A 144179-nucleotide genomic window follows, 5' to 3' on the forward strand; every position below is an offset into this window, starting at 1 on the left:
ATTGTTTACCAAGTTACACAAGCAGGAATTTTGACAAAAGATCAAAGCAGAACAATGAGGCACACCAATACAACTTGTAGAAAAAATGCGTAATAGGAAAATGAAGAGTAAATATGATTTACCTTGCAGATGTGTAATTGTTGGGTGCCCAGAAGGGTCCTCCCAGGGGGGGGGTGCCTTGGGCTAGAGTTGTGGGACACTCAATAGTCTATCACAGAAAGCTCTGTGGTGGCAGGGAGCGAGTCTCAGTGCAGTGCAGTTGTTTTTTTACAGTATATGCTTTTCACTTGTTCCTGTCTGCTGTGTTGGATAATAGGGGGCGCCCCTGGGGTCTAATGTGTGGCTACTGGTATGTAGAGATCCTCTGGGTTCCTCTCTCACTGACCGGATCCCTGGTGTTTGGACGGCACCACTTTTTGCCACTTCTCTAAGTGTGCTGGACTTCCGGACGGGTATTAAGCGGCTCCTGCACAGTGGTAGGCCGCAATCAGATCTTTGCTAGGGATGTACGATGTACGGGACGAACGGCGGAAAAAATGTTCGCGAACATATTCGCGAACTTGCGTCCAAAAATGCGAACAGTTCGCGAACACGGAATTCGCGAACACGGAATTATTATTGTTATTTAGACAGAATGTGAAAAAGCTCACACAGCTAGGTGGCACTTGCATACCTCCCAACTGTCCCTCTTTTGACCACTCAACCCCCTGTCCCTCTTTTGTACTGGAAAGTCCCTCTTTTCTCTGCACTGAACAGCCAGAAAAAAAACAGTTTCTAACTTAATTGGCTTTTGGCAGAGAGCTCAGAACAGCTAACAGGTTCAAATAAGATACTTTGTAACAATTTTGACTCTGGTTGGTACTGGTAGTGGTGAACGACTAGGAGGAGCAGCACACCAGTCCCTCTTTTCTCTGAACTGAACAGCCAGAAAAAAAAACAGTTTCTAACTTAATTAGCTTTTGTCAGAGAGCTCAGAACAGCTAACAGGTGCAAATAAGATACTTTGTAACAATTTTGACTCTGGTTGGTGCTGGTAGTGGTGAACTACTAGGAGGAGCAGCACACTAGGGATGTCGCGGACTGTTCGCCCGCGAACTAATTCGCGAGAACATCGGCTGTTCGCGTCCGCCGAATGTTCGCGAACGTCGCGCGACGTTCGCCTTAGCTGGCGCTTATTTTTGACCTCTCACCCCAGACCAGCAGATACATGGCAGCCAATCAGGAAGCTCTCCCTCCTGGACCACCCCCACACCCCCTGGACCACTCCCCTTCCATATATAAACTGAAGCCCTGCAGCGTTTTTTCATTCTGCCTGTGTGTGCTTGGAAGAGCTAGTGTAGGGAGAGAGCTGTTTAGTGATTTGAGGGACAGTTGATAGTAACTTTGCTGGCTAGTAATCTACTTGATACTGCTCTGTATTGTAGGGACAGAACTCTGCAGGGATTTGAGGGACAGTGAGTTTAGGTTAGTTAGCTTTGCTGACTAGTAATCTACCTTCTACTGCAGTGCTCTGTATGTAGCTGCTGTGGGCACTGCTTCTGATCTCATCTGCTGACTGCTGTAATAACCCAATAGTCCTTGTAAGGACTGCTTTTATTTTATTTTTTGTTTTTTTACTTTGCTACTATAAGAGCCCAGTGCTATTAGTCTAGCTGTGTTGGGGAGTGGGACTGGTGTGCTGCTCCTAGTAGTTCAGCACCAACCAGAGTAATTTTTTTTTTTTTTAATATATATATATATTTTTTTATTTTACTTATCTTACTGTTCTTTAACGTGTCCAGTGCTGTTTGCTGTTCTTCATAGTAGTGCACCAATAGTAGTGCACTTGCAGGCATTGTTTGCCCAGTGTGTTCTTCAAACAACTGCCACCTATCTGTGTGAGCTTTTTCACATCCTGTCTAAATATCAATAATAATACCGTCTCCAGAAACACCACCTGAGTGACGTTTTCCAAGCAGCAATAATATATTCCGTATCCACTGCTGTAGTGTATACGTTGACCTTGCAGGCATTGTTTGCCCAGTGTGTTCTTCAAACAACTGCCACCTAGCTGTGTGAGCTTTTTCACATTCTGTCTAAATATCAATAATAATACCATCTCCAGAAACATCACCTGAGTTGTTGTTGTTGTTTTAAAAAAAATGCCAGGCAAAGGCAGGCCGCCACGCAGAGGCACTAGGGGCCGTGCTGCTATGCTATCCTGTGGCCCTAGGAAATTGCCCAGTTTTACAAAGGCAATTACCCTGAACTCCCAAAATGCTGAAGAGGTAGTTGACTGGCTTACACAGCACACCCCATCCTCTACCGTTTCTAACTTTGCCACAACATCCTCGTCCTCCTCTGCTATGGGCACCCCAAGTAACACTTCCTCCACCACCGGCGCCCCTTCTTCACTGGAGTCAGAGGAGTTATTTACACATGAGTTTCTTGAACTGAGTGATGCGCAACCATTATTGGCAGAAGAAGATGAAGGAGATGAGGACGTTACACCAGATATAATTCTGGCAGACAACACAACAGAGATGGACATAATGAGTGATGAGGAGGTCCCCGCTGCTGCTTCCTTCTGTGAGCTGTTAGAAGAAATTGATGCATCTGAGGAGAATGATGATGAGGAGATTGATGTTTTGTGGGTGCCCAGTAGAAGAGAGCAAGAGGAGGATAGTTCAGATGGAGAGACGGAGAGTCAGAGAGGCAGGAGGAGAATAAGACTTAGAAGAAGCAGGGAGGACAGCTCGCAGGGAACAGTAGGGCAACAACATGTATCGGCACCTGTGGTCAGCCGGCCAACGCACCCGCCATTGCCGCCAACTTCTACTGTTACCGCCAGATTGCCAGCTTCAAAAAGGTCAGCAGTGTGGGATTTTTTTAATGTGTGTGTCTCTGACAAAAGCGTTGTAATTTGCAATGAGTGCAGTCAGAAACTGAGTCTTGGGAAGCCCAACACCCACATAGTACAACTTCTATGCGAAGGCACATGAACGGCAAGCACAAAGCACTATGGGAGCAACACCTCAAAGGCAGCAGACAAACTAAAAGCCACCCTCCTTCTGGTCCAGCATCTTACTGCTCTACCTCTGCTGTCCTTGACCCGTCTGAACCACCCTCCACTCCGCCTTCCACCTTGACCACCAGTTCCCAGTCATCTGCCCCCAGCCAAGTTTCTGTGAGGGCCATATTTGAGCGTAAGAAGCTAATGTCTGCGAGTCACCCCCTTGCCCGGCGTCTGACAGCTGGCTTGTCTGCGCTCTTAGCCGGCCAGCTTTTACCATACCAGCTGGTGGACTCTGAGGCCTTCCGCAAATTTGTAGCAATTGGGACACCGCAGTGGAAGGTACCCAGCCGCAATTTTTTTTCCAAGAAGGGAATACCACACCTGTACCACCATGTGCAGAGCCAAGTCACCGCATCTCTGTCACTTAGTGTTGGGGCAAAGGTCCATATGACTACTGACGCATGGTCCTCCAAGCATGGTCAGGGCAGGTATGTCACCTACACTGCCCACTGGGTGAACTTGGTTATGGCTAGGAAGCAGGGAATGCGTGGCTCAACAACAACAGTGGAGTTGGTGTCACCGCCACGGATTGCACGCGGTTCTGCCACCACCTCTACTCCTCCTTCGCTCTCTACTTCGTCTTCTTCCTCTGCTTCCTCCTCCTCTGCTGCTGGGTCCTCCTCCTCCACACCTGTGCACCCCCAGCTCCCCCTAGGCTATTCGACGTGCCAGGTACGCCGTTGTCATGCTGTCTTGGGGATGACGTGCCTGGAAAGCAGAAACCATACCGGATCTGTACTCCTGTCATCTCTGCAGTCACAGGCCGATCGGTGGCTGACCCCACACCAACTGAAGATCGGAAAAGTGGTGTGTGACAACGGAAGCAATCTGTTGGCAGCACTGAGACTGGGCAATTTAACACATGTGCCCTGCATGGCACATGTTCTGAATTTAATAGTCCAACGTTTTGTCTCGAAGTACCCAGGATTCCAGGACATTCTCAGGCAGTCCAGGAAGGTGTCGGCCCATTTCAGACATTCCTACACAGCCATGGCACGCCTTGCTGACATTCAGCAGCGGTACAACATGCCAGTCAGGCGTTTAATTTGCGACAGCCAGACTCGCTGGAATTCAACGCTCCTCATGTTTGAACGTCTGCTGCAACAACAAAGAGCCGTCAATGAATACCTGTTTGAACTGGGTGGTAGGACTGGATCTGCAGAGCTGGGGATTTTTTTCCCCCGTTACTGGGTGCTTATGCGCGATGCCTGCAGGCTCATGCGCCCTTTTGAAGAGGTTACAAACATGGTCAGTCGCACCGAAGGCACCATCAGCGACCTAATACCCTTTGCTTTCTTCCTGGAGCGTGCCGTGCGACGAGTGACAGATGAGGCTGTAGACCAGCGTGACGAGGAGCAGGAAGCGCACGATTTCTGGTCGGAATCACCAGAACGAGCCCAGGCACCTGCTGCAACGCAGGGAGAGGTGTCAGAAGTGGAGTCAGAGGAGGAAGGTGGCTTTGTGGAGGAGGAGGACCAACAGGAGCAGGCTTCCCAGGGGGCTTGTGGTTACCTTTTGGGGACCCCTGGTCTTGTACGTGGCTGGGGGGAGGAGACCGTGGATGATGTAGTCCTTGATAACGAGGAAGCGGAGATGGATACCTCTGCATCCAACCTTGTGAGAATGGGGTCTTTCATGCTGTCATGCCTGTTGAAGGACCCCCGTATCAAGAGGCTTAAGGAGAAGGACCTGTACTGGGTCGCAACGCTACTAGACCCTCGGTACAAGCATAAAGTGGCAGAAATGTTACCAACGTACTACAAGTCCGAAAGGATGCTGCATTTACAAACCAGCCTGCAAAACATGTTGTACAATGCTTTTAAGGGTGATGTCACTTCAGGAACTCATCAACATTCCAGGGGCAGAGGTGCCAGTAATCCTGCCACGAGCGCACCTGCAAGGACAATGCACTTTGGCCACTCTGTAACGTCAGACATGCAAAGGTTTTTCAGTCCAAGGCAGCGCCAGAACCCTTCTGGATCCCCCCTCAGAGAACGCCTCGACCGGCAGGTAGCGGACTACCTGGCATTAACTGCAGATATCGACACTCTGAGGAGCGATGAACCCCTGGACTACTGGGTGCGCAGGCTTGATCTGTGGCCAGAGCTGTCACAATTTGCCATGAACCTCTTGTCTTGCCCCGCCTCAAGTGTCCTCTCAGAAAGGACCTTCAGTGCAGCAGGAGGGATTGTAACTGAGAAGAGAACTCGCCTAAATCACAAAAGTGTGGATTACCTGACCTTTATTAAAATGAATGAGGCATGGATCTCGGAGGGTTACTGCACGCCGGAAGACTTGTTCTGACTCCCCATGCAGCTGTCCTTCTCTGCACGCCGCATGACTCCACACACAGCTGTCCTTTAGCGTCCTCCTCCCTCCGCCACCGTTACAAACTAGGGTGCAAACCCTACTGGTTTCATTTTAAGCAAAACTTTTTGGACAGGTAAATCCTGAGTTTTTCTGGCCTCTGTGCTTCAGTGGCTGCAACCAAAAAAATATATATTTTCAGCATTTATATGGCATATTTTTTCTGGCCTCTGTGCTTCAGTGGCTGCGACAAAATTTTTTTATATTTTTAGCATTTATATGGCATATTTTTTGTGGCCTCTGTGCTTCAGTGGCTGTGACAAAAAAAAATAATATTTTCAGCATTTATATGGCATATTTTTTCTGGCCTCTGTGCTTCAGTGGCTGCGACAAAAAAAACATAATTTTTCAGGAAAGTACACATGCCTAATTTTTCAGGGTTCTGCAACAGTGGCAAAATCGCATCTTTTATGGTCACCGCAGGTGATCAATAAAGTAGACCAAAACTGGGCCCACACTGCAGAATCAGTGTTTTTTGGTTCACTTCATTGTACATTGAATTACCTCTGCCTGACCGTACACGTGCGCACAAGCACGGTGACTGCTAAACACACCACTACAGAAATATTGCCACCAACAGGACGAACATCCTGGAGGTGACAAGCAACTAGTAATTAAAAACTATTATTTGCTCACTTGACGGTATCATTCATTAAAGCTCTTTGCGTTTTTTTGCGTTGCAGTAAGCGCCGCGTTTTGTCTTTGCGTGTGAACAGGCTGTAACCTTTACACGACTTGATTGGCATGTAGACGCCGGACGTTTTAAAGCAGTTTATTACACAAGTTTAGAAATGTAGTGTGATTTCTGCCCTTTACAGAACTCTGCAAGGATTTGATGGACATTTTAGGTTAGGTAGCTTTGCTGGCTAGTAATCTACCTTCTACTGCAGTGCTCTGTATGTAGCTGCTGTGGGCAGCTGTCCTGCTGCTGATATCTCATCTGCTGACTGCTGCCTGTAACCCAATAGTCCTTGTAAGGACTGCTTTTATTTTCTTTTTTGTTTTTTTTACTTTGCTACTGTAAGAGCCCAGTGCTATTAGTCTAGCTGTGTTGGGGAGTGGGACTGGTGTGCTGCTCCTCCTAGTAGTTCACCACTACCAGCACCAACCAGAGTCAAAATTGTTACAAAGTATCTTATTTGCACCTGTTAGCTGTTCTGAGCTCTCTGCCAAAAGCTAATTAAGTTAGAAACTGTTTTTTTTCTGGCTGTTCAGTGCAGAGAAAAGAGGGACTGGTGTGCTGCTCCTCCTAGTAGTTCACCACCACCAGCACCAACCAGAGTCAGAATTGTTACAAAGTATCTTATTTGCACCTGTTAGCTATTCTGAGCTCTCTGCCAAAAGCTAATTAAGTTAGAAACTGTTTTTTTTTCTGGCTGTTCAGTGCAGAGAAAAGAGGGACTGGTGTGCTGCTCCTCCTAGTAGTTCACCACTACCAGCACCAACCAGAGTCAAAATTGTTACAAAGTATCTTATTTGCACCTGTTAGCTGTTCTAATATATTATTATCTTATATTAGCTTATATTAGCTTATATTAGCTTATATTAGCTTATTATTAGCTTATATATTAGCTTATATATTATATTAGCTGTTCGGAATATATTATTGCTGCTTGAAAAACGTCACTCAGGTGGTGTTTCTGGAGACGGTATTATTATTGATATTTAGACAGAATGTGAAAAAGCTCACACAGCTAGGTGGCAGTTGTTTGAAGAACACACTGGGCAAACAATGCCTGCAAGGTCAACGTATACACTACAGCAGTGGATACGGAATATATTATTGCTGCTTGAAAAACGTCACTCAGGTGGTGTTTCTGGAGACGGTATTATTATTGATATTTAGTCAGAATGTGAAAAAGCTCACACAGCTAGGTGGCAGTTGTTTGAAGAACACACTGGGCAAACAATGCCTGCAAGTGCACTACTATTGGTGCACTACTATGAAGAACAGCAAACAGCACTGGACACGTTAAAGAACAGTAAGATAAGTAAAATAAAAAAATATATATATATATATTAAAAAAAAAAATTACTCTGGTTGGTGCTGAACTACTAGGAGCAGCACACCAGCCCCACTCCCCAACACAGCTAGACTAATAGCACTGGGCTCTTATAGTAGCAAAGTAAAAAAACAAAAAAGAAAATAAAAGCAGTCCTTACAAGGACTATTATTAATATGGGTTATTACAGCAGTCAGCAGATGAGATCAGAAGCAGTGCCCACAGCAGCTACATACAGAGCACTGCAGTAGAAGGTAGATTACTAGTCAGCAAAGCTAACTAACCTAAACTCACTGTCCCTCAAATCCCTGCAGAGTTCTGTCCCTACAATACAGAGCAGTATCAAGTAGATTACTAGCCAGCAAAGTTACTATCAACTGTCCCTCAAATCACTAAACAGCTCTCTCCCTACACTAGCTCTTCAAAGCACACACAGGCAGAATGAAAAAACGCTGCAGGGCTTCAGTTTATATATGGAAGGGGAGTGGTCCAGGGGGTGTGGGGGTGGTCCAGGAGGGAGAGCTTCCTGATTGGCTGCCATGTATCTGCTGGTCTGGGGTGAGAGGTCAAAAATAAGCGCCAGCTAAGGCGAACCCAAATTGGCAAACGTCGCGCGACGTTCGCGAACATTCGGCAGACGCGAACAGCCGATGTTCGCGCGAATTAGTTCGCGGGCGAACAGTCCGCGACATCCCTAATCTTTGCCATGCCTGCCTATTCCGGTGGAATCATGCACCAGATTGTCCACAGAGGCTCTCTAGGTAAGTTATTATCCCCGAGTTCTCCACATTTACTCTTAAAGTGATTCTATCATGATTTTAATGGTATTTTTAATTCTAAATGACACTGTTTACTCTACCATATAAAAATGTATTTTTAAGCTTTATTATTGTTGTCATTGTGCCTGATCCTGTGCTTTCAGCAAGAGCCATCATTTCACAATGGAATTGCTTTCAGACAGGCTATTGTTTCTACTACTAAGTGTAACTGGCAGTGAGGCTTGGAATATTACTATTGAGTGCTATTCTCATATCTACTAGTGAAATTTCAAACAACATTTCAATTGTTCTGTGTATAAGCTGCTGCGGGAGAACGGGAGGGGGTGATATCACACCAACTTGCAGCGTAGCACTTGGTGCATATTCGGTGCTGCATAGCAGTAAAGAGTGACTGAAGTCTATCAGAGCACAAATCACATGGCTGAGGGCACCTGGGAAACTAAAAACATGTCTAGTCCCATTTCAGATTTCAAAATTAAATATAAAAAAAAATGTTTGCTCTATTTAAAACTGATTTCAGTGCAGAATACTGCTGATTAGCACTATTGACTGATATGTTGGGAAAAAAAAAACATGTTTTCCCATGACAGTGTGAAGACTCACCCTGATGGTCTAGCGGCCCAGGTTTCTGACACGTCACGAGCATCATGACATCATCGGTTTGGCACGAATTTTGAATATTTAAAGGGGCTTTCTGCTCAAACTCATTGCCTGTTGTAGGTTCTACTTGTAGTTTCCTGGGTGTGATTTCTCCAGTTTGATTCCTGGTTTTTGATCCCTGCCTGTCTGATTACTCTGAACAATTTTGACCCTTGCCTGCCTGACTATCCTGAAATCTGATTATCCTGTCCCTTGCCTGCCTTACTATTCTTATTCTTCAGATTTTGACCCTTGCCTGCCTGACTATACTTGAACGCTGCCTGTACTGACCCCGGCCCGTTTGACGTTGCTTGAACTCCGCCTGAACCGACCCCTGCCTGTCTGACTACACTTTCTCTATTCCTAGAACTATGCCTTCCATCCAAAGACTTTATAATGACCATTCCACTTTGCTCGTCCAGAACTCTTGCTTGGCTCCTCTCTTTTTAAGACCTGGCGGCATCCAATTAGCAGAGGGCTCCTCCCGAAGTGAAAGGCGGCTGCTACAGGCAGAAGCAGAGCCAAGACCAGGGAGCCTACCACTTGTTCTGGATTTAGGGTGCCGGTCATGCCTTGTACGCATTGGAACATTGTGTGGGCATTTAGGAGAAGTGACACATCTCTGACACTCCAGAGCATATGACCGCCTTGATGTCCCCAAGTAAGATCCTTGCTGTCACTGGTTTCACACACTTTGTTGCTTTAATCCTTTCCCTGCCAGCCGTTTTGTCCTAGATGCGAACATCTACTGCCAAGCAGTTTTTAGATATTTTAATCTAAATAAGTGTCTAATAAAATGAAAAAAATCATGTTTCACAAAGAACAATCACATATATCAGAAAGATCATTTATTTTATGTACGAGAACACAGCCGATTCGGAAAGGTCTATGTCTCCTGAACGCGGCAATACCAAATATATAGAGTTTTATCGAGTTTTCTCACTTGTATAGCTCAAAACCTACAAGCAGTACACTACCAAATTTCCAAAGCACCGCTCCCCAAACGGCATACTTCTGATTTCAAGGCCAAACATTCCACTAACAGTAGGTTAACCCTAGAAAACTACCCATTATTAGAAAGAACAGATTCTGGTGAATCAAAAATGGGTAAACATATCGTTGTACTCCAAACTACCAAGTTGCAATTGTCTCCTAAAGTTATAATGTTTTATAGAAATTGGTGAATTTTTTTAAAAATGACCTCAAAGCTTCCACTCTACAGCATCATATCTCCCACAAATCATTAGGTATCAATGTAAAACACTCCAAATATAAAAGCCTGGGATCCATTGAACAGTTTGATGCCCAATCTGTATAGGTGTACCCAAGCATGTGGTGTATAGGGGACCTAAAATGTAGACACCTCATTTGAGCTATCAGTTCTGTAATTCCAGATACTGCAAAATCAACACATTTACATAGTTTGGGGGGGGGGGCAAAGTTAGAAAAAAGTACGTTCACCCCAGAAAACTATATATTTTCGGAAAGTACACATTCCCCCAAATCCAAATTGGGTATGCATGTTTTTCTACTCCAAAGCACCAAGCCGCAAACCCTTCCTACATTTGGCAATTTTGGTGCCATTTTCTAAAATCACCTCAAAACATCCAACCTGCAACATTGTATTTCCAACATACTATTATGTATCAATATAAATAACCCCAAATATGAAAGCCTGGAGTCCCCTGAACAGTTTGATGGCCAGTATGTATAGGTGGACCTAAGCATGTGGCATATAGGGGCCCAAAAATGAAGACACCCCATATGGTCTGTCATTTCAGGTACTGCAAAAGCAACACATTTACATAGTTTTGGGGGGGGGGGCAAAAGTAGAAAAAGGTAAGTTCACCCCAGAAAACCATATATTTTTGGAAAGTACATATTCCCACAAATCTAAATTGGGTATGCATGTCTTTGTACTACAAAGTACCAAGCCGCAGATCATTCCTAAATTTGGAGATTTTGGTGACATTTCCAAAAATCACCCCGAAATTTCTACCCTGCAGCATCGTATTACCCACATACTTTTAGGTATCAAGAGAAATCACCCCAAATATGAAAGCCTAGGGTCCTCTGAACAGTTTGATGCCCAATATGTATAGGTGTACCCAAGCACGTGTCATATAGAAGCCCCAAAAGGAAGACCCCCCATATGGTCTGTCATTTCAGGTACTGCAAAATCAATACATTGACATAGTTTTGGGGGGGGCAAAAGTAGAAAAAGGTAAGTTCACCCCAGAAAACCATATATTTTTGGTAAGTACACATTCCCACGAATCCAAATTGGGTATGCATGTCTTTGTACTACAAAGTACCAAGCCGCAAACCATTCCTAAATTTGGTGATTTGGGCGACATTTCCAAAAATCACCTCAAAATTTCTACCCTGCAGCATTGTATTACCCACATACTTTTAGGTATCAAGAGAAATCACCCCAAATATGAAAGCCTATGGTCCTCTGAACAGTTTGATGCTCAATATGTATAGGTGTACCCAAGCACGTGGCATATAGGGGCCCCAAAATGAAGACCCCCATATGGTCTGTCATTTCAGGTACTGCAAAATCAACACATTTACATAGTTTTGGGGGGGGGGCAAAGATATAAAAAAGTAAGTTCACCCCAGAAAACCATATATTTTTGGAAAGTACACATTCCCATGAATCTAAATTTGGTATGCATGTCTTTGTACTACAAAGTACCAAGCCGCAAACCATTCCTAAATTTGGTGATTTTGGTGACATTTCCAAAAATCACCTCAAAATTTCTACCCTGCAGCATTGTATTACCCACATATTTTTAGGTATCAAGAGAAATCACCCCAAATATGAAAGCCTATGGTCCTCTGAACAGTTTGATGCCCAATATGTATAGGTGTACCCAAGCACGTGGCATATAGGGGCCCCAAAAGGAAGACCCCCATATGGTCTGTCATTTCAGGTACTGCAAAATCAACACATTTACATCGTTTTGGGGGGGGCAAAGATAGAAAAAAGTAAGTTCACCCCAGAAAACCAAATATTTTTGGAAAGTACACATTCCCACGAATCTAAATTTGGTATGCATGTCTTTGTACTACAAAGTACCAAGCCGCAAACCATTCCTAAATTTGGTGATTTTGGTGACATCTCCAAAAGTCGTCTCAAAATTTCTACCCTGCAGCATCATATTACCCACATACTTTTAGGTATCAAGAGAAATCACCCCAAATATGAAAGCCTAGGGTCCTCTGAACTGTTTGATGCCCAATATGTATAGGTGAACCCAAGCACGTAGCATATAGGGGCCCCAAAAGGAAGACCCCCATATGGTCTGCCATTTCAGTTACTGCAAAATCAACACATTTACATCGTTTTGGGGGGGGGGGGCAAAGATAGAAAAAAGTAAGTTCACCCCAGAAAACCATATATTTTTGGAAAGTACACATTCCCACAAATCTAAATTGGGTATGCATGTCTTTGTACTACAAAGTACCAAGCCTCAAACCATTCCTAAATTTGGTGATTTTGGTGACATTTCCAAAAATCACCTCAAAATTTCTACCCTGCAGCATCATATTACCCACATAATTTTAGGTATCAAGAGAAATCACCCCAAATATGAAAGCCTAGGGTCCTCTGAACAGTTTGATGCCCAATATGTATAGGTGTATCCAAGCACGTGGCATATAGGGGCCCCAAAAGGAAGACCCCCATATGGTCTGTCATTTCAGGTACTGCAAAATCAACACATTTACATCGTTTTGGGGGGGGGGTAAAGATATAAAAAAGTAAGTTCACCCCAGAAAACCAAATATTTTTGGAAAGTACACATTCCCACGAATCTAAATTTGGTATGCATGTCTTTGTACTACAAAGTACCAAGCCGCAAACCATTCCTAAATTTGGTGATTTTGGTGACATCTCCAAAAGTCGTCTCAAAATTTCTACCCTGCAGCATCATATTACCCACATAATTTTAGGTATCAAGAGAAATCACCCCAAATATGAAAGCCTAGGGTCCTCTGAACAGTTTGATGCCCAATATGTATAGGTGAACCCAAGCACGTAGCATATAGGGGCCCCAAAAGGAAGACCCCCATATGGTCTGCCATTTCAGGTACTGCAAAAGCAACACATTTACATAGTTTTGGGGGGGGGCAAAGATATAAAAAAGTAAGTTCACCCCAGAAAACCATATATTTTTGGAAAGTACACATTCCCACAAATCCAAATTGGGTATGCATGTCTTTGTACTCCAAAGTACCAAGTCGCAAGTCTTTCCTAAATTTAGCGATAAAAGCAACGGTTTTTACATTTCTGAAAATCACCTAAAAATGTTGCAGTTTGCCGCATTTATCGCACACAATGTTTTACGTACAAAGAAAAATCACCCTAAATATGGAAGTCAGAGGACTACTGAATAGTTTGATGCCCAATATGCATAGAATTACCAAAGTATATGGAATGTACGGACCCCAAATGAAAAACGTGCATATGAATTTTTACTCTGGCCAACTCAGCTATTGAAAACAGAGCCCCAACTGTGCGTTATGTGCCGTAAGACCACCAAACTGTAAAATAAAAACAGAAAACCATATATTTTTGGAAAGTACATATTCTCATGAATCGAACAAAGTAAAATACATCATTCTGTATCAAAGCTATACCAAAGCTAAACTAAATATACATAAGCAAAACAGAATATTCAATAAAAAAATCACAGAAAATGCAACAATGATAAAATGTAGCAAATAAATATGATTATACAGGTATATACACTTGCAAATGTGTGTGTATGTGTGTATATGTGTGGGTATATGGGTGTACAACAGTAAGTGGGAGAAAAAGGGAAAAGGTGAAAAAAGCAAAAAAAAAAACAAGTGTAATAATGTATAAAAAGTGCAATAAAATAAATTTTATACCTGGGGACAGGCAAAGTCTCTCTCAAGCACCACTGGAGGACCGCAGCAGGAAGGCTCCCAGGAAGATCAGCGTCAGCATAATAGAAGGGGGCAGGATTATATACCCCAGAAGCTGCCACGTGTCAGCTGACCCCGGCGCTGCTTGGGGTCGCGTGGGAGGTGATCGATGAAGGACCGACGCTCGTTGCCTAGGGGGTGGCGTTTCCCCCCCATCGCAAGCCGCAGATCACCGAAGAAATCCAAATTTGGCTGACAACGTACAAGGTACGTGTCAGCCGATGTCGGCCATCTTGGGGTCGGGTGTGGGGGGTGATCGGCGGGGTCGGAATACCATTGAGGACCCGGTGCTCGTTGCCTAGGGAGTTGCCGAGTGATCTGCGGCTTTTTCCTGCGCTCCCCAGCCGCAGATCAAAGAAGAAACCCGGAAGTGCCAAACAACGTACTAGGTACGTGTTTGGCAGTCTGAGCCCTTGCCTGCCAGAACGTACGGCGTACGTGCTTGGCAGGCAAAGGGTTAAGGTACTAGTGGGCCTAGGACAAAGCTCATTGCTGTGTGCCCACAACTGCCTCAATAAATCTGTAATAGGGGTACCCTTTAAGGGATTCTGTCATGATTTATGGTTTAATTTTTATTTGTAAATTACACTGTTAACATTACACAATATAATCTACCATTTCAAGGGATACTGTCATGGGGAAAAAAAATTTCAAAATGAATCAGTTAATAGTGCTGCTCCAGCAGACTTCTGCACTGGAATCCATTTCTCAAAAGAGCAAACAGATTTTTTTTATATTCAATTTTGAAATCTGACACGGGGCTAGACATATTGTCAATTTCCCAGCTGCCCCAAGTCATGTGACTTGTGATCTGATAAACTTCAATCACTCTTTACTGCTGTACTGCAAGTTGGAGTGATATCACCCCCCTCCCTTCCCCCCCAGCAGACAAACAAAAGAACAATAGGAAGGTAACCAGATAGCAGCTCCTTAACACAAGATAACAGCTGCCTGGTAGATCTAACAACAACACTCAATAGTAAAAACCCATGTCTCACTGTCTCACTGAAACACATTCAGTTACATTGAGAAGGAAAAACAGCAGCCTGCTAGAAAGCATTTCTCTCCTAAAGTGCAGGCACAAGTCACATGATCCGGGGGCAGCTGGGAAATTGACAAAATGTCTAGCCCCATGACAGATTTGAAAATTGAATATAAAAAAATCTGTTTGCTCTTTTGAGAAATGAATTTCAGTGCAGATTTCTGCTGGAGCAGCACTATTAACTGATTCATTTTGAAAAAAATTTTTTTCCCATGACAGTATCCCTTTAAACTTTTATTCTTTATTCTTTTATTCTTTTTTTTGCTGTAACATTGGTGTGGAGTCTGAGTCATCTCAGTGCATTGTGTTGATTCTGAGCTCTGAGCAGGAGCCGGCACTTCAGGATGGAACTATTTTGAGACAGCTACTGTTTCTCCCCTTTTTATTGTACTTCAATATGAGTGAAGGAAATTTATCGGAGCACAACACACATGGTTTTGGGCACCTAGGAAATGGACATCATGCCTAGTCCCATGCCAAATTTCAAAATTAAATATAAAAAATATGTATTTTTTTTTTATTTCCAAGATATTCATTCCAAGATACCAGACTGACCAAAAAGTCACGGAAGTTGTCAGGAGAAAGAAAGAGGCTGCTCTGATGTTCTGGTTAGGAAAGAAATTAGAAAGATTTCTCAAAGCTTTCCTAATCAGAGCAGCCTTTCACGCAGCAGTATCCCATTATCAAATAGTCTTTAGGAACATATATTCTAATTGAAAACTATAGTAAATCTAAAAATGCAATTTTTATAATGGGCTCTTCTAGCAGATTAAAGTAAAGAGACTGTCATTACAGGGGGTTCCCTTATTTAAAATTTATAGCAGATTACAGGGCTCACAGTTCTCCCAAGGCCGGCGTCCTCCGTCGCCCCCTCCCTCTCTAAAGATATTGCGCATGCACATCCTGTTAGCTTGGTTTCGGAGCACTAGCCATTCGGCGCTAGTGCTCCGGCAAGAAAACTGCTTGTGTGGCTGGGCCGCATGCTGGCCCTTAATTGATGCTGCCCTAGGCCCGGGCCTATGCGGCCTTGCCGCAAATCCGGGCCTGAGTTCTCCCCAGTCCCGGTGGGCCTATTTATTAAAATGCCCCTACTTCAACACTTCAGAAAGAAAAAGAAGGCTGGTCAGCTGTATTGAGATTGGCTCTTATTCAGTCTGTAGAGTGATTAAACTGACACACACAAGTAAAACAAACATAAGAAAACACATTGATACTTAGCTGAGGGACCACTCGATAAAATGGCTCAGCAGCAATTCCAACATAACCAGGCACTCTGAAGTCCAGGCAGAAGTCAAAGAGCCTCCCCCCAAATGAAGCTTTATATATGTTTCCCCCACACAGGATATAAGAAGATTTATACATTTTAGCAGCTAGCATACTATATATGGTAAAAACTACACTTAGCATACTATATATGGTGAAAATCAAGCATTAAACAGTGTCACTTTCCTTGAATTGCCAAAAGCTCTAAGCGCCATCATTAAGGTGTTGCTCTATTCTCTCTATCTACTACTACTCTGGGAATCACTCATTTTCCTTACATTCCACCCCTTGATTTACAGAGAAGTATGATAGGAAATCAATTCAAAAGCATTGACACGTATGGGCAATACCTGACGCTTGTCAGATATGGTACTAGCCTTGATAGATTAAATCAGTTTCAGAATAATAGAAAAAGCTAAACATAAGCATAAAATAAATAATTGACCATACTTAGCAATAGCTCTAGCTTTTTCCTACAACAGTTTAACCTACTCAATGCGGCTTAGAATGACATCCGCATTATCAGGGATGAAGGTACATGCACCCACTTGTTCAGAATTTCATGCCCCACCCAGTCCAAGATGCAAACTAAGTCCATATCATATCATCAGTTGTAAATAATTTGTGTCTTATTCTATGGAAAACTTTGTTTATACACCAAATTTGTTTCTTTCATAGTCCAATAAGCAAGTCCTTTCATATGATTTTCCTTCCAATAATCCATCCATGAAGCATTAACCACTGAAGAGAAATTAAGAACAGTCCCTTAGTTCAGTCCATGTTAATGATGCTCCCCAACAATTAGATTCATTTTGCTGCTTTGCAGTCTGTATATGCATATGTAGAATCGAGTTGCCATAAACTAAAAGTTATATCACAGCAGACCACACAAATCATCAGAAAAGGTATAACCATGTTGCCAGCCATGTTTTTAGGATATTGACCCTCTCTATGTTAGGACTGCCAGGAGTACCCGACGATGCTGTTTACATTCTCGGCGGTCAGTGAAGATCCAAGATGGCGGCGCCCATGCTGAACACATGGCTGCAGCGTCATCACTGGTGCCGGGATCTTGTCATAAAAGGGTGTCCAAAACACTGTGATGGCGCCCAAGAATAGGATTCAAACCAATATTGATCCTGGGTTCCTGTCCTGCTTGCTCCCAGCCTTGATTCCTGCTCCCTGTCTGTGATTCTTGCTACCTGCCTGTGTTATTGAACTTTGTCTGGACTTTGGACTTTTGCATCTGATCTGCCTGCCCTCGTTAACTCCTGCCTGTGACCACTACTACTGATTCTGCTTAACCCTTCGGATACCGCGACCTTGCTCCCACTAGAGGGCTTCCTCCTTGATCCTGACTACCTCCCTGGAGGGAGCTCCCTGACATTATTCTTGGGCCATGGATCCCACTGAGGAAGCTCAGCCAGATTTCGGCAGGGCCTTTCGAGGTCTGCGATACTCGCATGGAGGCATATGAAGCTCGGCAAAATTTTGACGGACACACGCTGGAGGCGATTTTGGAAAAGTTATCCAAGCTGACGCCGACTATTCCAACGCCGACAACGCCCACGCCAGTTGCTGCCGACATGGCTACACAGTCCTCCGCTTCTGGTCCATGTATTCCTGCACCACCTCTCTACAGTGGCGACCCTCAAGCCTGTTGTGGTTTTGTGAATCAGTGCCAGATCCGGTTCGCCCTGCAACCTGCAGAATTTGTCTCTGAGTGAGCTAAGGTTGGTCTCGTCTGGCAGGGAAAGTGCTTGCATGGGCATCTCCGCATTGGGAGAAAGAATCTCCTTTATTAGATGATTCCAAAGCCTTCCTTCAAGAATTCCGGACGGTGTTCGATGCTCCTGGTCGGGTGGCGACCGCTCCTTCTCGTCTGCTCCAGATCCGCCAATGGAATCGCAGTGTAGCGGAATATGCCATTGATTTCCGTACTCTCGCTGCAGAGACTTGTTGGAACAATGATGCCTATCATGCTGCCTTCTACAATGGACTCTCTATCTGCCTCAAAGATGACCTGGTCTCCCGTGAATTACCCACGCAGGTTGAAGACCTCATTGCCTTGTCTGTCAAGGTGGACACCTGTCAGAGAGAACATCAGGCTGATAGGGATAGAAATTTCAACCCATTTTGGCTCCTCGCTTCCAAAGACCGCTGTTACCTTCTACCCCTCAGCAGCCTTCTGTTATTCCTCCAGAGGAACCTATGCAAGTTGGAATAGTTTGTCTCTCTGAACAGGAGAAACTCGGGTGACGTACGGCTGGACTTTGTCTCTATTGTGGTGGTCAATCCCACTTTGCCAACTCTTGTCCTGTGAAGCCTCCGAGTTCCCCTCTTCAAGGTAACCCTGCAAAGACTCGTGTGAGGGGTGTTATTCCTGTAAAGCCTCAGAGTTCCCCTCTTCAAGGTGACCCAGGAAAGTCTCATGTGAGGGATGTTGTTCCCAAATGTCAAGAGAACTCTCACAGGTTTCTTCTGACTTTACAGATCCGTCTGGCCACTAAGACCATTGTTGGCTCAGCATTCATTGACTCTGGTGCTGCCGGAAATTTCATGGACGCTCTCTTTGCTAAGTATATGAATGTTCCACTGTTTCCATTGACTCCTCCTCTTCGAGTAACCGCCATTGATGACAGACCCCTTGAATCTGAGTTTATTTCCATGACGACTGGGGAATTGCCTGTGCAGGTTGGGACTTTACACAAAGAAAAGTTAACATTCCTGATTATTTCCTGTTCTTCTGTTCCTGTCATCTTGGGGCTTCCCTGGTTACGCCTGCATAACCCTATCATTGGTCCTCGGGGCAGGTTTCCCGTTGGAGTCCATACTGCCAACAGCACTGCCTTCTTGCTGAACCCATCCAGAGGGTGAATATTTCAACGTCAGATTTGAAGACGCTTCCCTCCTTTTACAAGGAATTCTCTGATGTCTTCTGTAAAAAGTCTGCAGAATTTCTCCCTCCTCATCGTCACTACGATTGTCCAGTTGATCTCCTGCCTGGAACCATGCCTCCTAGAGGTCGCACTTATCCTCTCTCCCCAGCAGAGACTGCTGCCATGAAGGAATATATCCAAAAAAATCTCCAGCGGGGGTTTATTCATCCTTCTACTTCCCCTGCAGGGACTGGATTCTTCTTCGTGGAGAAGAAGGATGGAGGCCTACGTCCTTGTATTGACTACCGGGGTCTTAATAAAATCACCGTTAAGAACCGGTATCCTTTGCCTCTGATTGTTGATCAACTGAAGGGGGATAAAATCTTCACTAAGTTGGATCTCCGTGGGGCGTATAACCTCATCCGCATCCGTGAAGGTGATGAATGGAAGACAGCATTCAACACTCGTGATGGGCACTACGAATACCTCGTGATGCCCTTTGGTCTCTGCAAAGCCTCTGCTTTCTTCCAAGAATTTGTGAACGACATTTTCCGGGATCTCTTGGGAAAGTTTGTGGTCGTGTACCATGATGACATCCTGATTTTCTCCAAGGACCTAGCAAGCCATCGCTCCCAGGTGAAGGAAGTAGTATCTCGTTTGAGGAAGAACTCCCTCTTTTCCAAGCTGGAGAAATGCGTGTTTGAAGTATCCAAGATTCAGTTTCTGGGCTATATCATCTCCCCAGAGGGTTTCAAAATGGATCCTTTGAAAGTGTCTGCAATCCAAGAGTGGCCCCTACCGCTGAGCACCAAGGCAATCCAGAGATTCATTGGTTTTGACAATTACTACCTACAATTCATTAAGGGGTTCTCTTCTCGTATTGCTCCTATCCTGGCCCTCATCCAAAAAGGGGGTAAACCCAGCTCATGGCCCCCGCCTGCTATTGAAGCTTTTTAATCCTTGAACTATGCCTTCACTTCTACTTCGGTTCTCTGCCATCCTGATCCGGAGTTACCTTTCTTCATCGAGGTGGATGCTTCTGAAGTTGGAGCTGGAGCTATCGTGTCCCAAAGACATCCCTCTGATGGAAAGTTGCACCCATGTGCGTATTTCTCTAAGAAGTTCTCTCCTGCCGAACAAAATTATGATGTAGGAAATCGCGAACTCCTGGCTGTCAAACTTGCCTTAGAAGAGTGGCGTCACCTCCTTGAAGGTTTCTCAATCCCAGTCACGATCTACACAGATCATAAGAATCTTGAACTCATCTCATTCAATCTCTCAAGAGGCTGAATCCCAGACAAGCAAGGTGGGCTCTCTTCTTCTCTTGATTTAACTTTCACTCCGGTGGATCGTACTCCTGAAAGACAAGAGTCAATTATTCCTCCTGTCAAGATCATTGCTTCTTTGTACCCTCAATTTGCTGATCAAATTCTGGCTGGTCAATCTTCTGCCCCTACTGATACTCCCATTGGAATGGCATTCGTACCTCCTGAACTTTGTCTGCCTATCCTGCAACAGACTCATAGTTCCAAGCAAGCGGGACATCCTGGTCCTGCTAAGACTCTAGAACTTTTACAGCCTCTAGTCTGGTGGCCGACTATTCATAAAGATGTCAAAGACTTTGTTGCTGCTTGTACTGTTTGTGCCACTTCCAAGCCTAGCCATTCTCGCCCTAGCGGGTTACTACAGCCATTGCCTGTCCCCTCTCGTCCTTGGACGCATTTGGCAATGGACTTCATAGTCGAACTTCCTCCCTCCAGTGGGAACACCGCGATCTGGGTCGTCATAGATCGTTTTAGCAAGATGGCCCACTTCATCCCTTTACGGAAGCTTCCATCTGCAGTGGAGTTGTCGCAGTTGTTTATTCAATTCATTTTCCGCCTGCATGGCTTCTCAGTGGAGATTGTCTCTGACAGATGTTCCCAGTTCACGGCGAAGTTTTGGCGTTCCTTATGCAAGGTCTTGGGTATTGCTCTCCAGTTCTCCTCTGCCTATCATCCCCAAACGAATGGGGCAGCGGAGCAAGTGAATCAAGCCTTAGAACAATTTCTGAGAAATCATGTCTCCCTCTGCCAAGATCATTGGTCTAACCTTCTGCCATGGGTGGAATTTGCCCATAACAACGCCTGTCATTCATCCACTGGAAGATCTCCATTCATGTGTTGTATGACCAACATCCCCAAGCCTTCCCGCAAGACTTTGTTTTGTCTGATGTCCCAGCCGCTGATGACCATGCGGACCATGTGTCCGCTATTTGGGCTGCAACCAAGTCTAATTTGGAGAAGAGTGCTCTTGTGCACAAGACCTTCGCTGATCGGAGACGTAGGTCCTCTCCTCTCTTCAAGGTTTGTGATAAAGTTTGGCTTTCTTCCCGAAACATTCGTCTGAAGGTGCCATCTCCCAAGTTGGGTCCGAAGTTTGTGGGTCCATTTTCCATCTTGGAGATTATCAATCCTGTGGCTGTCAGACTTCAGCTTCCCCCTGAGATGCGAATCCCCAACGTTTTTCATGTCTCCTTGGTGAAACTCGCTACCTCCAACCGCTTTTCTGTTGACCAGTCTCCCCCTCCTACTATCTCTGTGGATGGTCAACAAGAATATGAGGTGGAAAAGATCCTTGACTCCAGAATCTCCAGGGGTTCTCTTCAGTACCTAATCAAGTGGAAGGGCTTTGGCACTGAACAATGCTCATGGGAAGGACACTCTGATGTTCATGCTTCTCGTCTTGTGAGGGATTTCCACACTAAGTTTCCCCAAAAGCCTTGTCCTGGTGGTCCAGTGGCCCCCCCGTGGGGGAGGGGGTACTGTCAGGACTGCCAGAAGTACCTGACGGCGCTGTTTACATTCTCGGCGGTCAGTGAAGATCCAAGATGGCAGCGCCCATGCTGAACACATGGCTGCAGCGTTGCTGCATGATGATGTCATCACTGGTGCCGGGATCTCGTCATAAAAGGGCGCCCAAAACACTGTGACGGCCAGTACAGTGGTTAATGGTATTCCTTTATGCTTTGCATAGTCCATAGCGCCTTGAACCACTCAATGTCCAGAGTGCTCATGTGTCCATTGGCCTAAAATATGTATCTAAGTCTCTTCCTCTTTATGAATTAGTATTTTTGCTAATCCATCTATAAGTTTATCTTGTTGATGTCCAGTACATTTTCTATTGACAATCCACACAGTCAAAGCTCTGAGCACTGTTCATTCATCTGTATATATAATCAACAAACCTTGTGTTTCCTTCAGTACAGAAACTACTGCCATTAATTCAGCATATTGGCTAGATCCACCCACTCCAGTTGGATGGGCTGTAGGTTGGGAAGCAGCTGTAGTCCAGACGTGTCGTTGTCTGGCAGCAATAATAGTGGCAGATCTATCTGTAAACAATAAAATGAAGTCCTCCCATATCACTGCTTCCTTTACGGTAGATCAAAGCTATCACATCCAAACTTTACTAATCCAGACAAATGCTGTGACACTTGAGATGATTCACTTGACACTCCCCCCTTACTTGTACATACAATTTCCACTTCTGGAAAGTGAGTTTCTGTCTAAAAGCTGCACACAAGTTAATTTAATTACCATTTACCCATCCAGATATTGCTAAATCAGTCCCGACTGTGACAGGTACATCCATAATAGTTCCTTCATCAGGTTGCAAGGCAGTGTACAGTAAAAGGAATTGTTTTTCTTCCATAGCAGTTTGCAGGGCACTTGTGTCCTTTTCCCTCAACTGATAAACAGTCTTTTTCCTTGTAACAAAGTAAATTGAACAAACAGTCAGTAGCACATAACATATCCAGTAACAAAACAGTCCAGTGATGTGCTGTGCCTCGATTATACAGTCCAAAACCAGTTGTGGAATACCTTTGATTGGGCCAGTCCATATACTTTGAACCAGTCCTTGATTTGTAACCATGGTAAATGCATGTCACTTGTTCCATGACTGTTACCATTTCTTGTACTGATATGGCCAAAGGTGACTCTACTTTATCCACTTCTCTTTTATCAATGGTTAAAAGACAAGAGCTATCTGTCTCTTTTACTGACCACATTGGTGCACTGAATAGACTGACTACCAGTCTGAAAACACCCACCTCCACCATCATCTCAGTTGCCATTATTATCTCCTTTTGACCACCTGGAAGGTGGCATTGTTTCAGGTTCACATGGTTTAGTGGAGGTGATATGTGAAATGGAGTCCATTCAATGTTGTCATACACAATGGGCATTAGAGCATTTATAGTGAAACTCTTGACTCCAACAATAAATGTTCCCAACCATAGAACCACATATTGAACTTTAAAAATATCCATTTCCACAATATTATCTGGCACTAAAAAAATGAAGATTTGTGCTTCAAAGATAAGACTTTTACCTAATTGCATTCCAACAGGTACAGCAACAGCAGCTTTGCCTCCCAACCATTCAGTCATTGCAACTGCTTTTTGTTGGCCTGCCAATATAAAGTGACTGGTATGTACGGGCATGGATCCCCAGGTTTCATAGCATTGATTTTTGTTATGGCAGGCCCTTGGAATCTGCCACCCCTTCAGCCTATTGGCTGCGGCAACTGCCACCCCTTCCCTTCTGTGTGTTTCATGTCATCTAACAGATTCTTACACTCTGCATATGGCGATGTGGAGGGAAGAGTTAATGGGATTGGGCTCAACTCCTCATCTAAATCAATTATAGGAGGAGCTGACAGAGTTAATTCCTCAACATCACTGAGGGTAACCTTTTTAGGTTTGGCTGGCCTCAACTTCCCCTTTGCTGTTAGTTCCCTCCACATAGCGAGCACAAATTTAGTCTCATTTCCATCAATAGTTTCTATTGGAACACCACTGTTTAGCAAATCTAGAAACATTTGTCTGCGAGTAATTTTAACACGTGTATGCCCCTCCTGGCCCCCCTTAGCTAAACTCCGTTGCTGTTTCCTTTCACTTCTGACAACATTCATTTCTCCCATTGCTCTCAGTCTCTGCATCCCCTCTGTTGTAACTTTCCAGGGGGTCTGGTCTATTAATTCATAGGGACTGTCTATAGTCTGTGCAATAGAATCCCTAATTAAATGCAATAAGGAAAACGTCCCAGTTGTGTTACGCCCACGTTTCATGTATAAACGCACATGGGGATCCTTGGCTACACTTCCTAAACCCACTGCTTCTCTGTCCATCAGCATAATACCATCAACTCCTAAATTCCAGACACGTAAAACCCATTCCAGTAATCCCTCTTCAACCTTTTGTGTAAACTTTTGCCCAATTTCAGTTAATTCACTAGCTGACCATGACCGAGTTTCCTCCGTTAACTGTTGCTCAGCTGACACATCACCTCCAGATGTGGTATATATGTGTTCTGCCTGCTGTCCACTTTTCTCCCTCACCTCTCTCTTTTGTCCATGAGTGAAAATGGGTCTGACCTCACAAATGTCATCATCCATCCCCTCTTGAGACCCTGACCATTCATTCACCCCCTCCCAATCCTGAGAGGTTATCAAAGCCTGCACTTCTACGTGATTTCGAACGAGCTTCTGCTTCTTTCTCCTTATTTTCCTATTAACAGTCTTTATAATATACTGTTCAAACTGTGCAGCTAATTGTTCCTTTTCTTTCTTTGCATTCTGACTGCATAACCTTAACATTTGCAACTGGTCTTTGACAGTTTGAAGTTGTAACTCTAAATCCTATATCTGCTTAGTCTGTTGCTCTAACACTTGAAAACACAACCAATCCACCTCTGCAGCAGCTGTACTTTTCCTCTTATCATACTTTGAGAAGTCAAGATTCGCTACTACATACTTTGGGTTAGCCACCTCAATGGCGGGGGAGTACTTAGCACATTCCCGGGTAACTGATATCCACTGTCCTGTGACAGTTATAGGGAAGAGCTTTTGATATGAAACATAACAAAAGTGGTGTAAAGGTGATACCTTTATTGGCTAACCAAGATGATAATCACAGCAAGCTTTTAGAACATTGCAGTTCCTTCTTCAAAGCTGATTACAATGAAGCTTTGTTGGCACTGACATATATACAGCATTTTGTTTACAAAGAAGACTGTGAGGGACAAAAGGAGAAACAACACATAAGCATAATTTGTATTACAAGCAGGGACAGATTTACAGAGAGGTGGGTTATGAAGTCCAAATGATGAGGATGTCATCATGTCCTGTGACAGACACCCAACTGGGCAATACCCCCGTTTTCTCACTAGTACTTTTCCCCACCCCTTTCAGCCTTTTTATCCACGACATTTTTTAGAATGTCTCTTATTCAAATACACAAACAGTACCTACTATCCCCAGACCTAATACAAAAAATACAATTTGTAGATAGACAAGGAAAAGAGGTAGAGTAGACATACAGACACCGTCAGTAATCAAATTACAGACACCGCTTCTGGCACCAAATGTATTGAGATTGGCTCTTGTTCAGTCTGTACAGTGATTAAACTGACACACACAATTAAAACAAACAAGAGATTTATTGATACTTAGATGAGGGACCTCTCCATAAAATGGCTCAGCAGCAATTCCAACATAACCAGGCACTCTGAAGTCCAGGCAGAAGTCAAAGAGCCTCCCCCCAAATGAAGCTTTATATATATATATATATATATATATATATATATATATATATATATATATATATATATATATATATATATATATATATATATATATATATATGTTACCCCCACACAGGATATAAGAAGATTTATACATTTTAGCAGCTAGCATACTGTATATGGTAAAAACTACACTTAGCATACTATATATGGTGAAAAGCATTAAACAGTGTCACATTCCTTGAATTGCCAAAAGCTCTAAGCGCCATCTTTAAGGTGTTGCTCTATTCTCTCTATCTACTACTACTCTGTGAATCACTCATTTTCCTTACATCAGCTGAGAATGACAGCAAGGGAATTTTGGTTTTGGTCTTTAAAGAAGAAAAAAAAACTGAGGATGATATAGTTCAATGCCCATGTGAATAATCTGTGCACATAGCAAATATTCAGGTTATGTGATAGTTTCACATAATCACAAATTATCAAAATTTTGGATTGTTAGCACATAGCTAAAGCTTATGTCACATGGTGCATTTTTAAATCTCTAGCGCAGGTGACAAAATATCCAGAGTTATATTTTCTTTTCCAATTATGTTTATTGGCATTTTTAAGTAGACAGTATGATTAGAATTGACAAAACAATAACTTGATATAAGATAAGATATGTCAGCTTACATAGTAAAAGAAAAGAATTACATTCCAGTCCAATAAAAATAGAACATGTTGCTGCCCTAACTGAAAATACACGTGAAATTTATATTTTTTATTGGTGCCAATTGCAACTGCTGCCTGCAAAATATTATTTTTGCATACATGTAGGAAATTGCATTGACACAGGTATCAATTACAATTGCTTACTTACAAAAATTGGGCAATGGTAAATAAATCCCCAATCAATTACAATTGCTTATGTACCTGGGTACCGAGGAAATCATGGATTCTCCACACCAGGGCCGGACTGGGAGTAAAAAGCAGCCCGGGCAAAATAATCAAAGCAGCCCACATGTAAAGACACTATGTTTTGCACTCATCCACACATACAGTATATTGGGGTAAAACTGCAAAAATGGTTATAGGTGATGTGCATAAAGGGCTGCCTTTTTTCACTTAACTGTAATTAATGTAAAATATTATGGTTATTCATTAATTATTATTATTATTACATTGTAGTACAGTAAAATATTATGTAATGACACCACATAAATCTAGTGTGTCTATATTAACCACTTTTTTGATTTGCCATTTATTTATAAGCCTTGAACATTTTATTTAAAAATTACAAGGATTCAATAGTTCACCATTATAGTATGGGGTATATTACTTCTTATAATATGCAAGTGATACAATCTGGACTGTTGGGGGGGGTTGGGGAGTTCTAGTTCAACAAGTGCTTTGTTTTTCAGGTTAACTGTTTATTGCTAAGAATGTTTTGTGCTGCGCAGGTACCAGCCTCAATCTGGGGGGGGGGGACTTGGTGAGTTCTAGTTCAACGAATGCTTTGTTTTTTGGTTTAATGACTATTAAACCAAAAAAGAAAGCACTCGCTGAACTAGAACTCACCAAGTCCCCCCCCCCAACAGTCTAGATTGTGGCTGGTACCTGCACAGCACGAAACACTCTTAGTAATAAACAGTTAAACTAAAAAACAAAGCACTTGTTGAACTAGAACTCCCCAACCCCCCCCTCAACAGTCCAGATTGTATCAGATTGTGGCTAGTACCCGCGCAGCACAAAATATTTTTAGCAATAAACAGTCAGCGATCCCTCTCCCAGGCTCCCTTCCCGTGTCTATAGCTTTAACCTCCCCTACTGAGCAGTACCTCTTACTAGGAGCTGACATGCCGACGGATCACAATGCAGAGAGGCAGGTCTAGACGAGACGAGTCACATGACGAGCTGTGACGTCTCCTATTCAACCACACAGTCCAGCCAGGCCAGCGAAGCTGCGAGGGGGGAGGAGGCGTGCTGTCACAGAGCACAGCAGCAGAGTCTCTCTCTCCCTCCCGATTATACCGGCAACCGAGTGCTTCAAGCTGGGCCACATTGAACTCCATCCCTTGCCTTCATTCAAGGCGACGGAGGGGGAAACACACTGGTTTCTCTGTTCAGGAGCGGCCCACTTGAACAGGAAATAGAGCGGCCCCACGGGCAATTGCCCGAGTTCACAGATTGCCAGTCCGGGCCTGCTCCACACATATTACATGCATGCCAAATAGAAAATGTACCATATGCCTAATAAATATTAGCTAATATGGGAACAAACTATTGGTTAGACTCAGGATGATCTCAACTGGAATCAGAGGTTATTTAAGAAAAAACTTGAACGTCTAAAACTCGAACGAATATTACCGACCCGAAAACTTAAATCAGAGAAAAAACTTGAATGTGAGGAAGGCTATTAACATCTTCAAATGGGTCACTGGACCTCTGCCATTGATTTCTACACAAACTCGGCAGATTTTAGGTGGCTTATAGTGCAATTTGAGGTCAAGGGTCAAGGTATGATAAATCTGGATTATTCCCAACTCAAATTTGTGAGTTTTGACCAAAAATCCAACTCGAAAATTTGAATTTACAATTCGAACTTTAAATGAATCTACCCCTTAATATCAAGGAACTGTAATATTGAGATACAGGTATGGGACCTGGGGTTTTCCATAATTTAGAACTTTATACCTTAAATCTTCTAAAAATCATTTAAACATTAAATAAAGTAGGATTGTTTCCCAACAATAAGGATTAATTGTATTTCAGTTGGGATCAACTAGAAGGTACTGTTTAGTTATTACAGAGAAAAGGGAAATATGTTTTAGAATTTTGACTTATTTAATTAAAATAGAGTCTATGGGAGACAACCTTCCCATAATTTGGAGCTTTCTGGACAACGGGTTTCTGGACACTAATGTACAAAATAAATCAAGCAAATAAAATTGCGGGTACTAACCAGGGCACATACACCCGACTTACTAGATGCTTTCAAAGTAAAACTCCCAAACTTGGTTTGGTTGACTATAGCTGGTTATCCCACTGGTGTCTAATACAAGGGTTACCAAGTTTGGGAGTTTTACTTTGAAAGCAGCTAGTAAGTTGCAGCTAGTAAGTTGCAGGTAAAACTTAGTGCCTTTGTAAAATGTATAATGAAGCAATATAATGCTTAATGAATCAGATGAAAATTGAGCATAGGACTGGCCAGATATGGGATGACTTTGACGTAGTTGGCCAGCTTAAATATATTGCAATATATGGACAAACAATCCCTGTTTTGTTTAAAGGGTAAGGCATTTTTCAGTAGCAGTATGCACAAAATGTGCAGAGGACTTTTGTATTTGTCTAATTGATCCTCAGCATTCAGCTCAGATTCAAAAGAAACAGATATGACCCATGAGGCCCCCCCTCAAGTCTCTGTTTGGTTACTGCCTGGTAACCAGTCAGTGTAAACCAAAAGAACTGAAAAGCAGAAAGTAGTGTTCTGGCTATTATATTAGACATCCAGTCACTCCAGTCTTTATACATTACATTTTCACCTAATTAACTATATTAGAAACATTTTTTATTTTGCACAGCCTATCTTATTTGCCCAGTTTTTATTTTTACACTGAACAATCCCTTTAAATATTATCTATAGGTACATAAGAGATCATATCATTTGATATCATTTCATATATAAGAATTATGCTGCTATATTGTTGAACACGAAATAAACATTAAAACTTTCTTCTGCGCTAACCAGAATACACAATTAAAACCATGATTCAAATACTCAAAATTGCCGTCAAATGGTATTTGTTTGCAGTGGCTTAGCACATTAAAACGTTCTGTCATTCACATGAATCTGCATTTTCTTTCAGTGGATTATATTACAAACTGGAGTATCTAGTTAAAAACAGCAAGATCTGCAGATAATACAAGAAATCTTCAAAGGAACCTCTTGTATAAATGTAGATTCGGTCCAGGAAATAGCTTATTGAGACCTCTGCCTTTGGTTCTCTTTAGCCAGTGCAATATGTGTCAACATTTGAGTCAATATTTCAGGGTGTTTTTGGGGCTATTGATTGAGAAGTGCTTCATCAATCATCTTTTTTTCAAGAAGATGTGCCTTTAGGGCCTTGTAGATGTTCAACTGTTGTTCAGGATGAAGCACTAGAAGCTGCTGCAGAACTTTGCTTGGATTGGGACCCCTATTAGTAAAAAAAAGATTAGTATACTTGAATAAGGCAGATACAGAATGCAAGAACTTGAACAATAGATTAACATGGTTATCACTGAAGTAGAAAATATTACAAATCTATTCAAACACTTGTGTTTATGCCCCTTAACATCAGTGCAAAATATATCCATAGCCAAGCTTCCTTTAAAAGCGGGGTTGCTAGCTGGACCCAAAACGATTTACTGCGTCAGGGAGAGCAGTTCACAATTTCACAACTCTTATTGTAAAAAAAAAAAAAAATCCTTTCTGCAAATGTACTCCAATTACAGGGCCTTGAAAACATCCTGTATTGTTATTTTTTGTCACTACATCCTTCTGTTGGAAGTGGGTAATTTGCTCGCCTGCTGCCTTCCATGGATGCGGTAGCCATTTCTCAGGCTCCCTCTCTGGTGTCGAACCATGAGTCCCAGTTACCCGTGGTCACCAAGGTAGGCGCAGAAAGTACCATAGAAATAAATATAAAGTCGAGCAATCTAGTTCTTGGTGTTGAGCAACCATAATAAAGTATCTAAACTTCAGGAATGCAAATTTTAAATTCATTACTTAATAGAGATGTCGCGAACTGTTCGTCGGCGAACTTGTTCGCGCGAACATCGAGTGTTCGCGCTCGCCGGAAGTTCGCGAACGTCGCGCGACGTTCGACATTTTGGGTTCGCCATTGTTGGCGCTTTTTTTTGCCCTCTCACCCCAGACCAGCAGGTACATGGCAGCCAATCAGGAAGCTCTCCCCTGGACCACTCCCCTTCCCTATAAAAACCGAAGCCCTGCAGCGTTTTTTCACTCTGCCTGTGTGTGCTGAAGAGATAGTGTAGGGAGAGAGCTGCTGCCTGTTAGTGATTTCAGGGACAGTTGAAAGTTTGCTGGCTAGTAATCGTTTTGATACTGCTCTGTTATTGGAGGGACAGAAGTCTGCAGGGGTTTGAGGGACATTTAAGCTTAGGTAGCTTTGCTGGCTAGTAATCTACCTTCTACTGCAGTGCTCTGTATGTAGCTGCAGTGGGCAGCTGTCCTGCTTCTGATCTCATCTGCTGACTGCTGCAATAACAGTAGTCCTTGTAAGGACTGCTTTTATTTATTTTTTTGTTTTACTACTACTACTACTACTACTATAAGAGCCCAGTGCTATTAGTCTAGCAGTGTTGGGGAGTGGGACTGGTGTGCTAATCTGCTGCTCCTAGTAGTTCAGCAGCACCAACTTTAATTTTTTTTTTTAATATTCATTTTTTTTTATTTTACTTTTTTTTATTTACTACCGCTGTAGTAGTGTATAAATTGACCTTTTAGGCATTATTTGCCCTGTAGGCATTATTTGCACACTGTTTTCTTCAACCCGCCATCTAGCTGTGTGACCTTGTTCACATTCTGTCTAAATATCCATAATATTACCGTCTCCAGAAAAAACACCGGAGTGACTTTTTTCAAGCAGCCATAATATATTTTACGTAATCCGTATCCACCGCTGTAGTAGTGTATACGTTGACCTTGTAGGCATTATTTGCACAGTGTTTTCTTCAACCCGCCATCTAGCTGTGTGAGCTTGTTCACATTTTGTCTAAATATTGATAATATTATCGTCTCTAGAAAAACCACTTGAGTTACTTTTTTTCAAGCAGCATTCATATATTTTACGTAATCCGTATCCACCGCTGTAGTAGTGTATACGTTGACCTTGTAGGCATTATTTGCACACTGTTTTCTTCAACCCGCCATCTAGCTGTGTGACCTTGTTCACATTCTGTCTAAATATCCATAATATTACCGTCTCCAGAAAAAACACCGGAGTGACTTTTTTCAAGCAGCCATAATATATTTTACGTAATCCGTATCCACCGCTGTAGTAGTGTATACGTTGACCTTGTAGGCATTATTTGCACACTGTTTTCTTCAACCCGCCATCTAGCTGTGTGACCTTGTTCACATTCTGTCTAAATATCCATAATATTACCGTCTCCAGAAAAAACACCGGAGTGACTTTTTTCAAGCAGCCATAATATATTTTACGTAATCCGTATCCACCGCTGTAGTAGTGTATACGTTGACCTTGTAGGCATTATTTGCACACTGTTTTCTTCAACCCGCCATCTAGCTGTGTGACCTTGTTCACATTCTGTCTAAATATCCATAATATTACCGTCTCCAGAAAAAACACCGGAGTGACTTTTTTCAAGCAGCCATAATATATTTTACGTAATCCGTATCCACCGCTGTAGTAGTGTATACGTTGACCTTGTAGGCATTATTTGCACACTGTTTTCTTCAACCCGCCATCTAGCTGTGTGAGCTTGTTCACATTTTGTCTAAATATTGATAATATTATCGTCTCTAGAAAAACCACTTGAGTTACTTTTTTTCAAGCAGCATTCATATATTTTACGTAATCCGTATCCACCGCTGTAGTAGTGTATACGTTGACCTTGTAGGCATTATTTGCACACTGTTTTCTTCAACCCGCCATCTAGCTGTGTGACCTTGTTCACATTCTGTCTAAATATCCATAATATTACCGTCTCCAGAAAAAACACCGGAGTGACTTTTTTCAAGCAGCCATAATATATTTTACGTAATCCGTATCCACCGCTGTAGTAGTGTATACGTTGACCTTGTAGGCATTATTTGCACACTGTTTTCTTCAACCCGCCATCTAGCTGTGTGACCTTGTTCACATTCTGTCTAAATATCCATAATATTACCGTCTCCAGAAAAAACACCGGAGTGACTTTTTTCAAGTAGCCATAATATATTTTACGTAATCCGTATCCACCGCTGTAGTAGTGTATACGTTGACCTTGTAGGCATTATTTGAACACTGTTTTCTTCAACCTGCCATCTAGCTGTGTGACCTTGTTCACATTCTGTCTAAATATCCATAATATTACCGTCTCCAGAAAAAACACCGGAGTGACTTTTTTCAAGCAGCCATAATATATTTTATGTAATCCGTATCCACCGCTGTAGTAGTGTATACGTTGACCTTGTAGGCATTATTTGCACACTGTTTTCTTCAACCCGCCATCTAGCTGTGTGACCTTGTTCACATTCTGTCTAAATATCCATAATATTACCGTCTCCAGAAAAAACACCGGAGTGACTTTTTTCAAGCAGCATTCATATATTTTACGTAATCCGTATCCACCGCTGTAGTAGTGTATACGTTGACCTTGTAGGCATTATTTGCACAGTGTTTTCTTCAACCCGCCATCTAGCTGTGTGAGCTTGTTCACATTTTGTCTAAATATTGATAATATTATCGTCTCTAGAAAAACCACTTGAGTTACTTTTTTTCAAGCAGCATTCATATATTTTACGTAATCCGTATCCACCGCTGTAGTAGTGTATACGTTGACCTTGTAGGCATTATTTGCACACTGTTTTCTTCAACCCGCCATCTAGCTGTGTGAGCTTGTTCACATTTTGTCTAAATATTGATAATATTATCGTCTCTAGAAAAACCACTTGAGTTACTTTTTTTCAAGCAGCATTCATATATTTTACGTAATCCGTATCCACCGCTGTAGTAGTGTATACGTTGACCTTGTAGGCATTATTTGCACACTGTTTTCTTCAACCCGCCATCTAGCTGTGTGTATTATCGTTTCCAGAAAAACCAGCTGAGTTTTTGTTGTTGTTGTTGTTTTTTTAAAAATAATGCTAGGCAAAGGCAGGCCGCCACGCAGAGGCCGTGCTAGGGGCCGTGCTGCTATGCAATCCTGTGGCCCTAGCAAATTGCCCAGTTTTAAAAAGCCAATGACCCTGAACTCCCAAAATGCTGAAGAGGTAGTTGACTGGCTTACACAGCACACCCCATCCTCTACCGTTTCTAACTTTACCACAACATCCTCCTCATCCTCCACTGCTATGGCCACCCCACGTAACACTTCCTCCACCACCGGTGCCCCTTCTTCACTGGGGTCAGAGGAGTTATTTTCCCATGAGTTTCTTGAACTGAGTAATGCGCAACCATTATTGCCAGAAGAAGATGAAGGAGATGAGGACCTTACACCAGATTTAATTCTGGCAGAGAACACGATAGAGATGGACATAATGAGTGATGAGGAGGAGGTCCCCGCTGCTGCTTCCTTCTGTGATGTGTCAGAAGAAATTGATGCATCTGAGGAGAATGATGATGAGGAGATTGATGTTTTGTGGGTGCCTAGTAGAAGAGAGCAAGAGGAGGGTAGTTCAGATGGAGAGACGGAGAGTCAGAGAGGCAGTAGGAGAATAAGACTTAGAAGAAGCAGGGAGGACAGCCCGCAGGGATCAGTAGGGCAACAACATGTATCGGCACCTGTGTTCAGCCGGCCAACGCACCCGCCATTGCCGCCAATGCCGCCAACTTCTACTGTTACCGCCAGATCGCACACTTCCAAAAAGTCAGCAGTGTGGGATTTTTTTAATGTGTGTGCCTCTGACAAAAGCATTGTAATTTGCAATGAGTGCAGTCAGAAACTGAGCCTTGGTAAGCCCAACAGCCACATAGGTACAACTTCTATGCGAAGGCACATGAGCGGCAAGCACAAAGCACTTTGGGAGCAACACCTCAAAGGCAACAGGCAAACTAAAAGCCACACTCCTTCTGGTCCAGCATCTTACTGCTCTACCTCTGCTCTCCTTGACCCGTCTGAACCACCCTCCACTCCGCCTTCCACCTTGACCACCTGTTCCCATTCCCAGTCATCTGCCACCAGCCAAGTTTCTGTGAAGGCCATGTTTGAGCGTAAGAAGCCAATGTCTGACTGTCACCCCCTTGCCCGGCGTCTGACAGCTGGCTTGTCTGCACTCTTAGCCCGCCAGCTTTTACCATACCAGCTGGTGGACTCTGAGGCCTTCCGCAAATTTGTAGCAATTGGGACACCGCAGTGGAAGGTACCCAGCCGCAATTTTTTTCTAAAAAGGGAATACCACACCTGTACCAACATGTGCAGAGCCAAGTTACCGCATCTCTGTCACTTAGTGTTGGGCCAAAGGTCCATATGACTACTGACGCATGGTCCTCCAAGCATGGTCAGGGCAGGTATGTCACCTACACTGCCCACTGGGTGAACTTGGTAATGGCTGGGAAGCAGGGAATGGGTAGCTCAACAACAACAGTGGAGTTGGTGTCACCGCCACGGATTGCACGCGGTTCTGCCACCACCTCTACTCCTCCATCGCTCTCTACCTCGTCTTCTTCTTCTTCTTACTCTGCTGCTGGGTCCTCCTTCTCCTCCTCCACACCTGTGCACCCCCAGCTCCCCCTAGGCTATTCGACGTGCCAGGTACGCCGTTGTCACGCTGTCTTGGGGATGACGTGCCTGGAAAGCAAAAACCATACCGGATCTGTACTCCTGTCATCTCTGCAGTCACAGGCCGATCGGTGGCTGACCCCACACCAACTGCAGATCGGAAAAGTGGTGTGTGACAATGGAAGCAATCTGTTGGCAGCGTTGAGACTAGGCAATTTAACACATGTGCCCTGCATGGCACATGTGTTAAATTTAATAGTCCAACGTTTTGTCTCCAAGTACCCAGGATTCCAGGACGTTCTCACCCAGTCCAGAAAGGTGTCGGCCCATTTCAGACGTTCCTACACAGCCATGGCACGCCTTGCTGACATTCAGCAGCGCTACAACATGCCAGTCAGGCGTTTGATTTCTGACAGCCAGACTCGCTGGAATTCAACGCTCCTTATGTTGGAACGTCTGCTGCAACAACAAAGGGCCGTCAACGAGTACCTTTTTGAACTGGGTGGTAGGACTGGATCTGCACAGCTGGGGATTTTTTTCCCCCGTTACTGGGTGCTTATGCGCGATGCCTGCAGGCTCATGCGACCTTTTGAAGAGGTGACAAATATGGTCAGTCGCACCGAAGGCACCATCAGCGACCTAATACCCTTCGCTTTCTTCCTGGAGCGTGCCGTGCGACGAGTGACAGATGAGGCTGTAGACCAGCGTGACGAGGAGCTGGAAGCGCACGATTTCTGGTCGGAATCACCAGAACGAACCCAGGCACCTGCTGCAACGCAGGGAGAGGTGCCAGAAGTGGAGTCAGAGGAGGAAGGTGGCTTTGTGGAGGAGGAGGAGGAGGACCAACAGGAGCAGGCTTCCCAGGGGGCTAGTGGTGACCTTTTGGGGACCCCTGGTCTTGTACGTGGCTGGGGGGAGGAGACCGTGGATGATGCAGTCCTTGATAATGAGGAAGCGGAGATGGATAGCTCTGCATCCAACCTTGTGAGAATGGGGTCTTTCATGCTGTCATGCCTGTTGAAGGACCCCCGTATCAAGAGGCTTAAGGAGAAGGACCTGTACTGGGTCGCAACGCTACTAGACCCTCGGTACAAGCATAAAGTGTCAGAAATGTTACCAACATACCACAAGTCCGAAAAGATGCGGCATTTACAAACCAGCCTGCAAAACATGTTGTACAATGCTTTTAAGGGTGATGTCACTTCAGGAACTCATCAACATTCCAGGGGCAGAGGTGCCAGTAATCCTGCCACGAGCACACCTGCAAGGACAAAGCCCTTTGGCCAGTCTGTAACGTCAGACATGCAAATGTTTTTCTGTCCAAGGCAGCGCCACAACCCTTCTGGATCCACCCTCAAAGAACGCCTCGACCGGCAGGTAGCGGACTACCTGGCATTAACTGCAGATATCGACACTCTGAGGAGCGATGAACCCCTGGACTACTGGGTGCGCAGGCTTGATCTGTGGCCAGAGCTGTCACAATTTGCCATGAACCTCTTGTCTTGCCCAGCCTCAAGTGTGCTCTCAGAAAGGACCTTCAGTGCAGCAGGAGGGATTGTAACTGAGAAGAGAACTCGCCTAGGTCACAAAAGTGTCGATTACCTGACCTTTATTAAAATGAATGAGGGGTGGATCTCGGAGGGTTACTGCACGCCGGAAGACTTGTTCTGACTTCTATGCAGCTGTCCTTCTCTTCAAGCCTCATGACTCCACACACAGCTGTCCTTTAGCGTCCTCCTCCTCCCTCCGCCACCGTTACAAACTAGGGTGCAAACCCTACTGGTTTAATTTTTTCTGGCCTCTGTGCTTCAGTGGCTGCAACCAAAAAAACTGGGCAAACAATGTCTACAAGGTCAACGTATGGCAAAAAATGACTATTTTCAGCATTTATATGGCATATTTTTTCTGGCAACTGTGCTTCAGTGGCTGCGTCCAAAAAAATGCATATTTTCTGCATTTATATGGCATAATTTTTCTGGCCTCTGTGCTTCAGTGGCTGCAACCAAAAAAATGCATATTTTCAGCATTTATATGGCATAATTTTTCTGGCAACTGTGCTTCAGTGGCTGCGACCAAAAAAATGCATATTTTCAGCATTTATATGGCATAATTTTTCTGGCCTCTGTGCTTCAGTGGCTGCAACCAAAAAAAATTTATATTTTCAGCATTTATATGGCATAATTTTTCTGGCAACTGTGCTTCAGTGGCTGCGACCAAAAAAATGCATATTTTCTGCATTTATATGGCATAATTTTTCTGGTCTCTGTGCTTCAGTGGCTGCAACCAAAAAAATTTATATTTTCAGCATTTATATGGCATAATTTTTCTGGCCTCTGTGCTTCAGTGGCTGCAACCAAAAAAATGCATATTTTCAGCATTTATATGGCATAATTTTTCTGGCAACTGTGCTTCAGTGGCTGCGACCAAAAAATGACTATTTTCAGCATTTATATGGCATATTTTTTCTGGCCTCTGTGCTTCAGTGGCTGCGGCCAAAAAAACTGGGCAAACAATGCCTACAAGGTCAACGACGTTGACCTTGTAGGCATTGTTTGCCCAGTTTTTTTGGCCGCAGCCACTGAAGCACAGAGGCCAGAAAAAATATGCCATATAAATGCTGAAAATAGTCATTTTTTGCCATACGTTGACTCAACGTATATGGCAAAAAATTACTATTTTCAGCATTTATATGGCATATTTTTTCTGGCAACTGTGCTTCAGTGGCTGCGACCAAAAAAAACTGGGCAAACAATGCCTACAAGGTCAACGTATGGCAAAAAATTACTATTTTCAGCATTTATATGGCATATTTTTTCTGGCAACTGTGCTTCAGTGGCTGCAACCAAAAAAACTGGGCAAACAATGTCTACAAGGTCAACGTATGGCGAAAAATTACTATTTTCAGCATTTATATGGCATATTTTTTATGGCAACTGTGCTTCAGTGGCTGCGTCCAAAAAAACTGGGCAAACAATGCCTACAAGGTCAACGTATGGCAGTTGTTTAAAGAGAACAGTAGATTACTAGCCAGCAAAGCTACCTAAGCTAAAATGTCCCTCAAATCCCTGCAGACTTCTGTCCCTCCAATACAGAGCAGTATCAAGCAGATTACTAGCCAGCAAACTTACTATCATCTGTCCCTGAAATCACTAACAGCTCTCCCCCTACACTATCTCTTCCAAGCACACACAGGCAGATTTTTCAGATACATTTTTGCCCTTGATCCCCCTCTGGCATGCCACTGTCCAGGTCGTTGCACCCTTTAAACAACTTTAAAATCATTTTTCTGGCCAGAAATGTCTTTTCTAGATGTTAAAGTTCGCCTTCCCATTGAAGTCTATGGGGTTCGCGAACCGTTCGCGAACCGCTCGCATTTTTGCGCAAGTTCGCGAATATGTTCGCGAACTTTTTTTCCGACGTTCGCTACATCCCTGTTACTTAAACATGTAAATTGGGGCTTTAAGTTTTAGCTGAAAACAGAACAGAAATGTTTGTAATTAAAAATTATAATAAAGCTCTACTTCTGTATTAGATAATATATTCCCTTAGGAAAAAAACTTAAAAGCATTAAGCACAACCCTATATAACTTAATTCACACATACAGAAATTAATAGAGATTAAGAGCAAATCTGATCCCAGATTTTTTAAATATATTAACTGTAAAAAAGATGCTGATTTGAGTGTGGCTTCATAAAGGGTTGAATATACTTTGGTTACAAAGTTATTTGTAATCGATTCTCATTGTATATTATAGAGGAGTCCGAGTTACAGGAGCCACCTTGTTAACAGAAACATGGCTTAGCTTGGACAAGTTATTAGTATCTGACACAGGATATGGTACTTAAATGTTTAAGCACAATTAGGGTGAACAAGGGGCTACAGCTTGATGATATACATCCTCATATACTTAAGAGAGCTTAGTTCTGTTTAGCCAGCTCCCTATTATGCAGTTTTCCTCAGATCTTTCATCTGGTATTTATGCATTGGAGAGTAGCTGATATAGTTACATAGTTAAATTGGGTTGAAAAAAGACAAAGTCCATCAAGTTCAACCCCTCCAAATGAAAACCCAGCATCCATACACACACCCCTCCCTACTTTTACATAAATTCTATATATCAATAGCTATACTAACTATAGAGCTTAGTATCACAATAGCCTTTGATATTATGTGTGTCCCAAAAATCATCCAAGGCATTAACTGAATCAGCCATCACAACATCACCCGGCAGTGCATTCCACAACCTCACTGTCCTGATTGTGAAGAACACCCTACATTGCTTCAAATGAAAGTTCTTTTCTTCTAGTCTAAAGGGGTGGCCTCTGGTATGGTAATCCACTTTATGGGTAAAAAGATCCCCTGCTATTTGTCTATAATGTCCTCTAATGTACTTGTAAAGTGCAATCATGTCCCCTCGCAAGCGTCTTTTTTCCCAGAGAAAACAACCCCAACCATGACAGTCTAACCTCATAATTTAAGTCTTCCATCCTCTAACCATTAATAAACAAGTTGAAAAGCAAGGGACCTAGTACAGAGCCCTGCGGTACTCCACTAACAACACTGGTCCAATTAGAAAATGTTCCATTTACCACCACTCTTTGTAGTCTATCTTTTAGCTAGTTCTCTATCCAGGTACAAATACTATGTTCCAGGCCAACATTCCTTAATTTAACCAGTAACCTTTTGTGTGGCACTGTATCAAATGCTTTAGCAAAGTCTAAGTAAATCACATCCACTGCCATCCCAGAATCGAGGTCTCATAAAAAGAAATTAAGTTAATCTGGCAAGATCACCCATAAAACCATGCTGGAACAAACTCATAGTATTATGATTTGCTATGAAGTCCAGTATGTTATCCTTTATTAACCCTTCAAAAAAGCTTTCCTACCACTGACGTCAGACTAACTGGCCTATAGTTTTGAGGCTGAGAACTGGATCCTTTTTTGAATAGAGACACCGCATTAGCAATTTGCCAGTCTTTCGGCACTATGCCAGATCTCAATGAATCCTGAAAAATTAAGTAAAGAGGTTTGGCAATCACAGAGTTAAGCTCGCTAAGTACCCTGGGATGAATACCATCTGGCCCCGGACCTTTGTTAATCTTAACATGTTCTAGTCTCTTTTGAATTTCCTCATGTGTGAACCATGCATCATTAGTTGTATTACTAGATTTGGGACTATTAAGAAGGAAACCTTCACTTACTGGTTCCTCATTTATGTAGACAGATGAATAATATGAGTTCAGAATCTGCGCTTTTATTTTGTTTTCATCAACCAGCTGACCCCCCTGATGTAATACTAATATTTAAAATTGGATTATGTTTTCAGCCTGGCAATGTAATGTAAATCTGTAAATTTTATGTGTGGTGGGCAAGTTATTTGAAAGTTTGTTAAAGGGAAGCTAAAGTCTAAAATAGAACAATGCTAGAAATACTGTATTTTGTATACTAAACATAAACATGAACTTACTGCACCAGAAGCCTAATTAAACAAATGATTTATGCTTTAAAAAGTTGGCCACAGAGGGTCAACATCTTGTTACTTTGTTAAACATCTTTGCAAAACCAAGACCATGCAAATGCTCAGTGTGGTCAGGGCTGCAACTTATGGATCATCATAAATTATAAAAACAGCACAAGTGAAATAATATCTGCCATAGAAGCAGATACAGCAAGACTGATCAATAATTAGAATATGCAGAATGCACTGGTTCTGTGTTGTCATGTAATCTAATGTGGAATTTATAGTTTTTGAATTGTTTAATACAAACTTTCTCCAACTCTCCAGAACCAGTGGCTGCAGCAAATAGAATACCAGCTTATCTATTTAAATCTGGCACCATTATCTTTGTCCCTGTAGCTGGAAAAATTAAAGGACAAGGAAAGTCTAAAATAGAAAAAGGCTAGAAATGCTGTATTTTGTATACTAAACATAAGCATGAACTTACTGCACCACAAAGCCTAATCAAACAAATGATTTATGCTTTCAAAGTTGGCCACAGGGGGCTGTTATCTTGTAACTTTGTTAAACATATTTCCTGAACCTGACCCTGCACATGCTCAGTGTGGTCTGGGCTGCTTAGGGATCGTCATAAACAAAGCTGCTTGAATTCTGCATGGCTGGTAAGTAAGGTGGGGGCTCCCCCTGCTGTTCATAAGTATGATTGTTTCCCTGCTCAGCAGTTAGGGACCATCTGGCAATTCCTATCCACAGCAGTAAATGAAGGGAGAATTTCACTGCATACAGTCAGGTTTCTTATAAAAACGGTAGACATTTTGTAATTAAAATATATTGGAGATAGGTTTCTTTTTCATTAAAGAAAGTAAAAATGGGATTATTTTTTTTGCCTTTCCTTGTCCTTTAAACAGGATGTAAAGGCAAAAATAAAATACCACTTTTACTTTATTAACTGAAAAATAAACCTATCACCAATATACTTCAATTAAAAAAAATATGTACAGTTTTTATAAGAAACCTGACAGTATGCAGTGAAATTCCTCCTTCATTTACTTGCTCTGACAGCTGCAGTAATGAATCTCTACATGGTCACCGGCTGTTCTACTGGGAAACAAACAAAGCTGCTTGAGTTCTGGGAAGTCGTCCCCCCTGCCATTTGAATGTATGATTGTTTTCCTGTAGAGCAGTTAGTGACCATCTGAAGTTTCCTATCCTCAGCAGTCGGAGCAAGTACATGAAGGGAGAATCTCACAGCATACAGTCAGATTTCTAATAAAAAGTAGACTTTTTTTAATAAAAAGTATATTGGAGATAGGTTTCTTTTTCATTAAAGAAAGTACAAATGGGATTTTATTTTTTTGTCTTTACATCCCCTTTAATGGATCATATTCAAGTTTATGTGATGGATAATGGCATTAGTACTAAGTAGTAGAAGTAGTAACATTTGTTTGACATGCTCTGTACCTCATGGCTTTATGAGGTACTGATCTTATCAAATAAATGTACTTGCTTTTTATGAAGTTTGAAAAAATGCATAAATGTTAGCCTTGTAAATGAAGATCTATGGGTAATGATGTTTGTGCTATTTGTATTGGGCCTACTTTTATTCAATATGTGAAAGGCAATGTAAGCAAAGTATCATAGCAGGTGAGGACATCCATCATGTTCAGCCTTTTTGCCTCTCCAGTTTGCCTTAAAGGGCAATCAGACCAATCCCTGGATGACCTTTGTTAACAACTGCCTCAAAGTAAGAATTCGACAACCTCACGCCTCTCCCTGTAAAAAGCCCCTTTCACATCTTAGGATATAAACTCTATTCTTCTTATCTAAATAAATACATGTATCTGCTGAAAAAAAATCTACTGTTGAATAAAATAAGAGTTTCTTCTATGGTCCCCATAGTTCCCCTTCCACCTACCATCTCTTATCCAGAGTAAATAATTCCAGCTAGACTCTGGGGTGGAAGTGGATGTTGTACTTTGCTAAAGTATTTGACACAGTTGTGGATAACAAGCAGTGTAACTCTAGGCTGTGTCATTCAGGGGCTAGAGCAAATGAAGGACTGTCTTGCATAAAAAAGGGTATTAACTCAAGGGATAAAGATATAATTTTGCCTATTTGTAGGTCCCTGGTAAGGCCTTACCTTGAGTATGCAGTGCAGTTTTGGGCTTCACTTCTTTAGGAGGATATTGAGCTGGAGAGAACGCAGAGACGTGCAACTGGTAAATAGGATGGAAGATTTAAACTATTGGGGTTGATTGGGATTGGGAATGTTTTCTCTGGAGAAAGGGTGCTTGCAAGGAAACATGATTACTTCTTACTAGAACATTAGACAGTGGCGTAACTACCGGAGGAACAGGGGGTGCGATTGGGCCAGGGCCCTGCACCCCTCAGGGCCCCCGGCAGCTCGTGCGCCACTGACTCTGGCGATAGAAAATGGCGTATGAAGGGGCCAGGCCATAGAGGACATTACAGACACATAGCGGAGGCTATTTTTTCCCCCATAGAAAAGAACAAGCCATGGGCCACCCTTTTAGAATTGAGAAACTGAACTTTGATTTGAAGCAGTGTTGCAGGTTCTTCATGGCAAAGACAATGTTGAGGAATGCCCTGTAGGGGTGATGTTGTGATGGCAGATTCTATTAATGCATAGAACAAACATAATACCCAAAGCTATTGTGATCTTAACGGGGTTATTCACCTTCCAAACACTTTTTGCAGTTCAGTTGTTTTCAGATTGATCCCCAGAAATAAAGACTTTTTTACCAATTGCTTTCCATTATTTATTTTTTACTATTTTCCCAAAATGTAAGTTTAAAGTTGAATGTTCCTGTCTCTGGTCAGTCTGGCAGCTCAGTAATTCAGGTGCAAACACTAAACAATTTTGCAACATTTAGTTTATACATTTCTCAGCATCATCCCTGAGTGTTAGCAACTATTGCAGTAGTGCCCATACTTTACTAATGCGAGGTCTACTTCTAGTGATGTTGTCCCAGTAGGATCTACATCCATAAAACTAGTGTTAGTATTCTGTTCCATGGAAAATATTATTTAAATATTGATTGATAAAGAAATGTATATTGCTATGTTTAACAAACAACTATTTCTTGTGTAACCTTAACATAATACATATCTGAATAAAAAGCTTGAAACAGGAGGGTGATTTAAATAAGCGGTTTGTTGACAGTGTCTTGAGATTTACTGATCACCAGCTAAAGGTCTACCTTTTGGGCACCCCTGAACTATTGTATCAATTCTAACAGCTGCCTGTAATGAAACTCAAGAGATTCTGCTCAGCAGGGACAAAGATAAGAAATGTATCAACTAAATGTATCAATTTAGAACAGTTTACAGGGCCTCTCCTCATGTGAATCTGTATCCCTTTTAATTAGTGATAATAGTTTTTATTAATTTCATTAATTTTTATGAGACACAGGGGCTCATTTATAAACAGTGGGCAAATTTGCACCTGGGCAGTAACCCATAGCAACCAGTGATTAGCTTTTTTCAGCCAGCTGCAGGTTGAGCACTGAAAGCAATCATCTGATTGGTTGCCATGGGTTACTGCCCAGGAGCAAATTTGCCCACTGTTTATAAATGAGCCCCACTGTCTCAAAATTTGGCCCCTGGCAAAATCACATCCACTGTCTGCTCCTACTTAATTCATAAAAAGCAATTCAATTTGTTCAATATGATCTGTCCTTCATAAGGCCATGCTGATTACTACTTATAATACCATTCCAGAATATAGCAGCATGTGTACTAAAGTGTGAAATGTCAGATTTGACAAACATTTACCAAAACTGAAACCTTGCAGCTGAAGCAGAATTTCAGAATATATATATATATATATATATATATATATATATATATATATATATATATATATATATATATATATATATATATATATATAAACACAAAATAGGTCACACCTTCAAAAAAGCAGAAAACCAGGTGCTGCTGCCCTGTCAATTATTCAGATACACATTGAAAATTAGCAGCGCACAATGGAATTTTTTTAAAGGATTAATTTTTTAATCAAATATCAAAATGTATCGACCTTTCGGTCCGAGTCTTGGACCGTTCTCAAGATACAACACATAGTTAAGAACAAGATTTTATACTCTCCCCTATCACAAAACAGAAAGTGAAATCACCAACACACATCCCCCATAGGCACCTGTAGGGTTAAAGGCTGTTACAATACAAAATGCTATTCATCCCTAATTAACTTGCAACAAAGTTGCACATTTATGTCGAGAATTGTCAATGTTATAAAAACTTAGTTACACATTGTTATCAATTAATGTCTAAGGAAATAGCTCCAAATAAGGTATTGTATAACAGTCTTAATATCCTATAAAAAACAAAACAAACCTAAACAAATAAAAAAAAAAAAAAATGCAGAGACTGGCATAAGCATCTTCAAAGTTAACATCATCTTTGATTAAGAAAGCAAGTTAGAGACAACTGTTCATTGAGACCATTAGGGGCCATTGTATTAAGTTTTTTTATCCAAAAGCATTCTCTCTGGAGAAGCATTTTTGTTCTGTCACCCCCTCTCCGAGGAGGTGGTATATGGTCTATAGCAATGTACTTGAATGTGGGTAAGTGATGTCCCTTATCTAGAAAATGTTTGGCTACTGGTTTCGTTGTATGGTTGTCCCTGAATGCTGTACTAATAGCCGAGCGATGGGCATCCATCCAGAGCCGCAGAGTAAGGTCTGTCTTCCCCACATATGAAAGACCACATGGGTGATTAAATAAATAACATAAGTGGTGGTACATGTAATATGGGAACTGATGGCAAATCGTCTCCCAGTGTGAGGATGTGTAAAATTCTTACCAGGGTTTATGTATCGGCATGATGTACAAGTGGGACATCTAAAAACATCCCATCTTTCGGTTGGCCAACCAACCTGTCTGAACACGTTGATAATTCCGAATAGGATTTGTCTTCTTTAGGAGGTTATGCAAAATAACACCTCTCTTGTAGGCCATCATAGGAGGACTATTTAACACAGTTTTTAATCCATTATCAGCCTGTTAAATATTCAAATTTTTATACATCACTTTTTTAATCTGTCCGGAGACCCCGGAATATTGGGAAGAAAAAACTAGCCGGTTAAGGGATCGATCACTCTTTTCTCTATCCATTACCCTCATTTTCGCCTTATAGAGGGCTTGTTTAAGCAACCTCCTTGGATAGCCCCTGACACGAAATCTATGTTCCATCTCCTTAAGCTGTATGGCTCAAGTGTCCTCAGAAGAATTGTTCCGTAGAACCCTGCAAAATTGAGAAATTGGAAGAGAAATTTTCATATTTTCTGGGTGCTGGCTATTAAACTGTAACAAAGTATTACGGTCTGTGTTTTTTCTATACAAGGAATAGTCTAATCTATTGCCTTTACGACTAATTTCAACATGCTATCAGTGCTGGTGACAGCCGTAAATTTCACAGGATCCCTTAGATCATTTAACTGGGTAACCATGGACATGAAGGATACTTCACTGCCCCTCCACACTATCAGTATATAGTCTATATAGCGCCTAAAAAATAAAAGATTTTTACCAAATATCGGCATGATGTTATTTTGCTCAAAATGATGCATAAATAGATTGGCATATGCAGGTGCCATGGCCGCTCCCATTGCCGTGCCTAACACCTGCACATGGTAGTCATATTCAAATCTAAAATAATTCATAGTAAGACACATATATAAGAGATGTATGACACATTTGATATTGGGGCCAGAGTAAAGATCATATTGTATAATAGATCGACGAACGGATTCAACCCCCAAATCATGTGGAATGCACGTATATAAATTAACCACAGCCCTGTGTAAAGCCTATTCTTAAAAAGGCCACGCTTGACCCAGCCTGTCTATCAAATTACCGTCCTGTCTCCCTTCTACCACTTGCCTCTTATCTCTTAGAGCGTATTGTGTTCTCCCGTATTACTAACTTTCTACACACCCATGATCTGTTGGACCCTCTGCAATCTGGTTTCTGGTCTGGTCACTCTACTTAGACTGCTTTGTGTAGAGTTACAAATGATCTTCAGGTTGCCAAAGCCAAAGGTCACTACTCCATCCTTCTCCTCCTTGACCTATCATCTGCATTTGATACAGTTGATCACTCCCTCCTGATGCAGATTCTCTATTCGCTTGGCATCCGTAACCAGATCTTGGCTCTCTTATTACCTCTCTAACCGATCATTCACTGTCTCCTATGATAACAAAACCTCATCTCCAGTTCCACTTAATGTGGGGGTGCCACAAGGCTCCATACTTGGTCCGCTGTTGTTCTCCCCGTACACTCTGTCTTTGGGAGATCTCATCCATTCATTTGGCTTTAATTATCATCTGTATGCTGATGATACCCAAATATATTTATCCACCCCTTCATTAACAGCTGAAACAGAGGCTCAGATCTCAAATTGGATAAACCAGGGCCACCTCAAACTCAACCTAACAAAAACTGAACTTATCATCTTTCCACCTAAGCCTGGTCCTACTCCCCTATTTACTATCTCTATTGATGGCATGCTCATTAATCCTGTCAACTCAGCACGCTGTCTGGGGGTAATCTTTGACTCCTCTCTCTTCTTCTCTGATCATATTAACACCACTGTCAAAACCTGTCACTTCCTTTCACCTGATACATCCAAGATGCTCATGCATGCTCTCATCCTATCCAGACTAGGTTACTGTAACCTTCTACTAACTGGCCTACCTAACTCCCATCTCTCCCCTCTACAGTCTGTATTAAACACTGCTGCAAGAATTATTCTCCTCTCATCCAAAAGGGTACAGGCCCCTCCGCTGCTGAAGTCCTTATCATGGCTTCCTATAAAACAAAGAATAACTTATAAACTCCTCCTCGTAACCTTCAAAGCCCTTCATTCCTCTGCACCTAACTACATCTCATCTCTTGTCTCTCTATATGTTCCTGCCCAAAACCTCCGCTCCTCTCAGAGCAACCGCTTGGTTGTACCCCCCACTACTACTGCTGTTTCCCGTATCAAACCCTTCTCTCTTGCGACTCCTTATATTTGGAATGCCATTCCTGAATCTCTCAGGAGAGAATCCTCCCTCAAAGTTTTTAAAACAAAACTCAAAGACTACCTCTGGGAGCACCTGGATAACACCTGAACTGGCACTTATAGAACAGTGTAACAAACTGAAACCCACAGCACTTTAATACCCCTCTGAATTGTGTCTGTATGTTACCCTCCCTTTTAGACTGTAAGCCCTACGGGGTAGGGTCCTCTAGCCTTTTGTTTCCTTAACACTGAGCACTTAATCTGTATTGTAATTATATTTTATATTTATGTGAATTGTATTTCTACTAATGCACTTATTGTTACTTTTTATTCCAATGACCGCTTGTTTGTTACTACTAATTTATTGTTTTGCTGTACAGTGCTTTGCCCTCAAGGAGCGCTTTACAAATAAAAATATACATACATACATACATACATACATACTAGCTAGTGTAATTGTCTCATCTGAATTAAACCTAAAGTCATTAATTAAACTGAGTAAGTGTGGAGTATCTCTCAGGTAAGTTGGTGTAGCTTGAACAATTGGTTGCAGTACAGAATCAATAAATAAACCAATCGGATGGAGAAAACTATCCCTGCTGGAAACTATGGGATGTCCAGGTGGTGCAGATGGATTTTTGTGCACCTTCGGCAAAGCATATAAAACCGGGCACTTCGGAAAATCAATGGTTAAAAAAGATCTTAACTCATCAGATATATATCCATTTTCAAATGATAATTTAATGAAATCATCCACCTGTTACTCAGTTTAATTAATGACTTTAGGGTTAATTCAGATGAGACAATTACACTAGCCAGTATAGATGGCTAATTTATATACGTGCATTCCACATGATTTGGGGGTTGAATCTGTTCGTCGATCTTTTATACAATATGATCTTTACTCTGGCCCCAATATCGAATGTGTCATACATCTCTTCTATATGTGTCTTACTATGCATTATTTTAGTTCTGAATATGACTACTATGTGCAGGTGTCAGGCACGGCGATGGGAGCGGCCATGGCACCTGCATATGCCAATCTATTTATGCATCAGTTTGAGCAAAATAACATCATGCCGATATTTGGTAAAAATCTTTTATTCTTTAGACGCTATATAGACGATATACTGCTAGTGTGGAGGGGCAGTAAAGTATCCTTCATATATCCATGGTTGCCCAGTTAAATGATCTAAGGGGTCCTGTGAAATTTACGGCTGTCACCAGCACTGATAGAATACAATGTTTGGATGTTGAAATTAGTCGTAAAGGCAATAGATTCAACAATTCCTTGTATAGAAAAACCACAGACCATAATACTTTGTTACAGTTTAATAGCCAGCACCAGAAAATTTCTCTTCCAATTTCTCAATTTTGTCAGGGGCTATCCAAGGAGGTTGCTTAAACAAGCCCTCTATAAGGCAAAAAGGAGGGTAATGGATAGAGAAAAGAGTGATCGACCCCTTAACCGGCTAGTTTTTTCTTCCCAATATTCCAGGGTCTCCGGACAGATTAAAAAAGTGATGTATAAAAATTGGAATATTTTATAGGCTGATAATGGATTAAAAATGGTGTTAAATAGTCCTCCTATGATGGCCTACAAGAGAGGTGTTAGTTTGCATAACTTCCTAGTGAAGACAGATCCTATTCGGAATTATCAACGTGTTCAGACAGGTTGGTTGGCCAACCGAAAGATGGGATGTTTTTCATGTCCCACTTGTACATCAGGCCGATACATGAACCCTGGTCAGAGTTTTACACATCCTCACACTGGGAGACGATTTTCCATCAGATCCCACATTACATGTACCACCACTTATGTTATTTATTTAATCACCTGCCCATGCGGTCTTTCATATGTCGGGAAGACAGACCTGGATGCACATTGCTCAGCTATTAGTAAAGCATTCAGGGACAACCATACAACGAAACCAGTAGCCAAACATTTTCTAGATAAGGGACATCACTTACCCACATTCAAGTACATTGCTATAGACCATATACCACCTCCTCGGAGAGGGGGTGACAGATCCATAATGGTCTTAATGAACAGACATCAGCTTTTCTCCAGCCTATTGGTGCCATACCAGATGGAAGGAAGTTTGAGAATATAAAAAATCACCAGGCTAAAATTAAACTAAGCTCTTGAAAGTACTTGAGGATGTATACCATTAGGACTGGGCCTGTTTTTGACATTCATTTTGCGTAAATATTACTTAAACAAGTACCATATTCTAACAATTTGTTTTGGCCGAGCTAAATGTACCTTTACAGAGGTGGTCCTGTAATGGAGTGCTCTGCTGTTTATACTGAGGACAAAACACATTTGCTTTTTCAGTCCCTTGTAACCGAAAAAGGTCCACCATAGGGCCTCGAACGGAGTAAGGTTCCAGTACAGGAGAAGTAAGCGCAGGGTTAAATTTGCAATAGTCACTCTAGGAATGAATGGGAGGATTTGTGTAGCTAGTAGAGCAGTCAGAGGCTCCAACAAGGAGGCTAATAAGGGTTAGTACCCTACGGTGTTAGTGATGCTAGTATAGGGAATCAAGCGGTTAGGCTCAGGAATAGATTGATTGTTGTGCCCCTGGAAGTTACTGGGAGTTGATGCCAATCTGACCAGGTGTCAGGTATTCCAACAGAGAAAACTGTGATTTTAGGGTACCCCATTTACCTGTTAAATACTTGTTTGGGATTCATCATTGTTTGTAAAGTTCTTATTGTAGTACTTATAGGTCCTAAAAAAGTGTCTGTCTCACTCATAGGGTGGTTCTTAACATAACACATTTCTTTCTTATTAAGATAATACACTGCAAATAATGATGTAATATCAATTTAAATAAACCAATACAGGATTGGGTTTTCCTACAAACATAAAGAAGATAATATTATGGTCACTATTGCCTAGGTGTTCTACTTTTACATTTGTAATGTGTTATGCTATAATGGCTCTAGTGATCTCTAGCAATGCATATTTTCTATAATTGTGTCCTCGGCAATCTGTGGTCATGCAGCACATTTATAAACTATTTCCATTAAATGTGCTGCCAGTATTATAATATATAATTCATAAGACCTAACCCAACCTTGCAGCTTTTTCTATTTACAACACAAGCTACATTTTTTCCCTTGTTTTATTGCACTGCATTTTTTGTCATTCTGCACACATTTTGGCCACATTTCAGTTTAATAAAAATCAATGCAGCATTTTAATCCAGCTTTATTTTTAGCATCAAAATCACAATGCCACTTCTGGACGAAAAAACACCAAAAGAAATGGATTGCATGAGCAAAAAATTAACAAAAATACAAGTATAACCTGCATCTTATAATTAATGTTAATTATACAGCTTTGTAAATAAACACAACCTCAAGGTATTTTACCTTATAAAACTGGCAATGTACACATGTACAAAGGTAGCCATTAAATACTGGCAGTCAGAACGATCCATGATCCCACCATGTCCTGGAATTGTGTCAGCAAAATCCTTAAACAAATAGAAACACTTGGTTCAATTCTGTCATATATTACGGTTTTGAGTAAAATCACAGGCTAATGCTGTTATGAATAATTGTCACGGTGTTGAATATAAAACTTTGCATCCACTCTGGCAAAACATACTACACATTTTTCTTACTACTTTTGTGTGGAAATGGCATAACTTAGCAGAGTCAATAATGGCATTACCATTCAATTCACTGGACACAAGGCAGTTCCATGTGAAAACATCCAGCAGGAGAATCTTGTAATTACTGGCAGGGTCAGACTAGTGTTAATGCCAGGGTTTCCTTGCATCCATGTATTAAACTGCATGTATCCATAAATGTAGAAAAACACAAATTTATTGCCAGCTCTTGGGTCTAATCCACGCTATGACATTGATCAGCTGCTAGAAACAATATAAAGCCACAGTTTGTATACAAAAAGGAGAAACATCGCCAGTGCATGATTTGCCTTTAAAAATGATTTTTACAAAAAATTAGGTGTTAGTACCACACTTTGGCCAAAATATTTAATATTTTAATTATTTTTACCGGCTACTACATACCTTAATTTTAAAGGCTCTCTTGAAACCGCTAGCAAAAAAGCCACCAAATGGCCCAATTAAAGATGCAAAGGTAGACAAAGCAATGCTGTGAATTTGGAATGGGTACATGCTAACCGTTCCCTAAAAAGAAAAAAAAGAAAAAGGTTTGTTAGCACTCACATGGCCTCCAATTTTACCATTATCTAACACAAATTTCGAATCTAAGGGGACTAGCAAAGATAGATTATAAAACAACTAAACATAATGATAGCAAAACAGAGAATTATCCCCATCAATGCATAGACATACTACACATATTCACTTATTCATCTCAAGACGAACAACCAGATCCCACTCATTCTTGGACATAAATCGAACCTATTTATGGAGTATACTAGAAATACTTAACACACAATGCAATAACAGAAAATGAGCAATGTATTTGTATTTTCTATTTCTTCCTAGAGCCTTATCACTGTAATGAAGAATGCTTACCCTTCCCAACAGTGGCTGCAGGTAGGCAGGGACACTATAATAATGAAGTCTGAAAATCTCTGAAGGTTTGCATTTTGTGGAGAAGCTATTAGTTTCACTGCTGTATTCCACAGGACAAACAAAGTACTGAAACTGTGCGAAGATATAGGCAAACTGAAAAGTATAAAAATTGGATTTATTTTTTGGATATTACATGTTTATGGTGACAACACAGAGGGAAGTCTGGCAGGTTAATTAGCTAACATAGTAACATTTACATAGTAACAGTGTAAGTTAGGTTGAAAAAAAGACACATCCAACAAGTTCAACCTTTAAACTTTTTTAACCTGCCTAACTGCCAGTTGATCCAGAGGAAGGCAAAAAAAACATCTGAAGCCTCTCCAATTTGCCTCAGAAGGGGAAAAATTCCTTCCTGGCTCCAAAATGGCTGACTAGTTCCTGGATCAACTTGTACTTATTCCCTCACTTGCTAAAAATCCATCAAACCCCTTCTTAAAGCTATCTAATGTATCAGCCAGTACAACTGATTCAGGGAGAGAATTCCACATCTTCACAGCTCTCATTGTAAAAACCCCTTCAGAATATTTAGGAGGAACCTCTTCTTCAATGGAATGGATGACCTTGTGGTAAATAAAGCATTAGAGAGATTATTATATGATCCCCTTGTATATTTATACATAGTTATCATATCACCCCTTAAAAGCCTCTTGCGTGAACATCCCCAATTTGGCCAGTCTTTCTTCATAGCTAAGATTTTCCATACCTTTTACCAGCTTGGTGCAGTGAGAACAACCTGTCACTGAATGTGGATAAAACGAAAGAGATGATCGTCAACTTCAGGAGAACTCTCCCTGTTCACACACCACTCAACATCAACGGCTCCAAAGTAGAGACAGTAAAGAACACCAAATTCATGGGAGTTCACATCTCTGATGACCTCACCTGGACCACCAACACTGCCTCCATTACCAAAAAGGCTCAGCAGCATCTTCACTTCCTAAGACGACTGAAATGGGCCAGCCTTCTGCCTCCCACCCTCACAGTGTTCTACAGGGGCACAATAGAGAGCGTCCTGACTAGCTGCATCTCCATCTGGTACAGTAGTGCCAGCTCTGCAGACCGGAAAAGTCTAGAGCGGACTGTCAGAGCAGCTGGCAACATCATTGGAGTGGCTCTTCCATCACTGCAGGACATCTTCCACAAGCGCTGTGTAAGAAAGGCCTCCTGCATTGCACTGGACTCCACACATCCCTCACATGGACTGTTTATGCTGCTCCCATCCTGCAGACGCTTTCGCAGTATTAAAGCCCGAACAACCAGGCGGCGTGAAAGCTTTTTTCCACAAGTGATCAGACTCCTCAACTCACTGCCTGCCCTCCCACTACATTCCAGACACACCTGAACTGTGAACTTAACTTTGTGAACCGTTAATTTATTTGCACAATTCTAAAGGTTTACAATGTATATATCCAATTTCTGCCAATATATTGCACATTTCATGTTTACATATTTATTGTGTATTTTTAAGTGCCTTTTTGTGATATGTACTAGCTGGAGCCATGTCGTCTCGTCTCACTGTATATTTGTATACTGCTGAGATGACAATAAAGTTTACTTTGACTTGACTTTTTAGTTGCCCTTCTCTGTACCCTCTCTAATACAATAATGTCCTGTTCAAGTGATGGAGACCAAAACTGTGCGGCATATTCTAGATGGGGCCTTACCAGTGCTCTATAAAGTGGAAGAATGTGGGCAGTGGGGATAATTGACAAATATTTAACAGTAATAATTTATGGGATGTTTTGTCGCCAATGAGAAATCAACTCTCTTTCTGTAATTTGGATCTTCATACCTTAAAGAGATAATGTCATGGGAAAAAAATGTTTTTCAAAATGTATCGGTTAATATTGCTGCTCCAGCAGAATTCTGCACTGAAATCCATTTCTCAAAAGAGCAAACAGATTTTTTTATATTTATATATATCAGTCACTCTTTACTGCAAGTTGGAGGGATATCACCCCCCCCAGCAGCCTAACAAAAGAACAATGGGAAGGTAACTAGATAGCAGCTCCCTAACACAAGATAACAGCTGCCTGGTAGATCTATGAAGAACACTCCATAGTAAAATCCAGGTCCCACTTCGACATGTTCAGTAACATTGAGTAGGAGAAACAACAGCCTGCCATAAAGCAGTTCCATCCTAAGGTGCTGGTTCTTTCTGAAAGCACATGACCAGTCAAAATTACCGAACATGGCTGCCTATACACCAATATTACAACTAAAAAAAATACACTTGCTGGTTCAGGAATGACATTTTATATTGTAGACTGAATTATTTGTAGTGTAAACAGTGTAATTTATAAATAAAAATAACATCATTAATTAATTTAATAATTTAAACAGTAATAAAAGCAAATAGCATTGTTTTGCGTTCTTCTCGAATCGTGAAGAAACCTAAAACTCGATTTTTGATAAATCAGCCCCTTAATGGGAAGAACATAAGTCAACGTAGGGACCCTGAGGGTTAATTCCCCTCCGGTCGGAGCCTCATGGTGCAGAAACCCTGTTTGTGACTAACTACAGGGTTTCCTAAGGGGCAGAGCCCTTGTGTTGGTGCAGCATGGCTGATCCCAAAAGGTGTCGCTGCTGCACCCTATAAAAGGAGATTTGCAATGTGCTCACAGCCATTACTGCTGGAGGATTTCTGCTGATTGTACTTCACTAAAGTGATTTCAGCTGCCACTATGTAGAGGCAGGAGGCCTCTGAGGCTGGGGTAGGCGACCCCATGCCTGAGAGCTCAATCGGGAGGGTCTGAAGCTCCGGATTTTCCAACCTGAATGTGGAAATGCTTGCGCTATATACAGTGCTGGGAGCTACAGTTCAGCTACGGATTCAGCAACAGTGTGCTCCCACTATAGACAGTGCTGGGAGCTATGTCTGGAGGATCAAGCAAGCTGCATGTGCTTCATGAAATGGATTTATCGCTGTGGATGCTCTGGATGAGCCTACCCATCTGTGTGAATCCCCAGGGTAAAGTGTGCCCAGGGGAGGGTACAAAAAGAGAGGATCCAGGATGGTTTCCGTTTGTGACAGGCTGTTTGTAGATACGTGTCACGAGGGAGCCAGTACCTAACCAGAGGGTAGGGTATTTTGGGCAGGTAGTGCTACCTGGGACATTGATACTCTTTTGGGGAAAAGGGACCGAGACTCTCTGATTCTGCCAAAGGGAGTAATGCGGGACTTTGCCTGGCATGGAGGGCCAGGAAATGGACTGCCACAGGTTCCCAGGGGAGTGGGTCATATTTGTATGATGTAAATCCCGTTTTTACTTACCCTTTAATTTACACTTTCTATATATAAAGTTGTTGTTTTTCTATAAAAGCAAAATGTGTGTTGAATGTTATTCCTAATGGGCCACGTGAATTAAGAAACACCCTATGGCCATTGGCTTGATTTTAAAATTCTTAGACACTTAGGGGCACATTTACTTAGCTCCAGTGAAGGAATAGAAGAAAAAATACTTCGAATTTCGAATGATTTTTTTTGGCTACTTCGACCATCGAATTGGCTACTTCGACCTTCGACTACGACTTCGAATCGAACGTTTCAAACTAAAAATCGTTTGACTATTCGACCATTCGATACTACTGTCTCTTTAAAAAAAAAAAACTTCGACCAAGTACTTCGCCACCTAAAAGCTACCGAACATCAATGTTAGCCTATGGGGAAGCTCTCCATAGGCTTCCTAACAATTTTCTGATCGAAGGAAAATCGTTCGATAGATGGATTAAAATCCTTCGAATCGTTCGATTCGAAGGATTTAATCGTTGGATCGAACGATTTTTCTTTCGATCGTAGGAAATGCGGTAAATCCTTCGGCTTCGATACTTCGACCCTAAGTAAATGTGCCCCTTAAAGTAAATTTAAAAGTGAACTACCTTTAAGTATGATATACAATTATTTTACAGTTTTTGAATCTCTGGGCTCGTATCATACTAAAATTAATGTAGAGGTGATCTGACAACATAGCTCATAGTACTAATTGTTCTAGGGACTGGTCTGGTCCATTTTGGAGTCAGGAAGGAATTTTTTACCCACTCTGAGGCAAATTGGAGAGGCTTCAAATGGGTTTTTTTTTTTCTTCCTCTGGATCAACTAGCAGTTAGGCAGGTTAAAATAGGGTTAAAAGGTTGAACTTGATGGATGTTTGTGCTTATAACATAGTAAGTTAGTTTGAAAAAAAACAAAGAAAAAAACACTAACTTACTAAAAATCCAAATATCACTGTCATGAAGAATCCACCAATGAAACCTTCCCAGGTCTTTTTGGGTGACAGCTGCTTAAAGAATAATTAAAGTTACAAAACAAAATACAGTGATCCAGAATAAGAAATGTACTATAACCTAAACTTTGTTCCAATAGCAAGAATTATCACAATTAAAGTTAACTCTCATTTGAATTCCTAGTAACTTGCAATTTTTCATCTTAAGAAATTGCTATTATGTGAATAACCAAAAGTTTATGTTAAGCTGTTCAAACAGTACATGAAATAAAGGCTAACTGAGGGTTTTTAGGGCATTTTGTCCATATGTATTATGGTTACTAATAAAACACAGTGAGATCTATAAGCCATTGTCCAATAACTGCTAAACAAATAATATGTGCCTATATAAACAGCCTTCATACTCTATATATATGTTTTTTAACATTTCTGGTTTCAGATCCCATTTGTCAGCTAAAATTTGTTGATGGTCCTTAGTTCCAAAATCACAGGTATTTAAATCGTTTGCCATGAAAGTTGTCAAGCTATAGTTTAAGAAAAAGACGCATTCACCCAAATCCCGTATGCTTATCATTGTAAACCCATTTAAAACTTCCTGCTGTCTTTAAAATGTTCTAGTCCCAGAAACAGCAGTAATTGAAACACCTGGAATATTTTTTTGTGCTCTGATTGTATTGAGAACATGGAACAAATCTCATTTGCAGGCAAGCCTGGCGATTTAAGAAATACTGCAATATTGGAACTATAAATTAACTAGAAACATTTTCACTGATGAATATTAACTTTAATTAATGGAGTTAATCACCTTAATTAATGGAGTTCTGCCAAAGAAGAACCCAAAGAGATAAGCCATAATATCATTACAAATGACAATGGAGATCGGAACTATAAACCTAGAAGGAAATGAAAATAAGATCAAAATATCAATAATATCAAGGAACTGAACTGTAATGCATTTAATGGTTTTCTGTCATGGAAAAATATATATATTTTTTTTACAAATCAGTTAATAGTTAATCCTCAACAGGGCCTTGTTGAACCGTTTGAGACTTCGATTTGGTTTGGTTTTGGTCTTGGTTGCAGAGAGGGGTGCTTTGCTCATTTGGTAATGTATATCTTTTTCATCTTTTGTGTGTAATAAAACCTTTGCTTATACGTAGCTACTGTGTTTTGATTATTTGTAAAAACAGGGCTAGACATGATGTTAATCTCCCAGGCATCCTCAGTCATGTGATAAACTTTTTATTGATACACTGCAAGTTGGAGTGATATCACCTCCCTACCTCCTCCCTCCACCCAGCAGCATATCAATAGAACAGTGGAAAGGCAACTAAACTTCCTGACACCTGCATTGCTAAAGATGTCCCGTGCCCCACCTAGTGGTAGATATGAGAAGAACTTTCAGTAGTAAAAATCCAAGTCCTGCTAACCTAGTCACAACTTCCTCAGTAAAGCTGGCCACAGACGCAAAGATCCAATCGTACAAATCAACGTACGATCGAACTTCCCCATCTCCCTACCTGCCACTAACCATTCGGATCTAATAAAGTACAAAAGAACAGATCAGCCAATGTTCTGCCCCTGACTGCAATCGTATGAAAGTTTTGTCCGACCAAAGCTAGTTACAGTCTCCCTCTGAAAATCATACGATCGGCAATACATGCAGAGATATTACCCGCAGCCGACAGAAATCTTATAACCTGTCAGATCAACCAAACGTCCGATCTCCGCCGGACGAAAAATGTCGGGACTCTCCACACACGGCCCGAAAATCATACGAATCCTTGATTCGTACAATCAGATCTTTGCGTCTGTGGCCAGCTTTACATTGAGTAGGAGAAAATGACCAGGCACAATGATCTGAGATGGCTGCCTACACAACAATATTACTAACTAAAACTATCTATTACTAAATAAAAATATGTTTATCGGTTCAGGAATAAAATTGTGAATGGTAAATTACTTGCAAAGTACAAGGCAAAATACAGTAATAAAAACTATACCATATAAATCATGACAGAATCTTTTTAAAGGAATTGTTCAGTGTAAAAATAAAATCTGGGTAAATAGATAGTCTCTGCAAAATAAAACATGTTTCTAATATAGTTAGGGAAAAATGTAATGTGTAAAGGCTGGCGTGAACGGGTCTCATAACATATAACGTAAAAGCCAGAACACTACTTCCTGCTTTGCAGCTCTCTTGGTTTCCATGGATAGGTTACTAGGAAGTAACCAATCAGTGACTTGAGGAGGGGCCACATGGGTTATAACTGTTTGCTTTTGAATCTGAGCTGCATGCTGAGGATCAATTGCAAACTCACTGAACAGTTATGTCCCATGTGGCCCCCCTTCAAGTCGCTGACTAAGTCAGAGTTAGAGAGCTGAAAAGCAAGAAGTAGTGTTATGTTCTGTTATGTTAGACATTTTTTTGCACAGCCTATTTACGCAGTTTTCATTTTTACACTGAACTGTTCCTTTAACATTAAACTTGGTGAAGAAATGGATGTGTACATGAGAACGAAATTTGTGTTACCTGCCCTTTCCTTTGATGTCAGTAGAAATCTCCTGTCCTATAACACATGATTTGTGCTATAACCAGAACATGCAGAAAAAGGTAATATAATGAAATTATATGATTAATATGTTATAGACCTGGAGATTCCCAATAACACAAATGCAAAGGTATTTTCAGGAGATTTCTCTGGTAACACAAATTTCCCACTGGCAGCACCTTCCGTGTCGTAACCCTTAATTGGTGCATCACGAAACCAGCAAGTTGACAGTATTCCTTTAATTATCACCATACTGGTCCTTTAGCACGTCTGTTGTAACACAAATTTATTGTTGGCTGCTAGCCTATCATATACAAAATTTAGCCTCTGTAGCCCATTTTTAATTTCTAGACATTGTCCTTGAGGTTTCATTTGCTTCTATAAAAAGTTCTGCTGATTAAGGTTTGAGATTGAATATTTTTGGATTTTTAGCAGCTTGGAGGTATAATAAATCTCAAAAATGTGAGGTTTTTTTCCCTTGAAAATTTTGAGTTTTCCACTTTAAAAACTCTACCAGATAAATGTTAGGTTAAATAAATGGGTCCCTAAGTGTAGCTTGTAAAAGGCATCACATTTAATATTTCAACAGAACAGACTAACCTTTTTTATGTTTTGACATTTAAATTAATGACATTCTAGGGAAAAAAAAATCAGAGAATGAGCTTTACAGTACAATTTATATTCATCCTTACCAAATCATCCCTTCAAAAAGGTTCTGGATGACTAGATGAGACTGAGTAACAGTGATCAGCAAAGTGACATGAGTCCATCCAAACTGTTAATTGGCAACAACAGAAGAATCAGAGTAATTCACAAAAGAGCATGTGCAGCCCCCATTTATCACCCCAAACACAAAAAAGACTCCCCTCCCAAAGTAACAAAATTTGAGAAAATGTAATGTAATACACACCATGTAAAACTGCAGACGGTAGTGTTTCTTTACTAAACTAAGAACAAATATGCAGAAACCTGTAAAAGAAAAAAAAACACAAGCAAACACCACATGCTATGTTTCACTGGAAAAAGATTTTATAAATATCAATGACTCAATTACAAGATATACTGTTTTACTAAACCAAGCAGTATATTTAGCTTCTTTCATCTTTTTTGTACTTACATTTCTCTACAGCACTTCGATCTGAGGCTCCTTGGTAAATCCAGTAAATGTGGGTACGTACAATTAATTAAACTTACTGTCTGGTCTCTTACTAAATTAGAGTAAAATAATTCTATTTATTGCAGGGGTTTACTCTAGGTACTTCTATTTTCCAAAACATACAGTTAAGTTAACTGACTTCTGATAATGTATGCATGTGTCTTTTATATGAATATGAAAGGAAAATTAAATTGAAAGGACTTTAACCTACAATTGCTTCTATGGCATCATATGGACTTCAAGGAAATGTTTAATAGGGGACTTTAATTCAGTCCTAGACCCCATTGGAAAATGATTCATCACCTCCACACCATTTCATAGCAAATTTTTGCTATGGGTGGATGCTATGGATGGAAAACTCCTGAGATAAAACATGTTATCATACTTCTTGGCAACTGTCACAAAAGCGACTCACTCAACCACACTTAACTCTTGGGTTTGGCTACAAGGGGTTACAATCAGTCTCTCAATCACCTTACACACAGGTTAGACTAACATCAGACACCCCAAAAACACACCAACACCCACAAAGTTCATTCGCTGCCACCATCTATCATTAACAGGCGATAGAAACCTAATGTGACTATTCCCCTGCCCTCTATAACAGGTAATAACTCACACTACACAATACATCAAACACTCTCTCCTATGGTAGTTACTCAGGGTAAGATCCTACAAGTCTAACAAGCACTCCAGCAGCCAAAAGGTTAATCTACATTCAAACACACTTTCCTGCTAGCCGTACTAGTTATCCAACATACAAATAGGCAACTTTCCCTTTCCACACATACGAAGAGTTCATACACGTAGGCACAAGCATTCATATGGGCAATGAGTTCGTTTAGAGCACAAGGACTAACGTATTAAATGATATTTAATATTTAAAAGAAACAGTGCATATGAATATATATAAAAATAGTATTACAAAGATGACACACAGTTGCAAATACAGTAAATAAAATAAAAGGGATTAAAAACACAAAGAAAACCCTTACTTTACCAAGTTTTGAAGTTGTCAGTGTATTTCCTCTGAGGCACGAGTTGGAAGCTGGACATACAATCCACTGAATAAATGGAGCCTCCTTGTATGACAATGTGATATTGGGAATGTCACCTTTTTATTTCCTGCTGGGACACTCCCCTCATTACCTTATGCATGAGGTAGGAGTGCCCAGGAACATGTCATTTACGACCCCCTGTAGGGGGTTTGCTACTCTCAGGCAATATTCCCCAATATCCCTTAATGAAATATGGGTACTTGCCAGTACCCAATACTATAATAAAAACATGGGCAGGCTGTGATCCATATGTGGGCAAGAAGAACAATACCAAACACTAATAGGTTCCCACTTTCCAGTACCCCAGGAACCAGCCCTCCTAACAGGTGGGTATAGGCTAGCCCTGTTTGGTATTGTTAGGAAGCATGTGACCTCCTCATAACCAATATGTAAGTTATGAGGTTGTGAATCCTATGACACAGGAGATATGGATACTTTCCTATAATCCATAATTTTCTACTAGCTATCCCCCCCTGCTGCTCTAGGTCCACAGCTCTGTTCTTTGATCTGCCGATCAAAGAACAGACTGGCCCAGCTTCCTTGCCCAAATGGTGTGGCTCCAGACCGTCTCAGATGACAGATATGGATGTCACCTTTCCACAGCCCCCTGGTGAGATATAAAATTAAGGGTCTCTGTGTGAGCCTGAGACTGAGTAATTAAAGTATTAACTTTTAAAAGGCCAGTGCAAGGTGGCCCTGGCATGACACCTCCCCCCTCAGGAATGGGTACAGAGGATGGCCTATCGGCCTTCCCCTGTGCCCACTAGCTCAGCACAGTCTCCCTGTCTGGAAAGACCATCTGCATTCCCATGCTCACTGCCCTTTTTGTGCTGTATAGTGAAGTCATATTGCTGAAGGATTAAACTCCATCTGAGGAGTTTCCCATTATCCCCAGCTACTTTGTTTAACCAGCTTAGTGGATTGTGGTCTGTGATAACCGTGAAATTGCGCCCATAGAGATAGGGTTGTAATTTCTGCAAGGCCCAAACTACAGCTAAACATTCCTTCTCTACAGTGGCATAGGCCACTTCCCTGGGTAACAGTTTCCTGCTCAGGTATATAACAGGATGTTCTTCCCCTTTACTGTTAACCTGGCTTAGGACAGCTCCCAGGCCATAGTTAGAAGCATCAGTCTGTACCACAAATCTGCGGGTAAAGTCAGGAGCTTGTAGAACAGGGGCACTGGCCAGGCTAGTCTTTAGGGTCTTAAAAGCCTGGTCACAATCGGCTGTCCATTCCACTAGACGGGGTAGCTTCTTTTTGGTCAGGTCCGTTAGGGGTTTGGCCAAGGCGCTGTAATTTGGGACAAATTTCCTATAGTACCCCGCAGTGCCCAGAAAGGACATTACTTGCTTCTTTGTCTTAGGGGTGGGCCAATTTGTAATTGCCTCTACTTTCCCCGGCTCAGGACGAAGTGTACCGCTCCCCACTCTGTGTCCCAAGTACTGCACTTCAGTCATCCCTATTTGGCATTTCTCAGGCTTAATAGTTAAGCCTGCCCCCTGGATCCTGTCTAGCACTTGGGACAGGTGAGCCAGATGCTCCTCCCAAGAGTTGCTAAAGATGGCGATATCATCTAGGTATGCCACCGCAAAGCCTTCTAGTCCACCCAGTAGTTGATTTACCAATCTTTGAAACGTGGCGGGGGCGTTTTTCATGCCAAAGGGCATTGTTTGGAACTCATACAACCCAAAAGGTGTTATAAATGCTGACCTTTCCTGTGCCTCTGGAGACATTGGGATTTGCCAGTATCCCCTACTTAAGTCCATTATTGTAATGTACTGGGCGCCAGCCAACTGATCCAACAATTCATCTATCCTGGGCATAGGATACGCGTCAAAGGTGGTGACTAAATTTAGTTTCCTGTAGTCCACACAAAACCTAGTAGTACCATCCTTCTTTGGAACTAGAACTACAGGGGAAGCCCATGGGCTGTGGGATGGCACAATTACACCAAGCCCTATCATTTCCTCTATTTCCCGCTGCAGGTTCTCCTTTACTTCCAGGGATACCCGGTAGGCCATCTGCCTGATAGGGCGATTATCCCCGGTGTCTACATGGTGTATGGCTAGTGAGGTTCTGCCAGGTTTTCCGGAGAACGTACTAACATAAGAGTTAAGTAACCCCATCACCTGAGTTCTTTGGTTAACGGTGAGCATGCTGCTGACCTGTGACCCTCCTATGCCCTCTGTTCCCTGGGCCATCGCAACTAAATCTAGTAAAGGATCAGAACCTGATTCCTCAGCCATACCACAAACTGGCATTACAGAGACCTCCCGCTCATAATGGGCCTTGATCATGTTTACATGATAGACCTTTTTTCTTTTCCCATCTTCATCTAGGGCAATTACGTAATTCACATCATTAGCCCGTTCCAGAATAGTGTATGGGCCTTCCCAGGCAGCCTGTAGCTTATTCTGACGCATTGGCACCAGGACCCACACCTTCTGTCCTGCTTCATAAACCCTTTCTCTGGCATGGCGATCATACCATTGTTTCTGTAGGCCTGTGCCTGGGTTACATTGTTATGTGCCAATCCCGTCAATGCCTCCATCTTTTCCCGGAATCTTATTACATATTCAACTACTGACACCTCAGGAGTATCTAGCTTGCCTTCCCATGCCTCCCTTACCAGATCTAAGGGGCCACGTACCCTCCGCCCATATAACAGTTCAAATGGGGAAAAGCCAGTGGATGCCTGTGGTACCTCTCTGTAGGCAAATAGGAGGTGTGGGAGATAACGCTCCCAGTCCTTCCCTTGGGATTCTACAAAGGTCTTTAGCATATGTTTTAGGGTGCCATTAAAACGTTCACACAGGCCGTTAGTCTGGGGGTGGTATGGGCTGGCAATTAGGTGGTTCACCTGTATTTTCTTACACAGGCACTGCATCAGGTTAGACATGAATTGAGTCCCCTGATCAGTGAGCATTTCTTTGGGAAACCCCACTCTTGAAAATATGCTTAAGAGGGCATCAGCAACCTTGTCTGCCCGGATGGAGGATAGGGCTACTGCTTCTGGGTACCGGGTAGCATAGTCTACCACAGTGAGAATAAACCGTTTCCCTGAACTGCTGGGTATAGCTAAGGGCCCTATGAGGTCCACAGCTACCCTTTGGAAGGGTTCATCAATAACTGGTAACGGAACTAATGGGGCCCTTCCCATATCTCCATTTTTCCCCACTCGCTGACAAGTGTGGCACGAACGACAGTAATTGGCAATGTCTGTACCCATGTTAGGCCAATAGAAATTATGTACTAAACGGGCCTTGGTTTTCTGTACCCCTAAATGCCCAGCTAGGGGGATTTCATGAGCTATTCTTAGAAGCTGTTCCCTAAATTGCAAAGGCACCACTAGTTGCCTGTCACTTACCCACTTCTCTGGTGTAGTTGTAGGCATGGATTCCCTGTACAACCTATTTTCATGCCAGTATATTCTTTCTTTATCAGTCTCAGCAGGGGGTTGGGCTGCAAGGCCTCTCATCTTTTCGAGGCTGGCATCGGTCAGGAGGGCTGCCTCAAATTCCCGACCGCTTGCCTCAAACCTGGGATCTGGTGTGAGTGTGAGCAGGGCCCCAGAAGCTGGAACCCCCCTGTCCTCTGGGTCAGGACACAGCAACGCTACAGGCAGGGGACTTCCTTCAGAGGGGCCCTCCTCCCCACTCAGTGACAGACCCTCCAGCCCTGTACCCCCAGTCTGATACTGGCTTGCCCTTACAGACTGCTGCCGGGTTACTGCTGCAACACAGGGGAGGTTCCCCCCTCCCACATCACAGTGGCTTGCTACTGGGAATCCCCCTACACTCCCTGTGAAATTGTTCTCCCCCCGAGATAGAGATGGGACATACACTTCCCCTCCCCCCTGGTCTATGCATGGGGATTCAGCTGGCTCTAATACAGAATTGCATGCAACCACATCCTGATTTCCCTCCCAGCCCCCATCACAATCAACATCAATTATCAGATACCTGTAGATGAGCAGGATTCACGTAGGGCTCTGCTGGCTCCAGAGGGTCCCCTGCGGGCACATACTGTGACACCAACCTGCCCAAGTCAGTACCCAGTAACACATTAGTAGGGATGGTATCCGACACCCCTACCTCCCGCAACCCCCTCCCTGCTCCCCAATCCAGGTAAACCCGTGCCATGGGCACTGCAGGATGGACTCCCCCAAATCCTGTGACAGCCATGGTCTTCCCGGGAATAATATCCTCACAGTTTACTAGCTCTGGGCGCACTAAAGTCACCTCTGCTCCTGTGTCTCTGAGTCCCACAGTTACCTGAGTGCCCACGGTAACCGGCTGCAGATTGTCCTTGTGGCTCCCCTCTGTCCCAGCAACAAACAAAACAGAAGGAGATGGGCCAGGGGGTTTTCCAGGTGGTGTAGGTTTCCTTTTGTCAGGGCAGACATGACTAAGGTGGCCCACCTTATTACATATAAAACAGCGGCGTGCATCCACCTGTCCCGGCCTTACCCCTGGGCTACTTGCAGGAGCAGCTGCAGATCCCCCCGGTTTGTAAGAAGGGAAGGAGGGGCTTCCTCCTGGCTTTCCTCCTTTCCAGCTATGGGACCCTGGGTTTGGAATAGGCTTCCTGGATACTGGCATCCGGTTTGCAGTATATGCATCTGCAATTTGTGCTGCCTGATCAGCAGTTTTGGGCTCACGGTCAAGGACAAACTGCTGGACTTCCACTGGACAGATACACAGGAACTGGTCCAGTATCATCAGGTCCTCCAATTCTGTAAATGTTGAGACACTGCGACCCTGCACCCACTGATGGAAGGTGATTCTCAGCCTCCCAACCACATCAGTGTAGCTGTCGTGCGCCCCACGCTGTAGACTCCTGAATTTCTTGCGGTGTACCTCTGGGGTGAGGTTAAAGTGCCTAATGAAAGCTTTTTTTTATTTCATCATAGTCCCCATCATATTCTAGTGGAAGGTCCGCAAAAACTTCCAGAGCTTTGCCCTTAAGCCCTGGGGTCAGGAAACTTGCCCACTGCTCACGGGGTAAATGAAATTGCCTGCAGGTTTTTTCAAACCCCCTCAGAAAAGTGTCCAGATCCCCATCCTTCTCCATCACGGGAAAATTCTCCAGACGGGGTTTGAAGACATTGGCCTCCCGGGAGTCACTGCTGTGAGGTGGGGCAGTACCTTTTTGGAGCCGTGCCATCTCCAGCTGGAATTGTCGTTCTGCTTGGCGCTCAGCTGCCTCCCTCTCTGCTGCTGCTGCTGCTGCTGCTGCTTCCCTCTCGGCTTGGCGCTCAGCTGCCTCCCTCTCTGCTGAGGCCTGGCGTTCTGCTGCTGCAGCCTCGGCCTGCTGGTATTGCAGTATAAGTTGTAGCCGTAAGTTAGGGTCCGATGAGCCCAGCTGCTGCAAAACCAGTTGCAGAGAAGATCCTGTACCACTCTGCGAACTGTTGCTGCCACTCTCATCAGAGTGGTACTGGCCAATAGCAATGTCCATGGTTTGGCCCACCTGCCCAGTGCTGGACTCTTGGTCACTTTCAACCAGGGATGCAATAAGCCATTCCTTGGTCTGATTTGCTACTGCAATCCCTCTCTCCTCACAGAGTCTGGACAGCTGTTCCTTGCTCTGCCTCTTGTAGGATGCCATCTCAGAGGACAATTGCCAAATAAAAGATAGGAAGAAAAAAGAAGGGAAGGGCACTACTGTTTGCAAGTATGTCTTTTCTAGACTATGCACTGCGTTTGTCCTTGAAGACTGTATATTCCTCGCAAGGATGTACAGTCCTTTAGTGCAAGGGTTAAACACTTAATCCAAGCACTAATGCTCTAATAAAAAATTAAATTATGCCACCGCTGCCAACCAATTGTCCACAAAAGCGACTCACTCAACCACACTTAACTCTTGGGTTTGGCTACAAGGGGTTACAATCAGTCTCTCAATCACCTTACACACAGGTTAGACTAACATCAGACACCCCAAAAACACACCAACACCCACAAAGTTCATTCGCTGCCACCATCTATCATTAACAGGCGATAGAAACCTAATGTGACTATTCCCCTGCCCTCTATAACAGGTAATAACTCACACTACACAATACATCAAACACTCTCTCCTATGGTAGTTACTCAGGGTAAGATCCTACAAGTCTAACAAGCACTCCAGCAGCCAAAAGGTTAATCTACATTCAAACACACTTTCCTGCTAGCCGTACTAGTTATCCAACATACAAATAGGCAACTTTCCCTTTCCACACATACGAAGAGTTCATACACGTAGGCACAAGCATTCATATGGGCAATGAGTTCGTTTAGAGCACAAGGACTAACGTATTAAATGATATTTAATATTTAAAAGAAACAGTGCATATGAATATATATAAAAATAATATTACAAAGATGACACACAGTTGCAAATACAGTAAATAAAATAAAAGGGATTAAAAACACAAAGAAACCCTTACTTTACCAAGTTTTGAAGTTGTCAGTGTATTTCCTCTGAGGCACGAGTTGGAAGCTGGACATACAATCCACTGAATAAATGGAGCCTCCTTGTATGACAATGTGATATTGGGAATGTCACCTTTTTATTTCCTGCTGGGACACTCCCCTCATTACCTTATGCATGAGGTAGGAGTGCCCAGGAACATGTCATTTACGACCCCCTGTAGGGGGTTTGCTACTCTCAGGCAATATTCCCCAATATCCCTTAATGAAATATGGGTACTTGCCAGTACCCAATACTATAATAAAAACATGGGCAGGCTGTGATCCATATGTGGGCAAGAAGAACAATACCAAACACTAATAGGTTCCCACTTTCCAGTACCCCAGGAACCAGCCCTCCTAACAGGTGGGTATAGGCTAGCCCTGTTTGGTATTGTTAGGAAGCATGTGACCTCCTCATAACCAATATGTAAGTTATGAGGTTGTGAATCCTATGACACAGGAGATATGGATACTTTCCTATAATCCATAATTTTCTACTAGCTATCCCCCCCTGCTGCTCTAGGTCCACAGCTCTGTTCTTTGATCTGCCGATCAAAGAACAGACTGGCCCAGCTTCCTTGCCCAAATGGTGTGGCTCCAGACCGTCTCAGATGACAGATATGGATGTCACCTTTCCACAGCCCCCTGGTGAGATATAAAATTAAGGGTCTCTGTGTGAGCCTGAGACTGAGTAATTAAAGTATTAACTTTTAAAAGGCCAGTGCAAGGTGGCCCTGGCATGACAGCAACCCACAATACTCTAACACGCATTGACCTTTAGCCACCAAAGACCTACTGGGTAATATGCTGCACCAGAGTACCTGCAAAGAGAACAATGTTGGATCACAGCCCCTAATTCTCCCCACAAGGGATTGTAAACAGACTAACCCCCTTCTCCAGTGATGTAGTTTCTGAAGGCAACTCAAAAGCCCTAAGAGAGTACTTGGATCTGAATACTGATACAGCAACCCCCCCCATCCTACCATCCTGTGGCAGACATGCAAAATCACCATACAGGGTTTCCTGGTCAATGAGATTACAGGGGTGAGATGCAGCATCACAGAGACTATGTAACAGGCCCAACTAGGATTGCCACCTGGCCGGTATTTTACCGGCCTGGCCGGTAAAAATTATGGTTGATCCTAATGTTATTAATAGGGAAAAAAGATAAATATATAGGTAGGCCAGTATTTTTTTCCAAAAAAGGTGGCAACCCTAGGCCCAACAAAACCTGGCCCAGGTTGAACTAGCATATAAAGCAAACACTACCCTGTATTAAGTCTGACCCAAGTAGCAGCTTGAACCACACTACTTTGAAAAACAAAACACACCATTGATAGAGCAGAAAAAAATGTACACATCGCAGATGAACTCCACAGTAATGAACACAAATGAGGTACCGTAGTAACTTCCACCTCCCCTAATTTGCAAATGCATTCTCTTACTTACCCACTTTTATCAGCCTTAGACTCTGTGAACTGGAGGAACATATATCTTTGTATGCAGATGATGTACTGCTATACATAGGTGATACAAATAAATTAGGAACCTGCACAGTCTCTTACTTATGTAAGATACTGTGCAGGTTCCTAATTTATATGTAACACGTGGCAGTGGACCCATGTACAGTTCTTGCTGCTAAAATAGCATATACCCCAAAACTAACTAATTGTTTCTATACTTAGGTAATCCAGTCAGTTTTGTCACTTTTGAATGGTTTTGGCAGATACTCTGAGCTCACAATCAATTAGGGAAAAATGTAACATACTACCTATAGACTAAGAAATCTCACACAGCCAATTGCCCCCAGCTACATTGACAGGGGCCAACTCACATTCCTTGGCATTGTGATTTCCAAGCCAGATACTCTCAAACGTTAAACCACCTAGTCAATAACCTTAATAGCTGTACAAATGTTTTTGACAGGACAAAAAACTTGCTCAAAATGTTTTTTACTGCAAAAATTTGTATACATTTTATAAAACACACTGATCATGATCCCCAAATCAACATTCAAATCCTCCTTTAATTGGCCAAGGAAGGCCCCCAATTTGCCTGGAAGGAGGCCTAGGGTATCCACTTCTATATTTGAACTATCTAGCTAGTCAACTCTACTATATAGAGTTTTTAGTTGTTAATTTGCTTTAAAAAATTAGGAAACACTTATTTACAAAGGGGGGGGGGCCCTAAGCCTCCATCACATTGCTTGCTATATAGATTTGATTTGGATACTCTGGGATACTTGTTAACTCTTAGAAATTTAAATATCTCTTTCTGTAGATCTGTTAGTGCCTTGGAAGGTATATAAATAGGAAGAGTTTGAAAGCAATACAGCAGTTTTGGTAGCCAGGACATTTTCACTAAAAAGAATGAAGTAGAATACTTGGACAAGGAGTCAAGACATTTCTTTAATTTTTTTTAATCAGAAAAGGATAGTTAGCTGCAATGAGTTTACTATAAGATGGAGCTATGTGAACCCCAAGAAATCTCAATGTTTGAGTTCTCGATGACATGTCAAAGTTAATTTAAATTAGTTTCATGGTTGTTGTTGTTGGGATCCCTACTCCCATAATTATTTTTTTAGGTTGACAGTGAGGCCTAAAGAGAAAGCAAATTTAGAAAAAGTTGAATTGGAAAACTACTTAAAGGACCACTGAGTGTTCGTTGAAGTCAGCAGCATATAGGCTTATTTTGTATGCTCTCTCTGCTTTTTGGTAGCCTGTATTTTTTAAATCTGATTTTAGGGCTTAAAGGAGAAGGAAAGGTTAAAACTAAGTAAGCCTTATCAGAAAGGTCCATCTAAATATACCAGTAAACCCCCAAAGTAGTGCTGCTTTGAGTCCCCTGTCAAAAGAAACACTGCATTTCTTTCCATCTATTGTGTACACATTGGCTTCTGTATCAGACTTCCTGCCTTCAGTTTAAACCTCATTGTCCTGGGCAAGAGCATGCTCAGTTTGCTCCTCTCCCCCCCTCCCTCCCTCCTCTGCTGTAATCTGAGCCCAGAGCAGGGAGAGACTCAGGCAGGAAGTGATGTCACACCATGTTAATACTGCAGCTCCTATCCTAAACAAACAGAGAGTTTCTAGAGCTTTTTACTCAGGTTTGGTAAAACATTCTACAGAATAAATATAGCATTCAAGCTTGCACTATTGCAGCTAATCTATTGGCAATAAAATGCCTAAGTAGCTTTTTATGGTATGGCTATTGAGCTACAAGCTCAATAGCCATACAAAAAGAACAATGGAGACAAGAGGCATCCCAGCATGGTTTCATTAATTATAGTAAAGTTTTCGGACACCTGGCCTCTGAACTCGACTAGCATCCCAGGAGATGTATATAGATTGCTTTAATAAATAATTCAAAACCAAACTTCCTAAAAACATTTTCTCAGTTTATTAAAACATTCAAGATTTTCAGCCACATTGAAATGTAAAGGAACAATGCATTTCCCACTGACATGCACCTTCCCCCCCCCCCCCCCGTGAAACAGGAATAAGCTAGCAACTTGCCCCTAAGCAACATGCCAAAAGCAAATACATAGTAAATGCATATGACAAATGCTGATTTTATTACTATTTAGCACAGTTTTCCTATTCAGATCCTGCAACATTTAATGGGCAGCAGGGAAATCAATCTTGAACTTATCCTCCCTCACTGGATTCTGCCTCTCCTGGGTGGCAGAGGACCACTGAGATTCATGAACCAAGACGAATTCCAGCAGACAAGACTTTGTATGTTTTTGTATGTGTCTGCATGTTTAATAGTGGGCTCTTCAGTTCTACATAAAACAGTCAGCCTCCGAGACAGAAAAAAATAGAAACCTATGGCACACTCAAAATTGTTTATTGATACAAACCTCTTACTAAATTGAAAAAGTCATACCAAAATTTTCTAACTTCTAATTTATTTCTGCCATGTTGGAACTATAAGATGATTCCTGATCCAGCAAACAAAGTGCAAAGTAATGTCAGTGGTACCAAAACACCACCTTTCATAATTTCCACAATATCAGAAGCAGCTGAGAAGAGGCAGAAATCAGAAGACTTTTTTCTTACTGAAAAAAGTTCAAGTCTTTGGCAGTATAAATGTTGCATTAGTCTGAATAAATATGAGTCAAATGAGCAAACGGGTAAACATAAATGATGTGCCTCTTTCAGTCTTAAAACTGTGTAGGATGTCCACTAATATATACTGATTGTTTTCTACACTGAATGCATTTTGATAAAAGTCCTATTTATTGGGTTTAAATAGAGGTTACTTAACAGATAAAGGCCCATGTGGCATACTTACCTATGAGATAAAATGCAAAAGAAATAAAGCGATGGTATCGAATAAGAAACTGTAGTATTTCTTCCCTTTGTACAGAGGTGGCAAAGTAATCTGCCAGTGTTTCACCATAGAAAAAATAATTAACGCACAACAGGAAATACCTAAAACGAAAAAGGAAACTATGATGGTAGGTCCTCATGCATGGCATGATTAGTGGATTTGTGATGCCCTACCCAATTAAGTGTTACAGACATATTAAAACATGACATGTTTGTCCTGTGACTGAATATCTCTTTCCCACTACAGTTGCAGATCCTTTATAAGAGCTGCTTTCTTTTTCAAAACATCCCTGTATTACTGAATATTTCTATATTCATTATGGTTCCCAAACTGTTAATTTGGGTTGAAAAAAAAGACAAAAGTCCATCAAGTTCAACCACTTCAAACAAACCCCACATACCTATATATTGTAGACCTATCTATACACTCACATATAGAAACTATATATACCACTACCTATACTAAACTATAAAAGTCTGTAGATCACAATAGTCTTGGATATTATGTTTTTTTTTAAAAAAAATCATCCAAGCCACTCTAAGGGTAAGGGCACACAGGCAGATTTGGGGAGATTAGTCACCCTGGCGACAAATCTCTTTTTCGGGCAACAATCTCCCCAAATTGCCTCCCCTGCCTTCCGCCGGCTATAATGAAAAATCCCCAGCAGGATGGCACATTACCGGCGATTCGCTTTCCGAAGCCACCAGAACTTTGGGTGACTTCGGAAAACTAAGTGTATTCCGCTGGTGATTTTTCATTATAGTCTGCGGGAAGGCAGTTTGGGGAGATTGTCGCCCTGAAGAAGAGGCAATTTGTCGATGGGGCGACTAATCTCCCCAAATCTGCCCGTGTGCCCTTACCCTTTAAGCTCTGATCAACTTCTGTCATGCTTTACTGCTGCAAGTTGTAGTGATACCACCCTCCACTTCCCCCAGCAGCCTATCAACAGAACAATATGAAGGTAACAAGATAATAGCTCTTGGACACCTGCATTGCTGAAAAGGCCCATTGTAAAGTTCCATTGTGCTGGTTCTTTCTGAAAGCACTCCATCAGGCACAGTGGCATGAAATGGCTGCTACACAACAATATTACAACTTCTTGGTTCAAGATATTTTTTTTTAAATGGTAGACAAAGAATTTGTAATGTAAACAGTGTAATTTAAAAATAAATGTAAAAAAATCATGGCAGAATGCCTTTAAAGACATTAATAGAATCTACCATCACAATATCATTGCCCTTTCCATGAAGAACGATCTTCGCCATTTCAAATCAAAGCTCAGTTACCCAAGTCTGAAAGGATGGCCACTATCCTCCACTATCTTTACCTTTATAGTACTTGTAAAGAGTAATCCTCTCAAGTACCTCTTCTTCAGAGAGAACAACCCCAGCCTTGACAGTTTCTTCATAGTGTAATGTTTCCATTCCTTTTACCAATCTAGTTGAACATCTCTGCAACCTCTCCAGTTCATTAATATACTCCTTAAACTGGAGTCCAAAACTACATTGAATATTCCAGGTAAGGCATTACCAGGGATATATAAAGAGAAAAAAATATTTTTTCATCTCTCCAGTTAATGCCCTTTTTATGCAAGACAATACTTTATTTGCTTTAGGAACCACTGAGGAGTGACACTGTCTAGTGTCAGACAGCAGGTTATCCATAATACCCAAATCCTTCCCAAATAAGGATGCCTCCAACATTCTACCAAAGTGCATGGCCTTGCACTTAACATTGAACCACATTTGCCAGTTTTGCAGCCCAGTTCTCAAATGTAGTCAAGGTTACTCCTGCTAGGGAAAATCCAAGCAGAGAATAAGCATCACAGTCTGAAGGCTGGTTATAATATGATTTTTTTTTGCTTTTTGGATGCTAGGAAGGGGGCAATGAATATCAGTGCATTTCAATTATAGTTTATGTACACATTAGTTTGAGTGGTCCCAAAAACTTTTTAGAGTGTTTGTTTATTAGTTATTCTGCATACTATGTGGTTGCAGAACCCTCACATTCATTCAATTAATGGTGGTCTTCTGCCTGTAAAAATGGCTGTTGGTCTCAGAGATATCTCCTATTAAATGCTACAGCAGGGGAGGATCATTCTTAAAGCTTTGGTCAGCTGAAATGTTTCCCCAAAACAAATCCACTAATCAGAGAGGTAGAAAGTTAGGCCAACCATATGTGGTTCACATTAATGTGGCATGGTGGTTTAGCAACTATATGTTCATAAACTTGTAATCCCTGCTTTGTAAAATCTGTGCACTTGGAAGTAATTAATAATTAGACACTGGACCACAAAGACAAGCTTAACAGCTACAGTGCCTTGCAAAAGTATTCACCCCCCCCTTGGCATTTTTCATGTGTTCTTGAATCACAACCTGTAATTAAAATGGATTGTTTGAGAGCCTGCAACATTTCATTTACAGAACATGCCTACAACTATTGTGAAGCAAACAGCAAATAGGACAAAATAACAGAAATCTTCAGCGTGCATAACTGTTCACCTGTACTGTACTTTGCAGAGCCCCCTTTTGCTGCAATTACAGCTACAAGTCGCTTTGGATAAATCTCTATGAGCTTGCCACTGGGATTTTTGCCCATTCCTCAAGGCAAAACTGCTCCAGCTCCTTCATGTTGGATGGTTTTCGCTTGTGAACAGCAATCTTCGAGTCTGACCACAGATTCTCAATTGGATTGAGGTCTGGACTTTGACTAGTTTGACTGTTCACTATTCCATAAAGCCCATCTGTATGGAGTGTATGGCTTATTGTGGTCCTATGGACAGATACTCCAGTCTCTGCTGTGGAACGCTGCAAGTCCTTCAGGGTAACCTTTGGTCTCTGTGCTGCCTCTCTGATTAATGCCCTCCTTGCCGGTCTGTGAGTTTTGGTGGGTGGCCCTCTTTTGGCAGGTTTGTTGTGGTACCATGTCAAAATTTTATTTAATTCTCATATATATATATATATATATATATATATATATATATATATATATATATATATATATATATATATATATATATATATATATATATATATATATATATATATATATATATATATATATATATATGCTTTCTGAGAATCGCCCGTTAGAAATGGAGCAACCAACCCTGCCCACTGGGTCTTAGACCACGCCTCTCGTTCTGCTGTGCGCTCAAATGTATTCAGAAATGCTTCCACATCATCATGTGGGGTCATCTTTTGGAGAAAATGGCTTGCTTTAACCAACCCACTGTTAGCAGTGGCAATGCCAGATTGTTCCTGGCGCAAGTTCAGCTGCTGCAGAACCTCTGCAAGGGTTTCTCTATCTTTCCTGGCAGCTTCAGCTTGCATTTGCCTGTCTCTCTCTGCTGCCTCAGCCAGGGCTGTTACCTGAGCACTCAACAGACGTACAATTTCCTGCTGCGCCTCCTGCTGGGCAGCCTGCTGTGCAGCCAGCGCCTCCTGCTGGGCAGACTGCTGTGCATTAGTCTCTCGCTGAAGTACATTTGCTTCTTGCTGGGCTGCACTAAGTTGAGCCAAGCGTAACACGAGATCTTCCATCGTTTTTCCAAACCGCAGACGTGAAGCAACGCAATCAAACTTGCCAAGTGAATTGCGCCTGGCAGGGAAAAAACAATTGCCCGCATCCTCCACCAATTGTGACTGGTTACACACTCTTGCAGGGGTCAGTCGTGCAGAAATAGGAGTGCAGACAAGTTTGTGTCATAAAGCTGTTCAGCCGCTCAGGCTTTATTTGTAAGTTGCTCAAAATAACAAACAAAACTAAAATAAATCATAGCCGTCTGGCTCCTGCCTACCTCACTCAGTGGCCCTTTCTATACTAGCAACACAAATATAATGATCACAGTCACTGGCAAAAACAGAGCAACTTACAGTTTCATGGTTTTCAGGGAATTTGCAAATCACTCACAGAGCTCCTTTCCTTCCAGCTTTCAGGCAGCCTGCATATAGGAAGAGAGCTCTGTGTCAGGCCCACTGACCTAAATACTCCATCCGGGTGTGATCAGCACACAGACAGGTAAAACCCCAAACATTCCTGGAGTCTTTTAACACATGAAGTGCCGGAATCCTGGTGCAATGTATACACCATCCAGCACTTTCTCTGCTAAACATTGTGACACCCTGTCATATACCTCCCCCCTCTGTTCGACCCCGTGGGTTCGGACACTTTTCATAAACATACAATAAGTCCGGGATAGAGCATCCGCATTAGCCTGCAGCTTTCCTGCTCTGTGCTCCACTGAGAAGTTATAGTCCTGTAGAGACAGGAACCAGCGAGTCACTCTCGCATTCTGACCTTTTGCTTGTGCCATCCAGGTAAGGGGGGAGTGATCAGTCACCAAAAGAAACCGACGGCCAAGTAAATAGTACCGTAGAGCTTCTAAGGCCCACTTGATGGCCAGACACTCGCGCTCCACAATACTATAGTTTCTCTCAGCTGGGGTTAACTTTCTACTCAAATATACCACCGGATGCTCCTCTCCATGCACCACCTGTGACAACACAGCCCCTAGGCCCACATTGGAAGCATCCATTTGTACTAGAAACTTTTTTTTGAAATCAGGAGCAATCAAAACCGGCCCACTGCACAACACTTCCTTGAGTTTACAGAATGCAACCTCAGCATCTTCGTTCCAAGTAACTCCCCCCGAGCTTTTGCCTTTGATTAGGTCTGTAAGTGGGGCAGCTATGGTGGCAAAATCTGGGACAAATCTCTGGTAATACCCTACCATGCCCAGAAACGTCCTGACCTGTTTTTTTGTGCAAGGTTGAGGCCATTCCTTGATTGCTTGTAGCTTTTTTTTCTGGGGTTTGATAAGGCCTTTTCCAATAATGTACCCTAGGTATCGTGCTTCTTTGAGGCCCAGGGCACATTTCTTTGGATTGGCAGTCAGACCAGCCTGCCGAATGGAGTTTATCACAGCTTGAACTTTGGGAAGATGACTTTCCCAGTCCGAGCTGAATATCACGACATCGTCAAGATACGCCGATGCAAAGTGCTGGTGTGGCCTGAGGATCTCATCCATCAGCCTCTGGAAGGTGGCTGGGGCCCCATGAAGTCCAAATGGCATTCGCACATATTGGAATAAACCCTGTGGGGTAGCAAATGCTGTCTTCTCTCTAGTGGCTAGAGTAATTGGAATCTGCCAGTACCCTCTGGTTAGATCTAGGGTGGTAATGTACCTCGCTGGCCCTTATCTTTCTATTAGCTCATCCACCCGTGGCATAGGATAAGCGTCAAATTTTGAGATCTCGTTTAATTTACGAAAATCATTGCAAAACCGCAATGATCCATCAGGTTTTGGTATCAACACAATAGGGCTACTCCACTCACTATGTGACGGTTCAATAACCCCAAGTTCCAACATTCTCTGAATTTCACCTGCTACTGCCTGTCTACGGGCTTCAGGAATGCGATACGGTTTCAAGCGAACCCGTGCTTGCGGATCTGTAACGATATGATGCTCAATGACATGAGTGCAACCTGGCACCTCTGAAAACACGTCAGCATTTCTAAGGAGGAATTCTTTTACTTCTTGGACTTGTGGCCTTGACAAAGCCACTGAGACCTTCACCTCAGGAACTCCCCCCTGGAGTGAAGGACTGAGACGCTCAGCTGCCATTGAGACTAAAAGGTTCCTTCCAAGCCTTGATTAAATTGACATGATAGATCTGCATTTTTTTTCGTTTGTCGGGTTGGTGTACTTTATAATTCACATCCCCTACTTTTTCCATAATTTCGTAGGGAGAATTTACTTTCTGCTGTGGGAATCAGAACCAGGACCCGATCACCTGGCTGAAAAACCCTGAGTCTGGCTCCCCGATTATATATGCGACTCTGTGCTTCTTGAGCCTGCCGCATATGTTCCTGAACAATGGGCATGACTGCTGTGATGCGGTCCTGCATCTGTAGAACATGTTCTAAAACTGAGCGGTGAGGAGAAGGCTCCTCTTCCCATGACTCTTTCGCAACATCTAGAAGTCCCCAGGGGTGTCGCCCATACAAAAGCTCAAACGGGGAAAACCCAGTAGATGACTGAGGTACCTCACGAATTGCAAACATCAAGTAAGGAAGTAGGCAATCCCAGTCTCTCCCGTCTGCCTCAACCACACTTTTTAACATTCTTTTGAGAGTCTTATTGAATCGCTCTACCAAGCCATCAGTTTGAGGGTGGTAGACTGATGTCCTTAACTGTTTTATACCCAGTAATTTACACAAATCTTTCATTACCCTAGACATAAAGGGCGTTCCCTGATCTGTCAGGACCTCTTTAGGAATGCCTGTTCTAGCAAACATTTAAAACAGTTCCCGGGCAATTGTTTTAGCTGATGTGTTCCGCAAGGGAACCGCCTCAGGATATCTTGTGGCATAGTCTAAAACCACCAGAATGTATTGATGTCCCTTTGCAGACTTCACCAGGGGCCCCACCAGATCCATCGCAATCCGGTGAAAAGGTACCTCAATGATGGGTAGTGGTACCAAGGGGCCTCGGTAATGAGGAGCAGGGGACGTCAACTGACATTCTGGGCAAGACTCACAATAACGTTTGATTTCTGCAAACACCCCAGGCCAAAAAATCTTTGGAGAACTCGTTGCTGAGTCTTCTCAGCTGCCAAGTGTCCTCCCATAGGGTTTTTATGAGCCAGGTCAAGTACAACCTTTCTGTGTGACCTAGGAACAACCAGTTGTTCCACCACTTCACCCCTTATATCATCAACACGATAAAGGAGATTGTGGTTGACAACAAAGTGAGGATACACATTCTCCAAACCTGTACTTTGAGCCACTCCATTAATCATAGCAACATTTTCCCAAGCATGAGTTAACGTTGGATCCCTTAATTGGGATGTGCCAAAGTTATCCTGAGAACAGTCTAGTTCTGGCATGGGTGACTCTTCCCCAGACTCCTGGGGCCCTTCAGTGTCCCCAAGTAACACAGAGAGAGGGAACTGGTCAGGCTCAACTGGGGCCAGTCTTACAGCTGAAACTTCAGAACTTGAGTCCCCAATTTCTGGCAAACCAACCGGACATTCAGCTTCCAAAGTTAAGGAAGTCGGAGGTGGGAACTCGACCTTCCAGAGATCCCAAAACAAGGGAAAGTCACGTCCTAGTATAAGACTATGCATCAACGATTTGGATACTCCAACCTCATGGAATGTCACACCAAATTGGGTTTCAATTGGGACCACAGCGGTACAGTAACTCTTTGCGTCGCCATGTATGCACAAAACACCAATGCACCGTTTTTCCATCTGGTCCGGTGTTACCAGATCTGAATGTACAAGCGTGACCAGGCTCCCAGAATCCAGTAAGGCCTGGACACTCCTTCCACCAACTTTGACCAGCGCCATGTGAGCCACAGCAGATGTCAGACATGCTGGGTGGGCAAAGAAGGATAAGCGCTGTGCTGCTTCACACTCCATAGGTTCTGTGACTATAGGACACTTGGCAGCTACATGCCCCCAGGTTTGACACCGCCAGCATTGGATATTGGAGCCTGGTATAGTATCTTTCAAAGACCTGGCATCCATATTGGTCTTCACCCACGGTTTAGAACCACCAGGAGGACTTGAAGCTGATGTGCCTCTTCCTGGCCCTGCTGGCAGACGCCGCTTTGTAGGTAAGTTCTCTGGAGGTGACACACCTGCCAAAAACCCTTCTGCGGCGAGTTAGCGTTCCACCATCTCGACCAACTCATCTGCGGACTTTGGATCAGCATGACTAACCCACTTTCTTAATTCATGCGGCAGAGCTGTCAAGAACCGATCCATTGTGACTCTTTCTACAATCTGGGGTGCAGTGAGTGTCTCAGGTTGTAACCATTTCCGCACGAGATAAATCAGATCATGCATCTGTGACCTGGGAGACTTATTGGGCCGGTAATTCCAACGGTGCACTCGTTGGGCTCGCACAGCTGGAGTGACACCCAAACGGCGGAGAATTTCTAACTTCAATTTCTCATAGTCCTGAGCATCCTCAGTGGACAAATCAAAATATGCTTTCTGAGAATCGCCCGTTAGAAATGGAGCAACCAACCCTGCCCACTGGGTCTTAGACCACGCCTCTCGTTCTGCTGTGCGCTCAAATGTATTCAGAAATGCTTCCACATCATCATGTGGGGTCATCTTTTGGAGAAAATGGCTTGCTTTAACCAACCCACTGTTAGCAGTGGCAATGCCAGATTGTTCCTGGCGCAAGTTCAGCTGCTGCAGAACCTCTGCAAGGGTTTCTCTATCTTTCCTGGCAGCTTCAGCTTGCATTTGCCTGTCTCTCTCTGCTGCCTCAGCCAGGGCTGTTACCTGAGCACTCAACAGACGTACAATTTCCTGCTGCGCCTCCTGCTGGGCAGCCTGCTGTGCAGCCAGCACCTCCTGCTGGGCAGACTGCTGTGCATTAGTCTCTCGCTGAAGTACATTTGCTTCTTGCTGGGCTGCACTAAGTTGAGCCAAGCGTAACACGAGATCTTCCATCGTTTTTCCAAACCGCAGACGTGAAGCAACGCAATCAAACTTGCTAAGTGAATTGCGCCTGGCAGGGAAAAAACAATTGCCCGCATCCTCCACCAATTGTGACTGGTTACACACTCTTGCAGGGGTCAGTCGTGCAGAAATAGGAGTGCAGACAAGTTTGTGTCATAAAGCTGTTCAGCCGCTCAGGCTTTATTTGTAAGTTGCTCAAAATAACAAACAAAACGAAAATAAATCATAGCCGTCTGGCTCCTGCCTACCTCACTCAGTGGCCCTTTCTATACTAGCAACACAAATATAATGATCACAGTCACTGGCAAAAACAGAGCAACTTACAGTTTCATGGTTTTCAGGGAATTTGCAAATCACTCACAGAGCTCCTTTCCTTCCAGCTTTCAGGCAGCCTGCATATAGGAAGAGAGCTCTGTGTCAGGCCCACTGACCTAAATACTCCATCCGGGTGTGATCAGCACACAGACAGGTAAAACCCCAAACATTCCTGGAGTCTTTTAACACATGAAGTGCCGGAATCCTGGTGCAATGTATACACCATCCAGCACTTTCTCTGCTAAACATTGTGACACCCTGTCATATACCTCCCCCCTCTGTTCGACCCCGTGGGTTCGGACACTTTTCATAAACATACAATAAGTCCGGGATAGAGCATCCGCATTAGCCTGCAGCTTTCCTGCTCTGTGCTCCACTGAGAAGTTATAGTCCTGTAGAGACAGGAACCAGCGAGTCACTCTCGCATTCTGACCTTTTGCTTGTGCCATCCAGGTAAGGGGGGAGTGATCAGTCACCAAAAGAAACCGACGGCCAAGTAAATAGTACCGTAGAGCTTCTAAGGCCCACTTGATGGCCAGACACTCGCGCTCCACAATACTATAGTTTCTCTCAGCTGGGGTTAACTTTCTACTCAAATATACCACCGGATGCTCCTCTCCATGCACCACCTGTGACAACACAGCCCCTAGGCCCACATTGGAAGCATCCATTTGTACTAGAAACTTTTTTTTGAAATCAGGAGCAATCAAAACCGGCCCACTGCACAACACTTCCTTGAGTTTACAGAATGCAACCTCAGCATCTTCGTTCCAAGTAACTCCCCCCCGAGCTTTTGCCTTTGATTAGGTCTGTAAGTGGGGCAGCTATGGTGGCAAAATCTGGGACAAATCTCTGGTAATACCCTACCATGCCCAGAAACGTCCTGACCTGTTTTTTTGTGCAAGGTTGAGGCCATTCCTTGATTGCTTGTAGCTTTTTTTTCTGGGGTTTGATAAGGCCTTTTCCAATAATGTACCCTAGGTATCGTGCTTCTTTGAGGCCCAGGGCACATTTCTTTGGATTGGCAGTCAGACCAGCCTGCCGAATGGAGTTTATCACAGCTTGAACTTTGGGAAGATGACTTTCCCAGTCCGAGCTGAATATCACGACATCGTCAAGATACGCCGATGCAAAGTGCTGGTGTGGCCTGAGGATCTCATCCATCAGCCTCTGGAAGGTGGCTGGGGCCCCATGAAGCCCAAATGGCATTCGCACATATTGGAATAAACCCTGTGGGGTAGCAAATGCTGTCTTCTCTCTAGTGGCTAGAGTAATTGGAATCTGCCAGTACCCTCTGGTTAGATCTAGGGTGGTAATGTACCTCGCTGGCCCTTATCTTTCTATTAGCTCATCCACCCGTGGCATAGGATAAGCGTCAAATTTTGAGATCTCGTTTAATTTACGAAAATCATTGCAAAACCGCAATGATCCATCAGGTTTTGGTATCAACACAATAGGGCTACTCCACTCACTATGTGACGGTTCAATAACCCCAAGTTCCAACATTCTCTGAATTTCACCTGCTACTGCCTGTCTACGGGCTTCAGGAATGCGATACGGTTTCAAGCGAACCCGTGCTTGCGGATCTGTAACGATATGATGCTCAATGACATGAGTGCAACCTGGCACCTCTGAAAACACGTCAGCATTTCTAAGGAGGAATTCTTTTACTTCTTGGACTTGTGGCCTTGACAAAGCCACTGAGACCTTCACCTCAGGAACTCCCCCCTGGAGTGAAGGACTGAGACGCTCAGCTGCCATTGAGACTAAAAGGTTCCTTCCAAGCCTTGATTAAATTGACATGATAGATCTGCATTTTTTTTCGTTTGTCGGGTTGGTGTACTTTATAATTCACATCCCCTACTTTTTCCATAATTTCGTAGGGAGAATTTACTTTCTGCTGTGGGAATCAGAACCAGGACCCGATCACCTGGCTGAAAAACCCTGAGTCTGGCTCCCCGATTATATATGCGACTCTGTGCTTCTTGAGCCTGCCGCATATGTTCCTGAACAATGGGCATGACTGCTGTGATGCGGTCCTGCATCTGTAGAACATGTTCTAAAACTGAGCGGTGAGGAGAAGGCTCCTCTTCCCATGACTCTTTCGCAACATCTAGAAGTCCCCAGGGGTGTCGCCCATACAAAAGCTCAAACGGGGAAAACCCAGTAGATGACTGAGGTACCTCACGAATTGCAAACATCAAGTAAGGAAGTAGGCAATCCCAGTCTCTCCCGTCTGCCTCAACCACACTTTTTAACATTCTTTTGAGAGTCTTATTGAATCGCTCTACCAAGCCATCAGTTTGAGGGTGGTAGACTGATGTCCTTAACTGTTTTATACCCAGTAATTTACACAAATCTTTCATTACCCTAGACATAAAGGGCGTTCCCTGATCTGTCAGGACCTCTTTAGGAATGCCTGTTCTAGCAAACATTTAAAACAGTTCCCGGGCAATTGTTTTAGCTGATGTGTTCCGCAAGGGAACCGCCTCAGGATATCTTGTGGCATAGTCTAAAACCACCAGAATGTATTGATGTCCCTTTGCAGACTTCACCAGGGGCCCCACCAGATCCATCGCAATCCGGTGAAAAGGTACCTCAATGATGGGTAGTGGTACCAAGGGGCCTCGGTAATGAGGAGCAGGGGACGTCAACTGACATTCTGGGCAAGACTCACAATAACGTTTGATTTCTGCAAACACCCCAGGCCAAAAAATCTTTGGAGAACTCGTTGCTGAGTCTTCTCAGCTGCCAAGTGTCCTCCCATAGGGTTTTTATGAGCCAGGTCAAGTACAACCTTTCTGTGTGACCTAGGAACAACCAGTTGTTCCACCACTTCACCCCTTATATCATCAACACGATAAAGGAGATTGTGGTTGACAACAAAGTGAGGATACACATTCTCCAAACCTGTACTTTGAGCCACTCCATTAATCATAGCAACATTTTCCCAAGCATGAGTTAACGTTGGATCCCTTAATTGGGATGTGCCAAAGTTATCCTGAGAACAGTCTAGTTCTGGCATGGGTGACTCTTCCCCAGAGATCCCAAAACAAGGGAAAGTCACGTCCTAGTATAAGACTATGCATCAACGATTTGGATACTCCAACCTCATGGAATGTCACACCAAATTGGGTTTCAATTGGGACCACAGCGGTACAGTAACTCTTTGCGTCGCCATGTATGCACAAAACACCAATGCACCGTTTTTCCATCTGGTCCGGTGTTACCAGATCTGAATGTACAAGCGTGACCAGGCTCCCAGAATCCAGTAAGGCCTGGACACTCCTTCCACCAACTTTGACCAGCGCCATGTGAGCCACAGCAGATGTCAGACATGCTGGGTGGGCAAAGAAGGATAAGCGCTGTGCTGCTTCACACTCCATAGGTTCTGTGACTATAGGACACTTGGCAGCTACATGCCCCCAGGTTTGACACCGCCAGCATTGGATATTGGAGCCTGGTATAGTATCTTTCAAAGACCTGGCATCCATATTGGTCTTCACCCACGGTTTAGAACCACCAGGAGGACTTGAAGCTGATGTGCCTCTTCCTGGCCCTGCTGGCAGACGCCGCTTTGTAGGTAAGTTCTCTGGAGGTGACACACCTGCCAAAAACCCTTCTGCGGCGAGTTAGCGTTCCACCATCTCGACCAACTCATCTGCGGACTTTGGATCAGCATGACTAACCCACTTTCTTAATTCATGCGGCAGAGCTGTCAAGAACCGATCCATTGTGACTCTTTCTACAATCTGGGGTGCAGTGAGTGTCTCAGGTTGTAACCATTTCCGCACGAGATAAATCAGATCATGCATCTGTGACCTGGGAGACTTATTGGGCCGGTAATTCCAACGGTGCACTCGTTGGGCTCGCACAGCTGGAGTGACACCCAAACGGCGGAGAATTTCTAACTTCAATTTCTCATAGTCCTGAGCATCCTCAGTGGACAAATCAAAATATGCTTTCTGAGAATCGCCCGTTAGAAATGGAGCAACCAACCCTGCCCACTGGGTCTTAGACCACGCCTCTCGTTCTGCTGTGCGCTCAAATGTATTCAGAAATGCTTCCACATCATCATGTGGGGTCATCTTTTGGAGAAAATGGCTTGCTTTAACCAACCCACTGTTAGCAGTGGCAATGCCAGATTGTTCCTGGCGCAAGTTCAGCTGCTGCAGAACCTCTGCAAGGGTTTCTCTATCTTTCCTGGCAGCTTCAGCTTGCATTTGATGGTCTCTCTCTGCTGCCTCAGCCAGGGCTGTTACCTGAGCACTCAACAGACGTACAATTTCCTGCTGCGCCTCCTGCTGGGCAGCCTGCTGTGCAGCCAGCACCTCCTGCTGGGCAGACTGCTGTGCATTAGTCTCTCGCTGAAGTACATTTGCTTCTTGCTGGGCTGCACTAAGTTGAGCCAAGCGTAACACGAGATCTTCCATCGTTTTTCCAAACCGCAGACGTGAAGCAACGCAATCAAACTTGCTAAGTGAATTGCGCCTGGCAGGGAAAAAACAATTGCCCGCATCCTCCACCAATTGTGACTGGTTACACACTCTTGCAGGGGTCAGTCGTGCAGAAATAGGAGTGCAGACAAGTTTGTGTCATAAAGCTGTTCAGCCGCTCAGGCTTTATTTGTAAGTTGCTCAAAATAACAAACAAAACGAAAATAAATCATAGCCGTCTGGCTCCTGCCTACCTCACTCAGTGGCCCTTTCTATACTAGCAACACAAATATAATGATCACAGTCACTGGCAAAAACAGAGCAACTTACAGTTTCATGGTTTTCAGGGAATTTGCAAATCACTCACAGAGCTCCTTTCCTTCCAGCTTTCAGGCAGCCTGCATATAGGAAGAGAGCTCTGTGTCAGGCCCACTGACCTAAATACTCCATCCGGGTGTGATCAGCACACAGACAGGTAAAACCCCAAACATTCCTGGAGTCTTTTAACACATGAAGTGCCGGAATCCTGGTGCAATGTATACACCATCCAGCACTTTCTCTGCTAAACATTGTGACACCCTGTCACAATATATATATATATATATATATATATATATATATATATATATATATATATATATATATATATAATTTTTTTTTTTTTTTTCTCATTTCACTTCACCAACTTAGACTTTTTGTGCAGATCCATCACATAAAATAAGATTGAGAAACATTTAAATTACAGGTTGGAATGTAAAAAAATAGGTAAAAATTCAAAGGGGGTGAATAATTTTGCTAGGCACTGTATTTCTAAAATCACGGATATAGAGCATCATGTAAAGGCTAAAGTGTGTACAACATGGCTTTGAACATTTTGCATCAAATGATTTTTAAAAATTTTTGTTTTTCAATGTATCAGTTTCTGCAGTATCTTGTATTCTCCATAAATCTTGTTCTTACATAACTCACGGGCAGTTCTTGCCACTACTATTGATTCCACCCAACTAAAAAACCTAAACTAAGCAGGGGCTTGTCTTTTCCAGCTATTTGGTTATCATGAATTACTGCATCTGAAACAAACTTTGCATTTGTTATTTGCATAGTGCCCTGTGTGGTAACTGCTAATTTATGAATTATAAATGGACATGTTTCATATTGACTATAATTATGTATTTTTTAATTTATTACTTTGGCAATATTACATGCATTAGTTACAGAGCCATTTAAAGGGGTCGTTCACCTTAAAATTCACTTTTAGCATGATAGAGTAATATTCTGAAACAATTTGCCTTATCTTTATATTTTTTATGTTTGTGAATTATTTACCTTCTTTAACACTCCACTTTGGAATTTCAGCACCTATCTGGTTGTTAGGGTCTAAATTAACCTAGCAACCAGTGGTTAATACACCGAACACAATGGAGTGAACCGCTTTCTTTGTGCGTGTGAGCATGCACAGTAGAGTGAAAAGCCACACATACCAAAAAGCTGGCTTTTTTACAACTAGGCTTGCATTGGCTCAGGCTCCGTGGTGATGAAGAATCCCAGGTAATAACTCTGTATTCTTAAGTACTTACCAGCTGAGTGTTCTAAACCATGGTAACTCAAAGGAGCGATAAACTCTGTGCCCAATAGAAATTATTTCTTGGAAACACTTCACTTGTATTGCAGAAACCTGTATGGAAGAAAGAGCATAAGCTGTTTGATTTATTTAAAAGCTGTGATATTTAGTCACATTGTTGTTTTAAAGTTTCTAAAATGAACAGGGTTACTTAAAAATGGTGTTTGTTTACAAAAAATTATGGTGTGCCATGCAAACCATAATATGATGTCTAAAGACATTTTTGATTGCCAGTCTGACAAATTACAGTGGCAAAAGCTATATAAAACTGACAATGCTAAGCAAAAAGGGTTTCATAAGATAAAAAAAAAAAAAGACTACAAAAAGAATGACTAAGCACCCTAAGAAAAATAGGGTGTACAAAAGGCATCATTCAAAATGCAAAATGTTACTGGGTTCATAAAAAGTAATTGTATGGACTTCGTAAGTCATCCATAAACCGGAAGCACGACTAATTAAACCATGTATTGAAGTTTGCTTTTCTTTCAGCAAACGAAAAAGCAAGGCCAGCTTCCACTCAACGTTTATTTGAATGCGTATGCACAGTGTCAGACTGGAGGTTTGGGCCCCCCAGGGCTGCCACCTTAAGGGCCCACCACACTCACCCCCTTTGCAAACCCCCCCCATGCTCCATTGCCTACAACCTCTCTTCTCTTGGGCCCCCTGCAGATTTTAGCCAGTGGGGGGATGGCACAGTGCCAGTTTCATGTATAATACCCCCAGTATCCATAGCAGGATGGCACAGTGGCAATTACATGTATGTATGTATGTATGTATGTATGTATATATATATATATAGACAAATACAAGATTCCTCTGCACTCAACCCATTATCAATATATTTAAGACAGAGACATTTTGTGCATACTGCTACTGAAAAATGCCTTACCCTTTAAACAAAACAGGGATTGTTTGTCCATATATTGCAATATATTTAAGCTGGCGAACTACGTCAAAGTCATCCCATATCTGGCCAGTCCTATGCTCAATTTTCATCTGATTCATTAAGAATTCTATGGTTTAATTATACATTTTATAAAAGGGACAAATACGTTTTACCTGCAACTTACTAGCTGCTTTCAAAGTAAAACTCCCAAACTTGGCTGCCCTTTTATTAGACACCAGTGGGATGCCCTGACTATAGCTGGGAAGGGTGGGAGCTACAACATGGAGCTGGTCCCTGCTCCTGTATAACTATAACAAACAAGGCAAAGTAGTGCTCACCACTAATTTTTAAAACCATTAGGCGGGGGTGCAATGAGGCTGTGACCACAAAATACATATAGACAAATACAAGAGGTCCTCTGCACTCAACCCATTATCAATATATTTAAGACAGAGGTAAGGATCTTTTATGCACCCAATTGGACAGGGCACTGCAGCACACAATCTGAATTGCTGTCTACCAAATAACTAACAGAGAAATCAGACATTTCATCGATCTTCACTACCACCTATTCGGCTGTATCTCATCAACTAGTAGTCCGCATTAATAAACATTGGCCTATGCTTCATGGTATACATTAGCTCCTGCCTCTGCAGTCTTTACTATGTGGGTAAGACCAAAATCACTTTAAAGCAAAGGTTTGCCCATCAGTTAGGCCCTCAAAGAAGGTAAAGCTTTACAACCAGTGGCCAAACATTGGTAGGACATTCACTTCCTACTTTCAGATGTATGGTTATAGACTTCCAGCCCCCTTGAGTGGGGGGTAACTCAGACGTGAATCAAGATTGAATTTCAGATTGGACATTGTGGCCCCCCGGGTTCTCAACGAGACACTACCATTGGGTTACTTTATTTGATTTATGCTCTCTGTGTCCCCTTTTAACTCTGGATTGCATTCCCTGGGGATGCCTGGACTACTATTTTTTATACAATAACTATTTCTGCTACAATTAACTACTTTTTTAATAACAATTTTTTTGTTATTTGTTTCTTTTTGCTTTTGTCTTGTAGTTGTTGCTAAATTTCTGATACTGAGCTTAACCTATAACAGACTTTGCTTACAATACCGCCCGACTTCACTCCTAGGGGCAGATTTACTAAAGCGTAAAGTGACCAATGATGGTGACGATTCAACAGCATTACCACTTTCAGGGACTAAAGGGCGCAGGCGTCATTCGCTAGTGAAGAAGATAAGACACTAGTGGTGATTTGCACTCTAACGCCAGATGACTTTTTCGGTAAACTCCGCAAACTCACTAAAATGCGGATTTTACTGAAAGTTACCTTTTTTCACCAGACTTGCCTTCGCCTGCTCAGACCAGGCGAAGTGCAATGGAGTGCATAGAACTTCCTCAATCTTCAGTTACTTACATCATATATTTTGAGTGTAAAAACGCCTAAGTCCAAAAAACGCTGGCGTCTTTTCCTTTGTTCAGGGTGATAGGCTGCAAAAGTGTTTACATTTTTTTTTGTGTAACCAGTTTCCCCCATACATTTTATAACATATGGGAACAATATTTTACACTGGGCTTTTGTGTAGGGCATCATAACAACTCAATTGACTATTCAAGAGTCAAGTCAAGAGTGAGTTTATTGTCATTTCATCCATATACGTTTGCACAATATACAGTGAAACTAAACAATGTTCCGCTAGGACCATGGTGCTACACACAACATAGATGAACCGGACAACAGACAAAAAGTGCAAGTGCAAAAATATGCAACTCCTGCAAGACAGGACAGCATAGTGCAGGGACAGGACAAGACAGTGCACACTCAACAGTTGTAATATGTTAAGTAGATAATGCTAAACGTCAGACAGGATGGGTGTATCATTGTGATATGATAGTAGTAAGAACATGATAAAGAACATGATAAAGTGCAGATGTGCTCATAGAGAACAATTGTATCCAATGGCTATGTATTTATACAATGTGGTACAGTGGCTGTGTAACGTTGCGGTATATAGTAAAGTCAGATTGAGTGTGTGTGTGAGAGAGATCTGCCCAGTCCCTGAGTATTCAGGAGCCTTATGGCTTGGGGGAAGAAACTGTTACACAGTCTGGTAGTGAGGGCCCTAATGCTTCGGTACCTTTTTCCAGATGGCAGGAGTGTGAACAGTGAGTGGTGTTTTGGATCAGCTACAATGCTGTGGCATGTGTAGTTATCAGTGTAAATATAATGTATTAGATGCCACATCTAAGGTCCATTCAACTTTAAATTTACCACCGTATCCAAATTTCCTGCCGTAAGCCTGAGCACAAGACCCCTAACAAAGTTGCACTAGGCAGAATTGAATGCTATCGCTTCTTCACTTTGATTTGCTCGCATTGCCAAAGTAACGATAGCAAATATTCGCCAGCATCCGTTGGCCAGAACGAAACTTTGCATTTTAGTAAATTATCATTGTCCCAGCGAATTTTTAGGTTGATCGTTTTCTCATGTAAAGCCAAGGCACCCGAGGTCCGTGCAAACTGAGCTATAGGTTGACAACGATCTGTCTGTCCATGCAGTGGACCACAGAAACCAACAGCACCCCGCACCCAGCCGCACTAACTGGGATGATGATACCAAAAAAACACTAAAAGTGGTTGCTATGGAAGAAGCGGGCTAAGCTTAAGGACTGATCGTGTGTCCCACAAGTCTCTGAGATTCCACCCCACCACTGCAGGACAGAGGACAGGTTTGATAGCCTGCATTTTGGATTCCGATTGTAACATAAGCCAATACCTGAGGTTTATGGGGTTTTCCTTACAATAAAAGGCTCCTAGATGATAGCGGTATTCGTTTTATCTTTCTTAGTACACTCTTTCTTTCCCTTCCTGCTTCTACATTCTACATTGCTAATTTAAGGGCCAGATTTATCAAGGGTCAAAGTGAAAATTCGAAGTAAAAAAAAATTAGAATTTCAAGCTATTTTTGTGTACTTAGACTATTCGAATATAGAAATTTGATATATTCATGAACTGTCTCTTTAAAACTTCGACTTCGACCTCCTAGAAACTATTTGGAGTCATTTGGTGGACTTTGAAAAGTTTTTTGGGGCAAATACTTTGATTCTAATTCAATCACATGTGCTAAAACTTCGATTCAAATGATTCTAATACAGCTTATTCACCCGAAGTCAAAAGACTTTTTAACAAATTTCGATTTGTCTTTTTTTATTTGAAATTATGGGAGTTCAAAAAAACTCCCATTACTTCGAAATTCCACCCTTGATAAATCTGCCCCTAAGTGGGACATATGGGGTGTTTTGTTGCCCACACAGAATTGGAATCATGAGTGAGCATCCAGATGACCAGAAATGCACTGCTGCCTGTGAACTTGTCTTATCACTTAAAACTGTAGCAATGATATCGCAAAAAGACAAAGAGAAAAAGTAGGCAAAGACAAAGTAGCAGCCAAAAGTAAACAAGAAAAAGTACAAACATAAAAGAACCCTTACAGGTCTCCAAACTTACCAAAAGTATCAGCATCACTGGCCCCATATAGATAAGAAAAAAAAACAATGAAATCATTGTTAAGCTAAAGATACCACGAATCCACCAGTTTTTCCACCTGCAAGATTAATTGCACATGAATATTCATTATGATGGTACTTTTATACTAATGTAATCAGTTAATACCTTACTACATAACAACTTCCTGCATTATGTAGAAGAGTTTGCTAGTTCACTGGCAACCAATTGTTTTTATTAGGAAGTGTGTAGAACATAGAAGCAATTATTGTCCATAACTGATAATGTCTGCTACTGGATGATAATAGAAAAAAGCTGTGAACTCAGGTACATTCATTTTATATACTATGTGTGACTGATGTATAAAAGACAAGAAGTGAGTTATGCTGACTGTACCTAGAATATTCTATAATGCCAACAATTTAGCAATGGTAAGAGCATAAAAGAGTTTGTCATCATTGACACACAAAAAAGAGTTTTGACCATACTTTTTATTATTGCCATTGTTACCTGGAGGACAAGCCAGATAGCACTGGCTTAAGGACTTCTGGAGTGCTGTCAGAAGAGGGTGGAACATCACGAATGTCCGAATCAATGTCATCGTCCACATATTTGTCTTCTCTGGTGGTTTCCTGAGGAAGAACAAAATAGCAATAAACAGTCAAACACAGACAGAGAGAGTGCCTTTACGAAGGATGGTGATATATTGGTTATGGGGCACTAAGAAATGGCAAATACGCTTTTCAGGAAATTAGAGTTGTTTGACAAATAATCAGCAACTGACACAGGACAATTTTTTAAACAAAGTACTCAAAGGTGTAGTCCTTCAAGCTCCATGCCCTTGTACGCATTAATTTAAATAACTTAGTCTAATTTTTGCCAGGCCATTTTATCTAATTTTATTAGACTCCCTTTCATTGTGTAATGATACAAATACTTTGGATGAAAGCATGTGTATTGTCATTATTTAAAACTAGGAAAGCAACCTGACAAATAAAGGCTTTTAATAATAAATTTGAATAAAGGTCACAACTCGCTCTTACATAGTAGGAGGGAGTTCTCCAGCAAAGAATGCAACCTGATCGGTACTTTGTAAAGTTGGTAGAACTTTGCCAGCTAGCACCATGTGCCTGTTGAGTGGAAGAACATCTGGTCCCTTAAGACTTTCCTAACTGCAAAGAATTTATTACCAGTGAGATTTTATTATTTAAAGTCATGAATGAATTTCTCTTATTCTTAGAATTACCATTCCATTTCTCAATCCAGACCATTACTTCCATTGGAGAGTCAAAAAATGTGTTAACCATGCTGAAACAAATCTTCTTGGTACTGGGACAGAGACTGATATGAATGATATATAATCTCTGTAAAGTGCTGCAGAATAAGTCAGTGCTATATAAATAAAGGATGGTAATTATCTTATATGATTTTTTGCCTACAAATTACATACCTCCCAACATTTTGGACATAGAAAGAGGGACAAAACTATTTGGCAAGCAGAGCATGGTGAACATGTTGACCACACTCATATTTGTGGCCACATCCCTAATTATCATGTTCATTTTACACAATTTGGCAAGTTATGAATGTTTGAACACAATTCTGTCGTTTTTATGTGTTATTACAGTTTTGCTAATGAAAGTGAATTGTGAGCTGCAAGTCATAGTTTCTCCAAGAGACCTGCCTATCTTAAATTGTTACATTTGTTTCTTTGCTTATCTTAAATTGTTACAAAAGCATCTAAGTGCATCTGCCACTATTCTGGGCTCTCTGCCAAAAAGCAATTACGTTTTAGAAACATTGTATCTTTTTTTGGCTGTTCAGTGCAGGAGATCAAAGAGAAAGTATGGACATTTCAGTAACAATCCTGAACTGTGAGTTGAACTTATCAAAATCGGAACTGTCCCTTGAAAAATTGGACAGTTGGGAGGTATAAAATTAGGCATTTCTTCCTGTACTGCATGTATGGATCTCATCAGATGCCAAATATCATTCTAAAATAGTTTTATTCGACATGGTCTTCTGTCTGTAAAATGCGTTCCTTAGATCATCCTTATCAGGGCTCCATCAGTTCATGAAATGGGTACATATGTGGGTAAATATTGACCCCTCAGCCTATGCTGAAGTGCAGGTCCTGCTAGTTTGGGTGATCTTTAATAAAAAATATTCTAGGGTTGCTGCCAAGAACGTTGGCTGAACAGTTTACAGACTAGAATTACTATTGAATTCATATATCAAATATTTTAATGATTAAAGGGTGACACTAATTTATGCAGTATTGTATAGAGATATTCAGACTTAAATATATTGATAATGTGTTGATTGCAGAGGACCTCTTGTATTTATCTATATATTCAGACACAGAACCCTGCTCTGTATGTCTTACAAAATTGGCACAGACCTAAAGGAATTTCCACTCCTTTGTTTACCCAGGGTAAAAGTCATATGCAAACATAATTTCTTTATTTTGAACAGGTCAGTGTAAAATACATCTTAAGAGTACTTGCTGGACTAGTGACATTTATACTTCGTATAATCAATACCCACCCACTGGGTACCCAATAACTGACTTCTGAAGCATTGTTTCAGCAGTCAGAACTATAGAATAGAAAGGGATAAACTAAAACTGCTTTCAGTTGCAATTACTTTTACATTTCCTTTTCCTTAATAGTAACATACATGCATAGTAACTAAGGAATTGTTCAAGAGATATTGATTTTGTGAAAAAGTGTGATCTGCTTTAGAAAGCAGAGAGAAGTTTATGCGGACAGTTGGGCAAAAAAAGGCCTGATTTACATTCTTTTAAAAGTAAATCTTTAAGTAAAGAATAGTGTCAAAAAATGTGTGCTACATCATTTCACTTATTGTGGGCACTATTAATATATTCACGGTCACTTTTATTTTAGTAGTCACTCCTATAAATCCAATTGAAGGGTGTGCATCTAGCCCTTTTGTTTTACAAATATACTACACTATATACAGTACTTTAGATTGTGCGCTTCCTTGTAATTATACTACAACTATAGTAACACATGAAAAAGCTAGACATCTTAAGAGTACTTATTGGACTACTCAGATATATATTTTGTCTGTATTAATCAATACCCACCCCTGTATTCCGTAATCTCAGGGCTTCTTATTAAGTAAAGCACCACAGTGCAATTCAACTTTCAAATGCACATTAAACATTTTCAGTGGTTTTAAATGGATTTATTAATATAATTTCCTTTTATTAAATTTTTATTATCTGTATTCTATGTATTATCTGAAACCAGCCAATCAACAGACCTTGAGGATAACCCGACTCCTAAACAATGTAGTAGAAGTCAAACCATAGAATGGAAAGGGATAAACAAGATATTGCTTTGAGTTGCAATTACATTTACATTTCCTTTTCTTTTATATCTTGATTTCCATAAAGTCCAACCTTTTGCCCAAATGAAACCTGTCTTACTGGTAGTTAATCTAGAGGAAGGGAAAATCCCATCCCATTCCGTTAGACATCATGAAGTTGGGAAGGTATTCCCCTCCCACCCCCCTCTGAGGCAATCATACCAGTCATTCTATAACATAGTAAGTTAGGTTGAAAAAAAGACACAGGTCTGTCAAGTTCAACCTTTGAAGTCTATATAAAACCTACCTAACTGCTGGTTGATCCAGACTAAGGCAAAACCACCTTGCATTAAGTACGTGTCTAATCTAGATAATATAATAGTATTAATGGCTCGCATAGCCTTGTCTCCTAAATACATAACTCTAACTCCGATGATACCATAGTGATCAGATTGGTTACTTTACTACCCTTAAGGGCTTAAATGCAAGGGAAATTCCTACAGCTTTACAGCTGAGCTGAAGAAGCTGCTTGGATGATTGGTGAAACATTTTCAAGAAAACTCCAGTCTATATAGTCCAGTTTATATGACTAAATTCTACTAGATACAGTGTTACTAAAGCCAACAGACCTCAAGGCTGGTAGAAGCAGGTCATAGCACTACCCTGCAATAACTGCAAAGTAAAGTGAAGACTATGATACTCTAAGTGACTAAGCTTTAAAGACATTATAGCCTGAGGCAATATAGCAGGTAGAAACACACAGGGATATAACTGTAAGGAATCAGACTCCACTACTGCTGGTGGCTCAGGAGGGCACTGACTGATACGACGAAGCAAGAGACACCATATTATTCCATCATCTGAAGTCTAAACCTATCTGGATGCAAGAACAACACATCCTGTATCCTGAATATCCAATAACCATAAAATTGGACAAAAAATAGACGAAACAGACCCCCCAAAAAAATCAAATGATAATTAGAACTATGCATCCATAGTGCCCAAAAAAGCAAAGGCCATCTCTAATGTCTAATAGATGCTCTGCTGATTGAAGTACTCCTGAAAACTGTGAAATTGAGAAACAGACATTGATACAAAAACGAAATATTACAATACTAGGCACACAAATAACCTTATTTAGGGCAATCCTTAAAAACTCCCAGATTGATCTGATGTCTGTGTGGACACTGTCTCTATAAGGCATCATACCATATGAATGTTCTCAGTATGACTAAAACAGAGAAGTGTGTAAAACATTGTATGATAGCATTTAACGTATTATTAGTATGCACCAATACATAAACCTGCATAGAAAGCCAACCCCTCTGGCTTGTAGGAGGCACCAAGAACCCACAAACTAAGGGCACAAATACATATTATGTCAGCCAAGAATGGACAGAGCTGCACCATTCTTTCTGTCACAGTTTGAACTTGTAACACTGTCAAGTGATCAGTGAGAGAGCACACAAAACACCACAATATGGTGCCTAAAGAAAACATGAGCAAGATCGTCATGCCAATTTGGTAAGGTTCTTTGATAGAAGACTTACACATGTTACATGTTAATATTGGTTAAGCATTCATTATGAAGGTAGACTTCCTTAGGATAATCATACCTTATATATTCTTCAGATGACTGTAGACCATCTTAACTAACCACATTAGAGCAACAAATGAAAGTCTCCTTTCAAATCCATATACAGGGAGTGAAGCCATGGTGCTAGCATGTGCTAAAAAGTACGCTCAATATATCATAGCAGATTATTATAGATGCCTCTATCAGGGCCACAAGATATTGCTTTCTGGCAGAGTACACTGCTCAACCCCAGAGCATCAGCTATGGATACTGAAATATACTGCACCATTGCTTGGCCATCCATTCATGCAAACAGTTTATTGCAAACACAAGGCCAAAAAGACTGATGTATATAATATACCTGCAGGTTTTTGCTAACCAAGCAATCCTTATAACAGACAGGCTTTAGAAACTTCTGTTGTGTGTATCAAAGACAATGAGTTTGAGCCTTGATGAAACTTACCTACCATAGGGAGAAACATTGCCATGTGAAATACACAGGGGTTGATCACCTTTAAATAAACTTTAAAGGAGAAGGAAACCCCGTAGAAACCCCCCCCAACCCACATAGACCCCCTCCCACCAGGCCAACTGCCCCCTCCCCCCGTGGAAATTTCCCTATACTTTATACTTACCCCTCGTCCCAGATTCTGTCAGTGGACTTCAAGGCATCCATCTTCCAGGTCCTTGGTAAGCTGACTGGGAGATCAGCAATCTCCAGAGCATGCGAATACTGGCAAATTGCTCCAACTGCGCATGCGCCGACATACAGTTCTCCCAGTCGGCTTACAGAGGACCCAGAAGATGGATGCCAGAATCTGCGACGAGAGGTAAGTATATAAAGTATGGGGCATTCCCGGGGGGGGGGAGGATCTAGGTGGGGTGCGGGGTACAGGATTTTTTTCTACAGGGTTTCCTTCTCCTTTAAACATGATCTAGAGTGTGATATTCTGAGACAATTTACAATTGGTTTTTATGCTTTGCGGTTTTTTGAGTTATTTAGCTTTTTATTCAGCAGCTCTTCGGTTTGCAATTTTTGCAGTCTAGATGCTTAGGTCCAAATTACCCTAGCAATCAAATTGATTTGAGTAAGAAACTGGAACATACCTGTAAATATAAGAGCACCTGAATAGAAAGAGGAGTAATAAAAAGTAGCTTTACAGAGCATTTCTGATTTTAGATGGAGTTATTGACCCCGCATTTGAAAGCTGGAAAGAAGAATACAAATAAAAAACTACAAGGAATAAAAAAAAAAAGACTAATTGAAAAGTTGCTTAAATGCAACCATTCTATAATGTACTAACTGTTAACCTAGAGGTGAACCGCCCCTTTAATTGAACAAGCAATACCTTATAACAGGAGCATTGCATTTGTGTAATAACACATTTAGATGTAGGTGTATAAGGCCGAACTCCAGAAGAAATGCAGACGATGAGTCGGAGGTGCCAAATATATTGCGAGTTTCAGGAACATCGCACCTACAAACTACATGTATCCGACATGACTGTCTGATGTGAACACCGCATGATGTGTCTTCATCCATACAGGTGGTGGATACCATATGTGTTCGGTTTTAAAGGGGTGAGGTGGCAACCCTAAGTTCGGGCCTTAGACACAGATACAACCAAGTCACAAATCACAGCACATGTAATACACAGTTTAGAGGAGCTGCTGCTTAAAATGATACTTACACTAAAAAATTTATTTTCAAAATATTAATCAACATCCAAAGTTACCTATAGGTCATGCTGATCGTTTTTTGCTGATAGTTCGGCTTTTGTAAGTAATTGTCACTTGAAGTTCCTAAACCTGACTCTTCTCAACCAGTCAGTTAGAGTTTATAATGCTAACGAACTCGAGCTGCACAAATATGGCCGCCCCTCACGGAGGAACAGGGTAGTAAGAAAGGTAATGTAAAAGCATCAGGTGAATACTTTTATGGCAAAATTATAAATAGCATTCAAAGACAATGTTATGCTAGATAATAAAAAAGGTTATTTTCTGATGACAGTATCTCTTTAAGCAAGCATCTATCATAGCCTAGCAGCCACCCAGCCCAATGACCTACATTCATTAGGGCTACTGGTTTCTGGTGAGCAAATTCCAGAGACCGTCAAACTGCAAAACAGAATAGGAACCTACTTACCCATATCCATTAGGGCTACTAATCTCAGGTGAGCAATTAGCCAAAACTCAGCACACTGCAGGTCAGCAAAGGATCACATTGCATTCCAGCCCAGTTTATATACTGTATATCAATTAAGGCTACTGGTTTCACATGAGCAAATCGCCAGAACTCTGCAAACTGCAGGTCAGCATAGGAACACATTGCCTGCAGGCCCAAAAACCTATTTCCATTAGGGCTACTGGTTTCAGGTGAGCAAATAGCTGGTTCAGCACACTGCATAACATAAAATGAACACATACCTTATCTGTTGCTCATTACACCAGACTGTAATCAGGCCCCTGGAAAAGCCACCATATAGCAGGACACCAGGTTCATATCCCAAACAAGACAGGCCTCACAAGCTTGCCAAGTACAGCAGCATTTACCTGAGGTTCCTGAAACAGCAATGTGGGCTGCTGAGCTAGAGTGGATGGGACACTTCCATTTCCTATTGCTGGGAGTTGCACAGCCACGAATCACCTGATTATATCCAGCTGGTATACCCTGTACAGGCAGGTAACCAAAAGCAACTACAGAGGTTACATTGAGGCAAATTGGATAATTGGTGTTAGTGCCTCCTGCAAGGGCCAAAGTCTGCAGCCATTTCTAGCTGAAATGATATACTCTGTAAAAGGAGATATAGGGTCCACATACAGTACTGTCCCAGGACACCTTTTGGGCAGGTCAGGAGGGCACAGAGATGGGGAGAACAAACACTTGTCACAAATGCTCTGACAGCAATACATGACAGAGGCAAGGTCAGTACCTGTGTCAGCCCTTACCAGCTAACCAACAGCCCCCCCTTTAATAAAATACAACACATGCTATTTTGGATGAAAAGGCCGCAGTGTATTATAACAAGTAGCATTTTAGTGCAAAACACACTAGGACAAATGATAACATATCATTAACATAGCATAAGATAACAATAGTATTTGTATAACAAACAATTAAACTAAATACCTACGTACTGTAGTAAAACTTTATAACTGCACAACGCAACAGCGCTGCCATAGTAGCCTGTAACCCACCTGCTACTCAACCAAATGCTATTCCTGTGGTGTTTTGTTACCCCTGAGGTGACAGGCCTTCCAGCAACTCCCGTGCTCACACACCTATTGGTTCCTGGACTCCATGATCCCGCCGTTACATATCAAATATCTATTTTTGCTGCTACAAATTGGAGAGGGGGCGGCAACCTTAGTCCCCCCCCCCCTCTTTTATCCTGCCCTACGTCACTTTGCCTGCTCCTTCAGCTGCCCAATCCCCTACAAACAACTAGGAGGGGCTTCTGCACCTCCGGCTCAGTCAAGCCCCTGCTTCCCTAGGCTGTGCCCTGTGTCATTGGGTTACTGGAAGTCAATTAAAACAAAGGCATACATGGGATACCAAACAGTGCACACCAGGGCCCTGACTGATCCAGGTGCTAAAACACGGAACACTCCAAGCTATGAGGTAATGTGCTAGGGAACAAAAAGGTCCAGTGAACCAACAAACCCTGTCCCTAGGACACCTTATGGGCTGGCCTTATGCTTCCCAAGGTTAAAAAGAAAATTTTGTTTCCTATGGGAGTAAAAGCAGAAGGTATGAAAGGATACATGTAGGTGGGTGTGGTTGTTCTTTTAAAGATTTGAGCAGGGTCCTTCTGATGAGTAGGGGGGAGGGACTACCCTGGTTAGTACTGACATGGAAACCATATTACATTCAGCTCAATTGCAAGAAAATGGCTTCTACTGCAATTTCGCCACAAATAAAACCTCCCCTTGACTAACATTTAGATGACCGCCTATAAAGCAATCCAAATTTTTGTTAAGGGGATTTACCAAGGGTGACAAATCTACTGTTCTGCCATCACCCTTAGGCTAAACATTTACGTGATGTTTTGTGTCCTGTGCCAGCTTAGGCAACAAACAAAAATAAAATGTTAATTACACTTTACTCGATATGCAATTTTGCCCCATGTTTTACTTCAGCAAAGAGGCATTTTTCAAACATTTTGTCTCTTGCCCTGGAGCAGTTTAGCAAAGGGTGCTAACTCTAAGGGACTGTAGGTTTGTGTGTCTGGTGGAGAAGAGTGCTATGTAAAGCAGTGGAAGATTTTGTTGATATTAACATAAGGTCAACTTATAACAGATGGACTCCTGTCACTAGGAAGGTACTGACTAGGAATGTACTTGATCAGGCCTTTGCTTTAAAAAGCACATCTTCTGTCAAAGTTGTGCAGTGCAAAAAGGCACAGACTTTATTATAGCAGCTTTCACATGTATGGCAAGGCACAAACTTGAGCACTGGAAGCCTGACATTTCAACATAACAGTTACACAAAAAAGCACTTCTTACTTGAGTTCTCTCTTTTTTTCTCTCTATCCCAAAGCCTCCAGTGTTACAGTCATGTGTAAATGCACAGCAAAGTGCTATTAGCTGTTGAGGGGGTCACCTCTCGTCAGTTTTTCCCCTACCCTAGTTCTCCTGGACTGCCTCACTGCAGTACCTGTAGGTAGTGATGGGTGAAATATTAGCAAAACACATTGAAGTCAATGGGCGTCAAAATAATTTTGACGCGCAACAATTTGTTTTTTGTCGTGGCAAATTATCCACAGTGAATTTTATAAATTTGCCCATCACTACCCGTAGGTTTTCTGCACCTGAATGTTCCATTTCCTAGTTGGTGCTCAATTGCTCAAGTCTGTCCTGCCTTTAGATGTCATCAGGCCAAATAGAAAGTTCCTGACGCCTGCACTTCCTTATATAGACTCCTTTAGGGGAATTCCCCTAAAGACCAAACTTAAGGGTTGGTGCCACCTGTCGGCTGTGTTGCCTTAAATATTTACATAAAATATCTCTCTATTTCACCGCTTTCAAAGTGAAAGTTCACCATTTGATAAATACGCCTTTAAAAATCCAATAGCAATGAGGCGCATGCGCGTGGCTGACCTGGCATGACGTGCTAGTGACCGCCTCGCTCCTGAACTGCAGCAATTAGCAAAAACCAGCAGTCAAAAGCATCGGAATACACCCGAAACTCTGCGAACTAACACCGGAAAGTCCCTGGACGAACAGGATGGGGCCACCGGCGACGAAGAAAAAAGCACAGCTACAAACACCACCAATATTCCAGCGGCGCACGTCTGATACAGCGCGGCCGCCATCTTTATCCCCCCGCATCGAACAAGCGGAGGATCCTGAACCCCAGGCCTCTGGTTCCGATACTCAAGCAGCGCTACAAGCTGTGCAGCTTTTGTTCAAAACGGAACTCTCGGCTGCTGTAGCCGAATTTACCAGACAATTGCGGGACCTGGGTGATAGAGTGGACACTCTGGAACAGAATTCCGACGCCCACGCTATATCACTGCAAGAAGACCAGGCCCAACTGAACCTGCACCAGTCACAGCTCCTCAATCTTGAAAACAAAATTGAAGATCTGGAGAACAGATCAAGGAGAGGAAACCTGCGGCTACGTGGAGTGCCTGAAACTATAAGTGATTTACCTCAAATGGCGGAGGGGCTCCTCCGTCTACTATTGCCTGATCTCCCTGACGCTCACTTACATATTGAAAGGATACATAGAGCCCTGGGGCGCCCAAGAAATAACCTGCCAAGGGATATTGTTATGAAACTCCACCATGTTGAGGTGAGGGATATGGCCTTACAAGCAGCCCGCAGGCTACAAAGGGAATCCCTCCCACATGGCATGCAGCTGTACGCTGATTTAGCGCCAACTACCCTCCTGAAGAGGAAACAGATGCAACCTATTACTGCAATTCTCCTTAAACAAAAGATAAAATATAAATGGGGATTTCCCTTTTCCCTCATGTTCCCCTGGGAAGGCAAGCAATGTACTATACGCACCCTGGAAGAGGGCCTTTCACTAATGGAAGGAGCACACACCCCGACTTCACACGTAAGCCATTCCCCACCTGCTTCGCCAAGGCAAGGTCCTGATTGGACTCAAACGAATAAGCAGCAAAGGGACATATCGCCCAAAACTCAACGGCACACAAGGACAAGACCTGAGAGTGATCCCCCTGCAACCTGAACCGCAGTTACCAGACCAGAAAAGTCCGCCCATGCGGGGTCTAACGGATGCTATTACTACTCCTTGACCTCTGCAAAGACTGTCGATGCAGTATTCCAACTGAGTGAAACTGAACAACAAAAATTTGGAAAAAATAAAAAAAAAAAAAAAAAAAAGAACAAAACAACAAAAAGACAAAAAAATGAAACTACAGAACCTGCAGTATCAGGACTTTGCTGCCTCAATCCGAGCAAACTCCCCCATCCCCCCACACGTTGTCTGTGACGGGGTCCTGTGGGGAAACCATGCTCACTGTTGAACTTGTTACCTTTTTTTTTTTTTACGTTTTTCTGTAACACAAGCCGCACAGCTGAGAAACCTGGATATGGATCCATCATTAATCATTCCCTGATGAGAACAGCAGCACTTCCTCTAGTGTTCCTAAATGGATAACACAAATTTGCAAACGATCAAAATAGTGTCTCACAATACACAGGGCCTCAATTCCCCCAGCAAAAGAAGAGCCGCATTCCAAGCATACCAACGCCTATCCCCGCACATCCTATGCCTCCAAGAGACTCACTTTACGAAAAGGTCGTTTCCAAAATTTTTTCACAAACACTAGCCGAATTTTTACCTTTCTTCGGCCTCCAGCAAACACAGAGGCGTGGCTATCTTTTTACACAAAAACTTCCCCTTAGTTCCAACGAACATTACGACTGACCGAGAGGGACAATATGCCATCTTACAAGGCACACTCTATGACAACTCCTACACAATTATATGCTCCTACGCACCAACAGAAGCTCCGCTAAAATTCTTTCAAAACTTAGCCAGCAATCAATCCTCTATACAATCAGACAGACTGATATGGGCCGGAGATTTCAACCTTCCTTTTAACTCAACATTGGATAGATCACACAAAATACCTAAGCTCCCGCACTCCAAAGCATCCACAAAAATTGAACAACTTTTACAAACTAATGGACTGATAGACACCTGGAGAGAAGTACACGGCAACAGACGTGACTACACTTTCTATTCACACCCTCACAACAGCTACTCCAGGATTGACTACATTCTAACTAATTCAAAAGACACAGCAGTTCTTAGGGACTCCCAGATCCTACAGTGCGCATGGTCTGACCATGACATGGTACAAACAGAACTGTCACTCCAGATACCTTCCACCACTCGCCCTACATGGAAATTGAACGACAGGCTACTAGCGGACCCAGAATGCATACAATACATATCCCAGGAATTAAAAAACTATTTTAAGGAGAACGCGACACCCGGAATGACCCCGACTTGGACATGGGTTGCACACAAAGCTTATATCAGGGGATGCCTAATCCGTTATGCTTCCCGCAAGAAACGGGAAAGATTGGCACTGCAACACCAACTAGAACATGAACTAACAAACCTGGAATCTGCAAACAGAGCGACCCCCAACATTAACATACGCCGCCAAATTGATGAAAAAAGACAGAAACTGAGAGCTTGCCTGTTAGAGAAAGCCGAGGAGGCCATCCGCAAAACAAATCACAGATTCTACCTCTATGCCAACAAACCCGACAAAATGTTAGCTAACCTTTTACGCAATCGCAACCGCCAACAAACAGTATATAAGATTAGAACATCAGACGGAAGAGTCTCAACCAACCCGGATATAATTGCCAAGACGTTCGCCAATTTCTACCAGAAACTTTACACAGCCACAAAACCCGGGAAAAAAGAATCCCTGGACTCTTATTTAACCAAATATGCACCTAACACAATTTCTTCAGAGATGAAACAAATGCTGGATGAGGACATCACCTGCCAAGAGATAGAGGATTCCATTAAGCACCTCAAAAGAGGCAAAGCACCAGGGCCGGATGGCTACACTAGCCTTTACTATAAAAAATTCCAGAACCAGCTTCTTCCTCATCTTCTCCAAGTTTTTAAACACATCACCCAAGGCTTACCTTTGCCACCAGAAATGAACGAAGCGAAGATTTCTGTGATTCCCAAACCAAACCGGGACCCTCTCTCTACAAAGAACTTTCGGCCAATATCCCTACTCAATGTAGATATAAAAATCTTGGCATCAATAATGGCCTTGAGGCTGAACAGAGTTCTAACAACGTCCATCCATAAAGATCAGATTGGATTTATACCATCTCGTCAAGCGCCAGACAATATAAGGAAAATCCTCAACATCATTGACCAAGCTAACAGGTCCAACACACCCACGTGTCTGCTTGCCTTAGATATAGAGAAGGCATTTGACACACTGAATTGGCCATACCTATTCTCTGTCATTGACAAGATGGAACTGGGAACTAACATAAGCAATATGATAAAAATCTATTATCTCCAACCGACGGCCCAACTCAATCTACCCACCACCTCTTTACCCGATACCATAAAAATTCAACGGGGCACGAGGCAAGGATGCCCGCTCTCCCCAGCTTTGTTCGCCTTAGCCATGGAGCCACTGTCGAGGGCCATCAGACAGAATCCTGACATCAAGGGCTCTGTAGTGAAAGGAAAGGAATACAAACTCTCTCTCTTCGCGGACGACCTCCTGGTTAACCTTACCCCCTGCTATCCCTACCAAACCTTCTTAAAACATTACAAGAATTTGCAAAAATGTCAGGCCTGAACATTAACACAGAAAAGTCTGAAATGCTACCCTGCAACATGCCTGCACATACAGTAAAACTAATAGAACTGAATTTTGGCTTCACAATGCAAAAAGAATACCTCAAATATCTGGGAATTAAACTAACAGCAACCTTGTCATCACTGTATCGAGCCAACTTTCCCTATCTGATAAAATCCATACAACAGGATCTCTTAACATGGGACAAACACAAAATTTCATGGATAGGAAGAATCTTTTGCACTAAGATGGTGCTTCTACCGAAAATACTCTATCTATTTAGATCTCTACCCATTCCCATTATCTTGAAAGATCTCCAGAAGCTGCAAATCAAAATTAACGACTTCATCTGGAACAACAAACACCCCAGAATCTCACAACGGATAATGTATATATCCAAAGCAAATGGGGGATTGGCAGTCCCAAATCTCACAAAATATTATTGGGCGGCAAGGATAGCACAGCTCGCCCCAGTCCATGCAACGGATGCCACGCCACTGTGGGTACAAATTGAGAATGATCTGATCTACCCCAAACTATTAAATCATGCCATATGGCTCCCGAATATCAGTACCAAAGACCTGATCAATGCCTCACCCTTGACACTGGAGTCAATTAAACTCTGGACAAGGTTGCGAACGAAATACAATTTAATCTCCTCTCCATCTCCACTATGCTCAATACTGAATAACCCCAATTTCCAGCCGGGTCTCTATCACCGTCCCTTTGCATGGTGGATTGCCAAGGGACTAACTACACTAAAAGCTTTAACTAGCTTTGGACGACTGATGACACTTTCACAACTTCGAGATAAATACCAATTACCTACTGAAGAAATATATAGAGCAAACCAAATTCTACACTTTGCCAACCTAAGATTGAAAGATAGCGAACACAAAACGATCACTGCATCTGGCTTTGAGACTTTCTGCATGCACTCACCGTTGTTACAAATCACTGATTCATCCCGACAAACACAACCTAAAGCTCCCCTATATGCTAAAATGGGAAGCAGACCTAGGAACATCACTTACAACTAAACAATGGGCAAAATGCAGTCTAACAGCTAACAAGGGCAGTACCTGTGTCTCGATTCGAGAGACCTCCATCAAATTGCTACATAGAACCTATTAAGTACCAGCACGTCTCCATAAAATCTACCCTTCCTGTGATCAGAGCTGCTTCAGGGGATGCTCCGAAATTGGAACTATGAAACACATTTGGTGGTCCTGCCCAACGGTTTCAAAATTTTGGGACTCAGTTGTTCGCCTCCTTTCTAGGATACTGCATACCACATTCCCCAAAGACCCATCTACCTTACTATTAGGGAAAAAAACAGACAAATTTAAAAATACCGCTCATAAGCTGAGCCAACACATCTTAATGGCAGCCAGACTCATCATTGCTAGCCACTGGAAAAAGCCTACGCTCTCTTTGGCAACCTTGAGAACTAAAATAATGTACATCGCAGCAAGCGAAAAACTTACACGTCTACTTAAAGAAGACATGGAAGCTTTCAACGCAATTTGGCTACCCTGGCTGGCCCATGAACAAGATCCTCAACTATTACTGGCTCTACATGTTTAACTCCGACTAGGGGGGGAATCCTCAACCCATAGGCACGCCTCCATGAAAAGAAGGATGGAAATTTTCAAGTTATCCTCACCATAGATTTATGATGGACACTTTAATTTATGGACTCTGCTTTTTGAATTCAGGACTTGCAGCCAAAATGCTTGTGCTTCATTTTTTTTTTTTTTTTTTTTGGTACTGTGAATTTACAGATTTTTTACTTGACCCCCTTCCCCTTTCCCTTCACTTTTTTTTTTTTTCTTTCCCTCCCACTCCCATTCATCCTATTCCCATGATATTATTTGTATGTTGTTGCATATAAGAAATTGCTTAATAAAACTTTCAGTTTAAAAAAAAAAAAAAAATCCAATAGCAATGAATGGAAAGATGTGGTATTTTACTCTAGCTGACTGTAGTGATCTCTAACTTGACTCTTTGATAAATATACCCATGAGTCAGATTAACTTCAGTGCACTAGCACTTGATGTGATTTAGCACGTGATATAATATCCCATATGTCTGTGTTTAAAGTTGTTTATCTGCTATTGATAAAGCCAAGAAAAACCTTTCGAAGGTCCAAAGCAGGAAAAGTTGCAGACATAATATGAATTCATGTAATTTTGATAAAATTTTTATTATATAAAATTTTTGTATGTTTTTACAAGAGTGACATTTCCCTAAGGTTAATGTCAGCCCTGGTGGAGAAAATGCCATTTTGCTCCCATACACAACATGCTGTGTAAGGGATGACAGGAACCACATCACCTGTCAATGCTCACACAAGCATGCAAGTGTGTATTTCTGACAGGCAAATTCAGTTTTTGTTGATTTTTACCCTGGAAGTGCACACAATGTAGCATGGAGGGACTGTATGAACGAAGAGGTGCCCTTACTATATTATGCTGCTGCTAAATAACTTACAAAAGGAAAATAAAGTCTTAACGAAATCTCTCATTATGCCCTTGTTATATCATATTGTTGACACAATCTTAATTCTATTTTCATGTAAGCTAATTGAAGGAAGTGTCTTTACTTGCTACAACCACTTGATTACTAGCAATTGAAATTGCTTTTCAGCAGATAAGGGCAATGGCAGGGAAAGGAGATTTGTCCTCTGCACTACCCCTGTGCAACAAATCTCCTGAAAATACTTTTCCTAATATTTGTATCACAGCATATAATAAACAGTACATGCGGCATTCCGGTTTAATTGCCGTCCTTGTCTGACATTGCCCTAACTGCACGTTTGCAGCTTCTGGATGAATTTAGTTTTTAATTGTATTTGGGCCCCTGCATACAGGGTTTCTTTTTGTGTTCCAGTGTGTTGGCTTTTTCATGCAATCCCCCTGTATGGGAATGCAAGGGTTAATGAAACACAGGTCAGACAAAATACTGATCTTCATTAACTGATGCATTTCTGTGCGGTGGAATTAAAAAAAAAAAAGGCAATGTTTAAAGGCCCTTGTCATGGAGTCCTTTTAATAAATGCCATAAATTATTTTTAGGCCTTTTGGGGTTTTTTGTATGGAATATTTTAATATTGTGTTATTACTACATTTAAAGCCATTTGCTTGCATATGCTGCACAAATGTTGCTTGTTTCCATAAATCCTTATTGCTATAAAAAAAACTATTGAAGCAAAATACTGACCACCAATCTCAGGTTTTAATTATTCCTTAGGTTTTATTGGATTATCACATTGCATTCTGAATTGTTGCATTTTGGGATCTCAACATGTCACATACTTTGGTAATCCTATTCATAGCAGTATTCAAATTGTTCGAGTATACACCTAGGGGCAGATGTATGAAGGGTCGAATATCGAGGGTTAATTAACCCTCGATATTCGACTAGGAACTAAAATCGTTCGACTTCGAATATCGAAGTCGAACGATTTAGCGCAAATCCTGCGATCGAACGATCGAAGGATTATTCCTTCGATCGAACGATTAAATCCTTCGAATCGAACGATTCGAAGGATTTTAATCCAACGATCGAAGGAATATCCTTCGATCAAAAAATCTCAGGCAAGCCTATGGGGACCTTCCCCATAGGCTAACATTGACTTCGGTAGCTTTTAGCTGCCGAAGTAGGGGGTCGAAGTTTTTCTTAAAGAGACAGTACTTCGTAGTCGTAGTCGAAGGTCGAAGTAGCCCATTCGATGGTCGAAGTAGCCCAAAAAACACTTCGAAATTCTAAGTTTTTTTAATTCGAATCCTTCACTCGAGCTTCATGAATCGGCCCCCTAGTATTCATATTTAGGATGTTTTGTCTTTGTACTTGACACTCCAGCATGTTTACTGTTTGTGTTGCACTACCTAGTGATTTAGTTGTATGGTTTATGCATTGTTATAAAAATAACCTACTTAGGCTACCATATCCTTACCATGTGACCATGTACAACATCAGGAAAGATCAGGAGCATCCCCGTGAAGAGGCGATAAGCTAGAGACTGGACATGGGGTAGGCAACAGAGAAGGTATGTGCCTGGCGCCCCCTCAGCTTTGTGCCCTTGGCACGTGCCTACTCTGCCTAGCCCTAGTTCCGGCCCTGGTAGCAAAGTTGGTATGTATTACTTATACCCCAATCCTGGTCAATAAATGCAGATCATTATTTATCTGTTTTTTATCTTTATGCACGTTTTAGAACATGTTATTGCGCAGTCACCTCATGGCACTATTACATACCTCCCAACTGTCCCGTTTTGAGAGGGACAGTCCCACTTTTGATTGCTCAACCCACAGTCCTGCTTTTGTACTGGAAAGTCTGGATTTCTCTGCTCTGAACAACCAAAAAAGATACAATGTTTCTAACTTGGCTCTTGGCAACAGTTTTTTCCCTTGGGAGAATAAACGGCAATTTACCTTCATTAGTAAAACTGTAATAAAACATAAAAACTACAGGAAATGTTTTCAAACTTCCATAACTTGGCAAATGTTGTAAAATTGACATGGTAATTAGGGGGTGTGGCTGCACAAAGGGGATGGTCAAAATGCCAATTTTTCTGTCTCTCTTTACATTTTCAGAATGTTGGGAGGTATGCTATTATATAGTATATGTTGTTCCCCACAGTGTTTATGTACTTTCTATGCTATGCTATATTGTACAGTCTTACTAAGCATTAAGTCATTTTGTCTTTCCCTAGTTTTACACCTTCCCCTTTTTAATAAAACTGAAGCTTTCTAATCTGGTCTCAGTGGATTAATGAAGGAAGAAGTAGCTGCATGTCAAGATACACACTACCGCAGGACAGAACAGACACATTGGGGATAAGATGCTATAATTGCAAGGTCCAGGGCAATTTTCAAAATTTTGAACAAACCACTATGTTTAGGAAAGCTTTGCAGTTCTGTAGTTTGGGGTAGAAAGACAGTAAGAGCTCTTACTCACTGGCGTTTTGACCTTCGCTCCCCTGCGTTCCGTTTTTTGGCGTTCAGCCGCAGGGGAGCGCAGGAATAGATGCAAGTCATTATTTCAAATGGGGCTGTACTCACTCAGGCGCGGCTAGGCGCAGAACGCAGGAAAAATGCAGCATGTTGTGTCTGAACCTTCATTCGGCGCCTACACGCGCCTGAGTGAGTACAGCCCCATTTGAAATAATGACTTGCGTCTATTCCTGCGCTCCCCTGCGGCTGAACGCCAAAAAACTGAATGCAGGGGAGCGCAGGTCAAAACGCCAGTGAGTAAGAGCCCTAACTCATCTAGGATTTAGAATTGTAAATGAATGCACCGAATCCATGATTCAGTTTGGGATTCAGACAGGCTTTGGCCCTTTTCAGCAGGATTCAGATTCAGCTTAATCCTTGTGCCTGGTAAACAGAAACAGAATCCTGATTTATATATGTAAATTAGGGGCAGGAAGGGAAATCACATGACTTTTCATCACAAAACAAGGAAGTAAATATTTTTTAAAATTTTTTTGTTTCCCACCCCTAAATTGGATATGCGACAATCGGATTTGGTTCAGTATTCAGCTGAAGGAGAGTGAGGGAGAGTAAAGGATACAGTGTCATCTGCGGCTGACTGTTACTGTTCTCCTCATGGACCAGGCCTGGATTTGTGGCAAGTCAACAAAGGCCCGGGCCTAGGGTGGCACAGATTAATGGGCGGCATGACAACCAGCTACACCGTAGGTTTATACAGGGCACTGGGGTCTAGAAGCATAGTAGATCTCCTGCACGTCTGTCCAGCGTAACATCAAATGATCTGTTTGCACGCGATTGGTTTTGACATACCTCCCAACATTCTGTGCGGTTAAATGTTTTGACCACGTGCATTTTTGCAGCCAAACCCCCTAATTACCATACCGATTTTACAACATTTCCCAGGTTATGAAAGTTTGAACACATCTATGTAGTTTTTGGGCCCCATTTACTTAGCTTGAGTGAAGGAATAGAAGAAAAAATACTTTGAATTTCGAATGGTGGAATATGGCTACTTCGACCATTGAATAGGCTACTTCGACTACGACTTCGAATCGAACGATTTGAACTAAAAATCGTTCGACTATTCGACCATTCGATAGTCAAAGTACTGTCTCTTTAAAAAATACTTCGACCCCCTACTTCGCCACCTAAAATCTACCGAGACCAATGTTAGCCTATGGGGAAGGTCCCCATAGGCTTTCTTACAATTTTCTGATCGAAGGAAAATCCTTCGATCGATGGATTAAAATCCTTCGAATCGTTCGATTATAGAAGGATTTAATCATTCGATCGAACGATTATTCTTTCGATCGTAGGAAAATGCGGTAAATCCTTCGACTTCGATACTCGAAGTCGAAGTATTTACATTCGGCAGTCGAATATCGAGGGTTAATTAACCCTCGATATTCCACCCTATGTAAATCTGCCCCTTTATGTTTTATTACAGTTTTACTAATGAAGGTGTATTGCCCTTTAAGCTGTGAGATAAACTTCTCCCAATGGACAAAACGGTATCTTAAGTATCTATTCTGGGCTCTCTGCCAAGAGCCAATTAAGTTAGAAACATTGTATCTTTTTTGGCTGTTCAGTTCAGAGAAATTGGGACTTTCCAGATAAAATGCAGGACTGCAGGTTGAGCTGTCAAAAGAGGGACTCTCCTGCTCAAAACGGGACAGTTAGTAGGTATGGTGTTGATGCTGGCCTGAGAATGCTGCGCCAAGAAATCCAGCCCAGATTGGGGGGGGGGGTTTGTTTGGTAATATCACACTAAGCAGTTTCCTGGTGGCAGAAAAACAGAGAACACGGAAATACTGCTGTGAGCAACCGATATAAGTGGGATCTGCCTGTCACTGCACACACAAGGGAATGTTTTCAGGCTGAAATCTGCATTCATCAGCAGGTCAAGAAACAGCCAGGTCTGACTATAACAGAACATCAAGTCCTGGTAACATGAGTGGTACAGAACATACTCTACGAATGAACATAAACATGATCTGCCAGTTGGCATAGCTCACAAAAGAGAGGGGTTTAGTTTCAAGATGGCAGCTCCTATAAAGCACTTTTTATATGACATATGTTTAGTCCATTGTTATATAGACAAAAACAGTTGACTAGAGAGCAATAAATTAAGCTATCTATTACTTATTTGTTTAAGGTGATAGGTCCTCTTTAATATAATTTTAAATTATAACCACTTCTGTTATGTGTTTTTAGCTGAAAAACTCCTTTCTACTACCCACTGAAGTAATGTTTTAAGGTGCTACATTTTGCTTTTCTGGAATTTGAAGCCTTTGTTGACCAAATGTATGTTAGTTTTTTGCAACAAATATAAATTAGATAATATTATAGTCGCTATTACACAGATGTTGTAAATAGTAGTTGTAAATCTGTATTTCATTATAGGTTGTTAAAAATCAATATAGCATGCTTTTGTGGCTGGTTCCTCCACAATCTGTGACATGAAATTGTCATGAAGCACATTTTTAAAATGTGTTTGCAATAAATGTGCTGGAAGTATTATTTCTCCAATCAATAATATAGTAATTAAAATTTCCCATTAATATGACTTGCTCCAACTTTGCAACCCTTTCTATTTGTAAAAGGAACTGAGTCTCTTCCTCTTTGCTTATATGAGTGGGTTGGTACCATATGCCTCCAATTAATGTGCCTGTCGACTTACAATCTGTAAAAAGTTTAACTCATAATGCCACTGCCTTCTTACTCTCCTCCACAACTTATTTGTTGATGCTAGGTTTTCAAATCATGCTTAATATATAAAGAGACCTTTCCTCCTATTCTATCGAACCCATCCCTTAGGAAAAAGGAACAGTATGGTCCTCTACCAGTTCTTCTTGCATTGGTAAACACACATTATAAAAGTGGATGAAGGAGCACTTTAATACCCATTTAACTTCTTTTGTTATCCCAATGTATATTTTATAGTGAATAAATCCCTATTGTAAAATATAAGGATATTATAAGTTACTGAGTAGTTACATGACCATATAAAAGCACGAGTCCTAAGTGACTTATATCCTAATATCCTCATATTTTGCAAAAGGGGGTACTTTTTTTTATTATAATATAGACGTTTCAGTGAGTCCTGTGACAGATGACATCACTAAGCTCCGATTATAAATGTACCAGAGTACATTAGGTACCAGAGCCATGAATATTCTGTAAATTAAATCCTTATAAATGGTGCTTAGTGATGTCACTGGTTATAATAAGAGCTTTGTGATGTACAGTGCTTTGCAAAAGTATTCACCCCCCTTGGCATTTTTCATGTTTTGTTGCCTCACAACCTGGAATTAAAATGAATTGTTTGAGAGTTTGCACCATTTAATTTACAGAACATGCCTACAACTTTGAAGATTTTTTTTTTTTTTTGATCGTGAAGCAACAACAAATAGGACAAAATAACAGAAAACTTCAGCGTGCATAACTGTTCACCCCCCCCCAAAGTTAATACTTTGTGGCAATTACAGGTGCAAGCCGCTATGAGCTTGCCACATCTTTCCACTGGGATTTTTGCCCAATCCTCAAAGCAAAACTGCTCCAGCTTGTATGGTTTTTGCTTGTGAACAGCAATCTTCAAGTCTGACCACAGATTCTCAATTGGATTGAGGTCTGGACTTTGACTAGGCATAGTATAACTTTTACAGACTAAGATAATTAAAGAATCAAAAACACAGAAGCTGATGAAATATATTTAGGTAGTACTATGTATATTTCTGTGTTCTTCTTAAATCCTAACATGGAAACATTTTTATTGAAATACTGTAATTCAAAATGTAAGTATAAAATCAGGTCTGGACAGCAAGACCAGCATCCAAGCAGGCTAGGAAAATCAGTACTTATGGGCAGCAGCCCTAACTAAGCATCAGTTCAGCAACATAGAACATATACCACCTATATAGTAATATTCATGTTAAACATAGATTACTTTGCATACTCACGCATTTCTGCCCACAAATCCATTCCATGTTTCTGCACCCAGACCAATGTAGTTCCTCTGGATGCAGACACACACATGAGCAGATGCAAGCAGGGAGATTGTATATTATTGCATTATAACAAGATCTAACAAAGGTAATGCACAGTTTGCTGAATGAATGGCCAGCGACAGATATACTTCTTCCTCAAGTTACAAAATAATGTTTCCAAACAACAAACGGATTTTGTTCCAGAACTTCAGAACATGGCATACCTGTCAACTCCCCTTTCCCAGCAGTGACCCCGTTTTATACTCCTTCTTCTGGTCTTCTGTCACTATCCATAATTCTCCTGGTTTTCACATTTCTGCAGGTGAAATTTGATCTGTGCATTTGCAGGGCTTCAGGCATGCTTGTGCACATAAGCAGTGATGTAACTTCACCCAATGCCCATCTCGAAAGATGCTGTGGTTCTCCCTTCTTTCCTTAATTCAAAGTCAATGGCTCTGATACTGTTCAGGAAGTGTTTCAGTCAAGCCAACATGTTCAGGGCAATTGCACATAGGTTGATTGCCAATGTTTTTCTTCCTATGTGACTGACAGTTTGGCAGGCAACAAAACAGGCATTTGTTGGCTTTAATTCTAGGCAAATTTCAAGAATGCATTAATAAAAAATAGTCAGTTGTATTTATCCCTTTCTGTTCTCTAGCTCTGACTCTTGAAAGTTAGTTATCTTGTAGCAGTGAGAGCTTCTGCAAATGTACAGTCCTACTGGCTTCTGTAAAAGTCTTTTCATTTTTTCCCCACCTGGCTACCTTTTCATCCAACAAGGCAGAAAACTTATTCTGGGAAGAATGCTGCATACTAATATTGACACTAGGTACAGAAAAGAAAAAGTCATATTCCTAACATTTTCTAAATTACTTTATTATACTGCTCCTTATCATATGTTAGTCAAATTATGCTTTGTGTAACTCGGTTATTACCTTTGGACATATCATTAAGCTCATATCAGTAGTTTTGCTTTTAGTGATTCATTTCTATGATATGGCTGCTTAACTGAGTTAAGTATCACTTGCAAAAAAGTAATGAATATGGTGTCTTTTGTGATAAATCAGGAAAACCTAGAATTAATAGGAATACAAGTCGACATTGCTTTCATCTATCATTATTATAATAAACACGGATTTATAAAGTACCAACATAATCTGCAGCAAATGGGTGTAAGACGTATAGCGGGTACTGCTCAAAAAAAGCTTACAATCTAAAAGCAGAAAGGAGGGTGAGAGGGGATTGTCGGCAGCATAGCAAGAACACCCTCCCCCCCAGCAAAATAATCACAGAGGCCCAGTGCACACAGAAGCCACTATGCGCTTCCTCCATCTGCCCGCTCACTTGCATGTCCTGCTCCTCACCTGTTATTATTGTTGGGGTAGGTAAGAGAGCTGCTGGGAAGGGAGGATTTCCAACAACTACAGAGGAAACAGACCCTGTGGTCCAGTGGTAAATCGCCAATAGCAAAACATGCAGTGCTTTGTTTTTCCAAAATTGCCTCATGGGCAAACTTCATAAGACCTTGGACTTTGGAAAAACAAAGCACTACATATATTTTACCATCAGTGATGTATATTATTGCTGGTGGGACAGCATTTGCAGGAGATTATTTGCCCACGGTAGCAAATATTTATAGCAGACAATTAATCTCCTTGTGTGCCATACCCTTAAATAATAATAATTTGTGCCCTTCCACAAAACCCATACCAGAAAGCCTAAATACATTTCCAAAACAAAAAAAAAATCATACTTTGTAAAAAAGGTAGTATGAAATCTTTGGTAGTGAATATAGGCCTTAACTCTCTAATTAATGATACAGTAAGGGTCAGGGCACACAGGCAGATTAGGGGAGATTAGTCGCCTGGAGACAAATCTCCTCTTTTTCAGGGGGACTAATCTCCCCGAATTGCCTCCCCTGCCTTCCCGCCGGCTAAAATGTAAATCGCCGGCGGGATGGCACTCAGAGCGATTCATTTTCTGAAGCTGCCCGAATCTGCCTGTGTGCCCTGACCCTAAATGGCACACCAAAATGTGCCTACAATCACATATTACCAAATGTTCAGAAATATGTGAAAGAGCCACCGGCACACTTCCAGGTGTAGGTTTACACATATTAGCAGTACTTTTTAGTAGTCCATAGTAGTGATTCCCTGGAGGCTCCGTCCCTGGCCTCCACCTTGTATTAACAGTGTATATACGAATTTAGGCATCATATACTGAAGGCAGAATAACTGCAATTAAATTTTTATTGTGCGTCCACGCAACATGTTTCGGGCACCAAGGTCCTTTTTCACTTGAATTTGTATATACACTGTTTCCAGGAGGATAGACTAAGTTCAAAGAGACTATCAGTTAAATTATGTACCACTGCCATTTTGATTATGCAATTTGAATAATTTACCCGCTATGATGTAAGTTGTGGGCAATGACTAGGCCTTGAGGGTGTTTTGTTGCTTGTAATTTAATACACCACTTGTCTCGCTGCCCTACGAAATGTATTCCTTTGCTGAAGCCTCATATCAGCAGAACAGATACCTGGATTTAGACCCACCATTATTCATTTTCAACACTAGTGATAAACTGTTTCCTAGTTGTCCAGGAGACAGGTACATTGACACAAGTTACGAAGAACAAAACAAAGGAGAATCATGCTATGTGACTCCTGGCAATGTATAACCCATCATTTAAATATAGAGGAAAGGTTAAAGGTAATTTCTCTGGGGAAAAAGTCACATTTAGTTAAGCTGGCCAGGTGAGTTTAGTAACATTTTAATATGTGGAAATGAGCTTAAATCATCATAATACTTAATCAAACTCAGCAGCTTATCAGACATATATGGGGCCCAGTGGCCCACTGGAACTCCTGCCCGCTTAGTATTGGTCCAGAATTTGGGAAGACATCGATCAGGCAGGTTTGAAAATCCCATTGGGCTCAGACTGTTAACTCTAATTAGAGTTAATTAGATATGATTTGATATTTGCCCGGGGGCCACACAATGGAATCATTCCAGTTTGATTGGGTTTATATCTGCTTGAATTGTGACTTTGCCAAACAAGCAGAGCTTATCATATATGCCCAGCTTAATTTAGTAACATGGACTATGGCATTCTGCACTTAGTCCTCACTTTTATGTTATTTTATTCATTTAAACTCTTGTTCTGGAGTTCTCCAATCTGGAATCCAGATTTGAAATAATCCGATTACCCTATTAATCAGACTCTTCTTAGAATATCAGAATGATGTTTAAATAGTAAAGCGACTAATGAAAAACAATACATAGCTCATGCAACAGTCTCATACATTTTACCATGTAAAAATGCAATAAATCTGAAGAAGCCCATTCAACTCTCCCCACAACCTTTATTACAGACACATTAGCCAGTGACAGTGCCACTGCAAATTGCCTTGCAAATGTATATAAATAAAAAAAAAATATTTCAGTGAACTTGGGTGGGGCGAGAAAGTTGCATGTGTAGGTAAAATCCCAGTACATAAGCAAGTCAGTACAACAGATTTAAACTCTAATAAGGCAACACAGCATGCAAATAGTTCAAACAAATTTATGAAATATAATAAACAAAGATTTTTGTTTGTAACAGACAATGCTGTAACCTTACTGAGTAGAAGAAAGAAGAAGAAAACACAAACCAGGTATAAGTAGCCAGTCAAAGTGAAACATTAACATGTGGAGGTGTGTGGAAGTAGCAGAGTAATGCATAAAAGAAGCAATGTCTCACTTACTTTGCCAGTGCTGGAATCCTGCTCTGGCTCCCTACCTCCTCTCCGCCTCAGCTCAGCCATGTCAGTTTGCCGATAATAAGCAGTCATAGGAGAGGCAGGTAATCTAGAGCAGATCACAAGGATATGAAGGGACAGGAGGCGGGGCAGTCTCCACCCGGAAGCAGGAGTAACAACAAGGAACTGTTCTCAACTTCTTTGCTGTCATCTTTCTTGTTGAATGGGACAGGTTATTCAAAGCAAATGTGCTCTGTGTGGATTGGAATGGATGAAAAACTTATTTGTTTGCAGTTAGCCAGTTACTAAGGGAAAACAGCAGAAGATTTATCCCCAGGGGGTGTCTCTGAAGCGCCTACAGTTGCCACCTTTGCCAGTGGCTAAACCCGAACAAAGGGGCGGGGCAGATAGCATTGTGGGCGGAGCAGTGATTATGGGGTGGGCATGATGACATCAGAGACAGACACAATGATGTCGAGGAGCTATGATGCTGGGTCAGGGACGGGTTGTTACATCACTTACATCGAAATGGCTGAATTTCTGTCCAGTTTTCGCATTGTTTTGAATGGGACAGAAAGTTTTGAATGGACAGCCCTTTGACAAACTGAGATGTCCAGTTGAACCCCACATGGCTAAAAAACCCTGGCCGATGAGTAAAACCAATTCTTTAGGATCAGTAACATCAAAAAAATATTTTAAAAAATTTGTTAGTATACATCGAAAAAAAACCCCACCATGACAAATATAACTTTAAAATCGCAAAGTCTTTATTAAAAAATAACTCACCGAAACTCCGCTTGCGCTCCTCTTCAGAAAGCGATCAGTCGATACATCGCGCGTCGCTCGATTTTACCTCCCTGCCTTCCTTATAGCCAGGGAGGAGAAATTGAGTGCCGCACAATGGATCGTTGCTGTGTTGCCTTTTCTGAAGTGGAGCGAAAGCGGAGTTTCGGTACGTTATTTCTTAATAAAGGTTTTGCGATTTTCATTTTTAATTTGTTTTTTTTCGATGTATACTAACGAAGGAAATTTTTTGCTGTTACTGGTCCTTTAACTACAGGTATGGGATCTATTATACAGAAATCAGTTATAGAGAAAGCTCTGAAATACAGCAATGCTCATTTAGAAAAACTATTTCAGATTTATTGACTGATTTGCTTATTTCTGTTTCTTTAATAAAAAGAAATGAACTGCACTAATAACTAAGCCAAGGTCAAGTATCTCGATCAAGGTGAGTATCTCGGTATTTAATTGGTTTTCATTTGGCCAGATTAATGTTTGGGTTTCACAAGGCTGAAAACCAAACAGAAAGTTGAGACTCGAGCAGGCCTTAGTCAAAACCGAACAGGTGGCAACCCTAGGTGGCAAGACAAGCAAAGTAGAATTAATGTAATTTGTGGGAAGTTGTGATGAAAGAAAGGTAGCGTAAACCTTTCTTGGCCCCAAATCTAGGGCCACACCAGGATGCTAACAAAATAAATCCCAAGTGAGATCTAAGTGTAAGATTTGCTGAGTTTGGAAAAATTACCTGCCTCTACCCAGAGCTAAAACCAGGTACTGGTGGCCATATACCTCAATATAGTGATAAGTATGACTCAGTATAGTATACATACAGTATATATACAGCAGTGATTATTATATCCAACCACACTATATGTATAAATACAGAAAGTTTTTATCAAGAAAATATATAAACAATGCAATGAGAACAGTGAAATAAAAATGTCAACACAACGCATAGGAATTTAGAAATTGTCATACATAAACAGGGAAGCAGTGGGTCATTCCTTGCATGAAATTGTTTGAGGTCCCTTTAAGAACTGTCGTTCTCTGAGGATTTCCTATGGATTCCAATAGCAGGGTGGTGCATTGCGAAGCCACTTAAAACACCCAGGTATGTGTCATAGCAAAGATTTTCACTAAGTCATAATAAAAGGAGAATAAATCCTGTGAGGCAGAGCAGATGCAGGGAGGCATTCTGGCAGTACTCACTTGTAGATGGCATACTGTACATCCATAAAATAAATGTATTTATGATAAAACTTTCAGTGGAACATATAACTAGAACTACAGAACATACAGTGCATGAATAACAAACAGACAGATACTGCCTTTTTCAAAAATTACATTTATAAAAAATGTGTAATTAATAAATAATACACAAGAGCCATGAATATCCTGTAAATGATATGCTTATAAACAGTGCTTAGTGATGTCATTGGCGACACGACTCACTGAAACTCGTGAATTATAATAAATATAATACACAAAAGCCAATAAATAAATTATATCCTTATAAACGGTGTGAGTTCTGATGTCATCAGTTATAAACGGTGAGTTCTGATGTCATTTCTGTCACATGACTCACTGAAACTTGTGTATTATAATAAGTACCCCCAGTTGCAAAATATATGGATATTAGAAGTTACCTCGGAGTTCCATGACCTGTATAAAAACACTCGGCCTTCGGCTTGGTGTTTTTATATGGTCATGAAACTCCTCAGTAACTTATAATATCCTTATAATTTACAAGAGGAAGCAATGTCTCACTTACTTTGTCAATGCTGGAATCCTGCTCTGGCTCCCTACCAGAGTATGTAGGAAAATATATATGGAACTCTGCCGTCTCGGCTCAGCCATGTCAGTTTGCCGAGTCACGGCAGAGTTCCATATATATGTTCCTACATACTGTATGTGCAGAATGACAAACTCTCTTTCAGAGATAAACAACCTACTAATAGAGTGTTTCTGTTCCTTTATATGACATTGGGCTTTAACGAAATAGTCCTCCTGCCATATGGAGGATAGGAAATACATAGTTAATAAATGCATGTCTACTCCCCACTGAACTAATTCAGTGAACTTGGGTGGGGAGAGAAAGGTGCAAGAGCGGGAATACAGGGTTATGGACTAATTCAGTGAACTTGGGTGGGGAGAGAAAGGTGCAAGAGAGGGAATACAGGGTTATGGAATATCTTCCATAACTCTGTATGCCCTCTCTTGCACCTTTCTCTCCCCACCCAAGTTCACTGAATTAGTAGCTCATACTGCAAGTTGATCCAGGGACTAGTCCGATTGGCATTTTGGAGTCAGGAAGGATTTTTCCCGATCTGAGGCAAATTGGAGAGGCTTTTAATGGGGTTTTTTTTGCCTTCCTCTGGATCAACTAGCAGTTAGGCAGGTAAAAATAGAGTCAAAAGGCTGAACTTGATGGATGTGTGTCTTTTTTCAACCTAACTTGATACTATGTAAGGCGGCATCTCTGGGCTGACCTCTGTTGCATGCGCACGCAGGTAGATCAGATTCAAATCAAATGAGCAGGGACACAGAGCTGACAGTGAAGCCCTTCAGCCTGTGTGCCACAGCCTTTGAAGAAACCGAAAGCTGACAGAGGAGAGCCATGCTGGTTTGCAAGACCAGCAGTCACCATTGGAAGCAAAGTTACTAATAAACAAGACTGTGTGGGTGCAAATAACAACAGACAATTAAAGGAAAACTATATCCCCCAAACAATGTAGGTCTCTATTAAAAGATACTGAGTAAAACAGCTTATGTGTAAAACCCTGCTTCATGTAAATGAACCATTATCATAATAATATACTTTTTTAGTAGTATGTGCCATTGGGTAATCATAAATAGAAAATTGCCATTTTAAAAAATAAGGGCCGCCCCCTGAGATCGTAAGATTCACTGTACTCACATACAAACCACATGTTAGGTCACATGAGCCAATTAACAGACAGAGTTCTGCCTTTTGCTTCCTCACTTCTTCCTGTTACAGTTAGTGTTGTAGTATTTCTGGTCAGGTGATCTCTGAGGCAGCACAGATAGAATCACGAAATGGTGGTTCAAGGCAAGAGATGTAAAAGGGCAATATTTATGTAAATATATATTCCAGTTTGGTAAGATTCTTTAATATGTCATTCAATTTGATATAAACTATCTGTTGCTTAAGTATTCATTTTGGGGGTATAGTTTTCCTTTAAGTGATGAACACTGTTGCTCAGTGGTAAAAAAAAATCAGTGAAGGTGACTGCATACCCCCACCACAGGTGCAAAATGTCAATCAAATTTGCAGAATAGGTTACAGAGGGAAAAAAAATCACTGAAGCAGTACTATACTATAGGGCTCTGGGCCCTATACCAAAATACAGGAAGTGACATGCACAGTGACCCCCAAGGGGGTGTGTTTTCAGCTTTTCAGTCAATATATGCTGTGTGACATACACTCACTCTGGTTGTGGCATCACACCCTGCCTACTCCTGTTGTCTCCTGTTGGATTTTTTCATCTCCTCTTTATCCTCTGATACAGAGGAAACATCTCTCCAGACTTCAGGCATTGGCACGCACTGCCCCTTTGTATCCTGTTTTGCTTCTGCATCTTGCAAAAGTAAATTCTTAGGTGCTTCCTGCACACATCATGTGGAATTCACTGATCCTCTGTCATTAGCCAACCCAGTATGGGACAGCCCCGACTATTCAGATAAGCTTGGACTCAGAATTGGTGTGTGCCTGATCTCTTTCTCTGGTGAGCTTACAAAACTTAGCCCAAATTCTATAAACTCTGGATAGAATTCTAGAACACCTCTCTGCACCCCTCAGAAGGTTGCTCAACAACATACTGTTTCTAAGTACCCTGCCCCAAATCTCCAGAAGTACTATTCGGGGGAGTAAGGATTCAGAGCCTATGCCATCAAGGGTAAAGTACCTCCTTTCAGAATTTGAACAGAGTCACAGTTTGGTCCTCTGTAGACATGTTTACCAAGTTCTGTAGGATACACACATGCCTCTAGCATCTGGAGGAAAGTGTTACAGGCCATGGTCTCCTGAACACTTACAGTGGTTTCTGTCCTGCCCTCATGGTTAGCTTTGGGGTGTCCCCATAGTGCCTGCCCCCCCCAATCTAGGCAAGAGAAAAAGGGATATTTGTATTTACCGTTAAATCCTTTTCTTTTTGACTACACTGGGGGACATAGGCCTCACCTCTTTGTTTCAGTTTAAATTAATGCTGCAAAAAGTTTTTAAACTCCATGGGGCAAATTCACTAAGCCGCGAAGCGCCGAACGCTAGCGTTAATTCGCTAGCGTTTGGCATTTTTGCTACTGCGCAAATTCACTAACGAACGCTGGCGTAGTTTCGCTAGTGTTACTTCGCAACCTTACGCCAGGCGAAGTTTCGCTACCGACGAAACTACGCAAATTCACTAACTTGCGCAGTGTACTGAACGCTACCTTTTACGCTAGACTTCCTTCGCCACCTCAGACCTGGCGAAGCGCAATAGAGTAGATAGGGATTGTTTAAAAAAAAGTAAATTTTTTTTCTAAGTCCCAAAAAACGCTGGCGTGTTTTCTACATGATGGCTGATAGGCTGAAAAAGATCGAAAATTTTTTGGGGCTCCCCTTCCTCCCCCCTACATTTCCTGACTCATGGCAACTTACCTAGACAGTGGGCACATGTGTAGGGCAAAATAAAATTTTTATTTGCTGATTTGAAGGTTTTCTAGGCATTTGTAGTGCAGATATGTGTTCCTCCATTGAAATTTGAATTTCGCGCCGTATGCAAATTAGCCTTCGCTAGCGTAACTTCACTTTATATAGCGAATCAACGCTAGCGCAACTCCGCAACCTTACGCTACCCCTGTACGCAACTTCGGATTTTAGTGAATTTGCGGAGCCCTGGCGAAACTACGCCTGGCGAAGTGCGGCGAAGTGCGGCGAAGTTGCGCCTGGCGCAACTTCGCATCTTAGTGAATTTGCCCCCTTATGTTTTACAGAGGTGAGAATAGCTGCTACATGTTCCAGTATACAGACTTTCCACTCCATAACAGATGGTTACGTCCAGCAGCACAGGTCTGGGGGGGGGCTAGGGTTTTCTTCATCTACTATCCTTTCTTTCTTTCGCACCAAAAAAAAGGCTAGCAGGGGGTGAAGCCCTGAGCAGGATGAGGAGTCACTTAACAGTTTAGTATCCATAATCCAGCTGCAAGATCTTTATCCCCATAGTGCCTGTGTCCCTCAATGTAGGCAAAGAGAAAAGGATTTAACGGTAAGTACAAAAATCCTATTTTTTGTATTCCTTTAAAGCGCAACTAATTACCTGCAAAAGGAAATAAACATTCCTTCCTGTACAAATTGGTATGAATGTGACCATAGCCACATCCAAAAAAATAATGGTGTTACAGTATATTCCACTTCCCACCATTGTAATTTAATGTACGTGTGATTTCTTAGAATTATCAATCAAATTACCAGAGTACCCATATGTTGTCCACAAATCTATTGTAGCTCACAATATCTTTTTGTATGGACTCTCCAGAAATACATGTTTTTCTATTTGGTGGAAAAAGAAATCAGCAAAAAAAAAAAACTTCTGAACCCATCAATATGCCTTGCCGCTGCCAATAATCTTCTTCTGAGTACCGGAAATAGTTTTTCTTATATAATACCATTAGGCAATCCACCAAAAACTATAACAGTCTGTGACTATGAAGATTTTCATTCATCCAGGTCATAGTATATCTAGTATAGGTCAATCTAAAAACAACTGGACTTGCTGAGTAATCAATGAAGACGTTTCACTACTCATCCGAGCAGCTTCTTCAGTTCAACTGACTGGTGTGGGAAATTACAATGGCACATTGTAACTCTTCAAAGAGGTGACATCTGAAGAAACGCACAGAGGTGTTGATTCTGTGTAGTTGTGATAGGATTATCCAATGTGTCATGCAACTCCTAGATACAGGTGTTACTTGTGAGAGTTGCATGAATGGATGTGTGAAGTGTTCTGAATCCGCCGGGGTACAGATGTTAGAACAGCATTGTATGTAGCAGACAGGTGGTGTCGAAGGCCCCCACCTCTGTTCAGAGTCCAAAGACAAAGAGCAAAAACATCTCAGAGGAGCTTTGAAAGCGTGTGGCTACCCAGACTGGGCCTTTGTCAAAACAGCAGCAACCAAGCCCAACAGGAACACCAATAGAAATAACCGCCCGGAGACACATAGTAGGCGAAACATAGTCATCCCATATGTAGCTGGACTGTCAGAGAAACTCAGGAGGATTTTCAACAAACACCATGTCCCTGTGTTTTTCAAACCTAGCAACACACTGAGACAAAAACTGGTACACCCAAAGGATCAAACACCAAAAGAAAAACAAAGCAATGTGATATACGGAGTCCAGTGTAGCGAGGAGTGCACAGATCTATACATCGGGGAGACAAAACAACTGCTCTCCAAGCGAATGGCTCAGCACAGGAGGGAGAACTCTACAGGGCAAAACTCAGCTGTCTTTCTACACTTAAAAAACAAGGGACACTCCTTTGAAGACAGCAAAGGATCGTTGTGGAGTGCAGATCAAATTATATCTAGGAGTCCGGTATCATAAAAATCAACTCAGCTTTATTCAAGTGTAAATTCAGTTACATTATAACGGTGGTTGTGCGATTCTAACACATTTTGTGCATGCAAGCTAGACACTTCATCAGTACTCTGAAATGCGTATAGGCACATATACAGTATACAGACCTATCTATACACATATATTTTGTGACAAAGAGCTCTGTCCCAGTAGGCTGGCTGTGTATGATGGGCGGTATATAGCACCCAGGTATTGGCTTCTTTAAAATCTCCCTGGTAGGACAGGCTAGGACCCTGGAGCAAGCAAAAAACCAGTACGCTGTCTAAACAGTCCGCAGGGGGGGGGCTGTTTAAGGGAGTCTGGCTGTGGGGTGTTGTGTTGGACTGGGAGTCAGAGTGAAGCTCTAAACTCACGCTGTGATTTTGAACAAACTGTGTATGCCATTGGAACTCCAAAGAGGGACTGTCTTGTGATAGCAGTAATGAGTTGTTTCAGCTTTCTATAAAACTGCAAACCGGTGAGGTTTTCGCTTATTGTTTAATGTTATACCACAGAACTTGTGACTCGAAAAGTTTGTTTGGTTTGAACAATAAACCCCAGGCAGGAGCCTGTCCATTTTTGTTGCAAACCTAAGCCTCCTGTCTCCTCTGTAAGAACTTTTTTACCTGAGCCCTACCCGCTGTTATGAGCAATTCCCCACAAATGGTGTTTCGGATGTGGGCAACAGAGAGACAGTGAGCATAAAAGAACAGCAGTTGTTAAAAGGGCAGTGCTGTTTGCTGAAGACTGTGGGAGCTGTAGATCAACAACATGGATGAACTGGTGTTGCAGCTTGCAAGAGTCAATGCTAGTCAGCAGGAGGCAAAAGCTGCACAGCAAGAGACTAATCGTCTGCTCGCAGCTCAGCTGGCAATTCTGACAGAGGTCGTACAGCATTTGGCTGCACTGGGCCCCAAGGAATTGATTATGGCCCCCAGCGCGGATTGTCCCATAAAGGCCAGTCGTTTGCAGTGGGTGCACAAGTGGTCATACCAGCAGGAGAGGTCCCCCCGTGCCCGGATGTATGACTTAATTCATCTTGTGAAAAAGTGGCTGTAGCCAGAATTGCTGTCAGCTCCTCAAATTGTGGAAAGAGTCACTGTGGATAGCTTTGAGAGCCACCATCCTTGAGGATATGCAGATCCCCAGACAGCTGATCACCTGGTGGAAATGGTGGAACGCTATATTGCCTCTGAGGACAAATTAGGGTCGTTTCCACTACAGTGCAAACCAGCCACAAAACATCCCTCCGCAAGGTCCCCAGTGAGTTGTTACCTCAGGACACCGGGGCTGACCAAAAGGCTATAGAATGGTCTAAAGGAGCTGACAAAACCCAGCTTTCCCCTCCAACCAAGGGTCGAGGCCAAGTGCAATCCTGGTGATGTAATAAGAGGGGTCATGTTGCTGCCAGGTGCCCACTACCTGTTTAGCCCATGAATTGTCACTCAGCTCAGCGGGTGTCATTGTTTGCTCACCCTGTGTGCACCGCAGACACTGACTTGCATATGGAGGTAAAGGTGGGTGGAAAGTCTGTTCAAGCTCTGTTGGATTCCGGGAGCTTAGTGACAATGGTACATGCCAGCAGGCCCGGACTGACAATCTGTCAGTTCGGGCAATTTCCCGAAGGGCCGCTCCATTTTTTTGTGAAATGGGCCTCTGCTTTATGGCGATTTGAGGTAGAGAGACTTTACAGCGTGCAGCCGTGCACGCTGTGATTCTCCTTCACAGACACAGCAAGCAGCTGCATGTTCCTTCCTCCTCCCTCCTCCCATCTCCTAAGATTAGTCAGGAAGTCAAAGTCCCTCTGATTGGCCAGCAGACGGGGTGGGAGGAGTCTGAGGGTTCCGTGCTGTTTCAGGAAGCTCCTAGGAGAGGTAGGGGTGTCTGTGTTTGTGTCTCTGTGTGTGTGTGTCTCTCTGTGTTTGTGTCTTTGTGTTTGGGTTCCCTGTGTTTGTGTTTCCCTGTGTTTGTGTGTGTCTCTGTGTGTGTTTCTTTCGGTGTGTGTCTGTGTTTATGTGTGTCTCTCTGTGTTTGTGTGTCTCTGTGTGTGTTTCCCTGTGTTTGTGTGTGTCTCTCTGTGTTTTTGTGTCTTTTTGTGTGTGTGTGTCTCTTTGTGTGTCTCTCTGTGTTTGTGTGTCTTTTTATGTGTGTGTTTGTGTGTGTCTCTGTGTGTGTTTCTTTGTGTGTGTGTTTGTGTGTGTGTCTCTCTGTGTTTGTGTGTCTTTTTATGTGTGTGTTTGTGTGTGTCTCTGTGTGTGTTTCTTTGTGTGTGTGTGTGTCTCTCTGTGTTTGTGTGTCTTTTTGTGTGTGTTGTGTCTCTGTGTGTGCATCTCTCTGTGTTTGTGTGTCTCTTTGTGTGTGTGTGTTTGTGTCTGTGTGTGTATGTTTACACGTGGGCTGCTTGGTTTGTTTTTTGCCCGGGCTGCTTTTTGCTCCCAGTCCGGCTCTGCATGCCAGTCTGGTAAGCCCAGACCAAGTTAATGACCGTATGGGTCTTGGGGTGCTCTGTATTCATGGAGACTCTAAAAGTTATCCCACTGCTATAGTGACATTTGAAACTGTTACTGGTACTGTCTGTCATGAAGTGGGTGTTCCTCTGTTTTGATGCATAGTGTAATCTTGGGACGAGACTTTCCCCCTTCTTTTGGAAGCTCTGGGGAAAGGAAGGTTCTCCATAGGGGTCTGAGAAAGGGATTCCTAAGGATGCATCTGGGGTTTGTGAACCTAACTCAGAGGTAGTTACTGAAGGGGAGACCATGCTTGAAGTAGATAGTTTTCCCCTAGAGGTACTAGCAGGTGAAGTTGCCCTTAGAGCCCTCCGAAGCATCTGATATGCCAGATTTGGAGGTCTCTCGGGTTAAAGGTCCCCATAGACGCAAAGATTTCGCTTCCCGAACGACCGATTTTAGCGAAGTCCGACTAATCCTTCTAAATTATTGTACGGTTGGTGGGATTACCATCTTACGATTTTTTGGTCGACATCTGTCAGGAAATTGATCGGCCAGGTTGTCGGTCCCAGTGCAATCTATCTATGTTTGCAGTGCCAAGCAGGCAGCTACCCTTTGTTTTCCTGGCAAATTGGTCTTTTTAGTTGATGGACAATTCATACGATTGTATGATCGTTCCGAGATAATTGTGGTCTCACGATGATGATCGGATCTTTTAAAAATCTCAACAATTATGGCCATCTTAACTTTGGAACAGCCCAAATGAGGGACCCTACCCTGAACAGGGACTGGGAAAATGTTAAGGTAATTAATGGTGAACCTCAGGAACCTGTTGCTGAGAGTGTCTTCCCACATTTTTCTGTCAGTCAAGATTTACTGTATCGGGTTGACAAAGTCCAAGGGGGGGTGGTAGAGAAGTTGTTAGTGCCCCAGTCCTATAGGCGATTGTTATTGGACCTGGCCCACACTCACCCCCTGGGTGGTCACCTACGTCAGGAGAAAACCCAACAGCGAATTTTACAATGGTTTTATTGGCCTGGTATGTTTGGGGTAAAGGGGTATTGTGACTCTTGCCCGGAATGCCAGCTGTCTGCCCCTGTACCACATTTCCATAGCCCTCTAGTGCCATTGCCTATCATTGAGGTCCCATTTGAAAGAATTGCAATGGACTTAGTAGGGCCACTGGTAAAGTCAGCTTGAGGCCATCAATATATTCTTGTAGTTATGGATTATGCTACTGGGTAATATGAGGTGGTCCCTTTAAGAAACACAGCCTCCAAAAATATTGCTAGAGAGCTGTTCTATATGTTTACCCGCACTGTCATTCCTAAATAAATCCTCACAGACCAGGATACACCCTTTATGTCTAGGATTATGAAGGAATTGTGCAAGTTGTTATGAACTTCTGTGTATCACCCCCAGACTGATGGGTTGGTAGAGCGCTTTAACAAAACCCTTAAAAACATGTAAAAGAAGGTGGTAGATAGGGATGAGAGCGATTGGGACTGTCTCCTGCCATACCTTAAGATCGCCATTAGAGAGGTGCCCCAATCATCCATGGGTTTTTCGCCCTTTGAGCTATTGTATGGTCATCACCCTAGAGGTCTCTTGGATGTAGCAAAAGAGACCTGGGAGCAAGAGGTAAAGCCCCATAAGAGTGTAGTGGAACATGTTACCCTCATGCAGGATAAAACTGCTGCAGTTATGCCCATAGTCAGGGAACACATGCAGCAAGCACAGGAGGCCCAAAGTCCAGTTTACAACCATTCAGATAAGGTTCGAACTTTCGACCCTGAGGACCGAGTGTTGGTTCTTGTCCCAATAGTTGAAAGCAAGTGTCTGGCTAAGTGGCAGGGCCCATATGAAATAATCAAGAAAATAGGTGAGGTGAACTATAAAGTTTACCAACCAAATAAAAGGAAGAAAGAACAGCTTTACCACGTAAACTTAATAAAACCCTTGAAGGACAGAGAAGTCCTGACGGCTAGTTCAACCCCTTCCTCCTACCCAGGAAGGTATACAAAAGGTGAAAAATAGCTGAAACCTTGTCGGAACCACAAATGCAGGAAGTCAGGAAGTTTCTTCAAAGAAAAAAACACTGTGTTGTTTTATGACATACAAGGTTGTACAAATCTGATAAAGCATGATGTCATTACTGATCCTCAGGTTTCGATCCGCCTTAAGCCCTATCGGATCCTGGAGGCTGGTAGACAGGCAGTGGACGAGGAAGTGCAAATGATGCTGGATTTGGGGGGTAATTGAAAAGTCTGTAAGTGAGTGGAATAGTCCCATTGTGCTTGTTCCTAAACCAGATGGGTCTATACATTTTCGCAAGACTTCAGGAAGGTAAATTAAGTCTCAAAGTTTGATGCTTACCCCATGTCAAGGGATGACGAGTTGATTGAACAGCTAGGTCCTGCTAGGTACATAACAACTCTTGACTTAAAGGGATACTATATTGGGGAAAAAAATTTTTCTCAAAATGAATCGGTTAATAGTGCTGCTCCAGCAGAATTCTGAGCTGAAATCCATTTCTCAAAAGAGCAAACAGATTTTTTTTATATTCAAGTTTGAAATCTGACATGGGGTTAGACATATTGTCAATTTCCCAGCTGCCCCAAGTCATGTGACTTGTGCTCTTCAATCACTCTTTACTGCTGTACCGCAAGTTGGAGTGATATCATCCTCCACCTTCCCCCCCCCAGCAGCCAAACAAAAGAACAATGGGAAGGTAACCAGATAACAGCTCCCTAACAAAAGATAACAGCTGCCTGGTAGAGCTAAGAACAACACTCAATAGTAAAAACCCATGTCCCACTGAGACACATTCAGTTACATTGAGAAGGAAAAACAGCCTGCCAGAAAGCATTTCTCTCCTAGTGCAGGCACAAGTCACATGACCAGGGGCAGCTGGGAAATTTACAAAATTCCTAGCCCCATGTCAGATTTCAAAATTGAATATAAAAAAATCTGTTTGCTCTTTTGAGAAATGGATTTCAGTGCAGAATTCTGGTGGAGTGGCACTATTAACTGATGCGTTTTGAAAAGAACATGTTTTCCGATGACAGGATCCCTTTAACTAGGGGTATTGGCAGGTACCAATGTCAGAAACAGCAATGGAGAAAACAGTCTTTTCTACCCCACAAGGGCTCTTCCAGTATGTACTTATGCTATTCAGGCTCCAGGGAGCCCCAGCCACATTTGAAAGAATGATGGACCATATTCTTAGACCTCATCAACATTTTGCCTCTGCTTATTTGGATGACGTGGTCATTTTTAACAGGGATTGGCAAAGTCACCTCCCCAGAGTACAAGCCATATTAAATTCCATTAGAGAGGCAGAAAAATTATAGTACTGTTGAGCAGGAGTGCCTGGCAATTAAATGGGCACTAGAAGCTTTGCACTACTATCTTCTGAGCCGCCAGTTTGTGCTCATTACGGACCACTCTCCCCTAACCTAGATGTCACAGGCAAAAGAAAGAAATGCAAGGGTGACACGTTGGTTCCTTTCCTTGCAAAATTTCAGTTTCACAGTGGAACACCGAGCAGGCAAACTGCAGGATAATGCAGATGTCAAGGGTCCACTGTATGGTGTCCGAAATTCTGGGTTCAAACAGAGGGGGAAGGTATGTCACAAAGAGCTCTGTCCCAGTAGGCTGGCTGTGTATGATGGGAGGTATTTAGCACCCAGCCTGAGGTATTGGCTCTGTTAAAATCTCTAGGGTAGGACAGGCCAAGCAAAAAACCAGTACGCTGTCTAATTAGTCCACAGGGGGGGGCTGTTTAAGGGAGCCTGGCTGTGGGGTGTTGTGTTGGACTGGGAGTCAGAGTGAAGCTCTAAACACACACTGTGATTTTGAACAAACTGCGTATGCCACTGCCTTGTGATAGCAGTAAGGAGTTGTTTCAGCTTTCTATAAAACTGCAAATAAGTGAGGTTTTCGCTAATTGTTTAATGTTATACCACAGAACGTGTGACTTTTTAAGTTTGTTTGGTTTGAACAATAAACCCCAGGCAGGAGCCTGTCCATTTTTGTTGCAAACCCAAGTCTCCTGTCTCCTATGTAAGAACTGTTTTACCTGAGCCCTACCCACTGTTATGAGCAATTCCCCACAATTTATATATATATATACATACCAATATCTATGCTAACAAATTGTAGATCTTAAGATCACAATAGCCTTGAATATTATGCTTGTTCAAGAAACCATCCAAGCCACTCTTAAAGGCATTAATAGAATCTGCCATCACTGTGAAAAACCACCTACATTGCTTCAAAAGAAATGCCTGCTCTTCTAGTTTAAAGGGGTTGCATCTTGTGCATTGATCTTTTCTATGAGAAAAAAGATTCTGCCTATAATTTACTTATAAAGAGTAATCATATCATATAGCACCTTTTCTCCAGAGAAGACAATGCCATAATTTAAATCCTGCAACCATTTTACTGGTCTGGTTGCACATTGCTGCACTCTCAAGCTCAGTGATATCCTTCTTAAGGACTATTAATACCTTACACTTATCAACATTCATTCTCATTTGCCAGTTTGCGGCTGAGTTTTCATTTTAGACATTACTTTTCAATGCCCACAAATTTAGAAAGCAATGGGCAAAAGACAGATCCTGTGGAACTCTCACTAAAATGCTGGTACAAATAGAAAATGCTCCATTTACCACCACTCATTGTAATCTATGCTGGCATAAAACTATGCTGCCACAAACTCATAGGGGCAAATTCACTAAGCGCCGAAGCACCGAACGCTAGCGTCAATTTGCTAGCGTTTGGCATTTTCGGCACTGCGCAAATTCACTAACGAACGCGGGCGTAACTTCGCTAGCGTTACTTCGCACCCTTACGCCAGGCGAATTTTCGCTAGGGACGTAACTACGCAAATTCACTAACTTGCGCATTGTTCTTAGCTACCTTTTACCCTAGACTTCCTTCGCCACCTCAGACCAGGCGAAGCGCAATAGAATAGATAGGGATTGCTTCAAAAAAAGTCAACATTTTTTCTAAGTCCCAAAAAACGCTGGCGTGTTTTCTACATTATGGGTGATAGGCTGAAAAAGATCAAAAAAAATTTTGGGGCTCCCCTCCTTCCCCCCTACATTTCCTGACTCATGGCAACTTACCTATACAATGGGCACATGTGCAGGGCAAAATACAATTTTTATTTGATGTTTTGAAGGTTTTCTAGGCATTTGTAGTGGTGATCCGTATTCCTCCATTGAAATTTGAATTTGGCGCCGTATGCAAATGAACCATCGCTAGCGAAACTTCGCTTCGTTTGGCAAATTAATGCTAGCGCAACTTCGAAAACTTACGCTACCCCTGTGCGCAACTTCGGATTTTAGTGAATTTGTGGAGCACTGGCGAAAATACGCCTGGCGAAGTGCGGCGAAGTGCGGCGAAGTGCGGCGAAGTTGCGCCTGGCGCAACTTCGAATCTTAGTGAATTTGCCCCATAGTATTGAGATTTGCAATGTATTCAAGTATTGTAGTCCTTATCAGCTGACACGGTTGAATAAAAATGTGCTAACGAACACCAAAGAACTGAACCAGAAACATTTTTTTGAGTTTATAATAGAAAGGAATATAACCTTCTAAGTAGTAACTTTTAACAATTTTGTACAACATTTTATGCTGGGTTTTGAACTTTACTCTGCTTGTAACATCACAGACAGGGCACTTTCCAATTATTCATATGCAAACAACAAATCCCGAAGGCAGCACTTTGATTGTGCCTCAGACATTAGTAATCCCACTAATCCCAATAGAAAAATGTTCCAGGCGGCACTCCAGATAAGTATAAAGAGGTGTCTTTATTATATCATAGTGGGTTACATCAGGCGATGATGTTATCCACTATGATATAATAAAGACACCTCTTTATACTTATCCGGAGTGCCGCCTGGAACATTTTTCTTTTGGATTTATCACAGTTGGAGCACTGGTGGCTGAGCACCCGGAGCTCATAGAGCTGATTGGGGAGACTGCTAAAGTGGGGAGTCTTGAGCGGTCACATTCTTACTGACTTTCCACTAATCCCAATAACTATAAATATTTTCTCCTGTGCTATCTAAATTGTACACGCTTTCCTCTCACTTCCTAAACAGAGTGCTCAGTCCAAGGCACCTCCCCCTTTTCACACATGAAAAACTATACATTTGTTTTTTTCTTGGGATAACCTGAGTTTTCTAAATGGGAGTTTTTGTGTATTCCCACTTATGAAACAAGATTTTGAGCTCTAAATACCAAAAATTTTTTAAAAATTGTCATTTTTCACAATATAAGGATTTATACCAGAAACATATTTCATTTTATGCACAAAAATTGAACTTATTTGTAAAGTCTCAAATGTGCCAATACCAGATATGTATAGTTTTATGAAGATTTCTGACTTCTATAGATCAAAAACTCCCAGCAATAATTACTGAATTTCAAAGCACTATAGTAAAATATCGAGTACTTTGGATTTCAAAACAGGTAGTCCCAATTACCAAAATATAAAAGCTTTTCTGTTTCTATAAAAATGTATGAAAATTCGGAAAAAAACCTTTCACTTTGCAAGATTGGATCTCCCGCACAGCATTGGGTATCAAGAAAAAACATCCAAGTATGAATGCCTTGAGTCCACTGAACAGTTTGGTGTCCATTGTGCATAGGATTATCAAAGTATCTGGTGTTTAGAGGCCCAAAAATGAAGTTAGTGCATACAACTTTTCGCTAAAGTCACTTCAGCAGAGTGGGCAGTCAATGTAGGAACATTGACTGCCCACTCTGCTGAAGTGACTACAGCGAAAAGGAGAGTTGCTGAGCTTTGGGAACTACAGCCACCTTAAATTTTAGTGCCTCCGGGTATTTCATGGAAAATATTAAGATAACCCCCATATAGGACCCTGTAGAGGAGACTACGAGGGAGGATAGTGAGGCTGGAGTTGTGAATATGGATGAGGGTATCCAGACATACTCTGGAAAAAAACAGCCATGTGAGGTCTATTTTTGTTAAAAATAGTCCTCCCATGATTGCCTTGGCAATTGAACTCCTAGCGATACTCATTAGGAACTCAAACACCATTAAGGGACTGACTTTTTAAACAGTGGTTGAGAAAGTATCATTATTCACAGATGACCTCTTACTATACCCGGCTGATGCCAGAGGCTTGCTGGAAGCCCTCCTACAAGCAGTTAATCAATTTGGCCACTTCTCAGGACTGCTTATTAATTGGGACCAGTACCGTAACTGGAGGGTCCTGGAGCGAGACATGCAGCTGGGCCCCCCACCCCCCTCCATACGCGATTCTCCGCAAAGAAAACATCGGAGCGTGACGGTAAACAGCAGTGCACAAGCTGCCGGGGGGCCCTGAAGGGGGTGCGGGCCCTGGTCCAATCGCACCTACTGCTGGGCCGGTAGTTCCGCCACTGATTGGGACAAGTCTCTCCTCTACTCCCTGGACAGTCATCAACCCCCCCACTACCACCTACCACCTACCACCCTGCTTAAGTGGGTACCCTCTTTCAAATATCTGGCATTATGATACACCCTGATCTGCATCAATATGTAACCCTTAACCTTGCCCCCATCATCTCCTCACTCACAGACCTCTCTAATTGGGCCAAGTTTCCTCTGACTATGGGTCATATAAACATCTTTAAAATTATAAATCTCCCCAAATTCTTATATGTCCAACTGGCGACCCCCCCCCACCTTGTGTGGCCCCCTACATCAAAGTCTGCCTGCTGTGTCTGCTTACCATGTGTAAACTTTTATCACTACATAGATCAACTGCTTCCTACATTGTTTAATCAAATTCAGACTGTGATCCACTGTATTGTTCACACATGTAATCTCCCCTGCATTGTTCACACTTGTGACACCTCTATTGTTCGCACCCTAAAGCCCTGTACTGTTCACAACTCAGACCCAGACTGAAACTGCCCACATTGTTCATATTCATACAAACTGCTGGAGGGGTACCAGCACTGTGTCACTGTATGTAGCAAATCTTAGAGTGGTCCTGATCAGTGGAAACTGTCTCCTGATCTGTTCTGCCTTCCGTATGCTCCCTGTGTGTGCCATAATCTTTGCCTGTCCTACTCTGCCTGTGTGTGCCATGCTCTGTCTGCCCTATGCTCCCTGTATGTGTCATACTCTGCCTGTGTGCCCTGCTCTGCCTGTGGAACATAAGCCTGTTATTTGTTTTGGGGTTTTTGGGGATTAGGAAATTATTGTTAGGGGACCTTAATCATGTGCTGGGGATGCTGTGTTATCCACAGGGGAGAAGGCATATGGATTTAAGGGTAGGTCTTAAAGCAACAGTTCAATGTAAAAATAAAAACAGGGAAAATAGGCTGTGCAAAATATAAAATGTTTCTAATATAGTTAGTTAGCCGAAATGTAATGTATAAAGGCTGGATTGAGTGGATGGCTAACATAACAGAACAGAACACTACTTCCTGCTTTTCAGATCTCTAACTCTGAGTTAGTCAGTGACTATAAGGGGAACCACATTGGACATAACAGTGAGTCTGAAATTGATCCTTAGCATTCAGCTCAGGTTCAAAAGCAAACAGTTAAGACCCATGTGGCCCCCATCAAGTCACTGATTGGTTACTGTCTGGTCACCAATCAGTGGAAATTAAGAGAGCTGCAAAGCACAAAGTAGTGTTCTGGTTATTCTGTTAGACACCCAGTCTCTCCAGCCTTTATACATTACATTTTTGGCTAACTATATTAGAAACATTTTTTATTTTGTACAGCCTATTTACCCAGTTTTAATTTATTTATGGAAACAATTCCTTTAATATGACAACTTTTTCACATATGAGTGATACATGATATCCCTGCAGTGAGCACCAATTTGGTTTTTTGTGTGCTACCACCATTAATGTGGAGGTGGTCTTGTGGTAACATGGGTGTGGTTTAAAGTAGGCGTGGTTTAAAACAGGGAGTGATCATCACTGGCTTCCATTATCGGCCCTCCACCATGAAGGCCTGAAAAATTCCAGCCCTCTGTACCACAGAAATTGGATAGCACTGCTATATGGCATCTCAGCTGTACTACCTCCACTGGTGCTTCCTCCATATTTCAGATCCATATAATCCTAATATGGCTCTCCAGGCCCTACTCCTGCAATCCCTGGAAGGATTTAAAAACGTTCGCTACCGACACATGGATGACCGACCAAATCTCCTACTCACTTTCACAGTCCCACATAAAATCTGGGCATCAACCCTTAAACTACTCAACATAACTCCCCCACTACTATCACCTAGGCTTCCCTTATGGGTCAACTCATACCTCCCACACTTCAGACAGCTCCAAGACTTCACATATAGGCCAACCCACTGCCTGAAATATCTAGGAGACTTCCTTATAGACTCCACCTTCCTTACTTAAGATCAACTATCTCTTAACTGCCAAAATGATAATCCACATTTTTATAGGTATTTCCAGCTCTGGCACGCATTCCAGGCACAATTCACCACTTGATTCCACACATACATTCCCTAACCATAAGCATACCCTGCATGCACCTGATAACTCTAAACTAGCTTCAAAATTATATCAGACCATTCTAGCCAAAGGCTCCAAGCCTTTTGAGATATCGAAAGCCCATTGGCTAATGGATGTTCCACAATTAACTCAAGAGGACTGGGAGGAAGCCACCAACAACAACTATAACTACCTAATTTCAACAAGAGATAGGATGGTCCAATACAGGATAATTTACCTGTATATAACCCCAACCAAGTTGCATGCCACGGGAAGACAACCTGACCCCTCTTTTCCCCGGAGCACTACCTCCCCAGCAAACTTCTACCACATGGTCCTGCCCCCAATAACAAGTTATTGGATCAAAATTCTCAGGGTACTAACAGAGTATTTTGACTTCCCAACAATTGTCTCTCCTCTTATATGCCTCCAAATATGCTAAAAATAGATACTGCTCATTACTATTCTATGCAAAGAAAAATATAGCCATGCACTGGATGGGGCCCCGACCTCCAACAGTTAAGACTTGGAAACTATTGGTTCACAAGGCTATCCTCCTAATAAAAACTGACCTATGAAGCTAGAGGGATGCAGTCCAAATACGGAAAAATCTGGACCCCATGGTGTACGGCAGATCTAAACTAAAATGCTTAATGCTTTCCCAAAATAGTCGGTTTTGGTCAAATACCTGAAAATCACATCAAAACTGCCACTTTCTTATCTCCCACATAGCATTGAGTACCAAGAAAAATAAAAAATCCTAAATATGAACGACAGAGGTCTACTGAACATTTTGATGCTCAGTATACATAGATTTACCGAACTACAGTTAGGCCCATAAATATTTGAACAGAGACAACTTTTTTTCTAATTTTGGTTCTGTTCATTACCACATTTGACCTGCAGACTTTAAAGGGATACTGTCATGGGAAAAAAATTCTTTTCAAAATGAATCCATTAATAGCGCTGCTCCAGCAGAATTCTGCACTGAAATCCATTTCTCAAAAGAGCAAACAGATTTTTTTATATTCAATTTTGAAATCTGACATGGGGCTAGACATTTTGTCAATTTCCCAGCTGCCCCTGGTCATGTGACTTGTGCCTGCACTTTAGGAGAGAAATGCTTTTTGGCAGGCTGCTGTTTTTCCTTTTCAATGTAACTGAATGTGTCTCAGTGGGACATGGGTTTTTACTATTGAGTGTTGTTCTTAGATCTACCAGGCAGCTGTTATCTTGTGTTAGGGAGCTGTTATCTGGTTACCTTCCCATTGTTCTTTTGTTTGGCTGCTGGGGGGAAAAGGGAGGGGGTGATATCACTCCAACTTGCAGTACAGCAGTAAAGAGTGATTGAAGTTTATCAGAGCACAAGTCACATGACTTGGGGCAGCTGGGAAATTGACAATATGTCTAGCCCCATGTCAGATTTCAAAATTGAATATAAAAAAATCTGTTTGCTCTTTTGAGAAATGGATTTCAGTGCAGAATTCTGCTGGAGCAGCACTATTAACTGATTCATTTTGGAAAAAATGTTTTTTCCCATGACAGTATCCCTTTAAGCTTTAATTCAGTGGGTTGAACAAAAAAAAAAGTGAGGAACTAAAACCTTTTTTTAACACAATCACTTAATTTCAGGGGCTCAAAGGTAATTGGACACATTAAAAAACTGAAAATAAAATGTTCATTTTGGTTGAAAACCCTTTGCTGGCAATGACAGCCTGAAGTCATGAACTCATAGGCATGACTAGATTCTGGCTTTCCTCCTTTTTAATGTTCTGCCAGGCCTTTACTGTAGCAGCTTTCAGTTGCAGTTTGTTTGTGGGCCTTTCTGTACGAAGTTTAGTCTTCAACAAGTAAAATTCATGCTCAACTGGGTTCAGGTCAGGTGACTGACTTAGCCAGTTAATAATATGTCAACTTCTTTGCTTTAATAAACTCCTAGGTTGCTTTGGCTGTATGTTTTAGGTCATTGCCCATTGTATTATGAAACGCCACCCAATCAATTTGACTGCATTTAGCTGGATTTGAGCAGACAGTATGTCTCTGAACACCTCAGAATTTATTCGGCTACTTCTGTCCTGTGTCACATTATTGATAAACTCACCCTGGTGGTCTAGTGGTGCAGCTAGGACGCCCGCCACGATTCTCCTCTTCTTCTGTGTGCTGATAACTAAGGGCGCGCAGCACGCACCTTCTGTATTTATAGGCACTTGTGCGCTGGCGTGATGACTTAAAGAGACATTTTGGATTTTTTTCATTGCCTGTTATAGGATCATTTCTAGTGAAGTTCCTGGTGCTTCTGTGCTTTAAATCTGTCTGATATTTAATTCCTGTTGTGACCCCTGCCTGTTTTGACGATTCTGACTTCTGAAATCCTGACCCTGCCTGGTAACTGACTCTTCTACATCTGCATCCCTGATTGATCTCCTGGTTTGACCCTTGCCTGTCTGACTCTGGTTTGACCCTTGCCTGTTGTACTTTGCCCGGCCCAACCCGGCCAGTTTTGACTATGCCTTCTGTTTACTCCTCGTTCTGTGACCTTCTGTCCAAAAGACTTTGCTTTACCGTTGTGCCCCTTTGCTAGTCCAGAGCCCTTAGCTTGGCACCTCACTTTATAAGACCTGACGGCATCCGATTAGCCAAGGGCTCCTCCCGAGGTGAAAGGCGGCTGTTAAAGGCAGAAGCAAGAGTCGAGAACAGGGTGCTTAGCATTGGTTCTGGAGTTAGGGTGCCAATCGTAACACTAGAGTCCCAGTGCCACTGGCAGCCATGTGGCACTGTTGTATGTGGTATGCTTTGGATCATTAGCTGTTCCACGCCTTCTCCATACTCAATATGTTTTCTTGCCATCATTCTGGTAGAGGTTGATCTTAGTTTCATCTGTCCAAAGAAAGTTTTTCCAAAACTAAATATGAATGACAGAGGTCTACTGAACACTTTGATGCTCAATATACATAGATGCTCAATATACATAGATTTATGTATGTGGCATACAGAGACCCCCCCCCCCCAAATGAAAGCGCATATGAATTTTCATGGCTGCTGCACTATAAGAACCCAGGATAACCTTAGAAAATGATATATTTTAGATATTTTTATATCTATATATTTTATATCATACAAATTCTGATGAATCCAAAATGGGTAAATATGTCTTTCTATTGGAAACTACAAAGTCATTCTAAACGTAGTGGGTTTTATGAAATTTCACAAAGCTTGAATTTTGCCCCATTATATGCTCCAAATTTTATAACATACCAGCATAAAACCACTCTACATACATGACTGTGCTTCTGGAGATACTTATTAGCCTCTCAGTCTCAGTCTACAACCCCACCTCAGGTGCAAAGTTATAGGCAATTCATTTGGAGTTATTGAGAGAAAAGCTGTTGAAGCCATGCTAGCTGCTGAAAAATGTGTTTTATTACCACAACATGTTTTGGGCTCAGGGTCCTATCAAGTGTAACAAAAGTCAGTGCAAACACATACATTTATATATAGAATGAATAGACTGCCCACAAGCGGTGTTGTAAATTGTCCAGTTTAGTTCAATTTGTCCATTAATTCATCTGTTCCTGTACCTAGTGAGGGAGTGAGAAATAGTCCAGCATGGGTGTGTACATCAATTAGAAACCAGGTACTGCCTCCAGAATTGTTTTATTTTTCATGTTGCATCAGCTAATGATTTGCTTGTATGGTTTGTGCACTTTTATAAAAATGTACTTCTTAGGCCACCATACCCTTACCATGTGACCCTGTGTAATACCAGGAAATGATCAGTCTGGCTGCCATCTTTACACTGTTCACAGGCAGGGGGAAGATAGTTTGGGGAGATTGTCACCCCAAAGAAAAGGTGATTTGTCGCTGGGATGTCTAATCTCCCCAAATCTGCTTGTGTGGCATGACCCTTAGGCCACCATATCCTTACCATGTGACCCTGTCTAATACCAGGAAATGATCACTCTATCTGCCATCTTTACACTGTTCACAGCTAGCACATTACCATATGCAGTAATCCTCCCCCCTATCCAGCCTTGTGGTAGCATCGTTGGTAGGTATTACTTATATACCAAGCCTGATCTCTAAAGGCAGATCATTATTTATTTGTTTTGTATTTCTATACAAGTTTTATAGTGTTACATATGCAGTTACCTCACGGCACTGCTATATAGTATGTGTTCCAGCCCAGGTATCTATGCCTTATATTATATACAGATGCCTCTCACCCCTTTAGTTTAACATATGCTATACAGTGTTTATGTATTTTCTATATTGTGATGTATTAAGCACTGTCATTTTCTGTCTTCCCTAGTTTTACAACGTCCCCTTGTTAATAAAACTGAAGCTTTCTAATCTGCTCTCAGTGGATTAATGAAGGAAGGAGTTAAACTGCATGTCAAGCTACACGCTACCCCAGAGTAACACGTAGTGAGGACAGAACACTGCCATTTGCTGGCCTACCTTAAACCTTCACACCTGAAAATAAATATCTTTTTTGCTTGAAAGAAAACATCTTATTTTTTCTTTTCTAATTCTCATATGCATTTATATTAAGCAAAATATATGTACTTGCCCAACTTACAAGTAAGTAGTTTTTTAAAAATTTTTGATTCATACAAGGGCAAAACAGGCACAGGAACCCCTGGTCCATCCCAGCAAGTGCACCTCATACCAACGCATCGAGCAGTGAGAAATGCTGAAGTTCAAGCGCACAGTCAGTGGTATCTTTTTTTAGAGCAAACTGCAGACCCTCAAGGCAGAGGAAACAGGTAGCACAAATAACGAGCACCAGAGATCAGTACCCCAAGAGAACCAGGAACAAGACAAGGTAAATAACCTTGTTATTAATACATCTCATATGAACTTACACCTGCAGAATTGACTGTATTAAATAAGGGAATATGCTACTTGGGACACAGCCTTTCAAAAGTTTTTGAGAAACATTACATTGAAATTGCATTTTTCGGGGTCTGAACCATATACCACAAATGCTGATAGTTATTAAAACATAATGACAACATATTAATCAGAAAGGCAGACAAAGGAGGGGCAATAGTGGTAATGAACAAACAAGACTATAACACAAAGGTGATTAGGCAGTTGGAAACACCGGGACATGTTATGAGAAAGCCCTCATAAAACCTTCAGAATTAATTAAAAAATAAATCAAAATTCTGGTTACCCAAGCCTATGAAAATCGCACAGTCCCCAAACATATAAAAGATCATTTATGCATTGAACATTCCCGCATTCTGGTACTATATGTGCTACCAAAGGTACACAAATCATTGATTAACCCTCCTGGTAGACCAATAGTATCTGGAATAGGCTCAGTGTTGGAACCACTATCGAAATTTGTTGATGGTCTTTTACAGTCTATTGCTGTATAATATTACAACATGCCTGAAAGATACTACAGATTTATTATGTAAATTGAATGAATTGGGCAAAGTAAATCCTGAAGTAAAATTGTAAAAAGTCTCTACACTTCTATTCCACAGGAGGTATGTGGAAGAAGCTCTCCTAGAAACAAATACACCACATCACCTCATATATTTCTTAGTACATTGCCTCAGGTACTTAAGAAAAACTATTTTAGATATGCAGGAACATATTATTGGCAAAGACTGGGGACGTCAGTGGGAGCAGGGGTGCTTCACCAATGAGGCGAGTTGAGGCTGTCGCCTCAGGCGGCAGCACCCCACTAGGTACCAGGGGCAGCAAAAATGCTACTCCTGGTACTTTAAGAGCAAATTTTCAGGGGAGGGGGGGCAGCAGCAACAGCTGCTGCCTCAGGCGGTGGAGGGGCCAGGATCACCCCTGAGTGGGAGCTGCGGTAGCTCCATCATTTGCCAAAATCTTTGTCCACCAAATAGAATAGAAATTGTTCCTGGAAAGCCCTTTTAAAAAGTACATAACATGTTACCATAGATTTGTGGACAATATACTAGTAATGTGTTATGGTCCGCTGGTCCGCTGAGTTTGAAGAAATGATTGTTGTGGCCATTAACCTAAAAAAATGGTAACATCAATACTAGTCTATATAGAAAAAAATCAGACTGCAATAATGTATATTACTGGCAACCAGTTTCCACCCACAGTGGAAGAGAAATTAAGCAATCCCCAAGGGGCAGTTCATAAGAGTTCGAAGGATTTCTAGCTTTACACATACAGCAAATACCCTAAAGTCAAGGTTTCAAACTAGGGGGTATAATAATACTGAGATTGAAAAAAGCGCAACGGCAGCAAAAGAAATGAAAACAGAGGAACTTTTGATATATAAACCAAAAGGGACAAATAATTTTTAGTCAATTCTGTGAACAAAGCAAACAGATTGAAGGTAAATTCTGGCCCTTACTTATGCAGGACAGAACACTGAAACAAGAAATTCCCAGATCCCCCTTTTTAGTTACACTAAAGGTAAAACTATAAGGGATGCCTTATGCACTGCAGAAGTGTATCACCCAAAACGACCAGGTACCCAAAGGTTTTCAGGCAAACCCAAATCAGGCACATTTGCCACAACATTTACCACAGAGAGAATCATTTTGGATTAAAAGATTAGATACATTACACCCACTAGGTTTGAATGATAGCTGGAGTGTAAAATGCTATTTGTAACATTGTTTACTGCAATAAATGATTACAGTTCTTTGCAACAATGTTTATTGTAACAATGCTCTGGCCATATAACTGATGTTATCTTTGTTTCCTTTTACAGATGATTAGTTTTGCCCTTGTATGAATCAAAGAATATTAGAATACTACTTACTGGTAAGATGGGCATATAATTTGTTAAATATAAATGCATATGAATTAGAAAAGAGAAAATAAGATGTTTTATTTTAAGCAAAAAATATATTTCTTTTCAGGTGTGAAGGTTTAAGGTAGGCCAGCAAATAGCAGTACCTGGTTTTTAATTGATGTACACACCCACACTGGACTATTTCTCACTCCCTTACTGGGTACACACGAGTATGAAGAGCTTCGACCTGTAGATAACCCTTTTGCTGGGTAGGGTGCTCAAACAGTGAAAGGATCACCTGCCTGTGATCCAGAACATATGTAAGAAACCAGGTACACTGTGGCACACCAGACGTGGAGATTTAGTGCATCAACATTTCTTTATTGGCCCCAAAAAGTAGATACATGTAAGGCAACGTTTCGGACCCCACTGGGCCCTTTCTCAAGCCTAGGCTTGAGAAAGGGCCCAGTGGGGTCCGAAACGTTGCCTTACATGTATCTACTTTTTGGGGCCAATAAAGAAATGTTGATG

At 41.9% G+C, this 144179-nt stretch overlaps 1 protein-coding gene and 1 long non-coding RNA gene across 6 annotated transcripts; one reads left to right on the forward strand and one right to left on the reverse strand.

The window, feature by feature from the left end:
• Window positions 1-29072: 29072 nt before the first annotated feature.
• cds1.L (CDP-diacylglycerol synthase 1 L homeolog) lies at window positions 29073-117931 on the reverse strand. Of its 5 annotated transcripts, none has more exons than XM_018253445.2 (13): window positions 117574-117921; window positions 91616-91737; window positions 91109-91205; window positions 86658-86755; window positions 71808-71947; window positions 59756-59814; window positions 59538-59620; window positions 57099-57186; window positions 56279-56347; window positions 52011-52163; window positions 51537-51656; window positions 50872-50975; window positions 29073-29730 (listed from the first exon to the last, which is right to left on the reverse strand). In XM_018253445.2, exons 1-13 carry the CDS (start codon window positions 117658-117660, stop codon window positions 29598-29600), a joined length of 1353 nt encoding a protein of 450 aa, XP_018108934.1. In that variant the 5' UTR covers window positions 117661-117921; the 3' UTR covers window positions 29073-29597. The 5 variants fall into 5 exon arrangements, with proteins under 5 accessions (XP_018108934.1, XP_041447267.1, XP_018108944.1 ...); XM_041591333.1 differs by having other exon boundaries at window positions 91109-91125; window positions 117574-117920; XM_018253455.2 differs by lacking the exon at window positions 117574-117921 and adding an exon at window positions 99213-99357 and having other exon boundaries at window positions 91109-91125.
• Window positions 117932-139778: 21847 nt separating this feature from the next.
• Window positions 139779-144033, forward strand: LOC121403664. Its single transcript, XR_005967429.1, has 3 exons — window positions 139779-141731; window positions 143625-143677; window positions 143776-144033. It is a non-coding gene; the product is annotated as an uncharacterized LOC121403664 (long non-coding RNA).
• The last annotated feature ends 146 nt before the right edge of the window (window positions 144034-144179 follow it).

The sequence above is a fragment of the Xenopus laevis genome, chromosome 1L (assembly GCF_017654675.1).
Source record: "Xenopus laevis strain J_2021 chromosome 1L, Xenopus_laevis_v10.1, whole genome shotgun sequence".
NCBI lineage: Eukaryota > Metazoa > Chordata > Amphibia > Anura > Pipidae > Xenopus > Xenopus laevis.

Coding starts and splice junctions, on each gene's coding strand:
- cds1.L (XM_018253445.2), bottom strand. CDS start 117,660: ATGACTGCTTATTATCGGCAAACTGACATGGCTGAGCTGAGGCGGAGA. Junction 59,815..71,807: donor TTTTGCATTTTATCTCATAG/GTAAGTATGCCA, acceptor TTTCTTTTACAG/GTTTCTGCATATTTGTTCTT. Junction 52,164..56,278: donor CAGTGATATTTGGATTTTTA/GTAAGTTAGTGT, acceptor TATACTTTTCAG/TTTGCCTATATCTTCGCACA.